General features: G+C 39.1%; 2 protein-coding genes across 6 annotated transcripts; both read right to left on the reverse strand.

Annotated features, from left to right (window-relative positions):
• Nucleotides 1-17982: 17982 nt before the first annotated feature.
• Nucleotides 17983-120787, reverse strand: Dpy19l2 (dpy-19 like 2). 5 transcript variants are annotated; one of them, XM_052754995.1, is made up of 22 exons: nucleotides 120163-120786; nucleotides 115710-115734; nucleotides 114032-114119; nucleotides 112453-112590; nucleotides 105450-105570; nucleotides 103050-103143; nucleotides 98982-99039; nucleotides 96760-96851; nucleotides 94493-94592; nucleotides 80658-80735; nucleotides 79588-79674; nucleotides 78123-78182; nucleotides 58605-58685; nucleotides 54796-54897; nucleotides 49658-49729; nucleotides 47113-47159; nucleotides 31722-31746; nucleotides 29354-29473; nucleotides 28258-28432; nucleotides 26528-26627; nucleotides 24888-25013; nucleotides 17983-19534 (listed from the first exon to the last, which is right to left on the reverse strand). In XM_052754995.1, exons 1-22 carry the CDS (start codon nucleotides 120545-120547, stop codon nucleotides 19384-19386), a joined length of 2325 nt encoding a protein of 774 aa, XP_052610955.1. In that variant the 5' UTR covers nucleotides 120548-120786; the 3' UTR covers nucleotides 17983-19383. The 5 variants fall into 5 exon arrangements, with proteins under 5 accessions (XP_052610955.1, XP_052610962.1, XP_052610975.1 ...); XM_052755002.1 differs by lacking the exon at nucleotides 79588-79674; XM_052755015.1 differs by lacking the exons at nucleotides 79588-79674; nucleotides 80658-80735 and having other exon boundaries at nucleotides 120163-120785.
• On the reverse strand, nucleotides 84062-84894 carry LOC128120821 (40S ribosomal protein S6-like). The gene has a single exon (XM_052755029.1). It carries the CDS (start codon nucleotides 84853-84855, stop codon nucleotides 84106-84108), a length of 750 nt encoding a protein of 249 aa, XP_052610989.1. The 5' UTR covers nucleotides 84856-84894; the 3' UTR covers nucleotides 84062-84105.
• Nucleotides 120788-139928: the final 19141 nt, after the last annotated feature.

Here is a 139928-nt window from a genome sequence, read left to right on the forward strand (position 1 = left end):
CTGAGGGAAGTGATGAGGTGCAAGGGGAGTCTCCCCTGGCTCCCTGTCATATTAGGAGCCCACAGTGGAACAATAGCATTCTTGCCCAAATGGAAAGCCATGCTCCTACAAAGTACCTGGTAGGAAAGCGACCTTCTGGACACCCTCCTTCTAAGAACCACCTGTTTCTCTGAGGGTCCTAGCTACTCTGAGGACATCAATTCTTTGTGGCCTGACTGGCCATCCCTGGAGTGTCACAATGGAGCATTAGCCCAGAAGAAGTATCGATTGGATCAGCCAAGGTTAGTTTTATGCCGAATGCTACCGTAGCCAAATGAGGACCTTGTCCTCAGCAGAAGAACTCCCTGTTAGTCCCAAAAGCAATATAGCATGCTAGTTAGATTTTGTCAATGAAACATCTGAGAAGAGGGAACCTCAATTAAGGAATTACCTCCATCAGATTGGCCCACGGACATGTCTGTGGGGACATTTTTTTTAAATTAAAGATGGATGTAGGATGGCCTAGCCCACTGTGGGCAGTGCTACCCCTGGACGGCTATAAGAAAGCAAGCCAGTAAGCAGGTTTCTCTGTGGTTCCTGCCTAGAGCTCCTACCCTGGATTCTACAGATGATGGGCCTGGAATTATAAGCTAAAATAAACCCTTTCTTCCCCAAGTTGCTTTTGGTTTTGATGTTTATCAAACAACAGAAACAAACTAGGACAATATGAAGTAGTTCTGGGAAATCCTGACTGTTCTAGAATGTGTTTATTGATCCCACAGTTGCTTCCTCTGCAGAGCTACTCTGACGTCACCACATGACATGGCCTTATTCAGAATCCGCTCTATGCCCAGTGCAGTGTCAAGGACAGACACAGTGGAACTGTCAGTACAAGTGATGGCCCTATAAAGAATTTGAATCTAACCAGGGAGATAAATTTACACAGGAAAATTAGAAATTAGCTATAAGTGCATGCCATAGCCACACCCCCTCCACTTTCAGCTCTGCCAGCTCAACCAGCCACACGGCTCATGTACCCCATTGCAAACATACAGTACCCCGACACTTGTCCTAGTCATTGGAAAAGTCTGGAAAAATCTCCCCAGACTTTGCCAATACTCTTCCATCCCACCTTTTGTATTATTATAGACCAGCTTAGCCTTTTAACATCAGGGCTTACAATTTTCAGCATCTAGATCCTATGACTATATTTATTTTTAATAGGCTATTTGGTGGTACTGTTATAAATAACATACCTATAAAATTTCAATATTAAGTTTCTCTTTGGTAGTATATGGAAATAAAATTAATTTTGTATATTGACATTTCAGTGAATTGTATTTTTTTAGCACTAGAACTTTTCTTTAGATTTTTTGGTATTTTCTATGTAATCATGTTTACTGAGAAAAGAGATTAAGGGACCAGAGAAACTGCTCAGCCCTTAAAAGCCCTTGCTGCTTTGCCAGAGGACTTGAGCTTGATTGTCGGGTCTCTTATCAGGTGGCTCACAACTGACTCTGACTCCAGTCTCCAGTTCTAGAGAATCGGATATCCTCTTCCGGCCTCTGCAGCCATGGGCACACACTTGGCACACAACACACACAGACACATAGGCATATAGAAATACTGTTTCATCTTTTCTGGTCTGCTTCTGGTTTTTGTTTTGTTTTGTTTTTTGCCTTATCACACTGGCTAGACCTTTCAGTACAGGAACGAGAGGGGTAAATAACCTTGCAGTGTTTGCATTTAAATAAAAAACAGTGTTTAGGGGGAGTCATGAGGGTGAGGGGCAGACCTGGAAGGACTGGGATGTGAAGGTGATTGGGAGGGCGATGTGAAATTTCCAAATAATCAACAAAAACATTATGTTGGAAAATAATAAAAAGTGTTCAGTCTTTTTACATTAAATATTAACTACTTACCACTTCTCTAGCAGTTAATAAATTTTCCTCTATTAACAGATTTCTAAGAATTTTAAAAACATAAATAGATGTTAAATTTTCAAATATTATTAATAAACATCACTTTTTCTTTCATTTCCTCACTAATATAATGAAATACATTAACTGATTAATGCTGAATGAGTTCTGAATTCCTTCCTAAAATAAACTATTTATTCACGGAGAATTAGCCTCTTAAAATTTTGCTTCTGTGCTTTTCCTCTATGTTCACAAAAATATTGGCATGAGCTACAGTTTGGATTGTGAATATTCACCCTTCCAAAACCTATTTGTTAAAGGGTTGATCCGTAGCCTGTGGTCCAACTGGGAGGTGGGGAAACCTCTAGGAAGTAGGACTACTGAAAGAAAGGTAGCTAGCTCATTACAGGCATGATCTTGAACAGGATTTAGAAATCTGTCTCTCTGTCTGCCTCTGTCTGTCTGTCTCTCTGTTTCTGTCTCTATCTCCGTCTCCCTCTCTTCTCTGCTTTCAAGATGCTATGAGGTGAACAGACTCCTTGTATCACATGATCTCGCCATGGTGTACTCTCGATACTGCACAGGCCCAAAGCCACAGGGCTAAATGACCGTGGACTGAAAACTCTGAAGCTATTAGCCCAAGTGAATCTTTCCCCGTTTACAAGAACATTTCATTACAGTGACAGGAAGCTAGCACAGGGTAGTTTAATATCAGCATAATCGGAGGTTCGTAAAAATGGATGGGAAGTATTTCCTTTTCTAATTTCGGAGAAAAGTTCGTAGAATTTTTATTTATTGTAACAAATGTCTGAGATAACCAGCTGAGTAAGGGGACATTGGAGCCTTTTGATCCTTGCTCACTCTCTGTTTTTGCTTCTTGGTGCCACGAAGTGAGCAAGCTTCTCTGAAACGTGCTCCCTTAGTGTGTGCCAACATGACCCAAATGCAACAGAGACAGCATAGTCTGACCCTGGAAAGCCAAAATAAACCTTCCCTCCTTGTAAGTTGTTGCTATAAGCTAACTTGGTGACTCCTTTCTCTTTGAGGCTCTTGAAAACAATCTTCTGGCACATAGCAGGACTGTGATAATACATATTTTTAATGTCTTCCTTGTTTTCAAATTGACCGGCAGATTCTTGGTTTGAGAAATGGCCTTTTTCATGTCTTATTAAATATGTGTGATAAAATCTTATCACTCATCTCTGAGAACTATCCTGCAGTCACAGACCTCCCTTGCATGAGAGAGGCCAGTTAACCCTTTAGTAACTTAAGCATGGTAAAGCTGGCAAGAGCTCTCAGATTGAGTTTGTTCTTTGCAGGAAGGTGAAGGAAGGTTTGGAGATGTCTTTCTGCTCAGGGTAAAGCCCTAACCCACCATGAAGGTAAAATGGAGAATCAGGTCCTACTGGGATAGTGTGGCTGTTGGTTCCCATGGTTGAACGGTAGATAGCCCAAGCCTCAGTTTCCCTTTGCATGTAGACATTCCTTGGGGATGGGCTTGCTGACTTTCTCTGGGTCTCTGACTGCATTAATCACCAAATGCATGACTGAGCTGTGTTCCATTGATGCCATTCTCCATGTTGTTTCATTTTCATCCCATTGTGAAGTCCTAGACTTAAAAATGTGCTTTAGTTTCCAAACACCAAGGCATTTCCATTCAGGGTGTATGTGAGTGCAGACAAGGTGGTTTCATCTTCTTTTCTAAGGCTTTTACTGAGGGAATGTTGTAAAACATTGCACAGAACTTCCTCCAAAGGCATACCTGGGGCTTCTGAGCATTAGCCGAGCCTAGATCCAGGATTCCCAAACTTGAGTGCAGAAAGCTTTACCCCCTCACCCTTCCCAGTGATTTGCTGCTGGTAAGCTCAAGGAATATTTACTTGCTCTTATCCCCATTCAGCTTGGCTAATAAAATGTTCACTGGCTTTCCTTTCCATCTCCACCACAGGGAGCCCTGACCATTGCCTTCCTACTCCAGACCTCTGGCCTACACCAAGCCTAGGAAGGCTGGGGTAAGAAGATCTGTGTGATCTGCTATGTCAACAACTTTGGAAACAATTCTTGAGATGTGTTTTGGAATCTCAACTTAACTACAAGGTTTCTATCCCGTGTTTCCCTCAAGGAGTCTGTTTCCCCTTAGTGGTCTGTCTTCCATGTTCCCCTCCACCTGGCTGCACATAAGGTGACAAGTCATGGGTCCCTTTCTTTCTAGATGTCCTTAGGTAAATGGCTTCCATTTAGAGCACTTTGAGTTTTGATTGCATTGGTAGATCAGCAGAGTAAAACTGAATTTCGAGCCTTGGCCCCTTCTCAGGGAGACCCTAGGAAAGACCGTCAACATCTCTGATACCTGATTTTCTCATTTGTAAAACAACTTTATTAAGATGGTCTAAATAAATTACATGATGAGCTTTGTACACAGCAGGTCTATAAACGGTGACTATAATTATTTTTTGTAGCATCTGCCTCATGTCTTTGATGACTGTTGGCTGCTTTCCAAAGTTCTTCAGACTTACTTTATATGATCATACAGCCTCAAGTCATGACTGAGTCAGCCATTGACCCAGTTCTCATCCAGATTCCAGATATTGTGTACTTTCAGCTGGATGATGGGCCTTTTCAGTGACTTTCTCTGCCTTCTTCCATATTCTATGATCAGAATTCCTTAGTGTCAGGACACTGTCAAAAGAATGATGCATGATGAACAATCTTTGGGGAACTGTGAGAGAGGCTCCAGGAGAAAGGCAGAGGTGCATTTTGTTCCCTGGATTGTTCTTGAATGTGATTTTGTGCCTCCTGTGTTAGACATTTACACTCAATTTATAAGACATGTTTATGATTGTTGGATGTCAGAACACAGCTATAGAACCCAATCTGGTCAGTGCACCCTGAATCTGGGTATGGCCTTCTTCCTTACTTTCATGCTTTCCCAGATATAATCTATAGTACATGCCAGGCAATTGTGTTGAAATTGTTCTGTCCTGAGAAAGTTCTGGGAAAGGTCTGCTTTGTTAATATTTAGTATGTACTCACTGGCACATTTATATACATGCTTTTGTGACCTAAAACAATCTCCCTTAGGCGATTGCTTTTTTGTTACATTTGTGTTTAGAAGCACACTAAAACTGAAGTAAGGTTGTCTGCAACAGTAGACTGTAGTCAGCCCCATTCTTTCAGGTCCTCAGATCCCAGGTCCAGTAGACAGGTCGACGAAAGTCAACTCTTCATCATTCATATGAGAAAGCAATGGTGTGCTGCATTAATTCCAAAAGAACAGCTTTACTCAAAGGTAAATTACAGTGCCTTGTGTTAGTCCATAAGAGACCGAATTTTGATAGCTATGCAGATTGTCTACAAAAAAAAATCTAGAGCAAATGGTTGGAACACTCAAGTGATAGACCGTCCTGTGTTCATCTATTTTATCAGTGATTTCTGTGTCAGAACAGATAGCCATAATAGTAAAACTGCAGTGGATGGTTTTGTTTATGTAGTTAATGATAGTGTACTTGTTCCCTTTGTATGTGATCTGGTTCCAACCTCCTTTATGGCCATAGTCTGTAAAAACCTTCAGTGATACTGCCACATAAGGCAACAGGTAGGAATTACATACATGTGTCTCAACAGGAAGACTCTACCCGGGCTCTAGAATTATGACTGTACATTGCAGTGCTCAGTCACCAAAAACTTCTTGATTTTACCTTTATAAAAGTAGTAAATAGATAAAATTTGGGCATATATTGTAGAAAAATAAGTGTGCATAAATTTCATTAAGTATTAAATTGAGAAGAAGTATTCACAGTGAATCACTGACATTCTCTCCCAACACAGGAGAGGATGTGGGTTCTTTTCACATGTGGACTGCTCATCCTTTCTCTTCTGCCATTCACGCACCTGTAATTCTAAACTCCATGACATTCATCATATCAGGAATAAATTAGCTACTGCAGAATAACGAAACTAATTTTTAAAAATAATTCCTGTCATGTATGTTACTATTTTTAGCACATGTTAAACAGGCGTCATAGTTTGAGTCATATTCTCCCACCATACTCATATTTGAACCCTGACTCCCACCAGCTCAAATGTTTAGAGCTAAGGCCTCTAAAGTGACAATTAAGTTAAATGAGTTCATTGCAGGGAGGGCAATTCAATAAGACCAGTGTCTTTATGTGAAAAGCTGCTTAGGATCCAGACCAAGGAAAGCCCCTGTGAAGACATAGAGAAGACAGCCACCAGCTTCCTGATCTCTCACCTCCATCCTCCAGTGGTCTCCAGCATACAATTGGTATGGTAGCCCTAGTCGATGAAATATAATGGACTTTCCACAATGGTGACCTCTCTGCATCTGTCATCATCCTCTCTCTAGAATCAGTCTCTGTTGGACAAAAGTGCAGCGCAAGAACCTACTATGAGCCCAGGTCTTTGCCGGTTACGCCCAGTGATAAAATAGCATCCACAAAGTTACTGTTAAATGTGTTACTGTGCCTAATATGTGCAGCATGGCTTTAGTTGGTTGGTTTTTTTTTTTTCTTTAATTTTGTTTTTAAACCCCTTCCTGAAATAAAAAAAAAAAAAATGCCAGTGTCACCAAGTCATGCAGTAGTCACAGGCTTTTTAGAGTCACAGGCATTTAGAGAACTAGAGTGGCTGGTGCTCCACTGGCCATGGCAGGCATGAGCAGCTACAGGTGAGATGTTCATCATGGAGAGCTGGTTTCAACAACCATCAAGGAAGTAGTGTAAAGTGCGTAATTTCCTTTGCATTTTAAAGCCCCATTGATCTCTCTCTCTTCTGCTTAGTTCTGGTTCTTCATGGAAACCACACCCTTGAGGGGACAGTATCTTTCTGTAACCAAGTAACTGTGAGAAAATGAAAATCGAGTCTGGTCTTAGACTTCCAAATTGTTTCCCAATCTGCCATGGTTCATAAAAGCACCCCTACCCCTAGGGAAGCCAGGGAGAAAGAAAGGCACATTAAAATGCTGCAGATCCTGGAATAGGCCTTCTCTAGTGAGAAGAGAAAACAAGTCAGTGAGAAGTCAACGTTCTGAAGGCTTGGGGAGATTGTTGGATAGCTGTGGGCAAACCCTGTCTAGTTAATATAAACTTGTTTTAAAACTTAAAGCCATATAATGCCATCATACTATAGCAATGTGCTGGTCTGCAGTATCAACTGTCCACATACAAACTTATGTGGTGTCCATTTCTTGGTCAGAGAATGGCTTTTAAAAATGAAATATATAAGCTATCCCTCGTTAGAGAAGTGGCGCAGTAGTAACGCTCCTGCAGGTGGCATAAGATTATTAATAAAAACTCCACAGGGAATAGAGAGTTCCCAGGTGAAGGATGGAATCCCACCCATCAGCAGCTACTCCACTCAATTCTTCACACACCCAGTGCCGGGACTCAATACCACCACCAACAAACAGTTCTTTGGACTCAATAGCACCAACCACTGCAAACAGCCTGCTGGGCACTTACCTCGTTCATCTTCTATGCCTTACATATATTATCTAAATTTTTCTTTAAAACACCATTTTGAGGTAGATATCCTTAGTATTCCGGTTTTCAGATGATGGAATTTTTAAATGTTAAATAAATTGCCACGTTAGAGCAGGAATTCAGGTCCAGTCTCAACCTCATACTAATGTTAAGGCCTGAGCAGCAGATTCACCAATCAGGCACTGAACTTTAGAATTGAGAAAATTTTGATCTATTTTGAGGATAATTCAACCATACTATAGGAATAGAAAACAGCTAAAAAAAAAAAATCCCCAAAAGGTCATCAACCATGCTGTCTTTGAAACATTCCTGCATTTTAACTACTTATGTTATACATTATTTTTTTCATGAAACATAATTGATTTCTTACTACTATGACATGACTTCCTGGATAGAAAAACAGAAATGAATGCCACCTATCATGTACTTTAGTAGTTCATAGTTCAGTAAGAGACTCCCGAAGGCAACCAGATAGCTTTCTTTTTATAATTAAGACAAGCCATACATAGTTGTGAAGAGGTAGTCCTATAGTCAGAAGCACTTGCTCTTGCAGAGGACCCAGGTTCTGTTTCCAGCATCCACATGGTGGTTCACAACTATCCGTAACGCCAGTTCCAGGGCATTCCATGCCTTCTTCTCACCTCCACAGGCACCACAAATGTGCGTGGTGCACGGACATACATGCATGCGAAACACTCACATGTGAAAGAAAAGGAAAACTCTGTTTTTTAAAAAGCCACACAAAGTAGTAGATTTTAATAAGTGTTTTTATATATACTTTGTCCTTATTGATTCTCCTCCCTCACTTTGATTACCTATCTCATCTCCCACTTGCTAAAGGCCCCCTGCCAGTCATCTCTCTTTTTCTGTATTCATGTCTCAGGTATTCTGCGCCCCACCCCCACTGATCTTTCCCCCACTTATGAGCCTCCTCTAATTTCATGACCTGCACTGTCCCACACACAAACTACTCACATGTACTATGTAGGATTTAGGCTCTGCATAGGATAGAAGCAGCCTACTTGTCTGAGCCTGGCTCATCTCACCTCAACACAGTAATTTCCAGTTCCATCCACTTCCCTGCAAAGGTCGTGATTTTTCTTCCTGCACAGCTGAACAAGATTCCATAGTTATCCAGACTATGTTTTCTTTGTTGGTTTACATCTCGGTGGGTTCAGATTCTTAGTCATAGAAATAAAGCGGCAGTAAACACGGGTGTGCAAGCTTCTCTAGGGCAGAGTATACAGTGTGCTTAGTGTGCATACCAGGGAGCATGGCTGGGTACACTGGTTTCAGTTTGTTGTTCTGTAGTAACATTGTTTTCCTACATGGGTGGACCAGCTTACAATCTCACTGGTAGTCGGGGGGAGATGGAGCGAGTAAACTGTGGAAAGAGCCAGGTTGGGGTTGGTGGGGGGACAGAAGAGCAGGGATACTCCAAGCCACTGCAATCACACAGATTGAGAAAGCATAGATCAGGTTTTGAGTTTTTGTATTTCTCTCACAGGACTTTCCATGAAACTCCACAACAAATGTTGTAAGACTCACAGCCATAAGATGGTGCTAATGCAACGTGAGAGACTGTTTTGTGTGCTACAGATTCCTTTGGAGAAGGGTATCTCCTACTTATGTTTAAGGAAATAAAGCTAGTTATAAAAACTAGTAAATAATGTAGTAAATAATTTCAATATAGTGAATAAACTACAGCTATCATTTGGATTATGATTTTTTTTCACAATATGTAGAGAGTACAGTCACAATGTTTATTTAAACATATCTGGAGTTGACTAATTTTAACACCAGCATTTAACTTTCCATGGACATGCATACTATGTCATGTGCCATGCCTCAACTATTTATGCCAAGGGACTTTGCTTCACTTCAAGAACTCAAACCATTGTCTAGGGCCTGGAACCATAAGGTAGGGTGGGCATCTCGTCAGTGTAAGGTCTCCCCTTTTGACAAGGAGTACTCAAGAAGATTTCTCCCAGGAGAGGTAATGCAGTAGCAAGGGTGTGGAATGAGTGAGTGTCTGAGTGCCATCGTGTCTGGGTGGAAATTTGTGGAAGACTAGGGGAGGTGACCCTCGGAATTAGGGACTGCTGTTATGACACAGCAGGAGAAAGGGTCAGATGGTGAGAAGCTTCAGGCTGTGAGTCAGCATGGTAATACAATGTGCATATACATATTTGTAAACACATTTTCCTCATCCATCCTTCTGTTAATGAATACCAAACTTGTTCCATGACAGCTGTTTTGAAGAGTGACGCAATACACATTTGATGTGCAAGTGTCTCTGTGACATGCTAATTTAAACATCTTTATTAAACACCCAGGAGTCATATGGTTGAGTCATACAGTATATCTAATCTTAGTTTTCTCAGGGCCCTTCACAGTAATGCTTACAGTGGTTGCACAAGGTCACGCTCCATCCAAAGTGTGTAGGCATTACCTTTGGTCCACTCCCGCCCCACTGTTGTCAGACTGGGGTGGGATGAAGTCTCAGTGTGCTGTAAATTTGCATTTCCCTGACTGCTAGTGAGAATGAGCATATTTTCATATTTATTGGTCATTTGTATTTCATGTTTTAAGAACTTTGGGTTCATTTCATTAGACTATTTCCTGGTCTCTTGTTTAGTTTTTTTAATCTCTCATGCACTCCAGACATTAATTCTGCTCACTTGATTGTTTCCTTTACAGTATGGAAGTTTCTCAATGTCATGAAATCTCATTTGACAATTGTTGGCATGATTTCCCTCCCTCCTAACCTCCAGTCCCTCCCTCCCACTTCCCCTCTCCCCCAGATCCACTACTCCTCCTTTCCCTTCAGAAAAGGGCAGGCCTTCAAGGGATATCAACCAAAATGGCATATCAAGTTGTAATAAGACTAGGCACCTCCTCTCATATTAAGGCTGGAGAGGGCCAATAGGCCTAAATCCTATACAAAGAACTACGGGCAATTGAGTAAAGCTGGGAATAGGAGAGGTGGCCCTCCCCAGGGAAGAGCACACCAATTGGTTGTCCAGTACCAACACGGCAGCCCTGAAAACATGTATACAAGAAATGTTATACAAGCTGGGCGGTGGTGGCACACGCCTTTAATCCCAGCACTTGGGAGGCAGAGGCAGGCGGATCTCTGTGAGTTCGAGGCCAGCCTGGTCTACAAAGCGAGTTCCAGGAAAGGCGCAAGCTACACAGAGAAACCCTGTCTCGAAAAAACAAACAAACAACAAAACAAACAAACAAAAAGAAACATTATACAGACTAAACAGGTTATATATAAATATGTGTGTGTGTGTGTACATTTATGATTGCAATAGAATTTATGAAAAAAATAGGACATGAATTTGAAGGAGATCAAGGGAACAGTGTGTAGGAGGGTTTGGAGGGAGGAAAGAGAAGGGAGAGATGTTGTGATTATATTATAATCTAAAAATTTTTTTTAAATACATTGGAGAAACACAACCTCATCAACAAGTGGTACTTGGTGGTACTGGGTAACTGGATATTTACATGTAGAAGGATGAAACTAAATCTTTATCTCACACCTTCAACAAAAGTCAACTCTAGATGGATCAAAGACCTTAATGTAATACTGGAAACTCTGAAACTAATGGAAGAAATGGGGGAAACACTTCAAGATATAGACACAATATAGGTTTTGAATAAAATTCTGGTCTTTGAGCCTAGCATAACCATCAACAGAGAGGCTTCATTCAGCAACAGATGGGAGCAGATGCAGAGACCCAAAGCCAAACATTAGGCAGAGCTCGGGGAAATTCTGAGGAAGAGAAAGAGGAAGGATTATAGAAGCCAGAGCGGCCAAGGACACCAAGGAGAACATGGCCCACAGAATCAACTAAGTAGAGCTCATAGGGGCTCCCAGAGACTGAAGTGACAACCATGGAGCCTGCATGGGTCTGATCTAGAGTCTTTGCACATAGGTTATGGTTGTGTAGCTTGGTGTACTTGTGAGTCTCCAAACAGTGAGAGTGGGTGGTGTTTCTGACTCTTTTGCCAGCTTTTGAGAGCCCTTTTCTCCTATGGGGTTGCCTCATCCAACCTTGTTATGAGGGTTTGTGCCTAGTGCTGTTGCATCTCGTTAGGCCGTTTGGGGTTGATATGCCTGGGAAGACTGCAAAAAGTTTCCCTTTTCTGGAGGGAAATGGAGGAGTGGATCTAGGGGAGAGTGGAGGGAAGGGGAGGCAATGAAAGGAGTGAAGGGAGGAGAGGCTTCTGTCTGGATGTGTTGTATGAGAAAATAAAAGAGTAAGCTCTTATATTCATTGATTCTTTGTACTGTTTTGTTTGTTTCTATTTCATTAATTTCTATTCTTGTTGACTGGATTTGGATTTGGTTTGTTCTTATTTTTCCAAATTTTGAGTTGCATCATTAAATCATTCATTTGTGCTTTTCTTTTCTTCTTCTTTTTTATAATGTAGACACTTAGCACTATACATTTCTCTCCTTAGAACTGCTATCAGTGTGTTTGAGAGGTTTTATTGTCTTTTGTTTCAATTTTCATTTATTCCAGTAAATTTTCATTTCTTTCTTGGTTTCTTCTTTGACTGATTAAACAATGAGTTGTTTAATCTCCAAGAGTTTCTGTATTTGCTAAAGATGTGTTTGCTGTCAATTTTACATTTTATTGCATTGTAATCAGAACACCAGTTGTTTTAACGTCTTTGAATTTGTAATGGTTTGTTTTTTGTCACAGGATGTGGTGTATTTTAGAGAAGCTTCTATGTGCTGCTGAGTAGAATATGTATTCTTTGGTGTTTGGGTGGAATATTCTGCAGGTAATCTATTAAGTTCGTTTTATGTACGATGCCAACTAATGTTTATGTTTCTCAGTTTATTTTTTGTCCGGATGACCTGTCTATTGGAGAAAGTGGGATATGGAAACCACCCACTATTAATGGGCTGATGTCTTGAAATGCAGTAGCACATTTTTTAAAAATGAAATTTGGTGTACCAGAGTGTGGTGTATATGATTTTAGAACAGTAATATCTTCTTGGGTAACTGTTCCTTTGATTAGAATTGTTTTAGTATGACATCTATTTTGTCAGTTATTGAGATGATGATACCCGCTGTCTTCCTGGTCCCACTTGATTAGGTTACTTTTGCCCAGCCTTTGACTCTCAGGCGGTATCCTTCTTTAAAACTGAGATGTGTTTCTTGGAGGCAACAAATAGATGGATTTCATTTCTTGATCCAGTCAGTATGTGTCTTTTGATTGGAGAATTGAAGCCAATGATATTTACAATTATTATTGAAACGTGTGTGTAAATTGCATTGGGTTGTTGGTTTTGGCATTCATTCCTTTTTGTCTTCTTAGTAGCACTTTCTGTTTTAATAATTATGGCTTAATATTTCTTTCCAAGTCTCTTGTTTATGCTCATTCCTCTCTTCAGTGTGAAATATTGCTGTATTTTCTTTAGGTTTAGTTTATTGCATATAAAAATTTTTAGTCTGTTTATGTCATTGGTAAGTTTTTCTTTCTCCTTCAATTAGGGCAGATAGTTTTGCTAGGTATATTTGTCTAAACTGGCTGCCATTGTCTTTTATGATGTAAAGTTCTTTGTTCCAGGGTCTTCTGGCTTTCAAGATTTTTATTGAAAAACCAGCTGCTATTCTGGTGATTTTCTCTTCATATGTGACTTGTCTTGTTCCTCTTGAATCCTTTGATTCACTTTGCTATGTATACTTAGTGTTTTAAGTAGGATCTGTTTGTGGAGATTTTCTTTCAGTCTGGTCTATTTGGTGTCCTGTATGCTTCTTGTATTGGTATGGGGGTGTCTTTCCTGAGTTTACAGAAGTTTTCTTCTGTGATCTTCTTGAACATCTGATCTATGCTGTTGACTTGGGATTCTTCTCCATCATATACGCCTGTGATTTGAAATTTTGATCTTTTCATGGTGTTCTCCATTCCATCCACATTTCCTGTATGTTCCTTTTCTGTGTTTCTAAAATTTTTTCATATCCATTTTTTATTTAAACTAGATCCTCTACTTTATCTTCAAGTCCTGATAGTCTGTCTTCTGCTTGGTCATCAAAACATTTCCTTCTCCTTTAATTAATACAGATAGTTTAACTAGGTATCATAGTCTGGCTTGGCACTGTTCTCTCTCAGCACTTGAAAGGCATCATTTCAAGTCTTCCTAGCTTGAGTTTCTGTGGCGAAATGAGCTATTGTTTGGAAGGGCTTATTTTCAGATATGACGTGGTGTAATTTTCTGGCAGCTTTCAGTTTACTTTCTTTTTTCTGTATATTTAGTGTTTTAGATTTAACATGACACGGGATATTTTTTCTGATCTTGCCTTTTTGGTGTTCTAAATGCCTTCTGTACATGAATATACATTTCTTTTCTTTGAGTTAGAGAATTTTATGCTATGATTTTATCAATTTTTCTATGATTTTAGCATGAAATTCTTTTCTGTCTATGATTAATAGATTTAATCTTTCAGAGTGTCCCATGAATGCTTAATGATCTGCTTTCATTTTATTTATCTTTTTCATTGCTTGAATGTTCTAATTCCTCTACCATATCTTTAAATCCTGACATTCTGCCATCCCCTTATTCTGCTCTATTATTGATGCTTTCTATGAACCTTTTTCTATTAAATTCTTCAAGTATTCTAATTCAGTATTTTTTCAGTGCTTATATGTCTTATTGAATTTTATCAATATCCCGTGTTGACTTCCTTGTTTCATTTAGACATTTGTGTTCTATTAGAATATATCCAGGACTTTGTACTCCCTTGGATTTCTGTGAACATAGTCATTATTTATAATTATTTGTCTGTATGAGATTAGTAGTTATTGAAGAAGTTATGTTTCCACAGTTTTTTACAAGTTGGAACTTGTGCATTAGGGTTAGGTCACTGGTTCATTATTTTAAAAAACCTTTGTTTTTTCAGTGGAAGTGTTGGCAATATTGAAAATAGATGATGTCATAAGAAGATTAAGTGTCATTTTCCTCTTCTAGATTGGTGTTGGTAGTACCTAGCTCAATTTCCAGTACTCCACTGTGAGTAGAATGTTGCCTGGAATATTAAAAATAAAGAATAGGCATATTCTGGAAATACAGTAATAATCAAATAAAAAACAATCACTTCTTAAATGTCCATAATGGTAGGAAATAAAGGAACAGAGATAGTACTATGTACACTGATGTATTAGTTACTGTGGGTGTGAGGGGAAAGGAAAACTAGCAGTGTGAGACTAATGCATAGTACTCAGTTGGCAGATTAAAAAACAGAGTAGGTAAACATAGACATAATGATGAGGTGGTAGGGTAGAGAAGGGAGATGAGGTAGTTTGGACCAAAGGTAGCATGAGAACAGAAAGAGAAAGTTCAGTCAGATAATCTCAGGAGCCTGTGACAGGGACACCTGCAAACCAAGGCACCCTGTGTTCTATGTGGAAACTGCCTAAAGGACAATGGCAATGGCAATGGGAGGAATCAGGAGAAAAGAAAAAGAGGAGGAGGAAGGGGGAGAGAAAGAGAGACCAAGAGAGCATGAGAAGAGTGTGCCTGCAGTATAGAGCTGGTCTGCTAACTTGGCATTGTCCATTAGGTAAAGGGGGAATATACATGAGGAGGGATATCTGGATGGATATTTGAATGCTGTCCTTCCTGCTTGTTGGTTTCACTCTCTGGTGCAGTGAGAAGTCCAAGACCTTCAGGCATCTCAGTTAACACACATGGCCAGTGCCATACAGAGGACACAGAGTCCCCAGCTCCATTCCCAGGATGCACTGACAGGCCAGTGAAATGGAGCGCTACTGTGGAGAACGTGATGCCTTTCTGGATACTGCGAATGGTTAGACACGGTTTTGTAGTGAGCTCCATTCCAATATCTAAATAATATGCTGCTGCTTGAGCTCCACATCACTGATCCAGCCAATGAATCAAGAAATTGCAACCTTTAATGCTGTTACATAAGGAGAGTATTTGCTCAAGCCATTGCTGCAACTGAGGAAGACACTGAAAAGACAGAGCTGTGATGTTTCCGAGAGGCCCACAAAACTTAGGACTACATCAAGAACCTTTCTTGCATTGGAAATGAGTCACCCATGAGTAAATGATGACATAGGGAAGAAGACATTAGAGAATTTCATTCTTAACTTAGATGACTCATTAGATGGAGGAAGCTGTGGAAGCCGAGAAAGCTGCATTTAAGAAGGCAACAGCTTTACCCTGGATAAGGGTGACTTTGACTCCTGAAAGCCCATGGAAAAAGTATCAGAGCTGCTGGCCAGTGAAGAATACTGTCTGAGACTGGACCTGGGATGGACAGCTGAGAAAGAGGTGAGAGGTATAGACAGTGATGAAGAAGAAGCTCAAGAAAATGTGAAGAGAATGGTTAAGAGGAGCTTTTACAAGTGCAAAATGTTCCTTAAAAGGAGCGAAGATCTGAACCCCTACCCCAAAGATTTTTTATACAATAAAATATAATTACATAATTTCTCCCTTTCCTTTCCACCTTTAGTCCCTCCCATGCCTCCCTTATTCTCTATCAAATTTTGGGCCTTTATTATTGTCACACACACATACAAACACACACACACACACACACACACACACACACACGCTATGTGCTGAGCTCAATTCATTGCTTGTATGTATGTGATTTCAGGGCTGACCCCCTCATATTAGATAACCAATCCAGGGGCTGATCCCTGGAGGAGACTGACTCTCCCTCTCTCTGATGTCTTTAGTTTCCCGTCGTTCTTTGTCTACAGGTGGGGCCCAGACAGATTTCCCCTTCCAAGTTTTCATGTCTGTTTTGTGCTCCCGTTGTCCTGGTCTTGTTTAGGCAGTCACACTGATGTGATATCATAGCTGTGGATTCTCTGACATTTGTATGAGACAGTTTCCCAGCATACTTCCCAGTCCTTGGTATGTCTGTGATACATCATCATCTTACAAGAAGGTCCGTGAAGAAGAGAGGAAGCAAGTCAATCAAACCTCATGGGCACATTTCTGATAAGAGGGGGCAACTCCAGCAGTGCCTGGGGGGCCCTCAGGGGGGATCCAGAAGACAACTGCACTATAATAGAAGGTGCCAGTGGCACAGAACGCTGCCATGAGGACTTTCTGGGAAGAAATATGTGGAGAGGGGGTGGTGCTACTGATGGGCCTGACCCTCTTAGGCCCGGGTCAATCAATGATTGTGTCTTAGTTTTTAACCAAAATAGCTTTAAAAGTACAATAAAACAACAAAAAAGGTTTTAGAAAACCAAGGCAATGTTTTTACACAGTTGTAGAGTTTTATGTGTTTATGTCTTCAGGTGTTACAGGAACCGGAGAGTTTTAAGCTATAGTAAAAGAAGATAACAAGCCAAAATGTGCACAGCTATCTAGTGGAGCCTTCCCAATACTCCCCTATCTTTAAACTTGATTTTTCTTATACAAATAAAGCAAAATAAAAGCCTAATTATTTGTTATGACCACACATCACTCCTGAGGCTAGACAATAAAGGACAACTGTGTGAAGCTTCCTTCAGCCGTGGTTTGAAGTCAGTGTACAAGACAGGAATACAGGAAACCAGTAATGTGGGGATTTAACAAGGCAGCTCCACATAGTTAAAAGGAGGCTTATTTTGGGGTAGCTTACAGCCAGTCAAGGGGTTGGTTACAGGATCCAGGAGAGGTTAGGTGCAGTCCAGCAGGGTTCTCTGGAGAGCTTTGACTCAGTCTGCCATCCAGCATCCAGGATCACGAGGAACCAAGCCAACTGGCACATCCAGATCTTGGGTCTTAAAGGCTCCTGTAATGGCCGTGCCCCGGGGGCAGGTCCTAGGTAGGCGTGGTAGTTACTGGCTGCCTCACTGGGGCAGTGCTTCAAGGTCAAAGCTGGAGCAGCTACCTACTACCAACCAGGAGGAAAATTTCTCTGCACAGGAGGAAAAGCTGCCCATTGCTCATCTCACAGCACTCACATGTAGTCTTCAAACTTCAAAACAATAGGTGCTAAACTGTGCAGATAAGTAATAGCTTAATTTATTTTAAAACTGAAAATAAGCTGAGGTCTAACATTCCTGTTTGTTGACACCAAATTAATGTAGAGCTGTGTAGAATTCTGAGATGGGCTTACCTCACTCTGCAGTCTTCTAATACTGAAATGAGTATTTAGTGGGCTGGGGAAAGGAAGAAGGAACATCAGCTGAGTGCTTACCCATTCCAAGCACTTTAACACTGTTAAACTAATGCCCGTTGACCCTGAAATTGGGTAGAGTTCTGATTTATACTGAAGAAACAAAACTTCACAGGACAATATGAGAAAGCTCAGCACAGAACCTACCACAAAATGAGTAGGAATATCTTTTTGAATGAATGGTTGGTGATAGACCAAGTTGAGAGAACCAGGAATCAAGCTTGGTCAATGATACTTCACATCCACCACTTTCTCTACCACAGTACATTGCCTCCCAGTGAGACCATGCAAAATGGTTTGAATGGCCAAAGATCACTGCCAATAAACCCAACTAATACACCCAGCAACCTATGATGTCAGGGCTCTTTTAATTTCAAAATATGTGCTTCATAAAAGAAAACACAGAGAATCTTTGTGGACCTTTAAAATGATTTAATAAGCATTGTACAGGAAAATAACAAAATTAATAGGAAAATATTATGTGTATGGAACATTTTATTGGTTACATAGCTTGTATCATTTTTGTTGAATTCTGATAATTACTCTAAAATATCCCCCTGGTGACATTGTCCTGAACATGTCACTTTATTGAATGTTATGTTTTCCTTTCTCTGATCCACACAACAAAAGGAATTACTTGAAAATGTTAAAATCTACACAATATAGCATTCTTGTGTCCAGCATTAAAATATTTTCCAACTTTTATAGTAATTTTATATATAATTGCTTACCTATTGAAAGTAAACTAATCTGTGAAATTGACTAATCTCTTATGGCTAGCCAAAAATATAAGGAAAATGTAAGTATAAAACCTCCAAGATGCTTAATTTGTAGCAGATACATATTCATTCTACTTTCAAGGTAATTGCCTATTTCCAAAGCATTTATGACAGATAGCTTTTATTGGGAGATAAAATTTATAAGACAATGCCATCTTCATCATAAACTAAAAATAAGTGATGACTTAAAATATGGATTACAAAAGATGGTGGCTTGAAACACGGACCATACTCAGCAAGCCGGGGGCCACCGAGATGAGAAGGCTATTGCTTTGTTCACAATGTAGCCCCTGAAAACCTCACATGGTAAACCCAGCTAGATTTTCTTTACTGACGATTACTCCCAACTTTGATTTGGTTCCATAGTAATTTTTATTTTACCTGCTATTAAAAGAAAACAAGAGGACTCTACTGACAGACTAATAATTATTGGGTTTAGTCTGGAAATTAATCAGTGGCAAATATTTATCTGGCTGAGTTAATAATCTTCACAAGATTCAAACTATTACAAACCAAAGTGCTTAGAAACACTTGGACTGGAAATGATTTTTAAAGGTTCTTAAAAGCTAGTAGAACTCTCTCTTTAGGGGTAACTAGTACATGCAAAGCACATGAGAGTTGAGGCCACCACCACCACCATCAGGTCCCTTGAGTCTGCACTCATCTACATGGCTCAGAGGGTCTGGGCTGATCCACAGGTACTAGGGAAACCTGAAGCAGCATGCCTAGCTGGGTTGAAAAGGAATTACTTATCCTTGGTTTCTTAAATTACATTGTTATTTTGCATACATGTTTCCTCAAAACTAAAATGAATGTTTGTTGAAGATGTAGGAGATGACTTAATCGTTTATGAGGTTAGCTTGACAGGCTGACAGTCGATGTATTCAATGAAGTCATTTATCGTTAGTAACCAGAAAACTTTAAATAATCTTCTTTTGAAGTGTCTCTTAGTAAAGCTTGTGATTTTTTTATTGTTGTAAGGCCGGGAGTGTTCTTTCTTGACATACATCTTTGCACAGAATGATGGATAGCTTCGTTCTCAGTTAATCTTCAGGACTCTATACATACTATTCTGAAATACTGTGGTGAAGTAAGGCCTAGAATTCTTGAGCAGGACACTACAGAGGGGAGGATTAGCTGCATTGGAAGGGTCTTCCACATCCCAGATTTCAAGCATACTGCAACCAGGTCTGAAAGATAAAGGGCATAGATAAATAGTCATATTAAATAAATTAGCATATTCAAATTAAGAAATAGCTTCTAAATTTCCAGAGGCTAATTGATTTAACTACTTAAAATCTTAAAACCATAACTTCAGAAACCATTAAGTTCAGTAAAATGAAGCATGCTACATTTCCAGCCCCAGTCAACATATGCTGACAATAAACGTAAAATATGGAGTCAGAAAACTATATTTGAACTAGTTTACCTCCAATATGAAATATAATTATACTTGTGGACCACTATCCCTATCCAGTCATAAGACTAGTTTGTAGTTGGATGAGGTAAATTAAAGGGGAGCTGATTGAATTCCTTAGAAGATTCATATGTTTTGACATAAAGTGCCCTGAATTAGTAGACAAACATATATCCAGGCAGAGGAAGGAGGTTCTTAGGCTAAGTTGCTTTCTTTAGTCCTTCACTTTTGGGGAGCATGGTTATAAGAGTACACTAAGTGGTATAATGTGTCTTGATAAAGAGTAACCCTACTACATAGGAATCATTAATTGGAAGAAGTCAGGCAAAACTGACATCAAATTTTTAATGTGTATTTTGAAATATAACATATAAAATCCTGACATTTCCCATGTAAAGTTTAACTATATGCAGGGACCATCACAACCAATGCAGAGACATTCCTATCAACTAACATGTTCCCTGTGTCTTTCCTGTAGTCAGTCTTCTTCCCCAAACATAGCCCGGGTATGCATGGATCTCCTTTCTGCACTACAGCATTTAAAATTCCGTGCAAATACATTGTGTAAGCTTTTCATTTCTGGCCTCCTTATCTTAGAAACTGTGCTGCTGATACCTTAGATACTGATTGTCCTGGTGAGCTCACCTGTTAAGTTGCCACAACCTAAAAACACTTGAAAAGACAGCTCCAATTGTGGAAAAGATCAGGTTGCCCTGTGGACGTGTCTGTAGGGGATTATCTTGATGGTTAATTGATGTAGGAGGGCACAGCCCACTGTGGGCAGCACCAATCCCATTGCAGATGCTATTGAATTCTATAAGAAATCTAGCCGAGGGGCTGGAGAAGCAACTCAGTGGTTAAGAACACAAACTTCTCTTGCAGAGCCCATGTTCAGGTGGCTCACAACTGCCTATAACTCCAGACAGGGAATCTAATGCCCCCTTCTGACCTCCATAGACACCTGCAAACATGGCATACACACATGCAGAAACACACACACACACACAGTCACAAATCTTTTAAAATATAAATACAAATTTAGATTAGCATAAGCCTGTGAGCTAGTCAGCAAGCAACATTCTCCATGGCTCCTGCTACATTTCTTTGGTATTGAAGTGAGTTCCTAGGTCTGAAACTCTAAGGTAATACTGTGCAATAGTAAAGTCACAACAAGAAAGTCTGCCTTCAGGTTCATGAATGCCTGCCTTGACTTTCCTCATAATGAACTGTGACCTTGAATTATAAACCAAACTAATACCCATAATTCTCCCCTGCCCCATACATTGCTTTTTGTCTGGGTATTTCATTACAAGAGTTGAAATTAGAATATTATATTTCTTGTAAGTATTATTGCCCTTACATTTCTAAATAGTATTTTATGACATGGAAGACCACAGTTTCTTTGTTGGTTCTCAAATTACTGAGCATTTGGGGTACTTGAAGCACATTAGAACTGATTTTAGGCAGATACCTAGCAGTGGAACTGTAGGGTGGAGTGCTAAGTGTGGTTTTTTTTTTTTTTTAGTTTTTCGAGACAGGGTTTCTCTGTGTAGCTTTGCGCCTGGCCTCGAACTCACAGAGATCCGCCTGGCTCTGCCTCCCGAGTGCTGGGATTAAAGGCGTGCGCCACCACCGCCCGGCTAAGTGTGGTTTTTAACTTGATAAGCAACTTCAACATTGTCTTCCAAAGTGACTGTACTGTTTTCCATTTCTACAGTGTATGTGATTTCAAACTTGCATAAATGTATGGTATCACCAGTCTTCACAATTTTAGTCTTTTCCGTGTTGTTATGGGTTGTTCAAAATAACTTCCTTGGTACAATGTCTTAACCACATTTGTCAAATTTTGTATTGTTTCTTATTGAAGTGTGAGAAGTTTAAATATCCCATCAGATGTTCTAGACTTAATAATATTAATTACTCAATATATGGCACATAGAGGCTGCAATCTGATTCTTTCTAATACACTTATGTACCCACAGAGCACCAGTGTAAACAAGGAACATAACTCTGTCTCCACAACTCATCCATGCTCTTTGCAGTTCACTCTTCTGTTCATCAATGCCTTTCAAAACATAACCATACATCCACTTCTTGTAACTGTAGATTTGTGTGTACTTTCTGGAATTGTTGCCTCCTTTCTAATTTTGTCTGGCTTATTTTCCTAAGTATAATTATTATCCATATTGTATGTATTGATGAGTGGCATTATATTGTCTAAATATTCCAATAGTGTTTAGCAATTAATTCACCTGTTAATCCATATTTCAATTATTTCTAAGTTGCAGCTACTAAAAAAGCTGATGTGAATAATTGCATACAATTATAAGTAATGGATGACTGCTTTTTAGAAAAAGTCTACTTTATGAGTGTGTGTGTGTGTGTGTGTGTGTGTGTGTGTGTGTGTGTGTGTGTATCTATTAGTTTTTATCAGAGTATCAGAGTTCTATGTATACTTTAATTGGTTATGTTAATTTTTTGATGTGGTATATCCTTGAAGATTTCAACATAGCTTTTGTATCACTTGCTAAGTATTTTAATATCTAACTGTATTTTTGGTCTGTTTCTACTTCTGAGTTGTCAGGCTTTGTTTCACATATACTCCTGTTCTGTTTTACAGTCAAATACTCATAGTCCCAATCATTATATCACCCTGATATGTTGAATTGTTCAGCATTGTGCCATTTTTCTTTGGTGTTGTGGTTTAATAGCTATTTTATCTGATTAAAAACTACCTGACTTCCTTGAAGCTAAGTAAAAAGTTTTAGTAATAGCACTCCATTATCTACTGCCTCACTTTAATTTTATTTTTATATTTTGCATTTTAGTGGTTGTTTATGGATTGCAAACAGAAATCTTCAAAATATCTTTTACGGAGCAGTAGAGCTAAATTCCTTTCAATAAATAAAGCTTTATATTTCCATTTATTCGTTTTTGTACTGTTATTGTCACGTGCACTATTCACTCTATAAGCTGAAAAATATGCTGATATTTTCTTTTATTTTGCTAGATTTTTAAAATATTCTCATAGAAGAACAGTATGGTGATTAACATGTACAAGTTCTCAGCACATTGCCTTGTTCCCTCCACTTGAGCCGCCACCAGGAATCATTTCTCTACAATGTAGAGAAGTTTGCTTGCAAAGTGCCACTGAGACGCCATTGACCTGAACCCCGTCAGCCGACCCTCATGTACAGATGGAGTTTCACTGAACATAGAATTCCTGACGTCTTCATTCACTGCTTTGTTCACTCCAGCATCAGACAAGCAGGCTCTTCCTGAGGAGAAGTCAGGTGTCCATCATGGTGTGCTCCTTCTTCTCTTCAAGACAGTCCTCCAGCTGACCTTTCTGTTGGGCTGCAGTGTGCCTTCCTCTGACCTTTCTGCTGGGCTGCAGTGCACCTTGCTCTGACCTTTGTGTTGGGCTGCAGTGTGCCTTGCTCTGGTCTTTCTTCTGGGCTGCAGTGTGCCTTCCTCTGACCTTTCTGCTGGGCTGCAGTGCGCCTTGCTCTGACCTTTCTGTTGGGCTGCAGGGTGCCCTGCTCTGGTCTTTCTGCTGGGCTGCAGTGTGCCTTGCTCTGGTTTTCTCTAGGTTTGCCCTAAATGGATTTGTTGAACTTTGTAGTGGGTCTCTCAGACAATGGCTTCCTCAAACCTCTGAGACTGGACATTTCTTCAGCTGTTGTTTTCCATCACCTGTCTTCTCCTTCCCTCTGGTCCTTTGCTATGTCCCAGCTGTCCCCCTCATGTTCAGTTACATAGTTATGTTGTCCATGTCTCTGCAATTTTTCCTTAAAAAACAATTTAGATAAGTCCTCTTCTTATAAGTTGCTTTTTCTTGATCTAATTCGGATTCACTGCTTTTTTTTTCTTGTATCAAATAAACTTTGCTGTTTAGCACTTTTAAATGTTTCATTTGAACTATTTTACGTCTAGAGTTCCCAACAGAGGTGGTTTTAGTTCTGTTGAGATGCTGTATCTTTCACCAGCTGATACCATGTTCTACTTTAATTCATGCCCCCCCTTTTTGTTTGTTTGTATTTTGAGACAGAGTTTCTCTGTGTAGCCCTGGCTGTCCTGGAACTCACTCTGTAGACCAGGCTGGCCTTGAACTCAGAGATTTGCCTGCCTCTGCCTCCCAAGTGCTGGGATTAAAGTCATGGCCCATTTTTGTTGTTCCTAGAACAGAAGCCAGGCCTTGCACATGCCAGGTGAGTGCTGAACTGTATCCCCAGGACTATTTTATTAATCATTTGAATAGTGAATATGGACTCTAGATGCTTAATCAAATACTTTGAATCAGTTTCTGATAGCTTCCTATGTTCAGAGTTTTAGTCCCATTTTCCCATCGTGTGTATGACTGAAAGTTTGGTTTGAAAAGTGGACACTATACATAATACATTCTAATGACATTGGAACCTATTTTGATCTTTTGACTGAAGAATGAGATTGTTGTTATAGGCAATTTACTCGCCTGGATCTGTTGATATCTCAGCCCAGAAATCTAAATAATAAACTCAAGAAATCCACTGAATACATTGTTTTTTTCATTTTTGAAAATGCAAATCTCAAAAAATTTATAATGTATTTACTTATTATGTCATCTATAGTTACAAGAAATTTTTAAGCTTTATGTATCCAATATAATTGAATAACATTAAGAGATAAATATACTTCACTTATAATTCAGACATCAAATAAAAATATTACAAAAATTTGAAAAATTATGGAATATATATATTTACAATAGATATTTTAATTTGACTAAAGAATTATATGATGAATACCTGTGCTAAAACATCACCTTACTTCCTTAATCTTTATACAGTTTATGTTTCCATATATATATATATATATATATATATATATATATATATATATACCAGTGAAAAGTAAATATAAAAGGTCACATGAAAATTGAGTTATTAAAATATAATTTTAATAGCTATTATGAGAAGACAACTTATTTTACCTTATGCTATAATAATATTTTAATGGGATATATCTAAAATATAAAGCCTTAAAGAATCAGGACTTCTATGTAGCAGCATCTTGTCATTATATAATAATGTGGAGTGATTTTTTGCTTTACAATATACCATATTATACATAACATTGATACTCACTTTGTTCTCACAACACACCATGCTTCTTCTAGAACATAATAATTCACATGTAATTCCAACAATTTATCTCTCACTTCTACTGCAGATTTTCGACTATATGCAGAATAAACTATTTTTGTTCGAGCCCTTTAAATTTAAAAACAATTACAAACAGATTTTAAAATAAATGATAATAGATTAAAGAAATATTGCTAGCAAATTGATATTGTAACCCTCAGTGGATGGAAGACAGATATGTATGGTCATAAATTATGCAATTGCTTTGAGAGATTGGTTTTCACACAAATATTTATATTTTGAACATGCTAAATCTTAAAGCAGTTTGAAGCTTGTTATATCTAAGCTAATTTAAAATTGTACTGGGTGTCAAACTGATAGTTCAGGTTGTAAATGTTTCTTCATATAATCCACAAAAGAGCTGAGGCTTGTAGCAATATGGATTTAGTAGATAATTTCCCCTCTGATAAACAACTGCCAAGTGAGTATTTAGAAGTGGGCATCCAGGATACTATCACAGATAGGAAAAGCACCATATAAAATTTTGAAATGCTAGGATATTCATTCAAATACAGCACAATAGAAAGTTTTGTCCCTGAGCAAATTAAATGTTGTTTGGGATGTTCAATCGCCACAACTAGACAAAATTTTGAACGAATTCAAAATTTTATTCTAGCAGTATGCCAAAAATTAAGAGAAAAAGATTTCTTTAACAAATGATAGACTGATCAAAATAGCTTTTAAATCCATACCTGCTGCACTGTAATAAAGACCTGGATTCAGGCCGCCTACACCCAAAGCCAGGAACATCTGTTCATATCTATGACCCAAGCACAGAAAGAACTGGAGACAGGAAGATCTTAGAACCTCACTGGCCAGCCTAGCTGAACTCTACCCTCAATAGACCTCGTCTCAAAGAATAAGGTGCAGAGTGATCAGAAAAGACATCTACCACTGGCCTCTGGTCCCCAGACATGTCTCTCTCTGTCTCTCTGTTTGTGTGTGTCTTTCTCTCATGCACATAACCCCCATACATGAGAACCATTTTTTTGTGTGTATGTGTGTCTGGCTCATGTATGTGTTTGTATGGGTGTATACATGTTTGTGCATGTCTGAAGACCAGAGGTCAATCCTGGTTGTCTTTCTTTGGCTTTGAGTGTACAGGACCTGACTTGGGGTCTTCATCTCAGTGCGGCAGGTCCTTTACTGACTAAGACATCTCTCCAGTCCTGCAACATTATTTGCTCAGGATTGATTCAGATTTGAGGCTCTATTCAACCTACATCAGAAGAAACAGGTACCTTTAGAAATTGTTATAAATTTTGTTTCTTTGTTAGAGACAAGGCTCCATTCTGTAGTTCAGGTTGGCCTGGGATTCACTAGGTCAGCCTTGAACTCAGCAGTTCTCATGCTTCAGTTTCCCAAGTGCTGGGGTTACAGGTATGCCTTCCACCCCCAGCTGCACTGTACATCCTTTTAACTTCCAGAGATGAATAGAAAAATGCTTATGTGAATACGTATACATGAGTATATGTAGATGAACATATGTATGTGTATGTGTGTAAACAAACACATTTTTCTTTTTCCAAGGGCCAGTAACAAGTAATGGCAATTCTACCCAATGGATGCAGGTGACCACTCACCTCAAGTCTGCATCCTCATAATGTGGGTGGTTCACAATTGGATGCAGTGTAGATAGCTTGATGCTCGCCATTGTAGGCATAGCACCTGCAAAAACAGCATCTGGGAAAACAGATGACATTTCTTAGAAAAACAATTTAAAGAAAATAAAAAGTTGAAGAAAGATCCTTACATAATGGCCACTGATGTAGATATTTTAATTATTCAACATCTACTCCTTGTCTTCTGTAATATTTAACCTTCGCTTCACTGGTGGTAAAGAGCTATGCACAATACTTTTAAATTTTATTTTACATTTATTTATTTGGGGCGTGTGTGTGTGTGTGTGTGTGTGTGTGTGTGTGTGTGTGTGTGTGTGCATGGATACACATATGAGAGGACAGAAGACAATTGTTGGGAATGGGTTTTCTCCCTCTAGATGAGGCCTGGGAATCTGCATCAGCTCTTCAGAGATGGCAGCAAGTGCCTTTATCCACTGAGCCTTCTCACTGACCCCACACACGATGTTTTCATAAGGATCCTGTGACTTGGTTTGTAGGACAACTCAATGAATTCTGTTTTTCTTATTGTGTAGATAAATAGGCACAGACATAGCAAAGCTATGTGATCTGCCAAGAGTTTACAATTGAAACATTTCCACACTCACCCATACCTACTTCACCAAAGCTTCCTGCTGTACTTTAAGGACTGGCACTACAGGCAGAAAACTAGACAGAAGGAAAACTATCCTGTAGTACTATGAACTATGTAAAAGGCCAATGTCATAGCACATTTTTTTTCAAATGATTTTGTTGTTGTTGTTGTGAATTGTAGTTGTGTGGAATCGTTAGAAGAAAATGCTGTACTACAGTGTTTCGATATTCACAATATGGGGACTAGAGAGACAGTTCAGTAGTTAAGAGCACTAACTTCTTGCAGATGATCCAGGGTTAGTTCTCAGCACCACATGGAGGCTCACAACACGTAACTCTAGTTCCAGGAGATTGGATTCCTATTCTGACCACTACAGGAATCTGCATGGATGTGGTGCACACACATACAGGTGCATATACAAACACATAAAGTAAACGGGTGTTTTTGTAATATCAGTGATAAAGTTTGTTAGTTCCCTTTTACATTTTATTGTTTCTCCAGCTCTTCAAATCCCTCATTACTTGTTGGTATACATTTTTGGAAATATAAACTTAGATATAATAATTACATCAAAATCAATTATTCAGGCTTTTGTCTTAAGTCAAAGACCAAAAACTTCATTCTTGACATTTTAATACAGTAAATGTTTATATAATTGTTAAGATTATTTTTATTTATAAAAATTGGTCACAAGCATATGGCATTTTATTTAGGTCCACTGAAATAACAATTTTTCCAAATATTCATGAGAACATTTCAATAAATACTAAGAGCCTAGAACAGTGAGGAGTGTCAGTTTTATCCTTTAGTGATGGAGTGGCATGCTGGAGCTTACAGCATCGTAAGAGAGTATCATGGCTAGATCTGGGGAAAGATGACAATCAACATTGAACCGCAATTTCTGATGAATGTTTATATCTTACAGACCATTGTACAGAAAGACAACTGAACTACCGCCAAGTCAGAATTGTGCCTACACATACACACACACGTATATATGATATATATAATACACAGACACACACATCTGGAATGCTTAGCTGTATTTGACAAACAAACACACGCGTGTGCTTTATATTATGTCTGCACAACATCTCACCTGGCCTGGTGTTGTGTTTGATCCAGTGTATGAGTTCTTCCTGAGGCAGGTTAGTAAACTCTCCCATGATGCTCCACTGGTTATGGAGGTTTGCACAACCTTGTATTGACATGATTGTCAGAATACCGAAGACAACATTCTCAAAATGAACTCTACAAAAAAGCCAGCCAAAGAGCTGAAATAAAAAAAAACACATTTATTTATATTTCTTATATGAAGAGTACTATTGGATCAAAAGTACATTCTCACTTTCCTACTGAATCCAAAGTGCATTACCCTTTATCTCGGTACACAGACACATGGAATGCTCATCTGCTGCTTGCGAACAGCCAACATGCTAGAGTGACTGGACCTGCTTATAAATAAATTTTCTGTGGTTTTGAAAGAATTGAGCGTCTTTCCAGTGATGACTTGTGGCCAGGCACTAGGATTAAGGAACTGCACCTTGAAATATGCTATACTGAAATCTTTTAACATTTTGGTTGATTTTTTCTGATGACTTGAATAACCAAACATTTGGTTGATTTTTTCTGATGACTTGAATAACCAAAAGAAACCCCACTAGCACTGACATGCATGTTCCTTTCAGGAAAACGGCTGCTAGATTGTCAAAGCTGAATAAGGTGCTTCTAGATGTACTGAATTTCTGTCTAATTCCTGTAGCTGTCTAGCTGGTTTATGTGTCTACTAGCTATAGTAAGGGATAGCAGAATGGAGAGCTTTTGGAGGAATCCTCTTATCCAAGCAGGGCCACTCTGGATCTCCTCAGCACTGGAAATGTGCTGTCAAGGGGGTTTATGGGCCCAAACCCCCTTCACAAACTTAGATGCTAAAAGACTATATTTGTAGACATGATGATAACAGAGGGTGAGGAATACCCAAATGCTTGTCACAGAAACATCACTCATAGTCTATAAATGTTTTCAAAGCCACTCTCTTGCTGACAATGAATCAACTGACATTTATAGTCATTGAACGTAGTTAACTCAAAGCACTCAATGCTTTCATATTTTGGATTACTCAGCAAAGCCACGGCAGCTCCACAGCAGTTGTTTTAGTTGTTAGAATAACAGGCATTCAAGAGTGGGTGGCTTACCTGTCGGGAGCAGATCAAAGAAGCCATAATGCACATGTGGGGTGTCAAAAACAGCTTCAACCGCATGATTAAAATGGCAAGAGCTGTGAATGCCAGCAACTGCAAAGTGTGAAAAATCAACTGCAAAACACAAAATAGTGACTTTTGCACTTTATGCATTTTTAAATTAACAGATAAAAATAAAGTGTCTTAAATTTTCTTATACAAGAGGGCAGAGATTTCCCAGCATAGCATTAAGCCTATTAATATATGCATTCATCCATTCAACTAAGATTTAATAATATAATAATCTCTGCCAGGAACTTTTCTGAGTGCTTCAAATAGAACACTGAGCAATCCTGCCCTTGTGAGGCTCACACCTTAGTGCATTAGGTTAGAAAAGGATACTGGTAACTCCCTGTACATAAATAAGTTTTGATCGATTAGACAGTGACAAGAACAATGGGCAAGATGGAGGAGAGGAAAGAGCCAAGCAGCAAAGAATGTGTGAAAGGCCACAGCTAGGACATCATATCTTGAGGTGTGTCAGCACAGTGGGCCTCACTGAAAAGGTGACATCAGGAGAAGGATTTGAACAAGGAGGGGAGGAAGACAAGGGACAAATACAGAAAGCTTCATATGAACTGCATTTTAGTTCCGAGCAATCACAGGAGCACAAAACCCTGACTGTTCTTAAGGCAGCGTGGTCTAAGTGTCTGTGCTAGGCAGCATTCTATCCTAATTTAACAGAGTCGAGGGATCCACAGGGCAACAGTTGCAAATAAAATTTTCTAACTGAGATGTTCATACAGCATAACCTTTACTAGAAAAATGTGCAGTGAATCAAAGTAAATGGCAACTAAATATTTACATCCTAATTCACCAATATTCAACTAAATTACAGATATGAGGTGTAATAAGTCTTTTTCTGTCCTACCAGCTAGCTCACAAATAATGACACAGAGACTTCTTATTAATTATGAAAGCTTGGCCTTTAACCTAGGCTTGTCTCAACTAGCACTTATAACTTAAATTAACCCATTTATATTAATCTACATGCTACCACGTAGTGTTCTCTCTCTTCCATCTTGTACCTCCTTGTATCTCCCTGTCTCCTAGTTTCTCTTGCACACCTAGCTTCCTCCTCCTCTTCCTTTCTCTCCCCGAAGTCCTGCCTATAGCTCCTGCCTAGTTATTGGCCATTCAGCTTTTTATTACACCAATCACAGCAATACAGCATCACACAGTGTACAAATATCCCACAACTATGTGGTATTTTCATTTATTAAAAGGAAAACAGTCAGCTTGTACTTCAGAATGAAATGAAACAAATAGTAAAATAATCAGTTTCTGTAATTCCAAACTCTCAAGATCCTAGAGAACGGCCAATTACTTTGACTTACACACTCCTTCTAGAACTTTACTGAGGGATGGTCAAAACACTCTGGAGGGTATTTTAACAGCCCCAACAGGAAACAAGCTTGGTGACCAACATAGAAGAACAGACACTCAGCCATCAAAAATTTTAAAAGATCATTTAACGGAATGCAAAAGGCTTTAGGATACAGGAGGGGCTCCCTAGCAGTCTGAGCATCTGACAGTGACTAATATGGTGCTCACAGGTTTTGCCCTTTACCCTCCCCCGCTTACGACACCATTCAATTACATCCTAACTTGAGCCACCAAAGTCTGGTTCCTTATTTGGTTACTGACTCATTCCTAAGGCAAAACACCAAGGTCCAACAATCAAAATTCACTATTGGGACACACTGGCTAACATATCCAATTAGGACTTACCCACTCACTCTAGCACAGACTTCCCCCTTTTCTCCTTAAAAACTTACTCCTGGAAAAACAAAAAACAAAAACAAACAAAACAAAACAAAAACAAACAAACAAACAAAACACCTGCTGCTGCTTGCTGTTTGCCTCTGCCGGATCCAGAGGCAGCTCCCACCCCTCCTTGACCTCCTGGGGTAATAATCTTTGTGCTGAGAATTTGGTGCCTGGGTGTGTCCTGTACTGACTCCAGGGGGCCTGCCCACCCTTACAATACAAAATGTGTATGTACAGAATAAGACTCTGTAAAATAAATGAACAAATAAAATAAAACCCATGTATCTATACCATAGAGTATAAGGAGGATGATATAGAAACAAACAAAACAAAACACAAACTTCTGGTAATTTGTCTGCATTTTTTGATTGGCTTTCAAATCCGTATTACTATTCAATTGTGAGGTCAGATAAAAAAAAGGAAGCCCAGAAGAAATGATTACCACTGCCCCAAATCCAAGCAGCACTGATGTGCAGCAGCAGGAAGGCTACACCTCTGTGAGTTATCCAAGTGGGATTTAATACACAAGTCTACCAAGAATGAGAGCTTTTACCTCACCATTTTCAAGGAGCTGTTTTCTGGAAGAAAAGAAAAATGATCTATTTACTGAATGTCCATGCAACATCATTACATAAGAATAAAATCATTCGTTTTGTTTTTAGATTTTAAATTCTTAATTCTTCCTAAACTGTGTAAAGTACAAAATTTAAAACACTATATATATGCTAATAATTAAATATAGTATATGAAGAGGCTGATCTTTGATTAAGTTAGCATATGTTTTACTGATCCCTGGAGACTGCCCCTCTGGAATGACATACTTCTTTTTAAATATTTAAGCTATGAATTATAAATACAGTGCTTTCAATAATTACTGTTGGACTTTTGACTTGTTTTTATTTTTCACAATTATAAACTACATGATATTTTATACATAACTTGGTAAATATATCTAAAGCATATAAATATTTTACTTCTTAAAAATCAGTCCAAATTAATGAATATCTACAGTAACATATAATGTTCTAAATACTGCACAGTGAATATATACTATGGATAGTCTAGAAATCATTTTTATGTTCATAGAATTTATAGTAATCTGATACACAAATAAGAATGTCTATCCTAATCCTCTGCAGAAAAGACTGTGCTTTACAAATGGCCTTACAGGAAGGGACATTCTAGGAGAAAGAAGTTAGATTGTGATTAGAGGAAATTCACAAGTGTAGAGTCTTAAAGGTGGTCACAGAAGATAGAAGAGGAATCAAATTACTCAGATACCCTGTAGCTTTTTCCTAACCTATGCAACCAGGGAATGGAGGCATCCCAGTATCCTGAACTCTTCCACTCACAACAGAATCCTGCAGTGAGCAAAGGACCTGGCTACTATGTAATTATTATATTCACCAAGGACCACCCAACTGGTGTGAATAAAACTAGTAGCCAACTTATTATATGAACAAACAAAATACAAGTAACATGAAAAGGAATTACAGAGATAAATAAGCAAAACCTGTGACTTCTCTGGAACACTAACACAACACATATAAGACAGTGTTCAATGCAACTTTTAACGTTTTTCTCCACAGAGGTTTGGGGGTGGATCACTTATTACATAATTAGATGAGTTGCCGTGAAAAGGAGTTTTCCAATACTCTGGGACAAACTTGCTAACCTAACTGAAAAAGCATAAACTAAGGTTTGGAAAGTAGAGTTTACACAGCTGAAGTTTGGATGCTGGGAAACTCAGCTATGGAATTGTCCAAGGGAAACGTTTTATTTCAGCTTGCATTTAAGTTCAGGCAGCAGACACAGGAGAAAGATGGTCATACTGCATCTACAGTCAAGAAGGACAGCGTAGGTGGGAAGCAGAGCTGGGTTAGAAACTGTCAATGCCTGTTCCTACTTCTTCCAGTGAATCCACGCCTTCTAAAGATTCCACAGCCTTCTAAAAAATGTCAGTATGTAGAATATTATTTTAAGATGTGTGTTTTTTTTTATGCTGTGGAACATTGTTCAATAATACAAAGATGTGTGCATTCCTTTATGTTGCATTTGTTTAACTCTGTGAAGCTGTGTTACTCTGCCTATCTAAAACATCCGATGGTCTAATAAAGAGCTGAACAGCCAATAGCTAGGCAGGAGAAAGATAGGTGGGGCTGGCAGGCAGAGAATATATAGAAGGAGAAATCTGGGAAAAAGGAAGAAGTAGTCAGAGAAGGAGGAGGACATCAGGGGCCAGCCACCCAGCCACACATGGAGTAAGAGTGAAAGTAAGATACATGGAAGTAAAAAAGGGATGAAACTCAGAGGCAAAAGGTAGATGGGTTAAAGTTAAGAAAAGGTGGTAAGAAACATGCCGTGCTAAGGCCAGGCATTTATAATTAAGAACAAGCCTCAGTGTGTGATTTATTTGTGAGCTGGGTGGTGGGACCCCCAAAAGAGCAAAAGCAACCAACTGAACTATTCTCTACTTAATGAAAAATGGGTCAAGACAGAAATAAAGAAATTAAAGACTTCCTAGAATTCAACGAACATGGATACACAACACACCCAAACTTTTGGGACACAATAGAAGTGGTGCTAAGAGGAAAGTTCACAACACTAAGTGCCTACATTAAAAAACAACAACAAAAAAAATGGAGTCCCAACTCTGTCCCAGTTGCCGGCCAGCAGGTAGGGCTTCTGCAGGAAGGCCCCCCACCAGACCCTGCAATCTACATGCCCTGCCCCCACACCCATCTGCCTGAGACCCCAGCCACTCCCTGAGGCATGGAAACCAAACTGCCAGCTCTCATTGGACCAAGAGAAGCTCTCATTGGAACAAGAGTAACCTCCTGAGACAGGGAATCCACCACCCCTCACTAGACCAAGAGTGGCTTTCTGGTAGAATCTGCCACCTCTCTTTGGACCAAGAGAGGCTTACTGAAACACAGAATCTGCCAGATCTGACTGGACCAAGAGCCCTGATAAGACCAAGAGCAGCTCTGTGAGTCACAGAATCAACAAGCTTGGGTTGACCCAAGAGCAGCTCCCTGAGACACAGAATCTGCCTGCTCCAATTAGACCAAGAACTAAGACTGGACCCAGAGGGGCCCCCTGAGACACAGACACAACAAGCACAGAGTGGACCAATAGCAACTTTCTCAGACACAGGCATCTCTTATACCTATTAGAGGAGGAGATGGGCAGATGTCAAGGCAAAAATACATACAACAACATAAAGAGCAATAAGGCATCACCAGAACCTAGCCCCCCTCCAACAGCAAGACCTGAACATCACAATGTAGAAGAAGCAGAAGAAAATGGCCTTAACAATAACATCATGAAGATGCTAGAGGCCTTTCAAGAAAAAATAAAAAATGAAATTGAGGAAAAGACAAACAAAAAATTGGACGAAATCAATAGAGAAATAGAGGAAAAGACAAATAAAAAATTGGAAAAAAAATCAATAAATCCCTTAAATAAAGCCAAGAAAACCATGAAAAGGCAATTAAACATGTGAGGGAAACAGTTCAACACCTAAAAAGGAAAATAGAAACAATGAAGACACAAACAGAGGGAATGCTGGAAACAGAAAATCTGAGTAAACAAACAGGAAACACAGATGCAAGCATAACCAACAGAATACAAGAGATGGAAGAGAGAATCTCTAGTGTAGAGGATACAACAGAGGAAATAGATTCATCAGTCAAAGAAAATACCAAAGCCAAAAAAGTCATAGCACAAAAACATCCAGGAAATCTGGGACACCATGAAAACACCAAACCTAAGAATAATAGGGATAGAAGAAGGAGGGATAGAAGAATACCAAGTCAAAGGCACAGAAAATGTATTCAATAAGATCATAGAAGAAAACTTTCCCAACTTAAAGAAGGAAATACCTATGAAGATACAAGAAGCCTATAGAACACCAAACAGACTAGACCCCCCCACCAAAGAAGTCCCCTTGCCACATAATAAATAAACAAATAAACCTACAGAATAAAGAAAGAATATTAAGAGCAGCAAAGGAAAAAGTCCAAGTGACTTATAAAGGCAAACCCATCAGAATAACATCTGATTTCACAATGGAGACTTTGAAAGCCAGAAGGACCTGGACAGATGTAATGCAGACACTAAGAGACCATGGATGCCAGCCTAGACTAATATACCCAGCAAAACTTTCAATCACCATAGAGGCTAGCTATCAGGGAGGACCCTAGGAAGGATGCATGGATCACCCATAGACGGAGAAATGAATGAGGTCTATATGAGCAAACTGGAGGCGAAGTGGGGGGGGGGGGTAATGGAGGGCAAGGGTCGAGGAAAGAGAGCTCAGGGGAGTTGGAGGTCCTAGCTGGATCTGGAACAGAGTGAGGGGAGTGGGAAGTCTTAGCTGGATCTGGAACAGAGTGCAAGAACAAGGAAAGAGACACCATGATAAATGAAGACACTATGGGAATAGGAAGAAGCAGAGTGCTAGAGAGGTCCCCAGAAATCCACAAAGATGACTCCATTATAGACTACTGGCAATGGTCAAGAGAATGCTTGAGCTGACCTTCTCTGGTGATTGGATGGCCAAACATCCTAACTGTCATGATAGAACCCTCATCCAGTGACTGATGGGAGCAGATGCAGAGATCCAAGGCCAAGCCCCAGGCGGAGCTCCAGGAGTCCAACCATTGAGAGAGAGGAGGGATTATATGAGCAAGAAACATTGAGACCATGATTAGAAATAGTACAGAGAAAACTAACCAAACTAGTGGAAACACATGATCTGTGAACCAGTAGCTAAGGAGCCCCCATGGAACTGGACTAGGCCCTCTGGATAAGTGAGACAGTTGTTTAGCTTGAACTGTTTAGGGGGCCCCCAGGCAGTGAGAATGGGACTTGTCCTTAGTTCATGAGCTGGCTTTTTTGAACCCAGGGTCTATGCTGGGAAACTTTGCTCAGCCTTGGTGCAGGGAGGAGGGGATTGAACCTGCCTCAACTGAATGTACCAGGCTCTGCTGAGTCCCTAGGGGAGACCTTGTCTTGGAAGAGGTGGGAATAGGGGGTGGGTTGGTGGGGAAGGCTGGGGGGTGGGAGGAAGGAGAACAGGGGAATCCATGGTTGATATGTAAAACGAATAGAAAATCTCTTAAAAGAAAAAATGGAGCAATCTCATACTAGCAAATTAACAGCATATATGAAAGCTCTAGAACAAAAGGAAATAAACACACCCAAGAGGAGTAGAATGAAGGAAATAAACTGAGGGCTGAAATCAATAAAACAGAAACAAAGAGACATTACAAAGAATCAATGAAATAGCATTGGTTCTTTGAGAAAATCACCAAGATAGATAAACCTTTATCCAAACTAACAAAAAGATAGAGAATATCAAAATTAACAAAATCAGAAATGAAAAGGGGGACATAACAACAGACACCGAGGAAACCCAAAGAATCATTAGGTCAACTTTAAATACCTGTACTCCACCAAATTGGAAACTCAAAAAGAAATGGATAATTTTCTTGATAGGTACCTCTTACCAAAGTTAAATCCGGATGAAATAAATGATTTAAATAGACCTATAATCCTTAAGGAAATAGAAGCAATCACCAAAAGTCTCCCAAGCAAAAATAGCCCAAGGCCAGATGGTTTTAGAGCAGAATTCTACCAGACTTTAAAAAAAGTAACACCAATATTTCGCAAATTATTCCACAAAATAGAAACAGAAAGAACATTGTCAAATTCATTTTATGAGGTCACAGTTGTCCTGATACCAAAATCACTTGACAAAGAAAGAGAATTACAAATCAATTTCCCTTATGAACACAGATGCAAAAATACTTAATAAAATACATGAAAACCAAATCCAAGAACCCATCAATAAGATTATCCACCAAGATCAAGTAGGTTTCATCCCAGAGATGCAAGGATGATTCATTTATGAAAATTAGTAAATGTATTCCAAAATATAAACAAACTGGAAGAAAAGAAAATACGATGGTCTCATTAGATACAGAAAAAGCCTTTACAAAATTCAATACTCCTTATGATAAAAGTCCTTGAGAGATTAGGGATACTAGGGACATACCTAAATATAATAAAGGCAATGTGCAGCAAGCCTATAACTAACATCAAATTAAAAGGAGAGAAACTCAAAGCAATTCCACTAAAATTAGGAACAAGACAAGGTTCTCTCCATACTTATTCAATATAGTTACCTGAAGTTCTAGGTAGAGCAATAAGACAACTGAAAGAGATCAAGATGATATAAATTGTAAAGAAGAAATTAAAGTATAGTTATTTGCAGATGATATGATAGTATACATAAGCAACCCCAAATATTCTACCTTGGAACTCCTACAGCTGATAAACACCTTTAGAAAGTGCCTGGATACAAGATTAACTAAAAAAAAAAAAAAATCGGTAGTCCTCCTATATACAAATGATAAATGGTCTGAGAAAGAAATCAGGGAAAAAACACCCTTCACAATATCCACAAATAATATAAAATACCTTGGTTTAACTCTAACTAAGCAAGTGGAATACTTGTATGACAAAAACTTCAAATCTTTGAAGAAAGAAATTTAAGAAGATATTAAAAGATTAAAAGATCTCCTATGATCATGGATCAGTAGGATTAACATAGTAAAAATGGTCATCTTACCAAAAACAATCTACAGATTCAAAGCAATTCCCATCAAAATTCTAACACAATTCTTTACAGACCTTGAAAGGACACTATTCAATTTCATATGGATAAACAAAAACCCAGGACAGCTAAAACAATCCTGGACAATAAAAGAACTGCTGGTGGTATCACTATGCCTGATTTCAAGTTGTACTACAGAGCTATAGTAATAAAAACCACATGCTATTGGCATAAAAACAGACACTATCAATGGAATCAATTTGAAGACCCAGCTATAAACGTACATACCTATGGACACTTGTTTTTATAAAGCCAGAAATACACACTGGAAAAAAATACAGTACCTTCAATAAATAGTGCTAGTCAAACTGGGTCTCTGCATGTAGAAGAATGAAAATAGAACCATGTTCATCACCCTGCAAAAACTTCAAGTCCAAGTGGATCAAAGACCTTAACATAAAACCAGACGCACTGAATCTGACAGAAGAGAAACTGGGTAATGGCCTTGAACACACTGGAGATAACTTTCTGAACAGAACACCAATAGTGTAGGCTCTAAGATCAACCATAAATGGAACCTCATGAAACTGAAAAGCTTCACTGAGGGAAAACGTACTGTCAACAGGCCAAAATGACAGCCTACATAATGGGGAAAGATTTTTACTAACTCCAAATCTGATAGAGGACTAATATCCAAAATATATAGAGAACTCAATAAACTAGATATCAAAAACCAAATAATCCAATTTAAAAAAATGAGGTACGAATCTAAACATAGAATTCTCAATAGAGGAATCTTAAACGGCTGAGAAACACTTAATGAAATGTTCAATATCCTTAGCCATCAGGGAAATGAGATTCCATCTTACACCTGTCAGAATGACTAAGATCAATAACACAAATGACAGCTCATGCTGACAAGGATGTGGAGCAAGAGGAGCACTCCACTATTGTTGGTGGGAGTGAAAATTTGTACAGCTACTATGGAAATCAATATGGCAGTTCCTCAGAAAACTGGGAATTGATCTACCTCAAGAACCCGGATATACCCTTCTTGGGCATATATCCAAAGGACACTCCATCATATTACAAGGACACCTGTTCAACTACGTTCATTTTGGCTTCATTCATAAAGCCAGAAACTGGAAACAATCTAGATGTACCTCAACTAAAGAATGAATTTATTTTTAAAAAAATGAGTTACATTTATGCAGCTGAAAAAAAGAAAGAAAAAGAAAACAAAAAGTAAAAGACATCATGAAATTTGAAGGCAAATCGATGGAACTAGAAAAAAAAATCAACCTGAGTGAGGCAACCCAGACCCAAAAGACAAATATGGTAAGTGGACATTAGTCATTAAATATATGATAATCAAACTACAATCCACAGACCCAGAGAGGTTAGGTAAAGAAGAGGGCTCTAGGGTGGAAGCATGGATCTCCTGGATAAGGGGAAATAGAATAGATTTTGCTGGTGGACTGGGGATGGGTGGAGACAGTAGCAGGAAGGATCACTTGGTGGTGGGAGATTGGTTAGAGGGAGAGAGTGTGGGGAGAGACTATCACTGCCTTGAGGACCAGCCTCCAGCAGCTCAGGGTTTGAGGGGAGAGCCAGTGGAGATGGCAGACTTTCACTCAATTTGACTTTTCTATCTGAGGGAGTAAAACTTAATTCTCAGGGGCCTGTGAGAGAGGCTAAACTTAACTCTCTGGGGCTGACAAAAGAAAGGGAAAAAACACACACACACACACATCTCCAACATGTCAGGATCTCACCTAGGGTCCTGACGAATGGCAAGCCTTCAGCAGGTCAGAGAGCCTGAAGAGGAGATGCAGAGTAGGCAAACTACTGGACAGACAAACAGACACACGAGGACTTTTCTAAGGACTGAAGCTTAGATCTTCATTCTACAATTCCTACTGTTGCTTGTTCTACTCTATTCCTTTTCTGTTCTGTTTTTCTGCCATGATGTTACCCTTGATGTCAATCTTGATGTCTTCCTTCTATCTTTCTTGGTGTTTTTCTTCTCTCATGTCTTTTACTTTTTCCCTTACAGCTTATATACCCCAGTATAATCTTTCAAGTAATATAAAAATCACAGTGTGGTTACATTTTATTTTTCAAGTGATTGAAAAGTTTAAAAAAAAAACAGCATGTTTTCTATATCCCTTACATGATTAAACATTTTATGTATTACAGGTGAAAAACAAGTTGTCCCAAGAACCCACATACATTGATACCCAAGCAACTTGTTATACGTTAACAGAGTGTAAGTGAGCAAAGCTTTTTCTCAGCCAGTTCTTTTGCTTGCATGCTACATTTTGCATTTTACATGTCACACAGAAAGGACCAATCATTTTGTTATTTATCTCAAAGGGTAATCTTATAAGAAATCTTAGAAGAATCATAAATCTAAACTTTTATATATGAAAAACAACCAGTCAGCTCTACTTTAAATCCTCAGGGTGCATACCCACTCATCAATAGTTGTTTTTAATATCGGGAAGCTGAAAGCAGAAATGGGTACAAGGAATTAATCATCACCTTTGATTAATTCACCAACCCATCCTAGCAAGAAAGGCACACCAGCCAATTATTATTGGGCTGCTTTGTTCTTGTTCCCTGAGCTTATTGAATCCCTCACACAACTATAGGTCTTTCTAAACTTTAGATTGTTTCCCAAATTTTCTTCCCCAAACCCAATAACAAAAACATCTTAACCTAGCCGTAAGTCACATTTAAAGCTTTGTTTTAGCTATGATGCACACTGAAACCCATGAACACATTTCCCAACATCAAGATTAAAAGAACTTGAGCTAACTGAGCTTCTGGGACTTAATTTAGAAAATTTTGTTTCTCTAAATCATTAGGTTAAGTTACAGTCTATATGGCACCTCAAGAGAAACTAGCTGTGTGACATTTCTTTGTTCATATTTTCTACCATCTTCAGCCTCTGCTTTATCAGAGGTGGGGGCAAAATCATATCTTGTTTTTATCTATATTAGTATTCCCATTAAGCTAACCTTTATCATAATCCCTTACTATATTTATTAAAGACCCTCAATCATCGAAATCTTATTTAAACTAGCACTATTATTGTATAAAACCATTGCTTCAGTTTAACAGTATACCTTAGGAGGAAATCATCTTTATAATAACCCACAGGTAAAAATTCCCAGCAGAATGGGATATTTCCATGAGATAATCACACTACATTAAGGGCAGTGAGGATCCCCCCATGCCCATTCACACCATGCCATATACCAGAGAAAAATGGCAGCAGCAAACATGCAAAGACACAGTAGTAGCAAGAGACATTCTAGAGCAAAGGCTCTCAGAGCCTTGCCTATCCTTGCCTAATCATTCATCAGAACTTTTATTTTTGGTGGGCCTATCACCTAAAGTCAATTGCCATCTGCTGTTCCTCTGACAAGGCCAAGAGACAGCTGGAATTCAGGGGCCTTAGGGATGGTGTAGAAACCTAGTACAGTGGAAACTACCTGGGATCTATGAGGATGATTCTAGTAAGGACTACCAGTAATGGGGGATACAGAGTATGAACTGGCCATCTCTTATAGCTAGGCAGTGCTCCCAATGGCAGGATTGGATTCCATTTTGTTAAGTTGTTGGCTGAGCGGGGGGGGGGGGGGGCTCTCATGGAGATACCAGACAACTCAGGCTTATGCTAGGACAGAGGGCCGCTTTCTGCAAACTCCCAAAGCAGGGCCCTGTTGCTGAGGACAACTTCAGTTCATTGGATATAGAGAAGTTGAGCTGATATCTACCTGGACCCTTCACTCCTACACTCTAGTTTTTTTGGCATGGGAAGGTACTCTGAAGGCTACCAAAAGAAAAACACGGACACCAACACAGCCTTCAAACCTTTGACCTACAAGCTGTCCCACCTGCAAGATGTTCTGGGGCAATGGTGGCATAAAACTTGTGGGAGTAGCCAACCAATATTTCTTTTAACTTGAGGCCCATATCACGGGAAGGATCCCATGCCTGATACTGCTTGGATAGCCAGGAATTGGAGACTGGATAGCCCAGAGACCTAGGGTAGAGCCAAATATGACTGGCCAAAAAAGCAATCAATAAAATGATTTCTAATGATAGTCTGCTATACTCATACATAGGTGCTTTGTCCAGTCATCATCAAAGAGGTTTCCTCCAGCAGCAGACAAGGGTGGATTCAGTAAACCACAGCCAGGCATTATGCAGAAAGAGTCTAAATAGGAGATCTCCTTTGGGTCCCTCCCCTTGGAGATCCAGGAACCATGTGGAAGAGGGTTTAGAAAAATTGCAGGAATCAGAGGGGATGAAGGACACCAGGAGGACCCAGCCCACTGAATCAACTAAACAGGGTACATATGGGCTCACAGAGACTGAAGCAGCAAGCACAGGGCCTGCGGGGGTCTGTAGCAGGTCCTCTGTGTATATGTTGTGGCTGTTAGTTTGGTGGGATTCTTAACTGTGGAAGCGGGTGTGTCTGGGAGGAGTGAAGTGAGGGGAAACTGTGGTTGGGATGTACTGTATGAGAGAAGAATCTATTTTCAATTTAAGAAAAAGAAAATTAATATCATTCAACACATTAACAGAATAAAAGATACACATCACGTGATTATGTCAAAAGATACAGAAGAAGCAGCTAACAAAATTCAGTACTTTTTGAAGATAAAAATTCTCAAAAATGAGTGGCTCAACGTAGTATGGACCATGTATTGAAAAGCCCATTGATAACATGATACTCAATGGAGAAAACTGAAATATCTTACTCTAGAATCAGGAACATGGTGAAGATAGCCACTTTCACCCCTTCTATTCAACAAAGTAGCCAAAGCAATAGGCTAGAAAAAAGACAAAAATGCATTCAAGTTAGAAAGGAAGAGAAAAGGTTGCCTGTGTTTGCAGACATGAAACTATCCCAGAACTGTTAGAGCTAATGATCAGATGTAGTAAGATGCAAAAATCAGCTGTCCGTGTATACATTACCAATGAACAGTCTGGAAAAAAGTTAAGACGGCAACCTATAACCTTATAATACAAAATATTGATTACAAAAATTTAAAAACATCCTATTCCCATAGATTAGAAGAATTAATATTGTTAAGATACCCATACCATCTACAGCAAGCTCCAGATTCAATACAATATTAAAATCATCATGTATTTTTTTTTGAAGAAATAGAAATAAGCAACTCCAAGTATGAAACCACAAAAGAACACACAGCCAAATCAGTCTTGTGCAGGCACCACACTTTCCAATTTCAATACAGATTACAATACCATAGTGTCAAACACAGTATACCACCAAGGCTCAAGGCACATCACAGAAGAGGGGGTAGAAAGCATTGAAGAGCTGGAAGGTAGGAGGAGTGCCTTGAAATGCCCTTCTAGACATGAAGTGGCTGGTGCATGCACAAACTCAAAGCAGGTGTGATTACCTGGACAAGACCTATTTAAAATAAAACCAATTAAAAATTCCAGTGTATAAGTGGGAGGAGCTTCTGAGGCACCATGCCTAGGTAAGGAACTACCGAGAGTTGATAGCAGATGGGGAAAAGTGAGTCACTTTTCTTTGGTAGTGAAGGCTATAGGCGGGTTGCCTATGCCCCCATGATCTCATACCCAAAAGGAGATGGTTAGCACATTAGTTACAAAAAGGCAAACTACCTGGCAACCCCCTGGCCATACCAACTTGGAAATCAGGTAGGTGAACTTTACTCTCTTTCCTGTTCTCCATTTCCAATTTCCCAATCTCATCTCCAGCCCTGTAGCAGACAACCTGCTAAGTTCATACTTTTCCCTCTTCCTCCATTACCTGGGGACTCTGCAGCAACTCCTGGCAGAACCAGCCAACCCTGCTTCTAGTCAATCCCCATTCTACTGTGTTAGCTTTCAATACCTAGTAACTTATTGTACCTGGGACCTCCAGGTGGCCAAACCTTGAAGTGACTCAAAAGTACTCAGTAGGTAACCTATAGACACCACACTCTTCTAAGACCCAGAAAGGGCAACAGAAATCAAGGAATACAATAGTCACCCAACAAAGACAAGACCAGATATCAACACCTAGAATTACAATTCCCCACAGCACATAATAATCAAAGCACTAAGTGTACGAACAAAGAAAGGATATTAAAAGCAGCAAGGGAAAAAGACTAATGAATACAAAAAGATAAACCTACTAGAATTACTTTTCAATGTAGATTTTGAAAGCCAGAAGGTTCTGGACAGATGCTTCACAAACTCTAAGAGACCACAGATGCCAGCCCAGACTATTATACTCAGTAAAACTATCAATCACAATAGACAAAGAAGGAAAACATTCCATGATAAAATCAAATTTAATCAGTATCTATTTTCAAGTCCAGCTCTACAGGAGATAGAGAGGTTAATCACACACCCCCAAAAACCACAAGAAATAAATAATCTTAGTACCACAAATCAAAAGGAGGGTCCCAAACAACAACAAAATAACAAGAATCAACAAACATGGGTCATTGATAACTATCAACATCAATAGTCTTAATTCCCCCAATAAAAAGGCACAGATTTCCAGACTGAATTTGAAAACAGGATCAATCCCTTCTGTTGCATGCACGCAAAAAACCAAACCAAAACAAAACAAAAAACAAAAAAAAAATGCCTTAACATCAATGACAGACATTACTTTGGGGTAAAAGAATGGAAAAAGATATTCAAAGCAAATGAACATAAGAAGCAAGCTGATGTAGCCATTTTAATATCTGATAAAATAGATTTTAAACCAAAACTAATCAGAAGAGATAGGGAAGAACACTATATTACTCATCAAAGGAAAAAATCCACCATAACGATATTGCACTTCTTTAACATTTGTGCACCAAACACAAGGGCACCCAAGTTCATTTTAAAAAGCACTACAGCATCTTAAATCACATATAAAGCCTCACACAGTGATAGTGGATGACTTTAGTACCCCATTCTCGCCAACAGACAGGTCATCCAGATAAATACTAAACAGAAAATGCTAAAGGTAACTGATGTCATAAACCAAATGTACCTATTTACAAAACATTTCACCCAAACAAAAAAGAATGTACCTTCTTCTCAGCACTTCATGGTTCTCCAAAACTCACCACCTACTGGGACACAAAGCAAGTCTCAACAGTTAAAAGAAAATTTAAATAACATCCCATCTGACCATGAGAGATTAAAGCTGGGTATCAATAACAACAGAAATAATAGAAAGCTTACAAACTCATGGAAACTAAACAACTCACTGTTGAATGAAAATGGATCAAGACATAAATTAAGGAAGAAATTAATAACTTTTTAGAATTGATTGAAAAAAATATAAGATACTTAACCTTATGGGATACATTGAAGATTGTTCATAGCACTAAGTGCCTACATTAAAAAATTGAGAGCTCATATTAATAACAAAACAGCACACCTGGAAGCTCAAGAACAAAAGGAAGAAATAATAGCGTACAGGAATTGACTTCAAGAAATATTCAAACAGGCTAAAATCAATAAAATAGAAACAACAACAAATACAAAGAATCAATGAAACAAAGAGTAGTTGGTTCTCTGAGAAAAATCAGTAAGAATAACAAACCCTTAGCCAAATTAACTAAAAGGCAGAAAGAGAATACCCAAATTAATAAAAATAGAGATAAAAGGAGGAACATATCAACAGGCACCTAGGAAATTCAGAGAATCATAAGGACATATTTTAAAAACCTGTACTTCACCACATTGTAAACCTAAAAGAAATGGACATTTATACCAACAACCAAATTTAAATCAAGATCAGAAAATCAAGTTAAATAGACCCGTAATTCCTGGTGAACACAAACATTATCACTCTCTGCTTTATGACTGCATGCAATGTCCCACTGCTGGCTCCTGTGGCCATGATGGACTGTGTCCCCTGGGAAATTAAGATAATAAACTCTTTCTTCCTTATGTTATTTTTGTCAGAGTATTTTGTCACAGCAATGAGACAATTAAGTAAACAATGATCTCTGTGTATTACAGGAAAATATCTGAGAAATTTTGAATAGTTTTCTTTTTGATATAGATAACATTTATAACCAACAAATGAATACAGAATATTGGAAAGTTTTATATAGCTGTATAAACTATAAAAATGTATAAACATTCCAAAATTCACATGTAAATTATTGATTCATTCCTTGCTTCAAACTATATGGCATGAATATTATATATAAAAGTTTATTGTCAAAGAAGAAATAAGTCACTAAGAAGAAATATAATAAACAGACCTTGAAAAAGATATAAAACTTCACTTTCAGCTATATGGTTGATAAAAAAGACTTCCTTATTCTGAATTACTGCCTTCCACTCATTTGCCCCCACAAGTCTTCCTTTTTCCACATTTCATCACTTTGGAAGTATCTGAGGACACTTTTCATATCTCTATTAGTTATGTTTCAAACAGTGAAGTGTTCCACGTCCATTCATGCATTTCTTTGGAAGGGCTTATCAAGGAAACTTATTTAGAATGTCACAATACACTTCTCCAGCTTCCATCTGACCCACACAAAACAGAGTGTACATATGAGCACCCTGCTTTAGAAATGATTTCAACCAATGCTCTCAAGGTCTTATATTAGCATCTCTGGCAACCAGACAAATCTGCTAATAAAAAAAAGTACAGGCATAGAGTATACAAGGCTTGTAGACGACACTCAGTACTCTTGGCACAATTTTTCTGTCAAGATAAACTATGCAAAAAATAAAGAACACAAGTAAGATTAAGTGATATAATTACTAATACAAAGTAGTTTGAAATAATGTTTCTTCAGAAGGTATTTTTCTCAACTGTGTGTGATACAAATTATATTACAATTCATTGGCCCCTGTCTGTGCTTGATTCTAGCAATTTTACTGGAACCACTAAAAATGTGATACAACAAATATTTTTTAAAACAAATTTGGTAAAACACTTAACATTTAATAAATATTTAGAAATATAACAATTATTTCTTTTCTGAAAGTTAAAAATAAGGATGGCTTAAATAAATCTTAAGTATTTCTGTTTATGAATTTTAAACTCTGATGATATATATGAAAATTAAGTAAGTTTAAAATTTGAGCTATTTCAAAATATAAATATCTCTAAAGTAATTTTAAATATATAGACTAAATCCATAAGAGTAACATTTTAAAAGAAAAAAATCTAAATTTACTTCTTATAGCCTTTGTTGATCATAATGTTGAATTAAACAATCGTTTGAAAATTATTAATATTTTAATAAGTTACTTAATAATGAACATAGTATGATTTTTAAAACAACTGTGAAAGAATTACCTTAGATAAGTGTTTGTACATAAGACACATAAGATATCACGAACAATCTGTAAACAGAATCAATCAATGAGACTTCTCTACGACATACTGTGATATACTGAAACTCTAGCTCATTGCTATAAACACACATTCCACCAAGAAGGTTCTCTTCCTCTGCTTTGTTCATTCCTTTGCTTTTGTTCCTTTAGATATAAATGTCACCCTGGCCTGGGCTGGCCTGAAGCTGGTGATCCCTGTGCCTCAGCCTCCACATCCTGAGATTACAGGTGTTATGAAAACCAACTTCTTTAGTGTTAAATAAGTTTCTGTAATAGTTTACTCCCAGCTTGAAATCATCAATTTAGGATAATAGCTTCCTGGTGTATTCAGTAGGAGTGGTAGAGTAAATCTTAGGACTATTTTGGCTCTAAAGTGCTTAGCTTTTAGAATGTGAAGAGCTACATACTAGTACTGAAACTGTTTTAGCTGGGCAGGGTGGGCGACAGTTGATCTGAAAGGAGGGAGCCTCTACCATGCACTTGAGACAGTTTTAGCCCCCACATTCTTTTCTTCCTCTTGTTCTTCTCTTGCCTACTCATCTGTATTTCTGCTTTACTCAAAGCTCTAGATAATTATTAAATAAGGTATTGATACATCTGCTTTCTTGACTACACTTCTATCCAAGGTAGCTGCTATATGAGAATTTTCAGTTCTTACAAAAAAATGTACCAGATGATGGACACGGAAGGAAGAAAAGAAAAAAGAGGAAAGGAAATGGGTAAACTAAGCTGGACCACAAAGGATTTACCACACAAACCAAAAAAATCCATGGATTCTTAAAAGTTTGTACTTCATAGAATACTAGCTTTAACCCAAATGAACAGGCAAATATATATAGTTGAATAGTTAATTGAACTTTAATTGAAATAAAATTTAAGTATAGAAATTTTAATTTCATATATTAATTCAAGAGCATACTTGATAGAAAAATATTTCAAATTCAAGGAAAACATAAATGTAATATTAATTTAATAAGTATCAAATAATATAAATAAAATTATAGTCACATATTCAAACAGATAAATTCAGGGTATCAATAATAAAATATCAGTTTGTAGGAATTTAATATTTATGCTTTCTCAGTAGAGTCATATTACATATGTCATCCTTATTCTATAAGGTCATTTTATATAAGTGAAAATCTAAATAAACATCAGTTATATCCACAAAGTGAAGAATAAGCCATTCAGGGCAAAGAAAGAATGAAGAGTTGACAAGGAAGCAGGAAAGAGTGGAGCTTTAGTGGCTACAAGTGTGTGTGTGTGTGTGTGTGTGTGTGTGTGTGTGTGTGTGTGTGTGTGTGTATACATGTGTGTTTATGTACACACTTCAGTTTAGGCTTGCAGTGTTTGGATACTAATAAAATATTTGAGAGTGTCTCTGTCTGATTAAAAAAAAAATAGTACATCTAGTCAACCTTTGCTACACTGGATGGCTCTTCATTCAACAGTTACTTTCCACTTTAGCCCCTAGGCTGGAGTTGAGCCTGGCAAGAATGCCATGGTCTACTTTGATGGAGTACAAACAGAAACTGTAAACTATCTCAGCTTTGAGCTTGGGAGGACCAGGGCACAAGAGAACAGTAGCTTCTTGTCCTCTCACCCATTCCTCTTCTTCTCCTCTGTCCTGACTGCCCCCAGTGGAAAGGAGCCAAGTCAGGTGTAGACACAGAGGTGTAGACTTGCAGGGTGGTGCTTCTTTATGCAAATGACTACTCATACTCTATGCTGAAACACAGGGACAAGAAATGGGGCGTGGGAACTACATGGAAAAGACATGCAATTTTTAACTTTAAGCATAGAAAACTTTCAACTGGATCACAGATGGAATTGTGGGTGGGGAATCATGTTATAGCTTCTGCTGAACAGGGAAACATAAACATAGGTTGACTTAAGACACTGCTAACATTATAAATAAAGATGACTCCAAGCTGCTAAAAGTAAGTGTAGGGATTTATGTCATTAAAGTCTTAAACCATGAAAATATGCTAGTGAAATGTTAAAGACAGTTTCTTTTAACATGGTATGATCTTCTGATGTAAAAGTAGTATATGTGTAAGGAAAGATTTGGTTTTTTTAGTGGTTGTGTAAATTTCTCCTATGCACAACTGCTCAAAATAGATGAAGACTTCTTTGGCTGTGTTTTACACTCATCACTATACTTTTTGCTCATGCTGCATGATAAAGTTTTTATTCTTTAGTGTTTCATGCCTCACACCTGGGACTGTCTGGGAGTGGTCATGTTTTGCTTGTCCATCACACCTTCAAGTATATGCAGTTCTTTATATATAGTCAGTGATTGGTAAAATCACCTTTGTAATAACAAAATAAAGTATCTTTAATGATGTGATTTTTAAAGTATAATACCAAAAAAGACATGAATAAAATTATTTAGACAGAGAAAAAGAATTAAACCTAAAAGTAAGAAGGAAGGAATTTGAGCAACTAGCATTAATCTATTGTAGTTCTACCTTACACCTATAAAAAAAATGACAAATTTTACATACCTTTTTAAAGATAAAATACGTAACCACTATAACAAGTGGAAGTAATAATGTCTTTGTGTATCTCAGTGGTGTCTGAAATATAGCAAATGATTCAAAATGGTTAATTATGAAATTTTACTTGAAGCAGTAAATATGTCAAACTGAACCATAATGATATTTACTGAAGATTAAATTTCCTTGTCTTCCGACAAACTCAGAGAAAACAACCTCATTATCCATCCTATTTTGTTAAGTCCAAAATGTATCTAATTCACTTTCTATCCTAATTAATCTTCAACTATAACTAACTAACCTTCAACTATAACTAACCAATCTTCAACTCCCTCAGAGACCCAAGAAGGAAACAATATTAGCTAACAAAAATAAAAACAGAAAGTGCATGCAAGCAACTTCCAAAAAATTTGTGAGTTGACAGAAACAGCCAGCTGCCTGGACAGTCACCTGAGGTTTCTCCACAGTGTTGGGGCATCATCTTCAGCCCATAGGCCTAGCATATCTGACAGACTCATTTGTGAAGTAGGATGTACACAAGGTCGACAGTTCAACCTCACATTGGGTGAGAGCAGTCCATGTACCAGAAACACCCGAACTCCACTAGTGTCATGCCATGATTCAGGACTTTAAATTCTGGAAATTGTTGTTGATTTTTCAATTCAGCTGTCCATTCTTGGCTGTGTATATATGGCTTCATCTCAACATCCCGCTCTTCTCCACATCCCTCTGTCAAATGCCAGTTCACTATTGCGAGGCGTGAGCTTAGTTATTCTTCAAGAACAACTGTTTCAGCTGCTGTTCCATTGCACATCAGAAGCCATCGGCCCACTGCCTATTCAGCTGCCTTCGAAGAAAAGGGCACTGCACCTTTTCCAAACTGCGAAGGCCACTTCAGGGATGGTGCCATACTGTCCTGGCCTCAGAAGATGCCTCTTGATAAAGCCATAACCACACTCGTTTTGGCAAGAATCAGCAGTCCTTTGTTTCATGTCCTGTCTGTCCATTTTGTCAGCAGTTGATTCAAGGATACTTTGTTGTCCAGTGGCTAACTTTTGCCACAATGAAAGTCAACTCCATATGCAGTTTTCTCTGAGTTTGTCGGATGCAAATGGACTAGACATTGTTTAGACATTTGTTACTTGTATATATTGTATATAGTCATTGTACTTTTGTATATAGTTTTTCTTTTGTTAGTTATAACCTTTTTCTTTTTTTTCCTTTTTATTGAAATAGAAAAGGGGGAAAAAAAAAAAAAAAAAAAAAGAAACAACACAAATTGGGGGGGGGCGTTGGGGGGAAGGTGAGGGGGACGGGAGGGGGGAGAACAAGGGAATCCGTGACCAATATGTAGAACTGAATTGTATTGCAAAATAAATTAAAATAAATTAAAAAAAAAAAAAAAAAATAAAAAAAAATAAAAAAAAAAAAAAAAAAAAAAAAAAAAAAATTTCCTTGTCTTTAGCAAAATAAATGCTCATCAATTTCCACAGTCTAATAATACAAGAATGAAATTATTAAAGTGGTTATAAAACACATCCAATTGCTGTGGGATGGTCTGTATGTCAAGGGTGTTGCTGATTGGTCAAAAAATAAAACACTGATTGGCCATTGGCTAGGCAGGAAGTATAGGCAAGACAAGGAGGAGAATAAAGCTGGGAAGTGGAAGGCTGAGTCAGAGAGACACTGCCAGCTGCCATGATGACAAACGGCATGTGAAGATGCCGGTAAGCCATGAGCCACGCGGCAAGGTATAGATTTATAGAAATGGATTAATTTAAGCTGTAAGAACAGTTAGCAAGAAGCCTGCCACGGCCATACAGTTTGTAACCAATATAAGTCTCTGTGTTTACTTGGTTGGGTCTGAGTGGCTGTGGGACTGGTGGGTGAGAGAGTTTTGTCCTGACTGTGGGCCAGGCAGGAAAACTCTAGCTACATCCAATAAAGACAGCAGCTTGGAAGCTGCTCTATGATGTGGTTAAGAGGTCATCTTTAGAAATAATAGGCTGTACTCCAAAGGCAGAGAGGAACTTCAGAAATTCAAAAAGACAGCGAAAGACTAGCTGAGAAGAGCTGAGAAGATTGTCTTTGTTTGTGGTGGTTGGAATAAGAATGGTCCTCATAGGTTCATTTGAATGCTTAGTCATCAGGGAGTGGCACTATTTAAAAGAATTAGGAGGTATGGGTTTGTTAGAGAAAGTGTGTCACTAGGGTGTGGTGGTATTGTGTTCCCCAAAATATTGTGCACCCTAATAAACTTATCTGGGGTTAGAGAACAGAACAACCACTAGATACAGAGGCTAGAAATTGGTGGCACTCACACCTTTAATCCTAGCATTCCAGAGGCAGAAATCCATCTGGATCTCTGTGACTTCAAGGCCACATTGGAAAGAGCCAGGCATGGTAACACACGCCTTTAATCCCAGAAAGTGAGCCTTTAATCCCAGGGAGTGATGGCACAAAGCAGAAAGGTATATAAGGCGTGAAGACCAGAAACTAGAATCTTTTGGCTGGTTAAGCATTCAGGCTTCTGAGCAACAGTTCAGCTGAGATCCATTTCGATGAGGACTCAGAAGCTTCCAGTCTGAGGAAACAGGATCAGCTGAGGAACTGACGAGGTGAGGTACCTGTGGCTTGTTCTGTCTCTTTGATCTTCCAGCATTCACCCCAATAACTGCCTCAGGCTTGATTTTATTAATAAGAACTCTTAAGATTCATGCTACACTAGGGAGTGGGCTTTGAGGGTTCAAAAGCCCAAGCTAGGCCCCAGTGTCTCTCTCTCTCTTCCTGCTGCCTGTGCATCCAGATGTAGATCTCTCAGCTACCTCTCTAGCACCATGTCTGCCTGCATGCTGCCATGCCTCCCATCATGATGACAATGGACTAAACCTCTGAAACTGTAAGCAAGCCCCAATTAAACGCTTTCTTATATAAGAGTTTTCCATGGTCTTGGTGTCTTTTCTTAGGAATAGAACACTGGCTAAGACAAAAATGAACGCCAACTTGTGGCTACCTGGTAGGGAGAGAGGAAGAAAAGCCCTATCCAAAAGGAAAGTCAGCTGGCCCTGACTTTAAGAAAACAATTGACAGTCCTACCCCCCAGAAAAGCCCCATGTCCTCACACTATTCAAATATTAGACCTGAAGATTTGATATTGCTAGAAGGAAACACAGATAAACACTTCAATACATCGGCATAGGCAAGGACTTTCTGAAAAGGATTCCAGTAGCAAAGGAAATAATCCTGAGAATTAATAGATGGGCTATGCAAAATTTAAAAACTTCGACATGACAAAGGAGATAATTGTCAGAGCAAGCAGCAGTTCAATATCAAATTACATGAAGAACTCAAAAAATGAACACCAAAATATCCAACCAATAAATGAACTGATAAACTGAATAGATAGCTCTCCAAAAGAAGTGGAAATGACAATGGGTATTTGAAAAAGGGTCTGTATTTATATCTCAGCCACCTCTCTCCAGTCAGAATGGCTATCATCAAGGAAACAATGCTGGAAAAGGTATAGAGAAAGGGGAGCCTACTGGTGGGGTGTAAATAAGAGCAGTCACTGTAGAAACTAACATAGATGTTCCTCAGATTGCTAAAAGTAAAACTACCAAAAGACCAATACATCACCCAAAGAATTCCCAGCCAAGCTATCACAGAGATACAAGCACATCCATGTCTATTGTTCCACAGTTTGCAAGAAATGAAACAAGACTAGGTTTCTTTCAACAGATGAGTGGATAAAAATAATGTTATGCACATAAAAGTGGAATTTTACTCAGTAATAAGGAAAACGAAATCATACCATTTGCAGGAAAATGGATGAAGTGGGAAATCATTTCTCTCGTGAAATATTGGTGTGTGTGTTTGTCTGTCTGTGTTAGTCATGAAAGAAGAAAAGGGACTATGGTAGGGGAGGAATGGGGAAGTGGCCAGTAACAATGGGCCATGGACCATGGAGTAGAGCAGTGGGAGAGGCGATGAATAAGAAAAAAAATATTAGGAACTATATTATCTCTACATTTTCCTTTCTTTTGGGTGATATTTTTCTATATATGGCACTAGGTTTTACATGCATTTTAATAAATCCCGGTCCTACAGTCTCATTTTCTACACTGAAAATTTCTATTCTTTTCATTACTGTCTCTTGAGCTAAGAAGAAAGTCCACCAGAGTAACTACAGAAAGCAGAGAGAGTGCGGAAGTTTCAGCAGGCAGACAGTTCTCTGGACCAGTTCTCATATGAGCTCACTTGCATGCTACTAATTATATCTACCTATCGTATATGCAAGAAACAAGTCATTTTTCCTCTCTGAAGTCCTACTGTGCCCTGCTTAATGGAGAATTAGTTGTCAACAACAGTTTCTGAGTTAATGGGTAATAAATAATAAAATTTCATTACTATGTTAACTTAGAGTCATAGTTATTAGGCAAGGACAGACCCAGAGACAACATTTCTAGTCTAAGAAGAAAAAGGAAGCCTCACATTGAGGAGGGACACTGTATTGGGGCTCAAAGACCCATCAGAGCCAACGTGCCTACTTTTCTCTCACTGTAAATGGAAGAATTGTGTTATATAGTTACTGTGCTCTTAGTCTATGATCTTACAGCAACGCAATGCTTTAATGACAATAAGCTTGAGCCTTTTCAACTGGTGAAAGGCATGCCATTCTGTAACATAAGTTGTATCTGTTCACTAATAGTTTGCCTGTCTAGGCAATAACCTGTTACAAGTTATTGTAGTATTTAGGGTAATAATGCAGTGAAAGTGACTTCCTAAAAAAAAAAAAAAAGGATTTGAATTTCATTTTCCTAACTGATCTCTCAGTGGCCTTGATTACTCAAAACAATTTTTTTTTGTAATAGCAGTAATCACTTTGATCAAATATTTTACCTCAATTATCTGATTTAACTGTCATCTAACCATCATCTATAGTTCTTTTAGAGCCAGACTATTAGGCATTGATTTTAGAGGTAAAATTGGTGACAAATGCCATATGGCTAGCAGACACTAAAAGAAAATAGAATAAGTTGGGTGTTTCCAAGTACAAAGTTTGTTTTGTATTTCAAACCAAATGGAAAATGAACAGAGAACAAAATCATTACATGTGCAGAGAATGAAAAGTAGAGAAACATTCATACCGCTTGTTCCATGAAGTCAAATTCAGGAGCACAGGTGTATATTAAGGTATCGAAATCTGTGTACCTTAAGATTCTGGCTGCTATGAGGTCACTCAGGCGAATCTGGAAAAAAATAAAGCAAAATGAATGAAAATCACACAATATAGCTAGTAATGGATAAATGATATCGCCCAAGTGTAACAGAGCATATAGATCCAAGATGCAGAAGTGTGCCTCAGAATCAAAAATCAAATGCAGAGGACTGAGGGTATTAGTGATGAGTTATCAAGACTACAGAAAATAAATAGGAATATCGAGTGTGCTGGTTAGTTTTTGTCAGCCTGACAATGAACTAGAGGCTTTTGGAAAGAAAGAACCGCAATTGAGGAACTGCTCCTATCAGATTGCCCTGTGGGCATGTCAATGGAGCATCTTTCTCAATCAACGATAGGTATAGAAGGGCCCAGCCTACCATGGGTAGTGCCAACCCCAGGACATTGGGTTGGAGGAGAAAACAAGATGAGCAAGTCATGGACAACAATCTAGTAAGATGTTCTCCTCCTTGGTCTCTGCTTCAGTTCCTGCCTCTAGGTTCCTTACTGAGCTTCTGCTCTGACTTTCCTCAGTTATAAATTGTGACTTGGAAACTAGATTAACTCTTTCCTCCCCAAGTTGTTTGGGTCAATGGTTTATAACAGCAACAGAGAACAGTGGCATGAACATCATTAGCATAAACAATCACTTTCTAATTGGATTTAAGTCCTATTCCACCATTATCGGTCCAAGAAACTATGCCTAGACAAGTCACAGACCCTAGGGGTGATCCTGGTGCTATTACATTGCCAAATGGGCATAGTATTAAGCTGACTCCTCATGGCATATGGTTATACCCATACATCTCTCAACCCTCCATTGAGATACTTCTGTTTGCAGTAAATAGTGATTAACACAGAGACCCACAACTATCCAAGGGACAGAAAATAAGAGACTGCAGAATGCTCAGCCCTCCAAAGGTTTAGGGATCATTGTGGAAGGCAGTGCAAAGCGTAATAGCCAGAAGAGGTTGATGACTAGAAGGAAGCTTTAGACGCAGCAGGGCAGCAGCACATATGGACTTATAACAGTTGTGACACCATATAGAAACCTTATGTAAGCCCAAGTCAGACCAAATCCCAACATGGACGAGGGAGTTGGTCACACAATCCCATCCCTAGCCAAGGAGTGACTACAAACTGTTAGCTGCTGGGAGATGGAGAGATGGTTTTCTTTCTTTATCTCCCTCCCTCCCTCCCTCCCTGTCTTCCTTCCTTCCTTCCTTCCTTCCTTCCTTCCTTCCTTCCTTCCTCCCTTTTCCCTCCCCCTTCCTCCCTCCCTTAATCCCTCCCTCCCTCCCTCGCCCTCTTTTTCTTTTGTGGGGGTGTGTTTCAAGACAGGGCTTCTCTGTGTAACACTGGCTGTCTTGGAATTTTGTAGACCAGACTGGCCTTGAACTCACAGAGATCCATCTGCCTCTGCCTCTGCCTCCTGAGAGCTGGGATTAAAGGCGTGCATTCCACACCAGGCTATAATAGTTATCTTTAAGACTGTAGCCCTTAGAAATTTGACCAAGCACACATTCAAGACTAATTGGACACATAAACTAGTTTTGAGGGATGTGAAAATAAAAGGACACAAAATTGTGTGGGTGGGGATGGGGAGTGGATCTGAGTTGAGGAGGGGAGGTGAAACTTGAAATTCTCAAAGAACTAATACGAAAATACAGAGATGGTAAGAAGTGGAAAGAAGTCAGGAAAAAATTAGCAGTGATGGTAAGGCTGAAGCCAGTGTTTGCCTAGAATAAACTAGTTCGTGACATTTATAATCACGTAATTTGTGGGGGAAAAAACACTTTTAGTTCACTTTTCACTATACACTACAAATCATAAACATTTCTAGGTATTACAGTTTTCACAAAGCCGTATGTACTGGCTGTGTTTGGTACTTAATGATTTCAGACATCCATTCATCCCTTAAGCATGAGAACCCTGCTCATAGGAATCACAACTATACATTCTATTTTGACTTAGTTCCTTGGCACCATCAATCAAACCTAGTCTAGAAGCCTTGCTTTCTACCACCGATGAAACAATTACTTTTCCACTGTGAGATATTTGACGTATGAAACCTTAACTCAAATTCCCCGAGAGGCACAGAAACAATTTAACAACTCTGATGATTATCAGCGTTTATTCTAGCTTAAAGAGTCCTCTTATTGGCCTATACTGAGGATTTTTCTCAAAGTTACTCACCATTTTTTAATTTAAAATAATCCTGACAACTAATAATAATTTGTTTAAAATACTAAAATTTTACATCTAGTGGATATCACAAAGGGAAAGTCTTTTGGGACTACTATCAGACCATTAATTATGAATTTATAATCTAATAATTTATCATAAAATTATGGAACTGTCTTTTCCCTTCATCCTATAGCAATGTGTATGTTTCTTTATAGATTTACAGAGGTTGAGTGAGAATATGGAAAAAGGTGAGAAATAAAATTACCAACCTACCAAATGGATAAGTAATGTGGAAAGTCTAAATAAAGTTAAATAAAAAAATATGCCTTACTAACAGAAAACTAAAGGTAATAAAGAAAACTGGTGTCACACAACCCAGAAAATAGAAACAACCAATGCACCTAAGAATCCATATTTACCATATCAATAAGTACAAAATAGGATTTACGTGTAGAAATTCTTTCATGTGAGTGTAAACCATTTCATTGGCCCTTCTCACCACCTGGCCTTTTACAGAAGCAGTGCTACAATCAGTTGCCAAAGGTAATGTGATTCTGTACTGGATGGGCCCCTACTGAACAGTATTAGATAAAGAAAATTTCATTCTACAGTTTCTTCTGTTATGTTCATATATGCTTATTTCTTAAAAGAAAGTGCTAGACTCCAAAAAGCCAGCTCATGCACTAGAGACAGATCCCAATCCCACTGCCTGAAGGCACCCTAAACAGTTCAAGCTAAACAACTGTCTCACTTATCCAGAGGGACTAGTCCAGTACCATGGAAGCTCCTCAGCTATCACTTTGTGCATCCTTGGTGCAGGGAGGAGGGGCTTTGACCTGCCTCAACTGAATGTATCAGGCTCTGCTGACTCCCCAGGGGAGACCTTGCCTTGGGGGAGGTGGGAATGGAGGGCTGGACTGGGGGGGAAGGCTCGGGGGCAAGAGGAGGGAGGGCAGGGGAATCTGTGGTTGGTATGTAAAATGAATAGAAAATCTCTTAATTAAAAAAAAAAGAAAGTACTAAAAATCAAATATGTATCTATGCATATTTGGGCGTTAGGCCTTGAAAATGGACTTTCATGAAATTATTTGATGTAAACAAATAAATATCAAATCAGAGATAAGGAATCCACATACATTTTCTAGAGGATACAAAGACAAAGCTGTCAATTTGTTTTTACCCAATAAAAATAGTCTGAAATACAAACATAATTTTAGCCTCTAATATGAAATTAATAAAACTATTTTGAAAAAATGTAAAATTCTGTATTTCAAAGATAAGTAGGTACTGGTCACACATTAACATCTTCAAAAAGGAAAAATTATCATTAAGCAAATATTCATCTTTAGCTGCAATATTACAAGTTACTACCAAGGGAATTTGTAGTTTTGTCTCTAGAGGACTGAGATAGCAGCCACTACACATTTTCCCTGGGCATTTATTATCACTCTGCAGAAAAGGACAAAGGAAGACACACAAACAGATCGCTTCAAATTCTTATCCAGTTATGCATCTTTAGAAAGTTTAATGTTTCAAGTAGAAAGTACTTACATGGTCTGAAACGCCACAAATTTTAGATGTCAGAAATTTCAAAATAATTGTTCCACTCCACCAAGCACAGCCTTGGATTAGCTAGAAAATAAAGAGAATTTGGCTTTTAAAAAGAACAAAAGACTCAGTTAGAATATTTAATGATACCCACAAGTAGCAGCACAAAACTAAATTATGTGAGATGCATTCATGTGCTATGTGGAGTGAACAGAAAGAAAAGGAAAGCTGACTTACCATCGTGTATATTGTCAAGGAATGAAATTTGATGACACTGTCACACGGTGATAAAGGACCTAAAAACACCAGGATACTATATACCCTAAATCTGAATATAATTGTAAAGAACAAAAAACTTCCTTTTAATCTCTTTGAAGACAGAGACAGTTTTATTCCTAAACACTACTCTCAGCTAAAAGCCAAGGCTCAAAGAAGTGGTTAGAGGAGCAAGATAAGAACTATGGTAAGATCCCAAGGTTGGAGAGGAGGGTAGCTCAAGTGTGTCTTCTGGATGTGACAGGGACAGGACTACTTCATTCAAGGACTCACAGCTATGGCTGACTGCACAGGACCTGAACAAATCAAGCCAGTCTACATTTTAGGATGACTGGGGAATGAGTTCCCAAGCCCAATCCCTAGCTGAGGAGCTGTAGACAGATAGCTAGTGGTTTCTGTGGAAGAGTCAGTCAATCTTCTCTGAGAGTGTGGCCCCTGGCACTTCAGCAACACTGCAGTGGAGGGCCACATGCCCTGATGTGTGTGAGTAGTACATATTGGGCTCCATATTAAAAAGAATTAAAAGAAAAAAAAAAGGACCTGAAATTGAGGGATAAGGAGATGGAGGTAGATCTGGGAAGAGTTAGTGGGAGAAGTGTAGTTAGTGTTTATCATATATTTTTCACTGCTCTTGCATGAATATGAGTCTTTCTTAAGAAAAGAAAATTTTCTTGTATCTAAACTTTCAGAGCTAGGATCCACAAATAAGAAAGAACAAAGTGGTGTTTGTCTTTCTAGATCTGGGTACCTCACTCAGTATACGTTCTGATTCCATCCATTTACCTGAAAGCTTCATTTCCTTCTTCTTTACAGAGAAATAGTATTCTGACGTGTATATGCATCACATTTTCATTACCTATGCATCAGCTGAAAGGTGTATAGGCTTGCTCCATTTCCTAGCTATTGTGAGTAGGGCAGCAGTGAACATGGCTGAGCAAGTATCTGTGGAGTAGGACGTCAAGTCCTTTGGACACATGTCAAGGAGTGGGAGAGCTGGGTCATATGGAAGACACATTTCTAGCATTTGGAGGATTCCCTAGTGACTGGACTGGTTTGCAATCCCACAGTGAACCAGGACTCCCTTTCCTCACCGTCTCACCAGCAATTGTTGTTATACTTTTCTAAATCTTAGCCATTCTGACTGGAGGAAGTTGAAATCTAAGAGTAATCTGAATTTATATTTCCCTAATTTTAAGGGTGATAAACACATTGGGGGATATCTTGAGCCTTTCATTCCTTTTGTGGGAACCCGTTGTTCAGAGCCATAGCCCACATTCCTTAGTTGGGTCACTTGTTTTCTTGACTCTTTTTTATTTGAGTAGAATCAAGCTGGAACCATCCTAGAAGCCTTCTCACTGGGAACTAGCTTTTACAGTACTGGAAATAGATTCCAGTCAAAGAAAATTTTAAATCTAAAAACTTCCTAACACAAAACATCCAGGAAATCTGGGACACTATGAAAAGAGCAAACATAAGAATAATAGGAATAGAAGAATGAGAAGAAGGCCAGCTTTTAAAGAAACAGATGATATATTTAACAAAATCATTGAGAAATGTTTCCTAACCTAAAGAAGAACATGTCTATAAAGGCACAAGAAGCTTACAAAACACCAAATAGATTGGATCAGAAAAGAAAATCCCCTCACCACATAATAATCAAAACACTAAACATACAGATGAAGGAAATAATATTAAAAGAGGCAAGGGAAAAAGGCCAAGTAAAATACAAAGGCAGACCAATTAGAATCACACCTGACTTCTCAGTGGAGACCCCAAAATCCAGAAGGGCCTGGACTGATGGCTTGCATACTCTAAGAGACCCTGAATGCCAGCCCAGACTACTCCGCCCAGCAAAACTGTCAATCACCATAGCTGGAGAAAACAAGATATTTCATGACAAAGTCAAATTAAAACAGTATCTATCCAAAAACCCAGGCCTACAGAAGGTACTAGAAGGAAAACCCCAACCCCAGGAAGTTAACTACATGCACAAAAACACAGGCAATAGATACTCACACCAGCAAGCAATACCTGAAGAAAGGAAACACACAAAACAGACAGACAGACAGACACACACACACACACACACACACACACACACACACACTACCATCACCAACAACAAAATAACAGGAATTAACAATCATTGGTCAAGAATAAAATAACAAATTTCTTGATAGATATGACTTATCAAAATTAAATCAAGGTCAGATAAACAATTTAAGTAGACTGATAACTCCTAAAGAAATAGAAGCAGTCATTAAAAATCTCTCAACCCCAAAAAGCCCAGAGGCAGATGGTTTTAATGCAGAATTCTACCAGACTTTCGAAGAAGACCTAATACTAATATTCTTCAAATTATTCCACAAAATAGAAACAGAAGGAACATTGTCAAATTCCTTCTATGAGGCCACAGTCACCCTGATACCCAAACCACACAAAGACTCAATAAAGAAAGAGTATTACAGATCAATTTCACTCACAAACATTGATACAAAAAATAATCAATTAAATACTAGCAAACTGAATCAAGAACACATCAAAAAGATCTGTGAACAAGTAGGCTTCATCCCAGAGATGCAGGGTTGGTTCAACAAATGAAAATCTGTCAATGTAATCCACCATATAAAGAAACTGAAAGAAAAAATCACACGATCATCTTATTAAATGCTGAAAAAGCTTTTGACAAAATCCAACACCCCTTCATGATAAAAGTCTTGGAGAGATCAGGGATACAAGGGGCATAGCTAAACATAATAAAAGCAATATATTGCCAATTACCAACATCAAATTAAATGGAGAGAAACTCAATGTGATTCCACTAAAATCAGCAACAAGACAAGTATGTCCATTCTCTCCATATCTATTCATTATAGTACTTGAAGTTCTAGCTAGAGTAATAAGACAACTAATGGAAATCAAGGGGATACAAATTGGAAAGGAAGAAGTCAAAGTATCATTATTCACAGATGATGTTAGTATACATAAGTGACCTCCAAAACTCTGCCAGGGAACTCTTAAAGCTGATAAACACCTTTAGTCAAGTGGCAGAATATGAGATTAACTAAAAAAAAAGTAGCCCTCCTATATACAAATGATAAATTGACTGAGAAAGAAATCAGAGAATCAACACCCTTTACAATAGCCTCAAATATTATAAAATATCTTGGTTTAACTCTAACCAGGCAAGTGAAAGATCTGTGTGACAAGAACTTCAAGTCTTTGAAGAAAGCAACTGAAGAAGGTATCAAAAGAAGGAAAGATCTCCCATGCTCATGGATTGGTAGGATTAAATAGTAAAAATGGCCATCTTACCAAAAGCAACAGATTCAATACAATCACCATTAAAATTCCAACACAATTCTTTACAGACCTTGAAAGAAAAATACTTAACTTCATATGGAAAAAACAAAATCCAGAATATAGCTAAAACAATACTGTACAATAAAAGAACTTCCAGAGGTATCACCATCCATGACTTCAAGCTCTACTATAGAGCTATAGTAATAAAAACCACAGAGTGCTGGCATAAAACAGAGAGGTGGGTAAATGGAATCATTTGGAAAGACCCACCTGTAAATCCACACACCTATGGACACCTGATTTAAAAAAAAAAAAAGAAGAAGCCAAAATTATACAATGGAAAGGAGAAAGCATCTTCAACAAATGGTGCTGGTCTAACTTCATGTTGGCATGTAGAAGAATGCAAATTGATCCATATCTATCACCCTGCACAAAACTCAAGTCCAAGTGGATCAAAGCCCTCAACATAAATCCAGATACACTGGACCTGAGAGAAGAGAAAGTGAGAAATAATCTCAAATGCATTGGCACAGGAGACACCTTCCTGAACAGAACACCAATAACATAGGCACTAAGATTGATAATTAATAAATGGGAATTCATGAAATTGAAAAGTTTCTGAAAGGCAAAGGACACATCAATAGGAAAAAGCAGTAGCCTACAGAATGGAAAAAGATCTTCACCAACCCCACATCCAACAGAGGGCTGATTTCCAAAATACATAAAGAACTCAATAAACTATATACAACAAACCAAATAATCCATTTTAAAAAGGAGGTACAGATCTAAACGCAGAATTCTTGATAGAGGAATCTCAAATGGCCAAGAAACACTTAAGTAGATGTTCAACATCTTTTGCCATCAGGAAAATGCAAATCAAAATGACTCTGAGATTCCATCTTACACCTGGCAGAATGGCTAAGATCAAAAACACAAGTTACAGCTTATGGTGGAAAGGAAGGGGAGCAAGGGGAACACTCCTTCATTGCTGGTGGGAGTACAAACGTGTACAGCCACTTTGGAAGTCAGTGTGGCAGTTTTTCAAAAAACTAGGAATCTATGTACCACAAGACCCAGCTATACCACTTTTGGGCATATACCAAAGGATGCTTAATTATACCACAAGGACACTTGCTCAACTATGTTCATAGAAGCTTTATTTGTAATACTCAGAACCTGAAAATAACCTAGATGTCCCTCAACCAAGGAATAGATAAAGAAAATGTGGTACTTTTACACAATGTTGTGCTACTCAGCTGTTATAAAAAAGGACACCAGGAAATTTGCAGGCAAATGGATAGAACTAGAAAAAAATCATCCTGAGTGAGTTAATCCAGATCCAGAAAGGCAAACATGGTATGTACTCACTCATAAGTGTAGGTTATCTGCAAAATAAAGGATAACCATGCTACAATCCATAGCCCCAGAGAGGCTAGATAGCAAGGAGGGTTCCAGGGGCACTTGGATCTCTCTGGGGAAGGGAAAGAGAAGAGTTTTCATTATAAGGACTGAGGGAGGATCGGGATGGAAACAGAGCAATCAAGTGGGGGGGGGGGGACAATTACAGGGGACAGTACTGAAAGAGACTACTGGAAAGGGGGGGGGCATTTGGGAGCAGGTAAAAACCTACCACACAGGAATCTTCCAGAAATCTACAAGAAAGACCCCAGCTAAGATTCCCAGCAATAGCAGATATGTAGCCTGAACCAGCCATCTCTTATAACCAGATTGGTGCCTAGCCCAATTGTCATTGGAGAGGCTTCATCCAGCAACTGATGGAAACAGGTGCAGACCCACTGCCAAACATTAGGCAGAGTTTGGGGAATCCTGCAGAAGAGGTGGGGAAGGGATTGTAGGAGCCAGAGGGGTCAAGGACACCACAAGAAAACTCAAGCAATCAACTAACCTGGGCTCATAGGGGCTCACAGAGTGTGAACCAACAACCAGGGAGCCTGCATGGGACTGACCTGGGCACTCTGCATATATGGGACAGTTGTGTACCTTGGTCCTCTTATAGGACTCCTAACAGTGGAGACGGAGGTTGTCTCCAACTCTTCTACTGGCATTTGGGACCCTACTCCTCATACTGGGTTGCCTTGCCCAGCCTTAATACATGGGGAGGTGCTTAGTCTTAGTGCATCTTGATATGCCACATTTTGTTGATACCCATGGAATACCTGCCTTTTCATAAACAGAAAAGGAGGAGTGGATTGGGAGGTGGGAACAGAGGGAGTATGGGGGGAGGGACTGGGAGGAGAAGAGGGAGGGGAAATTGCAGCCAGATGTAAAATAAATAAAGAAATTTATTAAAAAATAAGCTCAATTAAGTGCTTTTGTACAGTAGAAAGATATTTTTAAATGCATACGTTTTTAAAATCAATTCATAGAAAATTCAAAATCCAAGACAAGAAATGGGAGAAATAGGACAAAATAAAACTTCCATTAAACACAGACAGTGGGGCTGGAGAGATGGCTCAGAGGTTAAGAGCACTGGTTGCTCTTCCAGAGGTCCTGAGTTCAATTCCCAGCAACCACATGGTAGCTCACAACCATCTATAATGAAATCTGGTGCCCTCTTCTGGCCTGCAGACATACATGCAGACAGAACACTGTATACATAATAAACAAATCTAAAAAAAAAAAAAAAACACACACACACACAGACAGTGAAGGGAAGAAGGTTATAACTGAAGACAAAGGAAATGATGGGCTGTCTAAAGAAAAGGTCCAAATAAAAATTTGGCAAATATATTAAAGCAAAGGCAACTAAGTAACCATGAAGAATGCAAGTGAGAGCAGACTGGTAAGAAGGACCAGAAGTCGAACAGGAAGATGAGCACATAATCAGAATTGTATTTCTTGAGAAATACATTGTCCATAAATAAAAGAGACCCTCTATCTATGCATATACCTTAGTTAGGATTTCTATCGCCCCCTTTTTAAAAACTGAATTGCTTGTTTTCTTGATATTTAATTCCTTTTTAGTTCTTTGTGTATTCTACATATTAACCCTTCCCCCCAACAGATATATAGTTTGTAAAGATTTTTTTTCTCCATTTGTAGGTGGCTGTATCACTTGAATGATGGTGTCCTTTGCTGGACAGAAGGGTTTTGATTCATAAGGTCCCATTTAGTAATTGTTGACACTGGAGAGAGAGACAATAACCTCAGCAAATTGTACTGGTCAAACTAGATAGCTTATATACAAGAATCGAACTTGATCCTTATATTTTATCCTGCATTAAACTCAACGTCAAATGAATCATGAACCTGAACATAAGATCTGATGTCCTGAACCTGAGAAAGGGGAAAGTAGGGAATGTGCTTGAACTCATTCACACAGGAAAGGAAGACCAAGAATATAAGCAGCTAATATCAACAATTAAAATCGGGAATGGAGCTAAATAGGGTTCTCAAAAGATAAAACACAAATGTCTGAGAAACACTTTAAAAACTGTTCAACATCCTTCACCATCGTGGAAATGCAAATTAAAAACTGCTTTGAAATTTCACCTTACCTCATTCAGAACAGCTAATATTAAAAAAAAAATGCTAGCATGGATGTCAGGAAAGGGGACATTTATTCACTGCTGGTGGGAGTTCAGACTGGTGCAGGCACTATGAAAATCACCATGGAGTTTCTCCAAAAGCTGAAAATAAATCTATCACATACCCACCTACACCACTCTTTGGCATATATCCAGAGGACTCTATATCCTACCACCGAGATCCTGCTCATCTATGTTCATTGCTCCTGTATTCACAATAGGTAGGAAATGGAAACAGCCTAGATGTCTATGAATGGATAGTAAAAATGTAGTATATCTATACAATGGTCTATTACTCAGCTGTTAAGAAAAGTGAAATAATGAAATTAACAGGTAAATGGATAGACCTGGAAATAATCATTCTGAGTGAGGAAAGTCAGACCCAAAAGAACAAATGTTACCTGTTTTCTCTTATTGTGGATGTTATCTTTGAACCTCCAGATGTGTGTATTTCAACTGGAATGCCCACATTCCAGAGGTCTGGAAAGTAGCAAGGAACCATGGGTGAGGGGCAGTGTTTTTGAGAGAGAAGAGAGAGAACAAGGTGGTAGAAAGCGTTAAAGGGGAATAATAGAACAAGGAGGGTTAAATTGGGGTGGAAGATGGGAGGGCAAGGTGGAGGAGAGTGTGGGGAGGGCTAAACAGCATGAAAGACATTTAGAAAAAGTCACGTGGAAACCTACTATTATAGAAGCTCTCATATGTGTATGTGCGCACACATACACACATAAAAATAGTTATGATGTTATTTCTCTTTTTGCTTCTTTTCTGTCTTGTGGGTTCTGGGTAATGAACCTTTAAGCATGCCATGCAAAGAGTCCACCTTTGAGTTACATCCCTAACCCATTCTAAAATCTCCCTTTTCTTTCGCTTTATGAACTAGAGTTAATCCTCCATTGTTTCTCTATTAACAAACCCTATTAGTTATCCTTGATAACTTAGAATATCTTAGAATACCTTCATTCCCCTTTCATTCATTTTTTAAAGGTTTATTTATTATGTATACAGTGTTCTGAGTGCATGTTTGCCTGTAGGCCAGAAGAGGGCACCAGATCTCACTACAGATGTTTGTGAGCCACCATGTGGTTGCTGGGAATTGAACTCAGGACCTCTGGAAGAGCATCCAGTGCTCTTCACTGCTGAGCTATCTCTCCAGACCCATCTCTTTCATTCTTAGTGGACACTGTAGCAGTTTGAGTGATAAATATCCCCATTAACCTATGTATTTGAATACTTGGTTCCTGGGTGGTGGCGCTGTTTGGTGAGCTTTAGGAGGTACAGACTTATTGGAGGAGTTTATCATTCGAGGTGGGATCTGAGAATTCAAAGCTCATATCACTTCAAGTTCACAGTCTCTGTTTGGTGCTTGTGGTTGAAACAGGAGCCCTCAGCTCCCTGGTCCTGCTGCCATTCATGCTGCTTGCTGCCTGGCCTCCCACCACAGTGGACTCACCCCTTTAGAACTCTAAGTACAAACTCTTCCTTCTGCAAGTTGCCTCTGTGGTGGTTTTTATCACAGCAACAGAAAGCAACTAAAACAGACACCATCCCTGGATATAGAATTCTTGACTGGCATTTCCTTCAGACCTAGACACAAATCCTGCCACCTCCTGTCTCCACAGCTGGAGATGGAAGTCTGCTATAACTCTTCTCAGTCTTGTCCTTTTAGGCAAAATGCTATTTATCTCTACCTAGTATCGTTTTCATTTTCTAAAATTTTGTTATAATGTATCTTGGTCTGAGTTTCATTGGATTTCTCTTAATCAGGATTCACCTTTTGACAGACTGAGGTTTCAGTCATTGCTTTTCAAGTATTTGTTAGCCTGTCTATTTTTGGCCCCTTCTAGAATTTCGATGACAATATAACAGACCTTTTCTTATGGCCCACAGATCTCTGAGGTACTGTCATGTTTCCAATCTTAATTTAGATCAAGTTGTTTCTCTTGCTCCATCTTCAGAGATGCGGTTTACTCATTATCATTCACTCTTACCATAAGCTTATTCACCACATTTTAAATGTATATTTACTGTGTTATTCAACTATATAATTCCCAAGTTCTTTTTTCTAAAAGCTTCTATTTCCTGAGATGTTGTGATCTGTTTCTAACATACTTAAATATGTTCACTGAAGCATTTTTATGATGGCTGTTTTAAAATCTTCATCAAATAATCCTAGTGCCCATTGTTCAATCTCCCTCTCCTCTGCCTCCATTCTTCACAGCCTGCAGTAATCACTATAATACATTTCAGTCAATGTCTGTAAAACATCCACACATGGGAAAGAGCAAGCAGTATTTTTTCTGTGCCTGACTTCTTTCATTATGTGTAATGCCTCCAGCTTTGTGCATTTTCTGTATATCATATAATATCATTCTTACTTATAGATGATAAATTACATTGTGCACAGTCATACCTCATTTTCTTTTTTATTCATCCACCAATAAGCACCCACATTGATTCCATGTCTTAGTTATTGAGAATAGTGCACCATAAACATAGACTATCAGGTGTCCCTCTGATATACTGACCCCATTTTCTTTGGCTGTAAACCCAGAGTAAATCTAGCCAGAGTAAATTCCAGTGATCCACAAAACCAAAGCACGACTGTAGTTCATGATAACCTCATGTGTATTTTATGAAAGCTAGAAAACAGGTATGCAAAGGCTCTAAACACAAGGTAATGATGGAGAGGTGGGAGTCATCCCAATGGTCTGAGCAATGATATACAGGAACTGAAATACCATATTTTATACAACAAATATGTAAAATTATTGCAAAGTAATACATTTTATTAGCACTTAAGGAGCTGGAAAAAGTTAACTACTCTAATCACTATACACTGTATACATGACTCAAATGATCACATTGTATCCTATAAATCTGCATAATTAAAATAATTAGTAAAAAGAAATGCAGACTTCCAAAGATACCACCACCCTATTCATCTCAATGCTGACATAAGCTAATTGCCTTTTCTAACTCAAGTTATTATTTTTCTCACTCTTGCTATTGGTAATAGCTATTGCATCTGATGCATTCTGAATCATGTAACAGAGATTGTGGAACCTATTTTAACACCCCATCTTAACCTATAATAATGTTCCAATTCAACCTATGTAACCCCTGACCTTTGTATATACTCTTGTTACAATAACAATTTAGTTTTCAGAATCTTTGCACAGCTATGCTTGTCAGTTTAGTTCACTTGGTTCCTCTTGTGGCTTCGTCTCAGTCCCCACTCATGTTGTCCATCAGAGAGAATGCCCCTCACCAGTCCTCTTGCCGTTAACTGGAGGGTGGCAGATACCAGGCATAGGGAGTAGGGAGCTCATTCTTTACAGATATTTTGGTTAGGCTCTTAAATGTTCCCCAAAGCTCATGGGCTGAAGGTAGAGAGTTCTCAGCGTAGAAGGGTTCAGAAAGGAAGTCTCTGGGAGGCGATTGGATCATAAGGGCTCTGACCTCACAGATATTAATGTCTTTATCGATTCCTAGACTAACAGAGTTGGAGAGTGGGATTTTGTTATAAAAGGTCCGCAGCTCCTTCCCTCCCTCTTTCTTTGCTTCCTGGCTGCCATAAGGTGAGCAACTCTTTAACTCTTTAACCACTGCTGTAGTGCTTGCTCTACATCACTGTTGCCCAGAAACGACAGGGCTGAGTGACAACAGACTGCCGCCTCTGATACAAGTGACAAATACACCTTTTCTCCTTGTCTTTCTGGAAATATGACTAATACAGCTGTCTTCATGTCACCTGTCTTGGTGATATGGCTGCCCATTGAGGCTAGGAAGGGACAGTCAATGCCAGATCTTCAGGGTGGAGCATGTCCCTGGCTTAACTTTTTGGGTTTCTCTCCTCACCTCTGGCTCCGAGTTATTGAGAGGATTTCTGCTCAGTCTCTGCCAGTGGAAAATGCTAAACGAATACATTTTTATGTGCAATTTAGTAGAATCTTCTAAATGCCACAGACACGATTCTACTTACTGTTCACAAGTAAAATAACTGATATTCATTAATTTTATCAAAATGACAGTTTTCTGAAATCAAGACTATTGTATATTGTGGGAGCCCACAACTGACTCAGTTTCCCAGTTTGATTCTGAAGTCTATTCTGAGTCAACAGAGTTCAAGCTTGTTTGCTCCAAGGCTGTGAGAAAGTTCTGATTAACCCACAGAGTCTCCTTGAAGGGCTGTGAGAAAGTCCTGATTAGCCCACAGAGTCTCCTTGAAGGGCTGTGAGAAAGTTCTGATTAGCCCGTAAGAGGGAACATACTACCTAGCTGGCCTCAAGCTGCTGTTATCTTCCAGAGATACATTGAGATAGAAAATGAAACTGCTTGTTCCTTGGTGCAAGGCAGGATAGATAGTGGTTGAATGCCTGTGCTGTGCATTGTTCTACCTCTGTCTTTCAAAACTGTATATAAGCTGGCCATGAAATAAACTCGGGGCTGTCTGGCATTGCTGTCCGGCATTGACCAGCAGACCTCTCGACCCTTTTCTGTATTCTCCATTGTCTCTTCAATCCGCACGCTTCTACCCAGCTACCCAGCTGACTCTAGGCAGGCCCAACAAGTGGCACCCAACGTGGGGCTGGGTACGGAGGAGTCCGAGATGGACACCACAGAAGAAAAAGGAGTGCACTCGAGAAAAGTGGAAGCTGTGGTGAGTTAACTCTAGAGTAAAAGTCATAAGTGTAAATAAAAAATTAAACCTGGGGTAAAACATTTTGTGAATAAGAGTAAAGTATAAATATGGGTCAAGCAAATAGAAAATAGAGGTTTGTATATTTGTTTAATGATACTTTAAAGGCTAGAGGCACTAGAGTAAAATGTAAGCAATTGTGTACATTTTTAGAATTTGTAAGAAAGATTTGTCCTTGGTTCCCTGAACAAGGTACCTTGGACCCAGATATTTGGAGATGTATTGGAGTTAAAATACAGCAGTATTATGGTAAGCATGGTCCAGAAAAACTTCCAATAGATATTTTAGACACTCATTTGGGACAGTCTATATCTTCGTCCTGACAGACAGAAGATGTTACCTAAATTGAGAAAAACTAAATCTTCTGCTCCTCCAGAGGAATCATTTAATACAGATGCCTCTAAGAAGTCATTTGATGAGGATAATCAGTCAGATTCTGATGATGAAACAGAATTAAAAGTAAAGGCTGAAAAGCTCTCTGAAGGCTGAAGGGCTCTCTGCTTATGACTATGAATGTTGAACAGCATCAGAGTAAAGAATTTAAGAAGGAGGGAGAACTGATAAAATTGGAAGCTCCTTTGAGTGAAAAGTTGGAAATTCTTCAAGTTTCCACCTTGAAAAGAAGCACTCCTCTTCCTACAGTGATAGCGGGTTTAGACCCTCCTGAAGATTCAACTATTAAGGTAAAGAAACCTCCTGTGATTGCAATGGTTCAGAAGCCTCCAGGCTCTTGGCAAACTTTATTAGTCTGTTACAAGCTAGCTTAAGGGATGTGGCTAATAAAGGAGAGGATATTAATGGACTTACGATGTTTCCAGTTATGGAACAGCAGGATGTTCAAAGAAATGTAGTCAGAGTACATATGCCTATTCCTTTTAAACAACTTAAGGAGTTAAAGTCTGCTTGTTCTCAATATGGCCCAACAGCACCTTTCACTCAAGCCATCTTAGAAGCTATGGCAATTGAAGCCTTGCCTCCTGAAGATTGGAAACAATTAGCTAAAGCTTGTTTATCTGGAGGAGATTATTTATTATGGAAAACAGAATTACATGAGCAGTATGAAAGTACCACTAATGTTAACAGAGCTCAACAGATTCCTATTACTTTTGAGATGTTAGCAGATAAAGGTGATTATAGAGATGTGGATAATCATTTAAATTTTAACATGGCAGTGTATGCTCAAGTCAGTTCTGCAGCAAAGAAAGCTTGGAATAAATTGCCTGGCGCTGGAAAGCAAACAGAGGATTTATCAAAAATAAGACAGGGACCTGATGAATTGTTTCAAGATTTTGTTTCCAGACTAATGACAGCAACAGGAAGGCTATTGGGGGATAATGAAGCTGGACATTTGCTTGTAAAACAGTTGGCTTATGAGAATGCTAATACAGCTTGTCAAGCTGCCGTTAGACCATTCAGAAACAAAGGAGATATTTTTGATTATATTCGGTTATGCTCTGATATTGGCCCCTCTTATACTCAAGGGCTGCCTATGGCTGCTGCAATACAGGGAAAGACAATTAAAGATGTGTTTTTTCATCAAAGACGACAGGTTCCAGATAAAAGGAGGATTGTTGGACCACCTGGAAGTTGTTTAGGTTGTGGTCAGATGGGATATCAGATTAGACAATGCCCCAATAAGGGAAAGCTGAAGGAACTTGGATTATGCCCTAGATGTAAAAAAGGGAAACATTGGGTAAATGAATGTAAGTCAATAAAAGATGTGCATGGAAACCCTCTGTCGGGAAACGAGCAAAGGGGCCAGCCTCAGGCCCGGAAACAATGTCATGGGGCACTCCAACCATTCATTCCTCAGTGAAGAAATACATTCAAGACCTCTACAGAGCAACCCCAGGCAGCAGAGGATTGGACCTCGGTTCCTCCTCCTACACAGTATTGACTCCTGAAATGGGAGTTCAGGCCCTGCGTACAGGCATTTATGGGCCTCCACCAGAAGGCACAATTGGTCTTTTGCTTGGGAGAAGTAGTATAACTAAGCAGGGAATCTTTGTTGCTCCAGGTGTCATAGATACTGATTATGAAGGAGAGACTAAGGTTATGACTCATTCACCTAATGGAATTTCTGTTGTAAAGACAGGACAGAGACTTGCTCAATTGATTTTACTTCCACAAGTGCAAATAAAAAGTTAAGCCATACGTAACAAAAGAGGAACAGCCGACAGCAGAATTTGGTTCTTCTGATGCTTATTGGTTATAAGCTATAGGCCCACAACATTCAGAACTAATTTTATTTATAAATGGAAAAAGGTTCTCTGATCTTCTGGACACAGGTGTGGATGTGTCTGTAATTACTGCTAATCAATGGCCATCTGCCTAGCCTAAACAACAAACCATGACACAATTACAAGGAATTGGTCAGTCTCAGAGTCCGGAACAGAGTAGTGATGAATTAATATGGAAAGATGAAGAAGGGCATGAAGGAAACTTCCAACCTTACATTGTTCCTCGATTGCCTGTAAATTTATGGGGAAGAGATGTTTTGAGTCAGATGGGAATTTATTTGTATAGTCCTAATGAAGTAGTCACTAATCAAATGTTTCAACAAGAGTTATTGCCAGATCAAGGCTTAGGAAAAAGGAATGATGGACGTGTATCTCCTTTGCTTCCACAGCAAAGGCCTAATAAAGCTGGATTAGGGTATTTTTAGAAGGAGTCATTGGACAGTCTGTACCCCATGCAGACCCTGTGATTTGGAAATCTGATGAGCCTGTATGGGTGGATCAATGGCCCCTAACAGAAGAAAAGATAATAGCAGCCCAGCAGTTAGTAAAGGAACAGCTGGACAATGGCCATATAGAGCCTTCTAATTCTCCTTGGAATTCTCCTATCTTTGTAAAAAAAAAAAAGAAAGAAAGAAAGAAAAAAAAGAAAGGAAGAAAGAAAGAAAGAAATCAGGCAAATGAAGATTATTACAAGATCTTAGAAAAGTGAATGAAACTATGCAATTGATGGGTGCTTTGCAACCTGGGTTGCCCTCCCCTATAGCAATACCTAGTAATACATATAAAATCATTTTGGATTTAAAAGATTGTTTTTATACTATTCCTTTGGCTCCTTAGGGTTGTCAAAGATTCACTTTTAGTATTCCCTCTGTGAATCTTAAGGAACCAATGAAAAGATTGCATTAGAAGGTTTTGCCTCAAGGAATGGCTAATAGCCCAACATTACATCAAAAGTTTATAGCTCAATCTACACAACAAGTTAGGGCTCAGTTTCCACAACTTTATATTATCCATTATATGGATGATGTTTTACCTGCTTATAAGGATGAGGGAATTTTATTAGCTACCTATGGCCAAATACAACAAGATTTGGCTCAAGCAGGATTAATTATAGCCCCTGAAAAGGTTCAAAGAGAGTCATCTTTTCAGTATTTAGGATATATATTATATCTTAAGGAATTAAAGCCTCAGAAACTAGAAATAAGAAAAGATGAGTTAAAAACATTGAATGATTTTCAAAAGTTATTAGGAAACATTCAATGGTTATGATCTTATTTAAAATTACCTACTGGTGATTTAGAACCTTTATATGATATTTTAAGAGAAGATAGTGATGATAATTCACCTCGACAGTTAACTAAAGAAGGAAGACAGGTTCTTCCACAGGTTGAGAATGCTATTCAGTAACAGCAGATACATTATATTAATTATGATCAACCTTGGCAAGCATATATCCTGCCCACTAGATTTACTCCTACAGCAGTATTATGGCAAGATGGTCCTCTTTTATGGTTACATCTTCCCGATTCACCTGTTAAGGTATTATATCCATATTATGAAGCTGTAGAATGTCTAGTACAAAAGAGTAGAGTTGAATCCAGAAAGTATTTTGGCAAAGAGCCAAAAACTATTGGTGTGCCATTCACTCAACAACAGATTGACTGGTTATTTCAAAATAATGATTCTTGGGCAATTGCTTTTGCTCAATTTCTGGGTCAAATTGATAATCATTATCCTGCTGATCAATTATTACAGTTTTCTCAGATGCATTCCTTTATTTTTCCCAAAGTAGTAAAGCATATTCCAGTGAAAGATGCTGCTTTGGTTTTTACTGATGGTTCATCTAATAGGAAAGCAGCTTATGTGATTAATGGTAAAGGATATATAGTTCAAACTACTTCTGCCTCAGCTCAAGTGGTTGAATTAAGAGCTGTCGCAATGATCTTTCAAATTCTGAAAGATAATTCATTTAATTTATATACAGATAGCCAATATATTTATAGAGCTCTTCAAATTATAGAAACTGTTTCTTATATTAAAACTATTAATGAGCACATAAGAAAATTATTTAACAAATTCATAATGCCATTCATTTAAGAAAATTGCCTTATTTTGTGGGACATATAAGAGCACATTCAAATCTTCCTGGTCCATTGGCTGAAGGTAATGCTTTAGCTGATAAATTTACTCAGTTAATCGCTTTATCTCAAGTTGAACTTGCTCATCGATCACATGCTTTACATCATCAAAATAGTAAAAGCTTAAGAAAACAATTTGGTTAAACAAGAGAAACTTCTCTCCAAATTGTTAAGAAATGTGCTACATGTCCTCAATATTTAACTGTACCTCATTTTGGAGTAAATCCTCAAGGACTTCTTTCTAATTATTTATGGCAAATGGATGTCACTCACATTATAGAATTTGGAAAATTGAAATACATGCATGTAACTATAGATACTTATTCAGGATTTTTAATGGCTACTGCTCAAACTGGTGAGGCTATTAAGCATGTAATTGCTCATTGCCTGAAGTGTTTCTCCTATATGGGAATACCCAAAGTTATTAAAACTGATAATGGAACTGGATATGTTAGTAAAGCTTTTAATCAATTTTGTTTTCAATGGCAAATTGAACATAAAATAGGCATTCCTTATAATCCTCAAGGACAAGGTATTGTTGAGAGAACTCACAGCAGCCTCAAAACACATCTTAAAAAATTAAACAAGGGGGAGTCATACCCACATTCACCACACAACACTTTAAATCATGCCTTATTTGTTTTAATTTTTTTAAATGTGGATGCTGCTGGAAAATCTGCAGCTGATCGATTTTGTCATGAAGGAACCACAACTAAATTTGCTCTAGTTAAATGGTTTATGGGAGGGCCCCGACCCTGTATTGATATGGGGATGAGGGCATGTTTGTGTTTTTTCACAGGAAGAAAATGAAGCTTGTTGGTTGCCTGAAAGATTGGTGCGGTGTACGGAGCAGAGACATGCTAATCCTGATGTTGCTGATGACCATCCAGAGATGCCAGAGTGAGACATATTGGGCCTATGTTCCTGTTCCACCAATTTTACATCCTGCAACTTGGGAAAGAAAAGAAATTATGGTTGCTGTTAATAATACCAGGCTTTTAGATTGACCTGCCACCCAAGAGTTCCACATTACTCGCAATTTTTCTTACATTGGATATGGTAAAGGGATCCTTATGTTTTGTAAAAAATATTACTTTGGAGGGATGTCTTGAAGTGTTTCCAAAATGAGTATTGGGACATGATTAACAATGTACCAGTTATACAAAGTTATTGCTTCCTCAAGGTAATTGGACAAATATTACTTCACCTCCTCAATGAGTTCCTCCATGCACAAAAGAACTGCGAGAGTCTAACAGAACTTTGTTTTGGAGATGATGTACTGGCATTGTTCCTTTAAGGTACAGCATCACAGGGATACAGCATATATTCTTGACTGGTCTGGAAATCAGGAAGATTATAGTGACTCTTATCCTGTGTCTACAGCAGAATCTTGAGACCAAGGAACGTCAGCTGGAATTTGGTATTCCAGTACTAGATCTCCACAAACTTATGTTTGGAAACTTGCTGCTGCCATGGGAACAGTCACAGGACATTCCAGTCATTTGAAATCTGCTTGTCCTTTGAAAGGAACTGTTTTATCGTGTGTTAAAATGCCCTATGTTCTTTTAGTTGGTAAAGCAAATGTTTCTATGAATGGTTCTGTGTTTAAAGTATCATGTCTTAATTGTATTTTGACCAATTGTATTTCCAAAATGGATAATCACATTCACGTAATAGTGTTAAAACAACCTTCTTTTGTTATATTGCCAGTATATATGAATGATCCATGGTTTGATGATAAAGGACTACAAGTAATTGAAGAAATTAAGAAAGCTTTAAGCAGGCAGAAACATGTTGCTGGATTAGTTATAGCAAGAATTGCAGTTCTTGTTACTATGCTTGCTATTACTATGGTGGCTTCAGTAACTTTGTCTCAATCCATTCAGACAGCAGGGTTTGTTAATCAATTGTCTATGAATGTCTCTATGACATTAGAGATTCAAGAAGATATTGATGTAAAAGTGGAACATAAATTGAATGCTTTATATGATATGGTACAATTTTTGGGAGATGAACTCCAAAGCCTGAAAGCTAGAGTGCATTTGAAATGTCATGCTAATTATGAATGGATTTGTGTTACATCTTCTGTGTATAATGAAAGTGCTATTGGATGGGAAAGAGTTGGAATTTGGCATGATTCTAATGAATCCTTAGATTTGGCTAAATTACATCAAGAGATATTAGAAATGAGAAAGGCTAAATTGGATTTTGATGCAGTTAAAACAGCTGAAGATATTCTAGAACAAGTTAAAAGGGCGATCCTGTCATGGTCATCATTTACTTCACTCTTGAGTAGTGTTGTAGATATTGGAGCACGTGTCTTAGTAGGCACAATCTGTTTGCTTATGATTCTCAAGCTGATTTTGAACTCATTGCAGAGATTGGGATCAGAACTTCACGGAGTAAAACTCCTCACATTCCTGACTTGACACCAGAGGCTGGTAGCCAAAGACAGGTAAGTTTTCTTTGCCTCTTTTCAACCTAAGACAGGACATGAATGATGGAATTCATGCTCCCATGATGGGTAAGATTGGAGTGTGATAAGGAAACACCTAAGACAGGCACGGTCATCTGAGAGACTCAGGGGAGTCTTTAAATAAATAAAAAAGGAGGAATGGTGGGAACCCACAACTGACTCAGTTTCCCAGTTTGAATCTGAAGTCTATTTTGAGTCAACAGAGTTCAAGCTTGTTTGCTCCAAAGCTGTGAGAAAGTTCTGATTAGCCCACAGGGTCTCTTAAAGTGCTGTGAGAAAGTCCTGATTAGCCCACAGAGTCTCCTTGAAGGGCTATGAGAAAGTTCTGATTAGCCCATAAGAGGGAACATATTATCTAGCTAGACACAAGCTACTGATACCTTCCAGAGGTACATTGAGATAGAAAATGAAACTGCTTGTTCCTTGGTGCAAGGCAGGATAGATAGTGGTTAAATGCCTGTGCTGTGCATTGTTCTATCTCTGTCCTTCAAAACTGTATATAAGCTGGCTGTGAAATAAACTCAGGGCTGTCCGGCATTGACCAGCAGACCTATCGACTCTTTTCTGTCTTCTTCATTATCTCTTCAATCCGCACGCCTCTACCCAGGTACCCAGTTAACTCTAGGCAGGCCCAACAGTATAATAAAAGTGTCATGTTGTCAACTACTTGGTGGACAAATCTTTCTCCATTTTCACCATATGGCACCGGAATGCCTCAAAAAGAACCTAGAAAATCATTACATTTGTTTTTTCTTTATTTAATGAAACCTACTTCTTCATTCAGTATAAGAAATAAAAAGACAGATTGAAAGAAACTGTTAAAAACATTAATTCTTACCCAAAAGTGGAGTTCAGAAGATCCCAATCTTTGAATTTTATTCTTCTTTTGCATTATTGCCTAGAAGACATGTAAACAAAAAAGAAAGAAAAAATTAACATTTATTTTACAATTAATAATTAAACAATCACTCCCTCCCATCTCCCAAATGACATCTGCAATTTCTGCCTTAATTATTGACTTTCCAAATTGTGGACAAGATAAACTTCCTTGAAACTATAAGAAGTTGCTTTGTGTGATAAGATGTTGCCTCTTGAATGACATTTCTACCTCAGTGAGTTATGTGGTATGTGCTCTGTATGGTAACTCCTGTGGAAAGAAGGTGGGATGTGGATAATACTGAGAAAGTCTGGTACCAGGCTGAGAAAGTCAACTGCACTGTGCACACATTCAGTTTTTATAATGCTGAACACACAACCTTTCCTCTGTTTCCACATTATCAAGTAACCAGGAGGGTCCAATCTTACACACCATCTTGGCCTTGTATTTCCTCTATTGCTTATATTTGTGTTTTTCTCAACAAAAATTGAGTGGGTTCATCTCTACCGTCACATCCTGTTTATTTTAATGTTTCTCAGGCACAGATTCTTACAGGCAAGATTGGCCATTAGTAATTTTCTACTCCGGTTTGGGTGGGTAGGTGCTGTGGGATGGTCTGTATGTCAAATTGCTCTGATTGGTCAATAAATAAAACACTGATTGGCCAGTGGCCAGACAGGAAGTATAGGTGGGACTAACAGAGAGGAGAATTAAGGGAACAGGAAGGGAAAGAGAGACACTGCCAGCCGCCACAACGACAAACAGCTTGTGAAGATGTCGGTAAGCCACGAGCCACATGGCAAGGTATAGATTTATGCAAATAGATTAATTTAAGCTATAAGAACAGTTAGCAAGTAGCCTGCCACAGCCATACAGTTTGTAACCAATATAAGTGTCTGCGTTTACTTGATTGGGTCTGAGCGGCTGTGGGACTGGCAGGTGACAAAGATTTTTCCTGACTGTGGGCAAGGCAGGAAAACTCTAGCTACAGGTAGGGGTGATACACTAGCTGAGTTTTGGGCCGGGATAGCCAGACTAAGAGGTTATCGGCAATGGTTTGGTATTATAATATTTATAGATGGACCTAAGCTGGTTTGAGGCAGTTTTGACAACAAACCATCATATTCTATTTCTTATATTTACAATGATGACTCAACAAATTCATTTTATTACTTTTAGTCACACTTCTGATATGCACAAGCCGGAATTGAGACTGTTCTCTGTTCCCTCTCATTTTCATATAATGAGATACCAGAAACAGTAAAGTAAAAATGGTCTTTCCTGGGTGCACTGCACTAATTTAGTATTTGTGGATTGCCCTTGAGTTTTAACACCTTTGCTTCCTACATCCTTTCTACTTCATAATAACACAGCTATTCACATCCCCGTTTCCCTCAAAACCTATGCTTGACTTTCTGCAACTTACCCACGTCACTAACAAAGATGAGGAATAATAAGAACTTAAGTACATTGGATTCCCAAACATCAAAATGAAACATAGGATAACAGAACCCTGAGATAAGGAAACAAAAATGATTCATAGTCAATACATGTACTCATACTTTGGAGACAGGTTAGACAATTATATCTTTAGCATTTTTATTAGTGTATATTCACTATACATAACATACTTCATTATGACATTGTCACATAAGTAGACCATATAATTTGATCATATTATATAAGCCATTGATTATAGTATTAATGGGATTGACTAAATAAAAATAGGATTTCAAGTTATTGCTGTGAGTATTAAAATTCAAGATCATAAATTACTTATAGAAGAATTTAAATTTTTTGTGCTACTTTGGTTTCTATAGTTTGAATAATGGAGTGACATAATAAGACAATGATAAATATGTTTTCACTAATGTTTTGTTGCATCATTTTATCATTTTTATAACTTATAAAGATTTATTATCATTTTATGATTTAAAGGAAGATGCATTTGGGAACTAAGATAAGAAAGTACAACAGTATAAAATTTCAGTTGCAAAATTTTACATTTTCACAGTGCTAAAAATCCTTGATGTAAAAGACATTTTAAAATTAATGACAATATTAAAATGTAAAGCTAAAGACTAAAGGGCTGGAGAGATGGCTGGGCAGCTTAGAGCACTGGCTGCCCTTACAGAGGACCCAGGTTCAGTTCTCAGCTCCCACATGGTAGCTCACAACCACCTGTAACTACAGCTCCTGGAGATCTGATGCCCTCTTCTTTACTCTGTGGGCACTGCATACATGCATGCACAAACATTCATATATGTAAAACAAAAATAAACACATCTTTAAAACATAAAACCTTTAGAGAGGACAGTCCATCTATGGTATGGTTGTCAGTAAAAAAAAAAAAAAAAAAAAAGCACAGCACAACACAGAGCCTGAGATGCACATATCATGCACCTGAAATACTAAAAGTACCATGTAAAATAAATTAGTTATGCTTTACAAACTGAGATATCTTAATATTAGACTTATAAATATTAAAAATGTTACCATGTTGATATAAATGATCTTCTGAAATTTGCTTGGCTCAATGTATCCCACAACATACATGGGAAATAATGAGGCTATCTGAAATGAAAATATAAAAACCCAAAAGTGAAAAAAAATGTAGAAAATGCACAGTTCATTATTCATAGAAAAAGTAAACACAAGGGAACAGTTGTCTATCTGATGGTAGGAGCAAAATGATGTGGATCTAACTTTCCAGCCTAGAAACAGAAGAGCTGAGGAAAACATACAGATGTGTAGCATATATGAGTGCTTGGTATTCATGGTTCTTATTATTGTTACTGTTATTATTAGCAAGCCAATTAAGAACTACGAAGATAAATTCCAGGAAATAATGGGAATCTCTACCTCTGACCATGATAGTTGGGGTATTTCTCTTCCAGATAGCTTTGCAGTTCCAACCACTGACAGTGCTGGTAGTGCGGCAGGTGAAAATGAACAGGCTAAGCAGGAAGACTGTGAGGAAGGCACTGAGAAGGAGATGCCTCTTACATTCTCAGGCTTTGGTTTGAGGCTTGGAAGATCTAACTCTAGAGGTGAGCCAGAAAGAAGAAAGCTACCGGAGAGAACAAAATCCATTTTTGGATCATCTAACTCGGTGACAATGATTCAAGATTGCTAGTGCCTTTGCCTGTTGAAAACAAATTCATTATTCCCTGGAGAAAATGATCATCAACATGGCCCTACGCTAATCCTAAATCACACATAAAAACCAACCAGCCATGGGAATTGAAAAGACATTATCACAACAACTCCTGAAGTAGATCTGTAAAAAATCTCCGACAGCACAGATCAGCAAACGTTATATGAAAGGCCAGATGTGTTCAGTGTGCCACAATTCCCCTATTGCAACTTCTTTTCTTGCCTATATTTGTTTACAAATATCTGTATCTATTATGTATAGATATATAGACATAAATCTGTATCTGTATCTATTTCTCTATATATAAATAAAAATATAGATAGATAGATAGATAGATAGATAGATAGATAGATAGATGATAGAAAGAAAGAATATTCTTATCTTTCAGGACATTCAAAAGTATGCCTGACATCAACAATCATAAATTAAATTGTTTTGTATGCTCTAGGACATAATAGGTAGGGCTAAAAATTTGATGAGAGAACTAACAGTCCTAAGGAAGTAACCAAACTGAAAATCTGCAACTAATTATTACAGTAATTAGTATTAAGAAGCTGAGAGGGGGGCTGGGAAGATGGATCAGTGGTTAAAAGGGCTTGCTGTTCTTCCAGAGGTTTGGAGTTCAGTTCTCAACACCCACAGCCGATGGCTCACAACTGTCAGTAACTATCTCCAAGGGTTCAAATGAAATGAATAAAGCTTCTTTTGAAAGAAAACCTCAACAGCTAAGTTTCAAAGTAGGATAAACAAAAAAGAGGTGTGCTACAAGATGGGTTAGAGGAAAACATCCTAAGGAAAGCACAAAATTATAAACCCTGGAAAATATATGGAGAAAAGCACCGCAGAGGCAGAGCACATGGTACACAGCCCACGTGTGACACTGACATTTCAGGAGGAGGGGAAGAAGTAGAGAGGAGGCGATACTGGAATAAGAAGTGCAACTGAGGACTTCTCAAAATTCAGAGGCAAAAACAGTGATTTGTGAATATTACAAACTAGGAAAGTTAAGGAAAAAGGAACCATTTTCAGGGTAGTTGGTTGTAGAAGCAATAGAGAGAGGAATAGCAGGGCGCTATTGACCTGACTGGGGAAATGGGAAAGAGGAGACTCTTATTAAGGAGGGGGGTGAAGGGAAAAGTAACAGTAAAGATGTCTGAAAAAGTCATTAGGAATCATACCATTAATGATCTACTAAAAACATAATATGCATAAGTTGGTGTATAAATAATAAATATACACATGTAGTTTAAATAAAACTTTTCCATCTCTACTGGCAATACTCTCTCCAAGAGCCAAAGACCACCTCACAAAACCCCAACACCAAGCATAAGAAGCCCTCTTTTGAGGTATTGGTCAGGATTGGTTGTCCAAGAGAGCCTCAAAACATTGCAGGTTCTTGTCATGGTTACCACCAAGAGGTGGAAGGTCCCTATTGCTCAAAGACAGCACTTATTTCAGACACAAGGCTCAGAAGGCCCCAAGCTGGAACTGACTGAATGCCTTCTCCCTGAGGACTAGCTTTCATAGTCTCAGAAGGTCCCATGTAAGGTTCTAAAGAAGGAAAATGACCTACAGCCACCACTTTACTAAATTGCCATAATTCATGACAACAATCCATAAACATTTGTGCTATACCCACTAATAAATGTAGTCTTCACCTTTCATCAAGGAAACATCTTTGCAACAGATGGAGACCACTACAGAAAACCACAACCAACCAAAACTCAGAACTGTGGAATCCAGTCCCAACGGATACACTTACAAAACAGCTCCAGCATCTAAGACTCAAGGAACATTGTAGAGGAGAGGGCAGGAAGATTGTAAGAGCCAGAGGATCAGAGAACTAACTGGGAGATTGTGTCTCCTAGTAGTGTTGGAAAGTACACCCATAAAAATCTCGTCAACATAGCTTCCTAAATGTGAGATAAACAAAGGGAACAACGGACAAGCCAAAGTGGACAGAAGGCCATGAGGCCTCAGCTCTACAGAAAGACCTACAGGCAGCTGAGGAACTTTGAGAGAGGGAGAAACAGTGTTTCCTATGGAAAAACGCATCAATTGGTTCTCTAATACTAAATGGTCAGCCCTGAAAACATACAAGTAACATTACGCAGACTGAGAAGGTTTCTTTGTATCTAGTAATATATATTCATGCATATTACAATGTGTGTATGTAAAACAACAGTTAATATTTTAAAAAGAGGCCATGAATTTGAAAGAGAGCAAGGAGGGGGTACATGGGAGAGGGTTGGAGGGAGGAAAGGGAAGGAGAAATTATGTGATTATATTATACTCTCAAATAAAACCTCAAAAAAGTAACAGAATTAAGTTTTTTAAAAGAGCTTAAATAAGCAGAAGAATATTCTGTATTCTATGGCTGGAAAATACAATATTATTAAGAAATTAATTTTTAAAATTTTGGAATAAAATTTTCAGAAGAAATGGAAAGGAGAATTACTGCGATTAAATTAAAATTATTTTTCTTTCTGTAAACAAAAGATAAATATATGGAATAATCCGAGATTTCATCTAAGTTTAGAAAAAAAACAGCAAAGAAAGAAAGGAAGAAAAAGGATGAAAGAAAGAATAAAGAGAGAGAGAGAAAGAAAACAAACAAGCAGATTGTAAGGGACATTGTGACAATTGTTTGTGTGCTTCCTACTGAGTCTAGATCACTTAAAAAATAATTATAGGCAATGAAAGAAAGTTCATAAGGTCACCTTGTGAGGAAAATTAATTTTTTTTTTTTTTTTAAGGTATGATCATTTATTTGTTACCCTTAAAGACTTATTTTTGACTGGACTCAGACTTAGAAGTAGAAGCTCTCAGAGAGGACAGCCTACGTCTCTTGGCGATCTGTTCCTGGCGCTTTTCTTTGGCTTCCTTCATTCTCTTGGCCAAAAGTTTAGCATATTCTGCAGCCTCCTCCTTGTTTTTCTTGGTTCGTTGTTTCTTTAGAGCAATACGACGGCGTTTGTGTTGCAGGACACGTGGAGTAACAAGACGCTGAATCTTGGGCGCTTTGGTCCTGGGCTTCTTACCTTCTTTGTTTAACGGCTTTCTGACCACGTATTGGCGGACATCATCTTCTTTAGAGAGATTAAAAAGCTTTCGGATTCTGCTAGCTCTTTTAGGTCCCAACCGACGAGGCACAGTAGTATCTGTCAGTCCAGGAATATCCTTCTCTCCTTTCTTTACAATAACCAAGTTGAGAACACTGAGGTTGGCATCCACGATGCATCCTCGAACAGACTTGCGCTTCCTCTCTCCGGTTCTCCTTGGTCTATAACAAGAATGCCCCTTACTCAACAGCAGGCGCACTCTGCCATGGGTCAACACGCCTTGCTTCATGGGAAAACCTTGTTTGTCATTCCCGCCACTGATTCGGACCACGTAGCCCTTCCACTCTTCGCCCAGGGCGTCGGCAGCCACCTCTGTGGCCATGCGCTTCTCGTAGAACGTGCGAAGCTTGTGCTCATCGTCCACTTCGATGAGCTTCTGACAGCCGGTGGCGGGGAAGGAGATATTCAGCTTCATCTTGACACGGCCGACCGCCTAGGAGGCGCCACGAAAAAGAGACCCGACTTCCGCTTAACCCAGGTCACCGGAAAATTAATTTTGTATTTTACGTAGGAAAACCACTGAGTAACAGTAAATGTAATTAGTAGTTTATCCAAGGTGTAGAAGTATTGTTCAATTGTATATTTCTTTTATCAATGTTGCATAAAAGTTGGAGACCTTTCTGTATAACAATAATATAAACAATTAAGTCAGATTGAAGCTTTGAGTAGAACTGAGTTCTAAGATGCTGAGTGTGCCTCAAAAGCAACCTAGAAAGTGCAGGCGCTTCACAGGCAAGCCTGGCTTAGTTGGATGCCTGGGCCTTGTGACCTTCATCGGTTAGAGGAAGCGAGTGCTACCTGCTGGACTGGACTACTTTGGGATTGAAGCAAAATGGCCCCCACTTCTGAAGCTTGGCACACTTAGTCTTTCATTCTTATTTTTACCAATATTGTAGCAATACAGTGATGATTTACTCATCTTCAGCACTTCCTAAAACACCACAGCCAAGCTTTGGTTGAGAAAAAATACTGAACAGGCAAAGATTCTGCAGGGTTTCTGAAATGTTGTTAGTTTAATTGCTGGTTAAAAGATCATTTCTATCTCCAGACACAAGCAGCAGAGTTGATAAGTCCACTGTGAAATACAGAGAACAGGCATGGCCTCTTGCTTCCGGGTGCTTCTTTTAGACACTGGCTTCGAGGTGAGTAGCCTTCAGCAGAAGTAAGAATTTGTCTCCAGGAAACATATTCAAGTCCTTGGGAAACTTCTATTTCTAAAATCAGAGATGTGTTCAGAAATCTTAAAGTAAATTAGTTACAAGGTTTGAAACTATTAATATATATCCTATAAACATATTCCTTGTCATTTGCTATTTGGTTTACAAAGAGATAATTTAATCTATATATTAAGCATCATGACAACAAATGAAGCATCTAATTAATCTGTAGAAATCCACTCCTACAATGTATTTTTAAGAGTATTTAACAGGATGCCAAGTTAGACAAAGCTTATGGAGAGGGAGGTTGGGTCTCAGTAAGAGAACTGCTATAGCAACATCTTCTAGGAGGAGGAACATCAAATTGCCTGTGGGGACACAGTTGGAGGCCTCTTTCAGCATTTATATCAAAGGCTAGCAGGTCCTTACTGTTCTTGAGTGGAAGGTTCTGTGGACTTGATGAAGAAGGACTGTCCTTCCTTGGACCCTTCATGCCAGATCTGACGTTCACTGAAGAAAGAACTAGGTAACAGCTTGCAAGGAACCAGGAGTTTTGAGTTGAGAATCTTCTATGAGATTTACCAATATTTGAATACCTTTAAAATCCTAATCCTATGAAGGATAGAGCAGCCGCTAGACAGAGTCTCAAAGAGGTTGGAAAACACACAAATTGTCCAGGTAGGAAAACCTGACTTGAGCACTTGCCCATCATCACCAGACCTTGGAGGCCTGCTTCAGGAGAAAGCTAGGTCTGCAGAGGGCGTGCGGTCAGTGTGGAGCCTCCTGTACCTCTTGGCGGCTTTCTTGGCACTGCAAGTGTGCTGTAAGGCAGAACGACTGTTACTTGCACAGGCAAGGCCTCTGTCCAGGTCCATCTGTGCAAGAAACACCCAACACCTATGCTCTAGTGACACTGTTTCGTCTTCAAGGAGGTGTATCTGAGTTCTTGATGGCCATGCCCAACCAAAGGTCTTCTTCAGTTCCCTCAGAAGCACTGGGACAGGAGACACAATTTGACAGTTGGAAGCTTTGGATGTTTCTCTTCTGTGGAAATTCTTACAGAGATCCAGAAAGCGCCTTCATACACAAGTAACAGCACAGAGGAGTTAATGAGATGTACAATTGTATAGATGCAGAATCTACCACAGCTTAGAAATGCCAAAACATGGGATACAAGATTAACTGAAAAAAAAAATCAACAGCCCTCCTGTATACAAATGATGAATGGACTGAAAAAGAAATCAAGGAAAAATCACCCTTTACAATAACCACAAATAACATAAAATATTTTGGGGTAACTCTAACCAAACAAGAGAAAGACCTATATGACAAGAACTTTAAGTCTTTGAAGAAAGAAATTGAATAAGATATCAGAAAATTGAAAAATCTCCCATGCTCTTGGAGGATAGGTAGGATCAACATAGTAAAAATGACAATCTTGCCGGGCGGTGGTGGCGCACACCTTTAATCCCAGCACTCGGGAGGCAGAGCCAGGCGGATCTCTGTGAGTTCGAGGCCAGCCTGGGCTACCAAGTGAGTTCCAGGAAAGGCACAAAGCTACACAGAGAAACCCTGTCTCGAAAAAACCAAAAAAAAAAAAAAAATGACAATCTTACCAAAAGCAATTTACAGATTCAATGCAATTCCCATCAAAATCCCAACACAATTCTTCACAGACCTTGAAAGAACAACTCAACTTCATGTGGAAAAACAAAAATCCCAGGATAGCAAAACAATCCTGTATAATAAAGGAATCTCCAGAGGCATCACCATCCTGACTTCAAGCTCTATATAGAGCTGTAGTAATAAAAAGAGCTTGGTATTGACATTAAAACAGACATGTGGAATTGAATTGAAGACCCTAACATTAATCCACACACCTATGAACACCTGATTTTTGACAAAGAAGCCAAAAATACAAGTAGAAAAAAAGAAAACATCTTCAACAAATGGTGCTAGCATAACTGGATGGTGGCGTGTAGAAGAATGCAAATAGATCCATACCTACTGCTCTGCACAAAACTCAAGTCCAAGTGGATCAAAGAGCTCAACATAAATCCAGTTACACTGAATCTGATAGAAAAGAAAGTAGGAAGTAGCCTTGAACACATCAGCACAAGAGACCACTTTCTAAATATAACACCAGTAGCACAGACACTGAGAGCAACAATTAATAAATGGGACCTCCTGAAACTGAGAATCTCCTGTAAGGCAAAGGACACATTAAATAAGACCAAATGAAAGCCTTCAGAATGGGAAAAGATCTTTACCAAGCCTATATCTGACAGAGGGCTGATCTCCAAAATACATAAAGAACTCAAGAAACTGGACATCAAAATACCAAGTAGTCCAATTAAAAAATGGGGTACAGATCTAAACAGAGAATTCTCAATAGAAGAATTTCAAATGGCCGAAAAACACTTAAAGAATTGCTTAACATCCTTAGCTACCAGGGAAATGCAAATCAAAATAACTCTGAGATACCATCCTATACCTGTCAGAATGGCTAAGATCAAAAATGCTAATGACAGCCTATGCTGAAGAGGATGTAGAGTAAGAGGAACACTCCTCCACTGTTGGTGGGAGTGCAAACTTGTACAGCCACTTTGGAAATCAATATGGTGGTTTCTCAGAAAATTGGGAATCAATGCACCTCAAGACCCAGCTATTCCACTCCTGGGTATATACCCAAAGGAAGCACTTTCATGCCACAAGGACACTTGCTCAACTATGTTCATAGCAGCTTTATTCATAATAGCCAGAACCTGGAAATAATCTAGATGCCCCTCAACAAAAAAAAATGGATAAAGAAAATGTGGTACATTTACACAAAGAAGTATTACTCAGTGGTAAAAACAATGACATCATGAAATTTTCAGGCAAATGGATGGAACTAGAAAAACCATCCCGAGTGAGGTAACCCAGACCCAAAAAGACAAACACAGTATGTACTCAGTCATAAGTGGTATTAGATGTAAAGCAAAGGATAACCAGGCTACAATCCATAACCCCAGAGAAGCTAGGTAACAAGGAGGACCCTAAGAGAGACATGCATGGATCCCCCTAGGAAAGAGAAATAGATAAGATCTCCTGAGTACATTGGGAGCATGGCAGGAAGGGAATGTGAGGGAATGGGATGGTCGAGTTGGGGGAGGGACAAAGAGGGAGAGCAAGGAAAGAAATATCCTGATAGAGGGCCCATTATGGGGTCAGGGAGAAACCGGGTGCTAGGGAAATTCCCAGGAACCCACAAGGATGACCCCAGCTAAGACTCCAAGCAATAGTGGAGAAGGTCCTTGAACTGGCCTTCCCCTGTTATCAGATCGATGACTACCATAATTGTCATCATAGAACCTTCATCCAGCAACTGATGGAAGCAGATGCAGAGATCCACAGCTAAGCACTGAGTGGAGCTCCAGGAGTCCAGTCCAAGAGAGGGAGGAGAGATTATACGAGCAAAGGGGTCAAGATCATGATGGTGAAACCCACAGAGACAGCTGACCTGAGCTAGTTGCAGCTCACTGACTCTGGACTGACAGCTGGGGAACCTGCATGGGATCGAACTAGGCCCTCTGAATGTGGGTGACAGTTGTGTGGCTTGGGCAGTATGTGGGGCCACTGACATTGGGACCAGAATTTATCCCAGGTGCATGAAGTGGCTTTCTGGAGCCCATTCCCTATGGAGGGATACCTTATTCAGCCTCCATACAGCTGAGAGGGGCTTGGTCCTGCCTCAACTTGATATGCCAAGACTTTGTTGACTCCCCATGAGAGGTCTTACCCTCTCTAAGGAGTAGATGGTGGAGTGGGTTTGGGGGAAGGTAGGAGTGAGTAGGAGGAGGGAAGGAGGGGGAACTGTGGTTGGTATATAAAATGGAGAAAAAACTTTTAAATAAAAAAAAGGAAAAAAAGAAATGCCCAAACACAAGAGCCTCCATAAGGCAAATTGCAATTAAAAGAGTTTCGTTACTTCTAGGAAGATAGCAGAGCGGAGACTACCTTTGTGAGACGGTGAAGGAGAGAGTCAATGTAAGGAAAGACAGACAAAACAGACTCTGCCCCAAAGAAAGAATTGTCAGAAGAGCTTCAGAAATGCACAAAAGAAGGCAAGAGGGATGGGGAGGTGGAATGAATGGACCAGGGAGCACTGTGGCAACAACCGCACCAAACCAGGCAAGCTTCCGTCCTGGACAGAGTCCTTCCAAGAAGAAGAGCTGCTCTGCCAGCCTCCCCATGCAAAACCCCAGAGCACTCGAGCACCACGGTTTCAGGGACACAGCCTGTACTTCTGGGAACCCAATTAGGAGTCTAAACTCTTCTCAGGAATACAGAGATGTGAAGCTGGGAGATTTACAATACCCATAATTCCCCTCCCCTACCATATGGCAGAGGAGCAGGTGACCTGTCAAGGTGCTTCCAGAGAATATCAGATTTGGGCAGAAGGTGACTTCAACTGAAGGAACTCAGAAGCAAAGGAGGATAGCTGGGGGCCCCAAAGCTCCGAGAAAGGACTAGAAAACTGGCACCACCTAGTGTCCCAGTGCTTACACCTCTGCTAGTGCCCCAGGGAGCAGAAGAATCTTTGAAAGCATGGGATGTACATGGCAGGATGAGGACCCTGTTGCTTCATCTGGACAGGAGAAGTAGACCTCAAACCACACAGACTGTGGAGACACAGACACTCGAGGAGGGCTGAAGGGGTGAGATCCTCAACACCCCTTCCTCAACCACAGCAGAAAATAACATGGTGCAGTCCTCATCAACAGAACTAAGGTAAACAGAGGGGTGAACTCCTCTTCCAAAAGAAAGCATCAACTAAGATCACTGATTTCAGTTTATTTCTATTTGTGTATATACTTTCAGATTTTATTTTCAGTTTTATGTGTGTAATAGCTTGTTCAAACGTTTAAAACATTTTAATTAAACTTATTTTCTCTTAGTATGTACAGTTACATACTTTGAGTGTTAGTTGATATGCTTACTTGTATCTTATTCGAAGAAGTGCTTAAGTCTGTCCTTTTCTCTAAAGCTAATCCGTAGTATTTCTACATTGATTTTCATGAGTTTACACAGACTTCCCCCTTCATTCATACTCTCCCTCCCTTTACTTCATGCCCTAACTCTTTTCTCTTCACTGATTTATTATATTAGTTTTTTTCCAAAACAGGATCATAAGCAAACATTTAAAAATATATAAAGAAAATTAATCACGTAAATAGAGATTCTGAAGGAATCTTAAAAACCTTAAAAATTCTTAAAAGAATACTATACACAGAGGAACAAGAAAGATAATCTTACACGTGAGAACATAGGAAGGAGTACATTCTCTGAAAACAACATATGAACATAGAGGATCTGGAAAGGAGTCAATCATGTCAAACACAGCAAACTTGCAAACATTCAGGGTTATAAATCTAGAAAGAAAAGAATTGCCATTTAACCAGCACACCTAAACATCAAACAACAAAAATCATACATAAGAGTAAATCCATTTCAGTTATAACCCTGAACAAAAATGGCCTTAACTCACTCATTGAAAGATGTAGACTGATGGACTGGATCAGCAAACAAGACCCACTGATCTGCTATTTCCAAGAAATTCACTGATCTAGGAGAGGCATCCATAAACTGACTCAAAAGTTGAACATCAAAGTAACATGCAAGTGGAAGCCACAAACAAGACGACAACCATTCTTGTTCCTGGTAAACTTCAAACCAAACTAGTCAGGAGAGATAACTAGTTAATCACTACACATTTAAAGTAGGAACAACCCATCAAAAGGATGTAACTGTTGTAAACATCCACTGACTCTTTGGGCATAAAAGAACCTATAGGTTTTTAAATAGTGGTGGGAGGGGTATGTCAATACTCTTCTCACATCTAGTTAGGTCTTCCAGATTAAAACTAAGTAGAGGAGGTGGAGAAGTGATTCAGCACTTAAGAACATTGGCTACTCCTTCAGAGGACCCAGGTTCAGATCCCAGCACTGACACGGTGGCTCACAACCATCTGTGCATCGGGAACAAGTCAACCTGAGGCGTCTTCTTGCCTTCCTAGTTACTAGATGCTTTCGGTGCACAGACAAAACACCCATACACATAAAAATAAATTACAAATTAAAATACATGAATAACCCTCAGAGCTAGTTACAATACAAGTCAAACACATTTAAGAGATACCGGCATAATATTCTACCAAACAGATAGGAAGCAGACATTCTTAGACTTTATCTAACACTAACCACATTATAAGTCATGAAACAAGTCTTAATAAATAAAAAATGAAATGGTTCTCTGCTTCCTCTCAGATCCCAATGGTATAAAACTATTAATCAATAGCAAGAATGACCTCAAAACATACACAAATAATTAGAGATATAAAAATACACTTTTAATGAACAGTAGGTCATTGAAGACATCAGAGAGGTCATAAAGATTCCAGGAATCAAATGAAATGCTAGCACCACCTGCTAATCGTGCTCACAAGAAAAATTCAGAGTGGGGTGTGAAGTGGCTGAGCTGATAAAATGTCTGTGGTGCTTCAGCACAAAAACCAGGGTCATCAGCATACATGCATAACATCAGTTCTGAAAGGGACAGAGATAGGCAGATCACTAGAGCTCATTGGATTGGCCACGGTAAGCTCCAGACAAGAGTCTCCTTAATCAAACAAGCACTAAGTTTGGTGATTCCTCTCAGGTAGACTTCAGTTTATTTGGGAGTCCTTCCACTCCAGGTGCAATTGTACAGTCACCAAGCAATCTGTCTGGCAGTATAATGAACAAGACACATTCACGTGTGTCCCAGGGAAGGGCTGGGAAGTTAATGGAAGGCCACATTCTCATGCAGAAGAGGGAAGTGTTTTGTTAGAATTGGTGTGGGGGCATCTTCTATAGTGCACATAATACATGATGGGTGCACAGTCCTGCCAATGCAGGCAGTCTGCTTTCCAGGTCCCTGCTTAGGGGAGGACATCTGGAGCTTTTCCTTGCCCTAAAGCATTATTGGTGACAGAAGGACAAACTCCAGGCAGCAAAGAAGGCCCTGCTGTTAGCAAAAGCAGAAAGGCATTCAGTCATGCTGACTTAAATATTACAAAAGATACGGACTAATTATGCACCCCAGATTGAAAATCAGTCCCATAAAGAAAGACAATTGAATTGATAATCAATTTAGTATAAATATGTCACTACTATCTTGTCTAAAAACAATTTATATCTTGCAAGTCAAACTTGCTCTACAATTTCTTCCATCAGTTATCTCACTTGCCTGACACAACAACTTTTCCAACACATCTAGGGATTCCAAAGGGAAACTGAGTAAGTTAAAAATTAAAATCTAGCTGCCAAAATTCTTAGCATCTTGGAATGATCATGATTTGTCAGAACAAATATCCTAGATTCCTGTGACCCTTTTTCATCATTTTTGTCCTTCAAAATGTGGACCATCTTTCCTTTATATCCATTTCTCAGACAAAATGGTTAGGGGACATGAACTAACCTTCACCCTTATTTTAAAAAATGGAATCTAATACCCTCAGAAAAATTTTGAATCTCCCCATGAACATGTAAATACGAACCCAAATGTAAGCATGTGTTTTAGTTTAAGAAAATTAAGTCTTGAATATGCTTTGAATAGTTGGAAAATCACTAATGCAATTTTGAACTCACTTTAAGAGCCTCTCACATAGCTTCATCAGTACTACTAGATTGATAAATTTGCTTATAATGAAGTGACTTGTTAAAAAAACATTCTAGGGGCCGGAGACATAGCTCAGTGGTTAACTGTACTAGCTACTCTTCCAGAGAACCTAGATTTGATTCCCAGCATCCACAAAGCAGCACATAACAATCAATGTAACTCCAGTTCTAGGAGATCCAACACCCTCTTCTGACCTCTGCAGGGACTGCCACCATGTCATGCACAGACTTACATGCAGGCAAAATACCTACACATAAAAGTTATTTATATTCTATGATTTCAGCCTGCACAAACAATAACTATAGGATGACCCGAGTTACAGGCAACTCTAATAAGTACTGAGAATCCCTTAACAATTCTTTAAACACGCTGTGTTTATTGAGCTCAAGTCATAATCCATGTCTCATTCTGGTACAGAGCATCACTGTTGGTTGTAAGGACCTATGGATATTTTTATTGCCATAAATCTTCATCACTCTGTCCTCTTACTCTGCTTCATGAGTTTAATTTCTTGCTATTAGTATTTTAGGAAAAAGAATACGGCTTCAATTCACATAAGCAAGATCTTGATGAAAGCCTGGGAAATGGTTGAGTGGTGATGACACATGCCTTTAATCCCAGCACTTGAGAGGCAGAGGCAAATGGATCTCTGTGAGTTCAAGGTCAGCCTAGTCTACAGAGTGAGTTCCAGGACAGCCAGGGCTACACAGAAAAACCTTGTCTCAAAAACACTAAGAGAGAGAAACAGAGACAGAGACAGAGAAGAAAAAAGAAAAAAATTGATAATGGCTTGGCTCCTGTTAGAATTTTGCTCCTCAAACAGAACAGACAGAATACAGACATTTATGAAAACTTAATGATCAGCCCTAATTTGACAGCCCTTGAAAGCACAAATAAAATCAGCTAGGTATAGTGGTGCCTCTGTCACCCCTGCACTTGAGAAATGAAGGCAGGAACATCACAAGTTCATGGACAGCCAACTTGGGCTGCAGAGTGAATTTGAAGCTAGCCTCAAATAGATAGATGGATGGATGGATGGATGGATGGATGGATGGATGGATGGATGGATAGATAGATAGATAGATAGATAGATAGATAGATAGATAGATAGATAGATAAGCAGGCATTCTACAACCCTCTACTAGAACAACCATGCACATAGCATTCAGCTTAAATTAGTTCAAACTATCTTACCTGTGTAAAAAGTATAAACTGAGCGAACTGCCAAGGGAGCATAAAAGCGACATTGGAGAAGCAGAGCGCCATGAGGTATTTTTTGTGAAGGGTTGAGGTCCTGAGGGAAGGAAGCAGCAGCAGTAAGTTCTGCTGTGAACTACAGTTCGACAGCCAGTATCTCAGAAACACAGGAGTCCTTGCTGAACACAAAAACTAACTGATCTCCTTACCTTTCATGTAAAACAACAAAATGTATCTTTGGAAATCAACTTACTAAAATAATTTTAAATGGATGCACAAGAAGAATGCTTGAATAAAACAAAATCAGACATTTAGAAATCATATTGTACAAAATTTTTCAGTAAACTAAATTATTTAAATACAACTTTAGTTCCTTATTTAAAAAAAAATGTTTACCGTTCAATTTTAATCTCCAGGGAAAGCTCAGGAAATAGGACATGACACTGATCCTGTGCTCCTTAGGGTGTCCATCAGTACACAGAGAAGTCCTTCCCACACCTGGTCACTCACGTGATTCAGAAAATAGTGAGGAAGAAGCACATTCCCGGTGAGCTCTTAAGACAGCACAGCTAAGAACAGTCCAGCTGCTGCAGTCGGCATTCACATTGTGTGTTCTGCAACAGGATGACTTTGGGAACCAAAATCTTTCACCAAAAAAAAAAATGTAACGTCTCTGGGAATATGAAAAACTAATGCAAACATTTGTGTGAAGAACAAACCATCTCTGTGGTTGCAGTCTCACGTTTTGCACAATCTGAGGTGGGAGGGATCCTTATTTTCAAGCCCCAGGTCCCAAGCAAAGCACAAAGACTGCCTGAGCATTTGATAATCTTGAATTTATTCAGACAAAATTGGCTTTAATTAAATACAGTGCATGCCTTCAAGGTCATGATCTTAAATGTCCTGACGAGCACACTTCACTGAATGACTCCTCCTGCCCCTCGATTAGCAAATGAACAAACATCATGGAAGAGAAAGGGCAGCATCTTTCTCTATAATTTTTCTAAGCTCACAATGTAAGGAATAAATATTGAAACCTGAACTGGGAGCAGATTCCCAAAGTCATATTCAACCACTAATTGCTCACACACCAGGAGGCAGCCTGTTCTCAAGATCTGCAGTGAGCTTAGGATGCTCACTCTACCTTTATTCAGTTGGCTACCAAATGCGTGCTTTAATCAGTTACTTGGGTGTGTGCTAAGTAGTCTGTGGCTAAAGATTTAAGTTTGGCATAATTCCTGCCTCTATGGGTACTTTTAAATACATGATGCACAATTTTAGAAAAAAAAGGAGAAGAGGAGGGAAAGGAAGTAAGGATTGTCATAAAGGTAACCTCCCAGAGCTTAGTAAACTGCCTATGGTTATTCCCTGAGAGTTTAGAGGACATTTCATTCACTAACATTCTATGAATCTATTCATATAGCCAAGTTATTTATAGTATTCTGCTCTTTGTTTTTCTCAGACCTCTTACATTTCTAAAATACTTAAAACTTAATTCACACAAGAGCGTATTCAAGACAATTTGAAACTAGCTGAATTATTAGAAACATCATTCAGAAATTGATTATATGTATTACATATATGTACAACATTCTTATATGTGTGTGAGTGTACATGCATATGTGTGTGTGTGTGTGTGTGTGTGTGTGTGTGTGTGTGTGTGTGTGTGTATGTGTGTGTGTGTACTCTTTGGGACTATAAAGTTTACAACTTCCCAAATCTATTCATACATGGGAGCCCATTTTCATGGCACTATATTAATCTTCTTTCAAAGACACAGTTTAGAGAACAATGAGCTGGAGTACGTTAGCTTTGAGGAATTTAGTACTTGTTTCTCAAAAACCTTTGAATGGGGCTGGGCACGTGGCTTTTGCAGAGGACCAAGGTTCAACTCCCAGCACTCACATGATGACTCACACCCATCTGTAGCTCTATGTCCAGGGGATCTGACATGCTCTTCTGGCCTCTGTGGGCACCAGGAATGTATACAGTGAAAGTGCACACATGTAGGCAAAATACTTATTCACACAGAAGAAAACTAAATAAATATTTCTTTAAAAACCATAAAATTATTATTTAGAACCTGTAGGCTAACATTTTCAATGTTAGAAAAAGTTGATAAATTTGTTATGATTATCTTATTACTCAATTCATTTTTTAAATAGCTGTAAAACATAGTTTAAATTTGGTAATTATGACTTAGGTTAAAGCAAATCTTAAGAAAAATAACAATTTATTTAGCTTTGTTTTATGACTGAAATTACCTGAGGATAGTAGTTAAAACATACATCTGAAGTACAAGGAATGGATATGAAAAGCTTTCCCGGAGAGGTGGTGTCCACATCACACGGGTGGCCTGGATCCATAAAACATACAGTTTGCATTATTCTCTGTTACAGTGAATGTTCCTCACTTAAAACTCAGGGATTGGCTTATTTTTAGAATTTTAATACTAGACTCATTAGATCCTATTTCTCACTGTCTGGGACAGCTTCCAGTCCTTTGACGTTCTCTCTCATGAATTCTCATGAGATTCTCATGAATTCTCACTATGAACTGAGGTCAGAAACACGTAAAAACTATATCAAATCATACACAACTTAGCCACAGGGCCAACAAATACCCAGGAATAGGTGCTGTGAGGACTACAGGCTCAGAGCACACCACAGCCTGAGCCTGGCATGTGGGGCTTTGAGATACTATACACAGGAAGTTCCAATTAGTATAGATAGACATAATCAGCCGTCAAGAATGACTCTGAGTTAATCAAATACACTCTACGTGAGCTAAGTTTTTAAAGGCAATTGAAAGTACTAAGAATTGCTAGTAATGAACACAGTGAAAATCCTAAAATTGAATATACATCTTTAGACTATCTTAAGACATACGGATCAACATTCACTGTACAAATTTTTCTATCAGAAACCCTAAACTTACAGAAAGAATGTAAGTTTTTATCACCTGGTAAGAGTTTGATTGCTTTATTAAGAACCTCAAAAAGTTATAATTTGTGTAAGAAACCAAACTTGTAAACCTTGAAAAGAGTAACTGGTTTTATTCCAAACTCCAACTCAGTCCACCAAAGCTTGCACACTCAAATAAAATCTTTTCTTTTGTGCCAACAGATTGATGAATGATAAGGCATTTGTTTTCATTGAATGTCATATATTTAAAGCATTTTGTGTGTGACTTTGTTTCTTCCTGTAGCTAACTGATTTTTAATTTGGCCCACTATAACAGAAGATAAAGACATGTGCCGCATGTAACCTGGGCCACTACATAGCACATTTGATTTCAAACATTAATAGATTCTCTCTTCTTACCACACATTCAACATCTAATGCATAATCTAGAACATGGAGCACACTCTCAATGAATCCATCATATTGTAAACCGTTTTTAGGAGCGCCTTTTAGCCCGACTATGTCTGTTGGGATGACTTACAGAAAAGGAAGAATAACTCAGTAGAAGCAGCGAAGGAGTGGGGGGGGGCAGCTACTGAGTAAACTGCCTATCTGCTGTTGGGCCAGCACCACTGTAACCTTTGGGAAGAGCAATGACTCAGTTATGTGAGATGGGCAAGTTCTGGAGATCTGACCCACAACGTTTTGTTAAATTTAGGGGCTGAACAGATAGATCTGAGGGCAAGAGGATGGGTGTTCAATTCCTAGTATCCACATGGTGGCTCACAACTGCCTGTAACTCCAGCTCCAAGAGATAAGACACCCTCTCTGGACTCCACAAGCACAACCACAGCAATGCACACACACATGCATGCACATACACACATACATATCGACGTGCACATACTCGCACAATAAATCTTTAAAAATACTGTATTGTAGAATCAAAAAAAATGGTTAAGAGGGTAGATGTCTTAAATGTTCTTGCCATTAAAAAAAAAAAACTTTCAAAGCCGGATATGGTGTACAAGCAATATAATTCTAGCACTTAGGAGGCTGAGGCAGGAGAATCAGAAGTTTTGAAGCCAGCCTAAGAGACACAGTGAGACCCTTGTCTGAAAAAGTCAAAAGAAGAAAGGGGTAGATATATATTTCAGAAAGAGAGGAAAGTGAGGTTTTAAAGCCAGACAAACACAGAACAGGAAGTCCAGCTTCACCATGCAATCTTGGTTAAGTAATGTAATTCTCTAAATTTCAGTTTCATAACCTGCGTGATGAAGATAACATCCGGCCACCAGAGGCTTAATAGTCAATTAATGACATGCATGAAGTGCCTGATTGAGGGAGTACAATGCTGTCATTTATCTACAAAACATTATGTATGTAAATAAGCACCAACAGGTTGATAGATCACATATTTTAAATTTTACTGATTTACGATTTTAGATTAATATAATTAGCATACAAGAAAGTGCTTTAGGATTACACAGTCACAACACAATGTAACCATCATAGTTAGTGGTTATATTTACTTGTTCATACAAGCCACTCTATGTTTTAAAAAGGTTGAATAGAACACAAACCTCTCCATGATTGAAAAAGTAGCACACTACTGTAATCAGACCTCCTAACTGACTCCCACTGTAAAAAGAATAAAGTACACAGTCAGAGCATGCAACACACAGGTTCTTCCCACAAAATTATCCCAGAATTAAAAACTGTAATTTTCTATGCTTAAGATTTGAATAACTAAGCCATAAGACCACAAATATTTCCCAAATGCCTATGTAGTTTCCCAGATCCTGACTGTATAAAGACAAAAAGTGTACATAGAATACAGTCTCAATTTTATAATTACATCAAAATGTTTTCTAAATAAACCATGGGCATAAAATAATTTTAAATGCACAGCCCAGCACTTTGGTCTGTATGGTATTCCGTCAATAATGTAAATGGGTCAAGTTTTGTCTTTTGAAATTAGGCTTAAGTGACTGAGGGATTACAGTCAAAGACTTTAACAGTTTCACTTGGCAGTAACTCCTAACTGGTGGACAGACTGCAAATACTCTGACGGGAGCCACGCTGTAGACTCTACACATCAGACCTATGGTGCCTAATAATCATCACAGACGTTCAGACCCGTGTTGTGTAGTGTTTCTTGTCTTGTATCCCAAGCCTCTGTGTTATAAACACCGAGCCGGCAGAGTCTATATGTGCTCACTCATCACTGTTTCCTCAGCATGGGACACAATAAATATTGGGGGAATGAGATGAAAAAATAAAAATGAAAGCAGCGAGCTGTGGTAATAGCCCTGACCACTGTGTACAGGTAACAAGACAATGAACTACGGAAGAGGTGTGTGAGTGTGAAAGGATGTCATAAGGCATTGTGAGATGCCTTACATTGATCAGAAGGGAAAGCACGCCAACTCATTTTGTCTTTATTTTAGAAATGTTTTAGTTAGCATACAACATAATGGTTTCATTATGATATATTTATATATATACCATATATATGACATCATATATGATACATATCATATATATGTAATTTTATTTTGTACATATTCAGCCCATTATATTCTTTTGTTCCTTTTCCACTTTGCATTCTTTTTGGTCTGCCTTCTGCTTTCCTATCTTATATACACACATATATATCATATATAAAATACATATAGTTAATTTCTAACACATACAAACTATTATATCTCTATAAAAATCTAGATTCAAAAATCACACTATGCATGTTTTCTTTTTCCTCATTACATTTATCCATTTTTTACTTTTATGTATATGAGTGTTTTCCTGCATATATGTATATATGTACACCATAAACATGCATGCCTGGTGGCCAAGGAGGCCAGAGGAGGGTGTCATACCCTTTAGAACTGGGATTACAGATGGCTGCAACCAGCCGTGTGGATGCTAGAATCTGAACACTGATCGTCTGCAAGGACACCAACTGCTCTTAACCACTGAACCACCCCACCCCTTACTTACTCCTGTTCCCCACTTCCACGTCCATTAGTCCCTTGTCTCCCGAAAATAGTATTCCTTCTAATTTCATGACTCAGCCTATATTTTTAAAGTCTATATTAAATCTACACATAAAAGAAAACATGGTATCAATCTTTATTGGTTTATTTCACTTAACTAGGATACTCTCCAGGTCCATACATTTTCTTGAAGGTGAAACAATTTCACTTTTATTTACAGCTGAATAAAGCCCACTGTACATATGTCCCACACTTCCTTTTCTACTTCTGAATTTTATTTAGGTTAGCATAAAAACCACTGAGTTTATTAAGCTGTGCTCTCCCCTCCTCTCTGCTCCTAACCTCTCTCCCCCTCCATTGGTCCTCTTTCCTTTCCTAGCCAGTTCCCACTTCCGCTTGTCTGTATGTGCACTACACGTATGCCGGTGCCTGCGGAGGCCAGAAGACGGCACTGGAGTGACAGTGCTTGTGGGCTGCCCAGTGTGAGTGCTGGAAACTGAAGCTGGGATCTCTGCGAGGGCAGCGGGTGGTCTTAACTTGTGCTCGTCTCTCCAGCCCCTTCTGGTTTTCTGTCAAGTGTGTTCTGTCACTCTTTCTAGCTCTTCAGTGCCTTCTTCACCTCTCAAGATTCCCTCTCTAGTTTTATGACCTATGAGCAAGCATGCACACCTTCATGCACACACATACACATGTATACACACATATACTTTTATTGAAATCTGGGTTCCTCATATGAAACATGTTTTTTTTTTTCCTGAGTCTGGCTTATTCTATTTAACCTAATGATTTTCATTTACGTTCATTTTGCTGCAAATGTCATGATTTCATATTTATTTAGGGCTCAAAATATTCTACTGGGTGTATCTACCACATTTTCTTTATCATTTTATCTGTTGACAGGTAACTAGGCTGTTTTCTATTTCTGGATAGTGTGACTAGTGCAATAATAAAGATGGATTTGCAAATAGCTCTATGATCTAAGACTTTGAGACTTCCTGAATTTTTCTCCCATTGTGTGGTCTGTGTGTTAATTCTGCAAAGTATTTCCTTCTCCATGCAGAAGCTTTTCAATTTCATACAATCCAATTTGTTGATTCTTGCAATTATTTTCTCCCATCCATGTATTAACCAGGCCCAGCCCTGCTTAACTTCCCAAATCAGACTAGATCAGCTTCTTTATGGCAGTGACCAGACATGCTAGCAATTATTTCCTGAGCTGTTAGAACTCTATTAAGAAGGTCTTTGCTTATGTCTGTATCTTTTAGTGTTTTCCTGAACCAGAAATCCTCAAGATTTATGGCATTATATTAAAGTTTTTTCTTTGAGCATTTAAAGTTGTTTTTGTTTAGGGAAATATAGAGACATCTAATTTTATGGTTCCACATTCAGTCATCCCCAAAGCACCACTTGAGGACAGGAATTTTGATCTCCAGCCAGGCAGTGGTGGCCTACATCTTTAATCCCAACACTCGGGAAGCAGAGCCAGGTGGATCTCTCTGAGTTCGAGGCCAGCCAGGTCTACAGAGCAAGATCTAGGACAGGCACCAAAACAGCACTGAGAGGTAGAAGCAGGAGGATCAAGGGTGCTCACTGGCCAGAACATCTATCTGATCAGTGATCACCAGGTTCAGTGAGAGGTCTTATCTAAAATTATAAGGCAGAGCACAATAGAGGAGGACACTTGCTGGGATACTGTCCCCAGACCCTAAATCCAGATTTTTTTTTTTTACTTCTAATTTTATGTGATTCAAAAATAACCACTGAAAACAAAGCTCATGGCTTGGGAATATATTTCACTGAAAGAAACAAATAAATCTGACAAAGTAGTTAAGCAATATGGATATATATTGTATCAATCAACAAAAATGAAAAACAAGTTCTCTGTTGGTACCATTCCATCAGTGCAAGGTTGCTAGACTGGGTAGAACCAGGTATAGCTGCTCTCTCTACGGTCCCCCACACATACCCAATTCACAAGATAACTCCAGACAGCACATTCAAGTAAAAACAAGAAGAAATAGAGAAAGGGCAGCTGAGCCTGTAGTTTGTGACAAAATGTTCCTAGATAGAACCATGGTTGACTTTGCCTTAAATTTCAATGAGAAAAGCTAACTCAATTGGCTCTCCTAAGGAGCAATTGAAAGCAGGGGAAAAATATATGATAGTAATAATTAATTTCATGGCCTGAGACTAGGCACATTTACACTCCAAACAAAATTGTAATACTATTATCATGAAAGACTGGCTAATGAATGTGTCTTCCACAAATGATATAAAAATGTTTGATAACTTTTAAAATCTCACATCGAAAAGAATAAAATTAGAAACAACATTCTGCTATGTAATGTTGTCATAACTTACACATGAACTAGAGGCATCTTCATTAAACATTTTTGTTAATAAATCTTAGTTTTCAAAAATCTTCAAGAGGATAAAACAGAGGCCTGTAAGGTGTCTTTAGTGGAGGTTCGCTTTCTGTTTGCATGGTATTGGTTAGGGAAAATCATTTCTATAAAAGTTCCTAGAACCAGTCAGTTGGTGTCATCTGCTTCCTTTTCATTTAGTCAGTAAGGATCAACCATTCTTTATAGGCTTGCTCACTTTAGTAGTCTTTACCAGTTTTTACCAGTCTTTACTAGTCTTTACTAGTCTTACCTCAGGTATGTACCATAGATGAAGAACAATCCCATCATTAGTCCATTCAACATAAAAATTACACCAACGTAAAAGCAAGCAGGGTCTCCCAATCCTTTAAAAACGACACAGACTAGTCAGTATTTAATAAGCAAAATTATTTCTGTGCTTTATAATCAAAAACTCATAAGTTTGCTGAAAGTATTTGCTTTCACGATCAGTCTTTAATGTTAGAATCATCTTTACTGCCACAGAGGATGTTTCGTTTGCTGTCCTGGGGACCAAAGCCAGGGCCTCTCACACAGCCCCAACCCCTACAACATACATTTGGCTACATTTACACTGCCCCCTAGTGGCATGTTTCTATAATGTGATGGTATGTTGGAGCTCAGTGTCTGGGACTTTCTGTAGAGCTGCTGCATATTTTATCTTTTCTAGGCTCTCCGGTGAGTGACACACAGTCCCTAATCTCGGGGAAAAGCCTTAGTCTCTGTGATATGATCCAGTCACCTCATCTGTTACGATGTAGACAGAACATTAACTTATCTGATCTATATGGTTGTGATCATGTGTACACAACTTCCTGAGTGCTTTAGAGTCAATATTTCACACGATTCTCAGGCAGAAATTTGAGATTAGCTGGTATGAAGGATTGTCATGTTTGGGAAAGCAGCATTAAAAACCATGGTAACTTGCAAAGTTATGATGCTGTGCCTGCTGGGAGGCAGAACCCTGCTGGCTCTGGTTCATTAACCCTTTCATCCCAAGACCACATGGCCTCTCTCACATGCTCTCTCTACTGCCAGTTACCATCCATGCACAGCTGGTCTCAAGTCTATGTTTGGACTGGAACTTTTTGCTTCTCGCTTGATTATTTCCAGTTCCGGGTCTTTCAGCTACCTTGAGCTAATACATGCACTGAAACAACACCCATGCGAGCTACTTTTCAATCTCCTGTCAGTCCAAAGACTCAAACTAGAAGCCAGTTATAGGATTCTTCACTCTCCTTCTTCTCACCCAAATGTTTTACTTCCGAAATCCAGACACTTTTTTCAAACTGACTGAGAGCATATCAGCCATCTACCTGATCACATGGAACCCGCCTCTACCCTTACAGATGTGCTTCAATGAAGCTGCAATGACGCTTCAGTATGCAGATCCCTTATGGCTCTGCAGTACGTAAGATGCGAATCCCCAGCCAGCAAGTGGTCCAGTGCGGTCTGCCCTTGATGACACTCCCAGCATCTGGACATTTGTAGTAGGCGATAACTGCTAACAGCCTTGATGATAGTATAAGCTCTCCCAGTTTAAGACCCATGTCTCCCAGCTCTTCAAGTACCAAACACTAGTCTGTTGCTGATTGAGAACTTTATATCACACATGTTCAAGGTGATGCCTTTTACCCTCAGAAAAGCTGATGATGGACACACTACAAAGCTTGATGATGGACTCACTACAAAGTCTAATTTAGTTTGATGAGCCGTAGTCCTCATTGCTATATGTTGCAAAAATCACAAAGTTCACTCCTTAAGCCACTTCCCCAGTATCACTTTAGATTTTTAAGGGAATCAATAAAAAAAAGTATGGGAAATTCAAATTTTTTCATATTCCAAGAGTTAAATAAATGTAGCAAGCAGCAATATTGTAGAAAAATAGTCATGTATGAAGACATTTAAAACACTTATGTGTTAGATACATGTTTCTATGTGGCTATGGACAGAGTCTCATGGGCAAGTGGGAAACTATTACATAATTCCAACAGAGTTTTGCTGTGTCTTTGTTTGTTTGTTTATTTGTTTTGGGCAAAGATACCAATATAGAAGATATTCGGGGCCAGGTGGTGGTGGCTGGTGACACACGCTTTTAATCCCAGCACTCCGGAGGCAGAGGCAGGCAGATCTCTGTGAGTTCGAGGCCAGCCTGGTCTACAGAGTGAGTTCCAGGACAGGCTCCAAAGTTACATGGAGAAATCCTGTCTTTAAAAAACCAAGAAAAAAAAAAGATATTCAGGGAGAGTTTCATTATAATTCCTCTTGTAGTGTGAACAAAGATAAAGCAATATTTATAATAGCTGATTATTAACATCAACTAATCCATAACTACTGCAAGTATATATTTGGCACTTTGCCCCCCAAATGAATGCACTAATGTTACCACAAATATTCTTTGTACCATCTCATTCTGAAATGGATTTTTACTCAAAAGTACCTGATGTTGGGAGTTAAATTTCCAGTTTATACTCAAATTGTTAAGCATGTAGTCTTCTCAAAATATAACTAAGGTGTAAAATATTTACTGAGACGAATCAGTTCTCTACTGTCTTAAATAAAATTGATCACAGTTTATAATAAAGTGTGTCACAACATCAGATGTCTATGGAAACACCAGTGAGCACACAGCAGCGTAGAGGAGGACACATGCCTTCACAGCTCTGGATTTCTTTAAGAGGTTCTATTCTGGTGACATTCCAGCAGGTCTTAGTTTCCAACCCAAATAAATTCATTATGCCCACGACTGTGCGATACCAGTAGGCTATGACTACCTACAAAAGAGAAGATAGAAGAAAACATATTCTGATCATAAAGAGAGCTTTTCTAAAATACCATTCTATGATGTTTGCCTTAATGTTATAAACCTAAGCAAACTTATTTGAGAAATAGTGTGAAATTATATATTAGTAACATTTACATAGATTAGTCAATTTAATTATAGCAATATAACCATACAGCCAAATATAAGAGTATAATCTAAATTTCTTTATTATTAAAACACGTCATTTTAGAAACTGCAATGCAATGGAGTAAGAGCTCCAGGGCACATTAAAAACTTGACCAGTGACAAGACTGAGGCAGCCAGTTCTTTTCAACAGAAAACCTACTTTTGAAAGTTCAGAAGCAAGAGAGGGAAATAAAAACAGAAATAAAATAAAATAAAATGTTTATACCTGGGATTTTTTAACTTGGTGGATTTTAAATCAAAGATATGAGAATACTTGGTAGAAAGGGAAAAAAAGAATTTGAAAAAAGAAGCACATAGAACTGACACTTAACATTTGAAGTCACCCTGGTCACCTCTCTGGCATTGACAGCATGAAGCTGCACTTACTCAATGACATACATCACTGAGCAACTTCATAATGTTCTTTCTCAGTCCAGCCTGTAGATTCATAATTTTGTCTTTTAAAAATATGGCATACTGTTAAAAGTTTCATTGGTATTCTTGTGACTTTGTCATGCCTATACAAAATAAAGTACCACATTATATGTATATGCTAAATCTAGAATTATATTTCTCTTGGTATAAACTTTGACATAGTAAGGAAAGCATAGCTTTGGAGTCAAAATTGAACTCAAATTCTGTCTCTGGGGCTGGAGAGATAGCTCAGTGGTTAAGAAAACATATTGCGTTTACAGAGGACTATAGTTCCCTTCCCAGTACCCAGGGTGGGTAACTAACAATCACTTCTAATTCCAGCTACAGGGGGTCCAATGCCCCCTCTTGAACTCTGTGGGCAGTTGAACTCACACATGCATAAACCCACACACAGAGATATACACTTATACATAATTAACTCTGCATATTATAATTTCAAAGTTCGAAAGTGATCTTTCAGCCTCAGAACATCAGCTCATCTTTCAATTTAACTTAATAGTAATCATTTTTTATGAAAGGAGTGAGAGGACGTCTGTGTAAGGCTGGCATAGAATAAATATGGAATGTATTTAACCTCAAAAAATAGTTCTAGATTTATATTTTTAACACACAGATTACATACTGACAGTGTAAACACAAAAAGCATGAACATACAAAACTGTGATACTCTGTAGTTATCAGTTAATTGAGGCTTTCCCCATTTTTCATCATCTCAAGATGGAAATACAACTCAGAACAAACACCCAGCTTCAGGTCTTGGCAATGACATCATGTTTTAACAAGCAGTTTATCATGTTCTCACAATGACTTTTAAACCATCAAGGAGGAAACTGAAAATACAGTTAATAGTCAATAAAGACATGAGGATCTTTGTAGCAAGTCCATGTGTGTGTTTCACAGGTAGAACCACCCTCCCCCATACAAACCTAAGCTGTTAACTAAGACATACATACATCTCACAGATAGCATCTCCCCTCCTGTAACCCCAAATGCCCACTGTCACAGTATCTGTGGACTAAGCCATGCATGTGTTCCACAATTAGCACTTCTGGACCCTCTCTATAGTGACCTCAGGTCCCCATGATCTTAAGCCCTGAGTCGCTGGTGCACTCCAGGGGAGCCTTCTTCTTCCCCTACCCATTAGGACTCTAAGACTGTCAGCTGGAGACCTATGTTAAATGCCTGTACACCATCCTGAAAACTCTCACTTTTGTCTCTCTCTGGTACTCTAACCTCAATTTCTGAGGAACTTCAGGGAAAGCCTTCTAGCTCAATAAAAAGTCCCTTCATGTTTCCAGAGCTGCATCTTGCCTCAGCTGAGCAAGAATGACATCTTATACCCCAATAGCACATTACCACTGAGTGGCTCCCAGACTGAATCACAAGCACAAAAACAGAAGATTCAAATCTTTCAAGTTGGCCAGTAGTAAAAAAGGATCCAAATGCCCACTTAACAACGGCAGCACAGATCTCCTTACCAAAAGACCCAGGCAATGGCCTAGCCCCAGATGCCCAAGTTCCACTGTAAAAACACAACACAAAGACCCAATACAGTATTCCTGTAGTAATTTTCTCTGAGAGAAACAATTTAGAAGACACACAGTACAATAAACACAAAATATCAGTTATAAATTTGTACAAATAATTCAAAAGAAGTATGAATAAACATCTGAATGAAGACCAACACAACAAAAACAGATGAATAAAATAAGACAATTTTGGATATGAACATAGGATTCCATAAAGATTCTGGTTTGTTACTTTTATCTTCTTAGAATTCCATACATATATATAATTTGTTTTGAGCAGATCCACCTCCCATTCGTTCTCATCCAGTTCTTCCCCTTTCTTCACCACCACTCCCACACTACCAACCTTGTGCACTTTTTTTTAAACCCACTCAGTTCACTTGGTGATATCAATTCTGATAAATTGAATCCATTGCATCAATGAACTTGAGATCAGAAATCACATAACATCTCATTGGATACATAAGAAGCCACTGACAAAATTCAAAAGCCCTCAAGAAAGCACCATGAAGGCTTCCAACAGAAGGAGGCAACCAATATTCTTACCCAGTTATGATGCCTAAAAACCACATCAACTACCAGAATGACATGATAATCCTAAGGGTGTGTGGCAAGCCACAGGACTATGAAATAGAAATCCAGCTGTATATTATAAGCTATACCTTGACCAGACCAAGGGTCATTCGAGTGGGAAGCCATTTAGCAAAGACTATTTGGTGTTACGGAGCTTAATATTCATTTATGCCCTGCTATGAATTCCTTGTGCTCATAATTCTCCTAAAATGTGTATGTGTGTGTGAACCTCTGTTTCAAAGTACTTGGATAAAGTCATGTAGACAGAGCCTTCTGCCTCTGAGCTCCCAGCTCCTCTTAGCATTTGTTTTGGGTATCTGCCTTTTGCAAATATCATCCCTAAGCTACTTCCTAAGATAGGGTCAACCCCAAACAAAGACTTAAAAAACAAGCAAGGAACAGACAGCTACTAGACCACCTGCTAGACACCTGTAGCCTCCTGAACTAAGGTAAAAAGTCCTTTTGGAGACAACCTGTCTCCCAGACCAAGTGCCTATCCCCTAGATGCATAGCTTTGTTTCTTGTGCAGATTAAGTTCAGGTCTTCCCCTCTTTCTCACCACCCCAGAGCAACCTCTTAGATCAAAGAGGTTTCCTCTCACCAGGTGCTTCAAGTTGTGATGCAGATTGACTAGCTATCAGTACTTCTCCCCTCCCAAGCCTTGTCAGGAAACTGGCAGTGGAGGAAAATAGTGACAGTTTTAACTTTTAGTGACCTACAGATTTTCCCTACCCTATCACCTGTAAGTTTGTGGTTGAACTTCATTTCTCTGGCTCAGGTCCCAAATACAGGCTGTGTTTCTTTCCTTGGTCCTGGAACCTAGGGCCAGGATTCTGCTGTCCTGCTCTGTGATTGGTTGGTTTCACAAGTCAGTTGGACAGGGGCAGAGATGGCTCTGATCTGAGCTAAACTGTGTTTCTCTCACTGGCCTTACTTAGTGGCTTTTTCACACTACCTTTAAGGCCAGGGCACATTTCATTCACTGACCCTGATTCTAGGGGCCAAGAGTGTTTGTTTGGTATTGGTTTCAGAGTCAGGGCATGTTTCCTTGGTTCATTTCTCTGGCTCAGGTCCCATATTTCCTGGGTTCTGGGTTTGGGGATAAAGTGTTCATTTCTCTGGCTCAGGTCCCAAACACAGGCTGTGTTTCTTTCCCTTTCCTGGGCCCTAGGGCCAGGATTCTGCTGTCCTGCTCTGTGATTGGTTGGTTTCACAAGTCAGTTGGACAGGGGCAGAGATGGCTCTGATCTGAGCTAAACTGTGTTTCTCTCACTGGCCTTATTTGAGCCACCCTTCCCTAATTCTAGGCTCCAGGGTCAGGGTGGATTTCTTTAGCTAGCCCCTTTTCCCTACATTGTGTCATTCCCTCCTCGTAACGTCAGAAGTTACATCCATAAAGGTTCACTAACATAACCAAAATAGCATCTTCAACAAATGATGTTGAGACAAGTGCCTCTCTATATTTTGAAGAGTAAAATTAGGCCAATATCTAACATCCTGCACAAAAAAAAATCAACTCCTAATGGACTAAAGACCAAATGTGAAACCTGAAAGCTGAAACTGGTTAAGAAAACATAGACAGAACCCTACAGAATATAAGTGAACGAAAGGACTCCATTCACTCAGGATTAAGACCAAAAACTGACAAATGAGACCTCGAAAAACTGAAAATCCTTCAGTACTTAGTTTACTTTGCAATCAAATAAAGAAAAGTTCACAGAATGGGAAAGAATATCTTTGCAGCTGTTCATCCAATCGAAGATTAATGTTCAAAATATACAAATAACTCAAAGAACTAAGAATCAGGAACACCAATGACCCAATTAAAAAATGGACAATTGATATGAACATGGATTTCTCAAAAGAGAAGAAAAATAGCTAAGAAATAGCATTTAAAATATTCAACATCCTTAGCAGTCAAAGAAGTGCAAACTAAAACTACCTTGAGATTTCACCTTATCCCAGTCAGGATGGCTAAGATCAAGGAAACAATAACCAAGTCTGGTGGGGATGTGGGGAAAGGCAAACCCTCATTCCGTTTTGGCTGGGCTGCAAACTGGTGCAGCCACTAGAGAGATCATCGTGGAGAGCTCTCAAAAAAACTAAAAGTAGATCTACTATATGACTCAACCTGTCTTGGCATATAACCTAAATATTTGATCTCCTACTACAGAATCTTTTTGCCCGGCCATGTTCTTCGTCTCTCTATTCACAGCAGCCAGGAAATGTAAATACCTGAATGTCCTTCACCTGATGAATGGATAATGAAAACATTACATACACACAGTGGATATCTATTTAGCTATAAAGAGAATTTAAATTTTCAGGTAAGTGAATGGAACTGGAAAATACCACTTTTTCTCTTATTGTGGATCCTAGCTCTGAATCTTTAGATTGAGTAACTGCAGAAGCCGGGAAAGTAAAAAGGGACCACGTAGGAAGCAGGGAGAAGGAGCTTCCGAAGGTGAGAGTAGAACACAGGTGCTATGTGGAGAAAAAAGAAAAACCAGGACTGGGGACTTTAACAGGGGAGGGAAGGGAGGTAATGGTGCGAGAGGGGAGAAGGTAAGCTAAATGGTACAAAGAATGTTTGAAAGATCGTGACGGGGAAACCACAGAGACAGCTGACCTGAGCTCCTGGGAGCTCACGGAGCCTAGACCATCAGCTAGGGAGCCAGCAAGGGACTCACCAAGGCCCTCTGCATATGGGTAGCTCAGTTTGTTTGTGGAACCTATTCCCTATGGTGGAATGCCTCGCTCAGCCTTGATGCATGGGGGAGGAGCTTGGTCCTGCCTCAACTTGATGTGCCTTACCCTTTCTGAGGAGTGGACTGGGAAAATAGGGAGGAGATAGAGGAGGAAACAGGAGGAGAGGAGGAGGGGAAACTGTGGTTGGTATGTAAAATAAAAAAAAAAATAATATTAAAAAAGAAAGTTTGAAAGAGACCATAAAAAGCATTGTTTTATAAGCTTACTTGAAAATACTTATGCTCCCACAGCCCCACCAGCTTTGCTGGAGGCTAGGCTGGTTCTAGTGACCCCAGGTAAGACACTGCTCACTGCCCACTAAACCCCTTTAAGCCCACCCAACAACCCCAGACTTGCATGGCACAGTAGCCCTAAGGGTGCAGCAATATTGTGCAGAGCTTGGCACTAGCCAACAACTCTTGAATTGGACAGGACCTGCAGAGATTTAAGTCAGACAGTGTCCCAGGTGCCAAGGGTAAGAAATGAACACCAGCTCCTACCCCTAACCAAGAAGCTGTCTCTAGTTGGCATCTACTTGCAAAGGAGAAATTAGTTTTCTACAATTGAGTCTCAATGGGGATATTAACTACCCTTAAAGGTAAAGCCCATGTGCCCAGAAGTAGATGGCCAACACAAAACTCAGTGGTATTCTTGTATACTTTTTGTCTCATATGGCTTTGTTTGGCTTTTTTTTTTGTCCTACCATCTTGCTTGTGTATAATAATTTCCAACTTTGTATTTCTGTAGGTTTTATTTGTGTTTGTCTCTTGTGCTTTCTTTGACACTTTTTTTTATTCCTTTTTGTTCAATTGTTTTGCTTTTCAAAGAGAGAGGTAAAGAAGGTGTGGGAAGATCTAGGAGGTGGTGAGGAAGGGAAACAAGTGATCAGAATACATGGTATAAAATTTTATTTTCAATAAAAAAGAATTCACAAATGGATCTTCCCAATGTTTTCTGTTGTTTCTCAAATTTCTAGACTCCCATTAAAAACCATATTTTGTAAAGCTAAACATTTGAAGAACATTCATGGATTTCTGGCCACACGGCCAAATAATTCTTACTTTGATGGTGCAAGTCCAAGGTCATTAATCTGCTGTCACCCTCACTGCCCTCTCATATGGTCTCCATGCCTATCCTCGTGGCCTCAAAGCCAGACAATTGCCTCAGGCAGAGCCCTGGTCCCAGTTGTTCTATCTGCTGCCTGAGTTATTATTCCTATGCTAAGATTATTTCTCTGAATCATGGGAGTGCACTTTACAGCTGAATTTTAAGAGAGGAACACGTTATGATGTAATCTTAAAAGCATCCACAGTTAACAAATCTAAAACAACAAGCCTCTTGTTTTCCTCTGACGTCCTGATGTTTACCACTTTTATTTGAGAATAGTCTGCTAGTATTATTTGATTCTAAAGACTCCTTACCTCTGGATAAAGATGGAAGCGTTTCACTGTATTAATTACCAGGGGATATTCAGTTAACCTGTCATTCATGATCATCCACAGTCCCTCCAGAAATGAAGGTGCTTCAATGATGGTCTTGAAGTAGGAATAATAAAGTCCCTTTAAAGAAAGATACACACAGTCAATGTCAATAAAACCTTAAATTATTCATAGAATATTTTTTTAAAACAACTCTTTTAGGTCACCTTTCTTCTGTTTAAAAAAAAAAAGGTCATGAAGAAGACCTCCTAAAGACTCCTTGCTGTTAATATTCTGACTAAAAAGTGTGTATCTTCAGGTGTCCATTCTAGTATCCCAAAGGTCTGAGATTATTCAGATTAGATGGGTGGTTGTACGTAGCGCTGATTTAACTTGACTAAATCTGTTTTCCCATATGCTTAGCGATTGGCATATAATAAACTCTATCAAAAACAGGAGTGTCTTCATGCCCAAGTGCAATCCCGCATTTGGAAAAGAGTGTCCGATCTATTAACTAGTAACATACGCTCATCAGCCTTGGGCAATTGGTCCAGCTTACTTCAGAGTTGCAGCTGGTACCTGAACAGATCCCCTGTTCACAAATGCTGTGTCATAAAGAGATCACCCTGGTGTGGGAATTCCAGCACAGAGAACATGGCCTCACTAGACCAGGAAGGGGATTTCAACTTAAAAGTCAAGGATTCTAGAGACTATACTGTTTTATGTTATTTTCATGATAAATTTGTTGTTTTCCAAAACAAGCAAACAAACAAATACATAAATAAATAATAAATAAAAAGTGCCACAAGTTTTTTAAGAATAAAGCAAGTATCCAGTTCTTTAAAAAAAAATTTCAAAATAATTGAAATTCCACATTCATTCCTGCTTCACTTTAGTGTTGGTGTGTTGAACAATACCAGGGGCTCCTAAAGTCTAGCTGGCTCCTAACTGGCCATTTCTACACAATTTAGATTTTCCCCTCAGCTTATGAAGGTAACAGAGCAGTACAACTACTAAACAATACCTAATATGCCAATGTCTACGTATAAGGAAATAATATAAAATGGTTTTTGTTAGGAATAAGCTATTGTTTTATGCCAGATGCTATAATGTGTGCTTCCATCCATTTACCCCCCCCCTTGATTTTCACCATAGCCCCATGTGTCTGATATGATTTCTATCTAACAGGTAGATGACTGAGAATCAGAGACAGCTCTCCAGTCCTCACAGAAATAAGCACAGGACGGCTGTCTGCATCCAGTGTCTGCCCCAAAAGGCCTGCCACAGCTCTGTTCTTACTTAACAGTGGTTTATATGCTGCCCTTGGGAATATTACCTTTGAGGCACTCAAGAGCCACACAAACATTAATGATATACTAAGTCCCCGAATGTAAGAGCTTCAAGAGGTTTGGTTATTGGAGGAAATGGAAGGCGGTGGCGACGTCTGTAGTGTACTAACCGACTCCCACAGGAAGGGCGTAAAGACAATGTGATTCACCCAAAATCCACTTCAGTTCCTGACGAATTTCTACCTTACTGCCCCACTATCCTTAAAACTCAGATTAAAAAGAAAGAACCGAACCATTTCCGTGCGAAAAGTCATCTCCCGTTCCAGAGATGAGAGGTGAGAAAAATGACGGTCATTTTCAAAAAGTGTTATTAAATGTATCCTAGAGGGGAGAGAAACATGTTAAAATGAGAATGGGCTTCAAAACCAGCACTGAAAAGTCTCAAAACTCAGAAAGCCATAAAATGAAAACAAGTTTTATAATAAATGTTGAGATCATTTTACAATTTACTGATGAACTTGTATATTCCTGAGCATTTATTATTCATCATCATTCATCATCGCACGCACTCCAAATTGCTTCACTCCACTCTTCCATGTACATGCATACCTAAAATCCCTACGGCACCCTCCGCTCTTCCACGCCAAGCTTCTTAAGAACACAGGAAGGGCTGTGTTTTCTCATGTTGCAGGAATTATTCAAAGGGTTGGAAAATACTTTTGTAACCACTGAAAAGCACTTTGAGTATAATTTAAATAAAATGACTTTTAAACAAAGTAATTTTAAAAAGTATAAGCCCATACAAAGAATGAATGACCTTTAAAGTCCACCGCAGGACTGTACTTGAAGGTACATAGCAGTGAAACTCAGTGGCTATTGCCAGTGGCAAAAGAGTGTCTGTGGCAGATTAGTCATAGCCAGAGAACGCGTTTTCCAGTTTATAAAACACTTCCCAACAAAATTAAAAACCAAAGTCCATACAGCAACATAGTTTCTCCCCTGGATTTACATACAGGTCATATGCCAGAAAACCAGCAGTGGTCCAGCCTTCGTGTTCACATCAAAATTGCTACGCAGATGGGATGGCAAAGAAACTCTGGCCAGGAAACCTTCCTACATCTACAAAATCTGAGCTCAGGTAGAAATAAAAATACTACAGATGAAATTGTTGGGGTTTTTTACACATGATTAAAAAAAAAAACCTTTTCATAAAAAGAGAGGGCCAGGGAATGCACATTGGCCTGCTCAAAACATTTCTGCCATCCCACTGAGGAAAGACTTGTTTTTCTTGAGGCAGGGTCTCTCTATGCAGGCCTCGCTAGCCTCAAACTCCAAATCCTTCCACCTGGGCCTCTTAAGTGCTGGGATTACAGGTGTGCACACCACATCCAGTTCAGAAAGAAAGTAAACTTCATCTTCTTTTCTGACTTTTAGCTTGCAAGCATCCCTGAAACTTTAGCTCTGAACTTACGTCAACAATAACATGCAGGTATTACAGGAAAATGAAGGCGTTAGGTGAGGTAAACTGAAAAGCCATGTGGGGGTGGGAGATAGTTAAAGAAATAGAGTGGTGAGTTGTTGGTAAAGCAAAAAAAAAAAAAAAAAAAAAAAAAAATTAATTTGTGGGGCTGAGAGAAGGCTCAGCAGTTAAGAAAACCCAGCACTCAGATGGCAGCTCACAGCCATTTCTAACTCCAGCTCCAGGGAATCTGGCGCCCTCATCTGGTCTCCATGAGGACACACATGGTGCACAAGCACACATCCAGACAAAACATCTATATGCATCAAGTATTTCTAACTATCCCCCAGGGCATCTGCGCTGTGAACGCTGCTGTGCACACGTACTTTGTACAAAAGTTATACATGGGTGTAAAGCGGCACAGGTACGTTTTGTTTTTTTATTTACAAAGAGTAATGGCAAAACCTAACCCATGTATTTCTATGTATTTCAAGCTGAGACAAAAATCTTACCAGTGCAAAATCCCCACAAAGGCAGCTGAAAAAGAAAAAATAAAGAAATAATTAAAAACTGCTTTGTTATTAAATGTCTTTAAGCACTTAGCACTTCAAATGTAAGCCTACAGTAAGAGCTCACTAAGCTGGACACCAGCTGCTTCTGCCTACTTGAGCCAGGAAGACAGCCCAGGAGGATGTGAAACAAACTGAGCCATGCTCCCTCTGTCCATGGGAAGGACCTGGAAGCTTTACATATCCCTCTTAGTCCATTTTTAAGAGTGATGGAGTGGATGGCTTGACCTTTTTGTGATGGTTCAGTATGATTCTCTATTGTTTCTTATTCTTTCTTTCCTTTATATAAAATGTTTTTAAAGTACATACACTATGCCCAGGTAAGATCCTTTCTTTCTGGCCCACAGAGTCCGGCCTACAACACTAATTTTGTAGTGTTAACACAGCGATAATTAAGTGCAGAAAGTCATTGTTCAGCCACGCATTTGCAAGCTAGGCTGTACTATTCAGGCCCTGATGATCTGTCAGCTCCCAATGAGCACCTGGATCTAGGCACCCTCAAGGGCTAGGCTGAGCCCCATGCATGAGGCGAACAGGGAATGAGGAACAGGTCCAGTTCCATGCTGCTCTGGGTATGTAGCTTTTGGCAGAGCTCCAAACACAGTGGTCAGGAGATTCCCTGTTTTCAAGGACATCATGGAGCAGGGAACGCGAGGAGGGGGTGGAACAAGTTAAATGCCACGAAATCCCCGCTTCTTCCTTCGGCTCTTCCTGAGTGAATTCCCTTTTATCACAGTAAGCTTTCACTCATATCCAAAGTTTTGAAAGTTGAATTTTGATAATTCCCCATGGCCTTGCTGGCATGGAGGAGCTAACTCACTCAACTACTGCAGGAGTCCCACAGAGACTTTGTGGAAGCATTGCCCATGGCTGCCCCAAGTACACTTGGCAAGATACCTCATAAGCCACGAACATTAACCTTCTAAAACAATTTTCAAAACTATTCATCTTGGCTAACAGAATAAATGCAAAGTAATTTATGAATTACAATGAAGAGACATAACATCTCCATGTTGAATTTCCCACCCCTGTTCCTCATTGCCTATGTAACACCATGCTGGGCCATCTTAAATTCTTCTCAGACTTGCTTATATCAGGATGAGCAGACTATGGCCCATGGTCTGTTTTTGTACTATGCTCAAGCTAAAATGTTCTTTATGTTTTCAAAAGGTTATTAAAACAATGATTCAGTAGACACTATGCAGTCCCTCACAGAAAACAAATGCAAATGTTCTCTGCACCACTCTGAAATGAAAACTTATAACCTCTACTTTCAACTGAGGAAAAAAAAAAATACTCCTGAGATAAAATTTACTTGACAGTGACAGAGACTGTCCAATTCAGCTACATTTATTTCTTCTTTTCCGGTTTCTTGTTAGTGATATATAATGGAAAATATTTAAAATGACATTTCAAAATGAAAAGAGGGAAGAGCTTGCCCTGCAAGCGTGAGGACTTAAGGCCAAATCCCCAGGGTCCGTGTGATAAAGCCAGGTGTGGCTACATATTGTGTAACCCAAGATTAGGGGGTGATGACAAGAGTTCCTTAGAGCTCACTGGCCAGCCAGCCTAGACTAAATGGTGACCTTCTGTTTCAGTGGGAGGACCTGTCTCAAGCAAGTAAGGTAGAGAGTGATAGAAAAAGACAGCCCAAGTCCTGCTCTGGGTTTTGTAAGTGTGTGCAGTAGAGTGCATACCCCATACTCACATGTGAGCACCATACACACACACACACACACACACACACACACACACACACACACACACCACACACTCACACAAAAGGCCAAATATGTGATCGATCCATCTATTTTCCAAAGATCCTCAAAAACTGAACCTGTCTCTCCTCCCCACCAGCCACAACTTCCCAAAATATACGTACTTAGACGCATCTCAGTGTTCCTTTCCCACTTGTCTCCGAAAATTAACTTCAAACGTTTTCCACAAACATCTTTACTCTGCCTTGGAAATCTCCTTGCCATCTCAGATGTGGATAACGCCCAGAGCAATTATCTTCATTCTCCTCCTGCCTTTTCTGCTTCTGCTTCAGTCTCATCCACTACCTTCTCTACGGGTCTCTTCTCTCCACCCCTGCTGCTGCTGCTGCTGCCATCATTTAGACCACTGTAGCCTGGTTCAACTAAAAATTTTCCCATATTCTTCCCGCTTTCGTTCTCAGTCCCTCCCCAGTCCACAATACACACTCCGACCGACCGACCGACCTATATAATCTCAAAAGCACACTCTGATCAAGCAACTTCCCAAGGTGGAGGGGAAACATTCAGTGCCAATGTCACATAGCTACCAAATGCCGTGGAATTGTTCCCTTTAACGTGAGCAATTCATGTTTTAAATATATATATATATATATATATATATATATATATATATATATATATAAAACATCATTTATAAAGTGAACACTTTGTTATTCATAAAGAATATTTAAAGGAACAGTCTTCCCAAGGAACAGTACACCAACTTGTTATCCAGTAATAAATGGTCAGCTCTGAAAACATACACATACAAGTAACATTATATGAACCGTGCAGGTTGTATTTATGTACTTAGGAATGTGTGTGTGTGTGTGTGTGTGTGTGTGTGTGTGTGTGTGTGTGTGTGTGTATAACAACATTTAAAGAAAAGGAGACCATGAATTTTTAGGAGAGCAAGGGGATGCACAAGAGGATGTGAGGAGAGGAAAGGGGGAACGAGTGATGAAATTTTATCATCTTAAAAAATAAATAATCATTTCAAAAACAAAGAAAAGAGTCTGTGTAGGTAGAGTTTTCCTGCCTGGCCCACAGTCAGGACAAATCTCTCTCACCTGCCAGTCCCACAGCCTTTCAAACCCGACCAAGTAAACACAGAGACTTATTTTGCTTACAAACTGTATGGCCGTGGCAGGCTTCTTGCTAACTGTTCTTACAGCTTAAATTAATCCATTTCTATTCATCTATACCTTGCCACATGGCTCGTGGCTTACCGGCATCTTCACATGCTGTTTCTCATCGTGGCGGCTGGCAGTGTCTCTCTGACTCAGCCTTCCACTTCCCAGCTTTATTCTCCTCCTTGTCCCGCCTACACTTCCTGCCTAGCCAATGGCCAATCAGTGTTTTATTTAATGACTAATCAGCAACACATTTGCCATACAGAACATCCCACAGCAAGTCTGTGCCTTCACACAGAGAATAAGACGCCTCACAGCCGTTGCTGAGTTGAACTCTACGAAGCATCTCCCTACAGCATCCTCCTGCTCTTCACGTCTCTCCTTTCATTCTAACCTTGTTCTCGTGCCATTCTGTCTTACTGTCAAGACTGGGCTCCTGCCATTCTGTCAGCATCGGCATCACACACACACACACACACACACACACACACACACACACACTTCTCAGCTCCACACAGCTGTATAGCCCTTTGCTAGAACTCAAGTCCCACCATTTTCTAGAAGTCCTCTCTGCTCTACAATCTACTTCCATTCTGGAGTATTGGCTGTCTCTCCTGAGCTCAGTGAATAAAGCCAGCTAATGAAGTTAATAAAGTCATTATTCAGTTAATAAAGCCAGCCATGGTTTCCTTAGCCACTCACGGGAAAACAGGTGCCACAACTCTGCACACCAGAGCTTGGATTTGAGAAAACAGCCCTTGTTGACTATGGATGTGGCGTGGGTCTGTTGGCATAGACGGCAGATGCAAATCTAAATACGAAGTTCAGTTCTTCCTCAATTATTGTTAGCACTTCAATGTGACAACTCATTTTTACCTCAGCAGCCAAATAGCGTATGAGGGGAAGAGGCGACAATAATATGTATTGGGGTGTTTATGTCTCCGTTTATAACGGCAGCTAGTCTGCCAAGGCTCTCTCGGCTCAAATACCAGACAGCAGCAACATTTAAGTTACCTCAGAAGCTACAGAAAATTAGAGGTATAAATGGAGGAAGCGCTTACATGGAAAAACTCCTAGGCTGCGACTGTTAAAGCTCATCAGGGTGGGAGCAAGTGGGTGTCAGCAGGGGTAATACACCGTTTACTCCCCTCCTTCCTCCTCCATGAGTGATCCCAGCTAAGAAACTTTTATTTAAAATACAAAGGAACACAACTCTATCCAGAGGTAGCCAACCACTTTCACACTGAGTTAATTGGCTGTTCTGATAGGGTAACTTTTTGTTGGCAAGCAGGTGACCACTAAGTCGGAAAACCACAAAATAGTTTAAAACAGGAAGTAGAAGGCTGAGAATTCCTGGTGATTCTCAGATCTCACCATCAAATCTTCCAACACCCCAAACACTGGTGAACGAATTCTCAAGAACCCAAGTAAACCCTTTCAAGACTCTAGGATGGGAGGCAATCCTGCCTGGCCCAGGGTGGAGCCCTCTGAACAGGCTCTGCTCACCTACGCCAAAGAGGGTCCTGTGGGAGAAGCGATGCAGCTGCAATGTCTGCACCTTTTCGCGGAGCTGGTCCAGGAGACTGTGGAGAAATTGGAAGCGACCGAGAAGAAGGGTCTTGGTGGCCTCTTCCAGCTGAAAGTAATTTTGCGCGTTCAGATTTCGGATCCTCCGCTGCGCATAGTTGCGGGCGCCCCCGGGCAGGTTCCTGCCGCCGAGGACGAAAGGCTGCAGCAGCGACCGCTTGGGCTTCTCCGGCGGCGGCGCTCCGCCCTCCAGCGGGGGCTCCACCGCCCCGGCGCTCCGCCTCCGCCTGGCTTGCGCGCTGCGGGAGGACTGCGGCGCGTCGGGGCCCGATTCCCTGAGCTTACTCCTCGTCGGCCCCACCATCTTCTCATAGTCCGTGTTCAGGTGGATGGAGCTGGGTCACCACAGGACAAGGTCCGGGGGCCGCACTCACCTGGCAACCTCAACGACCAGCCCCCGCCGCCGTTGCGGGCAGCCTCGTCGTCATGGCGACCGGGAAACAAGGATGGCGAGCGTGCGGTCCAGGCAGCCTTGCGCTCTCCGCGTGCAGCCCGCGCGCACCGACTTGCTAGTGGCATAACCTGCCCCAGGGCCTGGGCCTTGGAGTTCACTTCGGTTTACCCCTGCAGAACAGCGTTCATTAGTTCATTCTTTAAGTAACATGGTCTGTTCCAAGGAAGTTGCTCGGATCCTAGCCCAGAGAAGGGTTGGGCTCAGCACATTCAACGGCCTCCCTAAACCAGAAGCCACCCTGGACCAGAGAAAGGCAGTCTTGGCCTCATAGTATCTCTACAGCACTAAAGAGGTCACCTCCACGTTCCAGGTCTTAACTTCAGTCTGTATGGCTGGAGTCCACACCACTTCACTCATCCATTTTAGGACTTCACTGAACTCCCAACAACCACAAACACCATGGTGTTGTCTAAGTTCATCTTCATGGAAGAACACTGCTTGGAAATGCTCATGGTTCCCCCATCTCCCCTAGAGCTGAAACTCGATAGTTTACTCGTCAATACTTTCAGTAATATTTCCCAATCTACCATTCCAACTTTAATTTCCACTTCCCAGGACACAGATCTTCCGGTGGCTGCGAGTGAGGTACACACACACACACACACACACACACACACACACACACACACACACACACACCATCCCATGGTTTACCCAGCCTTTTCTCCTGCCCATTTAAATGCTGTCTTCTGACCTCAACCCCTTTCTCTAGTCCACGTTAATTATGCCTTCACTTAACATCTAGAGCGCACACTGGTGGTTCTATTCATCTGTCCACTAATTTAAATCCAATACCTGTGAAACAAGTAAGTGCTGCTGCTAATTTCGTGTTGTATAAGATTTTTTTTCCCAAGAGGCATTTCTGCATCCCTAGTATTGTTTGTTGTTCAAGATGTTTTGTTACTCAAGGCATAGGAAGTAGAGGACCAGGAATATAGTACTTTGCTCATACTTTAACAGGCTGTAAATTTTGTCTGGCCAATTTTGAGTTTAAAATACAAGATATTGTTGATTATTGTTTGGCAAACACACACACACACACCACACACACACACACACACACGTGTATTTGAGACGTCTTACTATGTAGTCCAGGTTGGCCTTGAACTCCTTCCTTTTTTGGCCTCCCTAATCCTGATGCTACGAGTTTTGCCACCATATTCAGCTGACAAAAATCTATTCTTAAGTGAATACACAGAGTCAAAATGAAGCATCTTATTTTAAGGTGCACATTTTAATTCTGCATTTTGCAGTAACAAAGGGAGTGTAGGGGTTACCCCTTCCTTTCTTGGCAATTTTCCCCCGTAGTTTCTTTCCAACTGCCTGTAGAGGCGTGTTCTTACCTGTGGCTCATCCCTTACAAGTAAAATCTAGTCGCTCTCACCCTTAAAAATAATCTTTCATATGGATATTCATTCTTCTATTATTTATTGTCAATGAAAATTAGAAATAGTCTCAACATCAAATGCCAAGTTACAGAATTACTTATGCCATGCAGTATTGGGGCCATTAATTCATTTTGAGTGAATAGTTCGTGATAATGAAAAACAAGATACAGTGCTAAAAGAAAAATAAGCACGATGTGTTTTCTGAATCCAATCCGATGTGTAATATTATGTTAGCTTTTAAGTGTCAACTTGTCACTTGAATAGAGAGCCTCACCTGAAGAACTGTCCTGAAATTACCAAGACGCTTCAATTTAACCTCTGGTAAATTCTTAGAACAAGGGAGAAAATTGGCCACATTCTTCCTCAAATTTTCAAAAGAATAGACTAGCCCAGTTGCTAATATTGTTCCTCTCTGAAACCTCTTGAATTGAATGGACCTCCACAGTTCACATTGTTCCCAGAACTATTGCCTTCCAAGATCCTACTAGATTGGCCTGCTAAGCTCAACTCACAGAATTTAACTACTTTCGTGGTCCAAAGTCCCCAAATCACCCACACATATTTCCAAAAAACAGCATGGTTAGTCCTGCCACATCAATATGCCACTCCTTGGTGCCAACTTCTGTCTTGGTTACTTTTCTATTACCTTGACAAAACACTATGAGTAAGGCAACGCAAGAGAAAGCAAGAGACAATAACCACAAGGCAGAGATAAAGCCAATTGGATGGCATGGGCTTTTGAAATGTCAAAGCCCACCCCCACTGACACGCATCCACCAACAAAGCCATACCGCCTAATCTTTCCCAAACAGTTCCACCAACTGGGAACAAGCATTCAAACATATGAGCCTTTAGAGGCCATTCTCATTCAAATACCACACCCATGTTTTAGAAGATAATCTCTCTTACATAAAGGAGCTTATCCAATTATATATCTAAAACCTGCCTCTGTTCCCCCCTTCTGCCCCCCCTTTTTTGGTTAAATCAATTTTTAAATGTTTTGTGAAATTATAATACAATCACATTTTCTTCATCCCTTTCCTCCCTCCGAAACCTCCCAATCCCTGGTAGTTCGCATGCAATTGGTCCCCATAGTCTCATAGGAGTGACACTATTAGGAGGTGTGGCTTTATTGGAGGGGGTATGGCCTTGTTGGAGAAAGGTATGTCACTATGGGGGTGGATTTTGAGGTTTCCTGTGCTCAGAATGCCACCTAGTGTCTCAGTTGATTTCCTGTTACCTGCAAGATGTAAGACTCTCAGCTCTAGCACCACTTCTGCCCGTATGCCACCATGCTCCCCACCATGATGATAATGGACTGAACCTCTGAAGTTGTAAGCAAGCCACCCGCAAATGTTATCCTTTGTAAGAGCAGCCATGGTCATGGTGTCTCTTCTCAGCAATAAAAACCCTAAGACACTCTTCTTGCTCTCTTTAAATGCATGGCTTGCAGGGTGGGGGTGGGTGGGGGGGAGAGGGTGGAGGGGCTAGAGAGATGCCTCAGAGAGAGCATTCTTGAAGAGGACCTGAGTCCAGCACCCAGTAACCGCATGATGGCTCACAGCCATCTGTAACTCCAGTTTGAGGGTGTAGTAGGACAGGCTCATAGGGTCAAGGAAATTGACTCAGACCAGTTGCCAAGACATCCACATAACATACTCCTTAAGAACCAACCTGTAGTCTGCCTGAGGGCCTAGCAACAGGAGCTGTCAGAGTTCCTAGTCACTGTCAGAGGTCCTGGTCGATCATGCCAAGTCTGCTGAGGACCTCGCAACAGTCACTGTCAAAGTTCCTGATCAATGTCAGAGTTCCTGATTGTGCCCAGCCAATGAGGGACAACCACACAGACTGGGCACTGGAAGGAGGGTATGTAAGGCCTTCCCTGTTATTGAATAAAGGAGTTCGTTACTTGCCTTCAACAGACTTCTGGTGTCTGTGTCATTGATGCCATGGCTTCTCACCCCCTCCCCTGAGGGAGCTGTTAGAATCCAAGCAACACCAGGGGACAGGACACAAAAATAAATAATTTTTTAAAAAAGAGAAAGAGATTTATGGCCTCTTTTTAAATTATTTTTTGCTACTTAACATATGCATATATGTACTTACATGTATGTTCCCAAATATAGAACTACAACCTGCGCAGTCTGTGTAATGTTACGTGTGTTTTCAGGGCTGACAGCTTGGTGTTAGACAACCAGAAGAATATTTCTGCCACTGTCTACCTTCTTTAGTTGACTGCAGCTCTTTGTGTAGCATTGAGGCCTCTTGGGCTTTCCCTGTCCACTTGGCCATGTCTATTGTTGTTCCTGTTCAGCTCATGCTTAATCAGTTTTGTTGGTGAGACTTGAGAGGAGCAGCTGCTCACAGCAAATTCCCTGATCCTCTGGCTCTTACAGTCTTTCTGCCCTCTCTCCCACGATTCCTGGTCCTTAGGTCAGGGAGTTGTTTTGCAGATGTATCAGTTAGGACTGAGCTCCACAACTCTTGGCTTTGATTGTTTGGAGTTTCCTGTAATGGTCTCTATCTGTTGCAAAGTGAAGTTTCCTTAATGAGGGGTGAGGATTACTCTTCTCTGTGGTTATAAGGACAGGTATTTCGAATGTAGTCAGGAATTATGCTGGTTTAGTAAAGTAGCGACTGTAGGTTCACCTCCAAGATCCATGACTTCACTAGCCCTGGGTAGTCGGCTAAGTTTCCGTTACCAGTGAGTCTTCGGTTCCATTAGAGAGTAGCTGTTTACCATGAAGGTATGTGTACCACTACTGTACGCTTAAGGTTACTGTGCCATGCTGGTCATTGTTGTGGTTCATGAGCATCATAGCTGGGCATCAACATTGTTGGTTATTTCCCTCCTTTGAAAGCTTGCATGGCACCTTGAAAGCTGGTCCTCAGGGAGGAGGCATTTGGGTCATTTCCAGTTCTGGGGTCTCTGAAGTGCCTGGTGTCATCAGCAATAGGGACTTACTTTCCACCTTTGGGAAACAACCAAAGGCAATAGCAATAGCCTGTAAAGTTTTGTATTCTCCTGACCAACAACTCAAAAGAGGGTTTCTCATACCAGCTGTTTGGGTTTTTTGTTAGATGGTCTTTGACCTTTGGAGAGAGCATTGTCAGCCCAGGTAGATAATTTTCATTTAAACTATATTATGTGTATTTATGCACAAACTTACATGTGTTATAGGAATTTTAGGTAGACAGTTATAGTATGATTCCTTATGACATTTTAGGGTAGTGTTACTGTTTACTTTTACCCTCTTCTCTCCTTCTATATTTACTTTCCCCATCTCTAATTACAGCCCCCCCCATTTCCCAGTTTCCCCCATCAGATCACTGGCAGCCTGTTATTTCCTTTCTATGGTTCTCTCAACCAATTGCCCCAGCAATATCCCTTTTTTGCTTTTTTGGTTTCTGTAGTTACTCCAGGGTATATATATATATGTACTCACATCCAGAAATTTGGAGCCATAAGCCTCAGATATTTTCTAGTCCCATCTGTTTATCTGAAAATTTCAAGATTTAATTTCTCTTTACAGGTGAATACTATTCCGTAGTATATATGTACCACATTTTCATTACCAGTTCTTCAGTTGAAGGACATTTAGGTTTGTTTCCATTTCCTAGGTGTTATGAATAAAGTGATCGGTGAGAGAGTTGTTTTTCATGAAAAATGCAACTAAGCTGTGTAGCCAGCAGATGGCAATAATGACCTATAAAGCATTTTAAAGTGGTTTTAAAATAAAATGAAGCCAAGATTTCTAAGTACTTGTCTAAACAACTGCTTCCAGGTCACCTTAGACCTATTGGTAACACTCCTGACTCTGTCTCCCAAGTCCTGGGGTTAGACACATATGCTGTCCTGCCTGGAAAAATGCACTTGAAAAAAAGAAAACTACATGTAATAGATCTGTGCACTAAATGTGAAATTTAGAGAAACTCCAAATGAAAAACCAAATAAAGGCAATTTCACTGCATATTTCATACATCTAACTAATAAACACATTTTTGTGTAAAGTGCTTAGTCTCCCAAATAAAAATGACTTCATTTTGTTTCATTGAGAGCCTCCTTTTTGCTGTTAAGTTCAATGTATGTTTTTTAACTTTAAACAAATACACAAGCACAAAGCTAAGCAGTTAAATGCCATCTACATCTACCCTGGTTATACGAAGCAAGATATGTGAACAGTTCAATCATCACAGTTCTGTAACTTTTATAAACTTTCCACTCACGATCGATCATTTAAAACAACTGATTTTATTTTAATTAAATGTCTTATGAAAGAAAGGTGAAATCTTGTTCATGCTATTTCACAGTTTCTTGTATGTTAAGGTACTTTTTCTTTTTCAGTTACATTTTTAAATTTTTTTTTAATTTTTCATACAATATATTCAATTGTAGCTGGTATTTCTTTAGTCCCGCTGGGACCCACAGCCACTCAGACTCAAATAAACACAAAGAGATTTATATTACTTATAAACTGTATGGCTGTGTCAGGCTTCTTCCTATCTAGTTCTTACATCTTAAATTAACCCATTTCTATTAATCTATAAGTTGCCATGTGGCTTGTGGCTTATGTACTTTACATCTTGCTTCCTCTGGGTCTGCCTGGTGACTCCTGACTCAGCCTTCTTCTTCCTAGAATTTTCCTCTCTCCTTATTCTGCCTATACTATACTTCCTGCCTGGCTACTAGCCAATCAGCATTTTATTTATCAATCAATCAGAGCAACACATTCACAGCATACAGAGCTGTATCTACAGCATTCAATCATATTATTTGTCTTGCTCCAGTCTTCCCAGATTCTCTCTATCTCCTTACCCATCCAACTACATTTTCTTTCTCTCTCTCTCAGAACAAATAAAATAACAAATAAATGAATGAATGAATGAATGAACAAATAAATAAATAGATAGATAAATAAATAAACCTAAGAGGAAACAGAACAAAACAATAAGAAAAGAAAGCCCACAAAATTTCCATTTTGCATTAGCCAACTACCCCTGTGCATGCAGCCTGCCCTGGAGTGTTTTTGACATATCCAATGGCACTCTGTTCCCACCAGGCATCAATCATACATAGTTACTTGATATTTGGCCAAACTAGAAAACCTAAAAGAAATGGATGAATATCTTGGTAAATATGACCTACCAAAGTTAAATCATGGTTAAATAAACAATTTAAACTAACTCATGATCCCTAATAAAATAGAAGCAACAATTGAGTATCTCCCATCCAGGACCTGGAGAGGTCATTCAGTTGTTTAGAACAATTGGCTATTCTTCCAGAGGATTAGGGTTTGATTCCCAGTACCCAGATGGCAGCTCACAACTGTCTGTAACTCCAGTTCCAGGAGACCTGATGCCCTCTTCTGGCCTCTGTGGGAACCAGGAACACACATGGTGTGCAGACATACATGAAGGCAAACACCTATATACACAAATTTTAATTGAATTGAATTAAACCTCCCAACCAAAAAAACCCAGGATCAAATCTATTCAGCACAGAATTGTACCAGACCTTTTACCAGAGCTTAAACAAAGAACTAATGCCAACACTCCTCATAGTATTCTGTAAAATAGAAACTGAAATAACATTTCCTAATTCTTCTTGTGAAGCCACAATTATCCTAATACCAAAGCTATATAAAGACTCAAGAAAAAAATTATAGATCAATATCCTTTATGAACATAGATGTAAACATTCTCAATAAAATACTTGCAAACTGAATTTAAAAAACACATCAAAAATATTTCCTACTATGGGGCTGGAGAGATGGCTCAGAGGTTAGCATTGACTGCTCTTCTAGAGGACCTAGGGTAGGTTTCCAGCATCCATATGGCAGCACACAATCATCTATAACTACAGTTCCAGAGGATCAAACATCCTTTCTGCCCTCCTTGGGCGCTGAATGCATGTGATGCACAGACATACACTACATGCAGATGAATGGTCATATACATTACATAAATAAATTTATAAATTTAAAAAGTTATCCACTGGGCTGGAGAAATGGCTCAGAGGTTAAGAGCACTGATTGTTCTTCCAAAAGACCTGGGTTCATGTCCCAGCACACACATGGCAGCAAACAACTGTCTATAACTCCAAGATCTGACACTCTCACAGAAGACATACATGCAGGCAAAACATCAATGCACATAAAATAAAACATAAATAAATAAATTATTTTTTAAGTTATCTACCATGATCAGGGATGTAGAGATTGTTAAACATGTGTAAATCAATAAACATAATATACAACATAAACAGACTGGAAGACAAAACTGCATGGTCATCTCATTAAATGCAGAAAAGGACTTTGACATTTCAGAATTAGTTATTCATAAAGATAATGACAAAGTTCTTAGTACCTCACAATGATGTGACCTATATTTGAATCTCACTCCAAAATTCTAGGGCAGTAACATTTAGTCATCTTGTTCAATTATCCCACTGTAAGACATCGCCTACAATGTCAAAGATAAAATCAATCTCCTTGCTTAGTGAAGTGTTACAATTTTTGTATCAAAAATGTCTTGCCATGCAGCTTAGCTTGGCTTGAACCTGAGATCCCCCTGTCTCAGCTATGTACTTTGATGTTGGAATGTGTGTATTTCTGGAAGGCTATTTTTTCTAGGTAATTCAAATTGGTCTGTTTTTACATAAAAGATTTCCTTCCACACATTGCCCCTACAAAAAATTGTCTTTGCACTCATGTGCTTGACAAAACACCTGTGTGTGGTCTCTGAGGAGGTACTAAGAGGTTTCCAGAACACCTCTCTGAACTCAGAGAAGTAGAGACTCACTTTGGCTCTCAATTTGAGGAGATGTTGTACAGCGAAAGACTAATGATAAGTATCTCTGCAGCTCCCAGAGCAAGTAGTGGTTGCTTGCTAGCATCAGTACCAATAAACAGAAAGGAGAGTGAGGTGCGTAGCTGGACCCCAAATCTTGAACTGGTGCCTGTCTTCCTCCTTTGGTTAATCCTTTCTGGAAATGCCCTCACAGACAACATCTAGTAGTGTGCCTTGATAATACTCTTTTTTTTTTTTTTTTTTTTTTTTTTTGTTTTTTTTTTTTCGAGACAGGGTTTCTCTGTGTAGCTTTGCGCCTTTCCTGGAACTCACTTGGTAGTCCAGGCTGGCCTCGAACTCACAGAGATCCGCCTGGCTCTGCCTCCCGAGTGCTGGGATTAAAGGCGTGCGCCACCACCGCCCGGCGATAATACTCTTAATACGGTCAGGTTGACAATCCAAATTAACCACTACAGGTCAAGGCCACCAGACCCCTGTTTGGGATACCAGAGTTCATCTCCCGTAAAGATATTGCTCATCCCCCCCAAAAAAATATTTAACTTTAAAGTGCTTAAACCACTGAACCATCGTCCCAGCCCCAGCTTTCATATTCTTAAAGAAGCATGTGTACCTGGTTCAGAAACATCAAGGAAAATATGACTTCTTGAATCTCTTTTGCACATGGCTGTCTCTGTTTCCACTTGTCTGCCATGCCGTGATAGTCCAGTGGAACTTATCCAGATGCCAACTCCATGGTGTTTGTACATTGCAGTCACCAAAACTGTGCCAAACCTTCTTTGTGTACAAGCTGCCCACACTCAGATACTTTGTTGTAACAACAGAAAAATGAACAAAGAGAGTAAACAGATTAGGAACATTTGTTTAAAGGAATATAGAGTATCTTAGTTTTGAGTACAGATGGAATTGACATCTCCATATCAGAGTAAATCTCTCTAAGACACATGATTCATCTACCTCACAGAGTTACTGCACATAAAGTCTTACATACTGTAAAGGTCTTGTGAAGGGTAGCAATAATTATATTATTATTCCAAAGTTTGGAATAATTTTCTTCTGGGGAATCCAAAAATCAACTATGGCTTTTCTCTGGGGAGGAAAGAGGAGATGAAAATAAAGTGATATAAATTGATAACCAAGGTCTCAAAGATGTGAGACAACAGAAATATCTTCTATTTAAAGAAAAATGACGTGGGAAGAATATTCTTGGGAACTCCCCTTAATTCCAAGTAGATAAGACTTGCATGACACTCAAAAGTTTTGAAAGTGGACAAATTAAACCTACAGAATTAAAACAGAGGTAGGTATACTGCTTGTGTGTATGTGTGAGAGAGAGAGCAACAATGACTTTCATGACAAATAATTTCAGCATAACATACATGCCTCAATTATATAATCCAATATGTTAGTATACTCACATCTGTATGACAAGCACCATTCTCTCAGTCCACATTTTACTATGATTGACATAAATCCCATACCCATTAGCGATTCTTTCCATTTCTTTCTCCTCTCTGCCTTCTTTCTCTTCAGACACTCCTGTGCTGGACATTTTCATATAAATGGGATTATGCAATGTATAGTCACTCCTGGCTGGCTTGTGTCACTTGGCATCATGTTTCCAAGGTCCCTCCATGCTGTACTGTTTTCCTTATTCCATTGTCTGGGTGCATGGCATTTTATCTACGTACTCATCCTTGGTGGACATTTATATTTTCCCATTTTGACTGTTATGAATTAAGCTCCTGGGTCAGGGATTGCGGAGTCACCAGATAAATTCATGGTTTGTCTTTGCAGGACCAGCCAGGTATTTTCCAAATGGGCCGTGTCATTTTCCGTGCTCACAATCAATGTATGAAGGGGTGGTGCTGCTTGTCCACATCCTTGCTAAAGCCTGTTATTATCCGACCCTTGTGTGCACACATCTCCTAGTGGCAGGCAGTGACATTGTGCTATTTTCTTGCCAACAGATTTTATTTTTTAGAAAAGTTTCAGGTTTACAGGAAAATTTTTCAGAAGCAGAGTTCCCATATCTCATTTTTTCTCAGCCTCCCACATAGAGTCCCCTGTTATAAACATCTTGGATTAGTGTGGTCCTGGTGTTGTAATTGATGAGTCAATATAGTTGCACTCTCAGTAACTAGTCTCTAGTTTGCATTACAGTTAATTCTTAGATTTGTCTGGTCCCATACATTTTGACGAATGCATAATTTTTTAGACTCATCATTAAATTATCATATCAGAATTGTTTGGCTCTCTAACATTCTTCTCAACTCTATCTGTTCACCCCACCTCCAAAACAAACAAACAAACAAACAAACAAACAAACCAGAAGGCATTGATATGACTACATTGTTAGTAATTTTGCTTTTTCTAGAGTATCTTGTGTTACAGGGCTGGAACTGTGCAGTGTGTAACCCTTTCTCAATATCCTTTTCACTTAGCAATAAGCATTTTCCATTCCTCTGCATCTTCTCACAGCTTGACAGTGCCTCTCCTCCTCTAATTCTTCTCTTCCTCTCTTTCTCTTTCTCTTTTTCTCTTAGTTCCTCTGTTGTAGAATATTATTTTCTTTTTTTTTTTTTTTTTTTTTTGGTTTTTCAAGACAGGGTTTCTCTGTGTAGCTTTGTGCCTTTCCTGGTACTCGCTTTGGAGACCAGGCTGGCCTCGAACTCACAGAGATCCACCTGGCTCTGCCTCCCAAGTGCTGGGATTAAAGGCGTGCGCCATCATCGCCCGGCGTAGAATATTATTTTAAGACATGTTACATTTGTTTATGCTGTGGAACATTTGTTTAATGATGCAAAGATGTGTTGCATTCTTTTATGTTGCATTTGTTTAACTCTGTGAAGCTGTGTTACTATCCTTGTCTAAAACACCTAATTGGTCTATTAAAGAGCTGAACAGCCAATAGTGAGGCAGAAGAAAGGCTAGGTGGGGCTGGCAGGAAGAGAAAATAAATAGAAGGTGAAAAAGCAAGAGAGAAGGAGCAAGAAAAGAAGGGGCCAGCCACCCAGGCACACAACTAGACACAGAATAAGAAGGAAAGAAAAGATATACAGAAATAGAGAAAAGTAAAAGCCCAGAGGCAAAAGGTAGATGGGATAATTTAAGTTAAGAAAAGCTTGGCTAGAAACAAGTCAAGCTAAGGCTGGGCATTTATAAGTAAGAATAAGACTCCATGTGTGATTTATTTGGGAGCTGGGTGGTGGGCTCTCCCCCTCAAAGAGTAAAAGAGCAACAACAAAACAAAATGAAACAAAACAAAAAACACAAAAAACAAAACAAAACAAAAAACAATAACTACATTTTGGCATACCAATGTGGGTCTCTCAAATTTCCATGTAGGACCTGAGAAAGCTGTTTAAAAAAAAAAAAAAAAAAAAAAAAAAAAAAAAAAAAGGATACGACTCCTTTAAGAGTTTCTGCCTTCTGGTGAGCCCTTGAGCAACCAATATGTTGAGCAGGAACAAAGAGTTAAGTAAAAACGACTGCCACAATGCAAACATCAGCATTCTAGAACTCCAGGAAGGCAGTTCCTGGACTCACCCCTGGCCAGACTGTGAGCTTTAGGCTTGGCTCTCATGATCTGAGAGCAGGCAGAGCCAGCCAAGAGCCACATGGAGGATTCAGGTGTAGCCTAGCAGTTTAAAGTTTGCTCACACTGTCAAAAAAGACTAGAAATATGCCATAAAAGATGTCCAGACAGAAAAACCTCTAAACAAGTTACAGCATGTTTTCCAATGTGTGTAGGCTTAAAAAAAAGAAAAGAAAGTAGGTATAGGCAGTTATGGAAAGAGAAATAGTTTAAAAAATAAAATAAAGTCTTTAAAAAGACAGTAAAATTAATATAAAAGAAAAAGTCATATAAAGATGGAAAATATTCAGGGAATCTGGATCTTGTATAGTATTGTGTGGATTTTGAATTTTTTGATGCTGATGGGCAAAAGATAGCTGCTAGGAGACATTGACTTGTGAACAGGACTGCAAAATTGAACCAACCTAGATACTTTAGGGCTGTCTTAACTTTTAAAAAGGTGTCAAAAACATATTTGTCAAGTGGAAATAAAAAAATATTTTGGAGTTTTGTTCCCACAGGAGGTGAGAGGCTATGGATTCCTTCAGAAATAATGTGAATAAGGTATGACCAGGGGAGACCTTCTCAATCTTGACAGGAGATATCTATCAACAAAAGTCATAGCTGGTCTTCCCAGGACTTGGCCATATCCCAAATCTTCTCTCTGGACCCTAAAAATGCCTTCACTCACAGACAACAGGAAGCAGTCTAGAGAAAAATGATGCCCACATTCCCAGGAGTTGAGGGGTATAGGTGGTCTATGGTTATTTATTGGGTTATGGATGTTTGCTATCATTTAGGAAAATATAGTACATTGATACAAATTTAAAGTTATTTTTGTTACACTGTACATGTTTCTGCTCTTATTTAAGGTGTTGTACCTCTGAAGTTCATTTAAAAATGTAAGGTAAAGTTCTAGTTTATGAAAGCTATTATTATAAACTATTTAGGATGATCATGAAGCACAGGTTAGTCATCTCTAACAATCAAATTTATAGATATGTTAGGCATGTTTAAACTGTTTTTGCCTTGACTGCTTGACAGTATGCTCTATAAACTGGACATGCAGGACCCACAGAAAAGTTACTGATAAACTTTGTCAAAACAAGATGGGACGGTCTTTCAGGGTTCCTGCTTCACAGAAGAGTATGCCAGACATTCTACAGGACACAGAGGAAAGCAACTGACAAACTTTGCCAATATAAGGCCAGACAGTCCTTCAAATTTCCTGCTTCATTGAAATGTCTGCCAGATACTCTAGGCCTGTAGGATGGATGCCCCAACACTGCAGAGGAACTTTGGGTGACTGTCCAGGCAGACAAATGTTTCTGTCATTTCTAGAGTTTTGGAAGTTGCTTGCAATACAATTCCTCTTTACTCAAGCAATATTATATCCTTCTGGGGTCTTAGATGGAGTTGAAGTCTAGATAGTAACAGTTGCAGTTTTCCTTAATTATGATAGAAAGTAAATTAGGTATAAAACTTTGGACTCACTAAGGTAAGATAGATAAGGAGTATTTTCTCTAAATTTGCTAGATAAAAATGGACTGAATATTGTAAATGTAATTCTTGACAACTATTTCTGTTGTATATACTTTACTATGTTAAAGTTAAAACCTTTCATTTTTATTTAGACAAAAACGGGGAAATGTTGTAGAAAATTACTTTAAGATGTGTTAATTTGTTTATGCTGTGGAACATTTGTTTAATGATGCAAAGATGTGTTGCATTTTTTTATGCTACATTTGTTTAACTCTGTGAAGCTGTGTAACTGTGCCTGTCTAAAACACCTGATTGGTCTAATAAAGAGCAGAATGGCCAATATTGAGGAAGAAGAAAGGATAGGTGGGGCTTGCAGGAGGAGAGAATGAATAGAAGGAGAAAAAAACAAGAGAGATGGAGCAAGAAAAGAAGGGGCCAGCCACCCAGCCGCACAGCCAGACAGGGAATGAGAAGGAAGGAGAAGATTTACAGAAATAGAGAAAGGTAAAAACCCAGAGGCAAAAGGTAGATGGGCTAATTTAAGTTAAGAAAAGCTGGTTAGAAACAAGTCAAGGAAGGCTGGGTGTTTATTAAGACTCCATGTGTGATTTATTTGGGAGCTGGGTAGTGAGCCCCCAAAGAGTACAAAAAAAATTCCTCTTTTCTTGCCACATTGTTGAGGATCTACCCCGGGCCTTGTGCACAATGGGTCAGCACTGGACAACTAAGCTATACCTCAGCCAATAACATTTCTTTTTATCACTGAGTAATAATAGTCTGTTGTATAGATGATTGATGTGCCTTCATCTGTTCATCTAGTCCCCTGGTGTGGGACATCTTGGTTGTCCCCAAGTCTTGGTAATTATGAAGAAAAACTGCTATAAATTCATGTGAAAACTTTTGTCTGACAAGACCAGATCATCTGGGTAATAGCTAAAAAGCATAATAGTCATATGATAACAGAATGTTAGCCTGTGCAAAAACAGAAAACTTACTATGTCTGGACCATTTTTATTTCCCCCAGCAGTGATGGGATTCCTTTTGCTCTGTATCCACACTGCACCAGTGTTACCAGCACTTGGTATTGCAACCCATGTCCAGGGCTACTTAACTTGTTTTTTAATGTATGATTCACCAGTCACATGTAACGTTGCATACCTTTCCACATGTTTACTTTCCATTTCCATATTGTCTTACAAAATTTGTGTGTACGTATTCAGATATTTACCTTTATTTTATTAGGTTGCTCTCTTAATTCTGTTGGGTTTTAAATTGTCTTTTGCATTATGAATGAAAATCCTTCATCACATTTGTATTTTGAAAATATTTAGTCCTGGTCTTTGCCCACTGTTTTCATTCTTTTAGTATTGTCTATCATCAAAAAAAAAGTTTTTTTATTTTTTGCCTGGTATATGTCTGGTATGCATTTGTGAGTTAACATGTGTATGGGCACATGTATGCATGCAGGTGCATGTGCATGCCTGTACACATGCTTGTGGGGCCAGAGGATAACATAAGGTGTCTTTTTCCATTATTCTCCACCTCACATAAGGAGGTATAGTCTCTCACTTGAACTCAGAGTTCTCTGGTTGGGCTAGTCTAGCTGCCAGCTTACTCACTGGATCTTACCTCTGCCTCCTGATGATTAGATTATGGGTGACCTCATGCCGAAAATGAAATGACCTCGGCATTTTCATGGGTGCAGGAGAGGCAAACTCTGATCTTCATACTTTGTGCATTCACTGTTTTACCCACTGAGTTCCTCCTGAGCCCAAGAAGTTTTCATTTTAGCATAAGGTTGACTTATTGGGTTAACGAATCACACTTTTGGTGTTTTATTGTAAAATATTAAAACAAACAAAAGCAAAACCGCAAGTGGGCGGGCTAATTTCATGTCAACCTGGAGTCATCTGGAAAGAGGGAATCTCAACTGAGAAAATAACCCCACCAGACTATGCTATGGACAAGCCTGTGGTACATTTTCTTGACTAGTGATTGATGAGGGAGGGCCCAACTCATTGAGTGGTGCCATCCCTGGGCTGGTAGTTCTGGGTTCTATAAGAAAACAGACCTAGTAAGCCAATAAATAGCCTTCCTCTGTGGCTTCATCTTCAGTTCTTGTCTCCAGGTTCCTGCCCTGAGTTCCCTAGACGATGGACTTCACTCTGTAAGATGAAATAAACCTTTCCTCCTCAAGTGACTTTAAGTCATGCTGTTTTACCACCACAATAGAAACCTAGCTAAAATACCTAGAGGTTTCGCTTGTGATGTCTTGTGAAAGTTTTATAATGTTCCTATACAGTATTTTGATTTAATTTTTATAAGCTGTCAGGTCCGTGTCTGAACTCATAGTTTTGCATATGGATATTACACTATTCCAGGACCAATGATAAAAGATTACTCTCCACTGAATCATCTTTGCTCCTTGATTAATTATGTAGATGAGTTATTTATATTGTATTGGTGGGCTGTGATGACCTATTGCTTTGACCTTGTCCTGTTGTTTTTAACAACAACAAAATACTGAATGTCACATTGTCTATTTCACTGTACCTTTGTAGTAAGTTTTGAAGAGAGGCATGACTAGTCCTCTGACTCCATTAGTATTGCATTGGATTTATGTATCTTGTACCCTTTCTATATAAACTTTAGAATAAACTTATTTATAGAAATAAATCACTTGCTGGATTTTGAGTAGAATTGTGTTTAATCTATCTGTTCGAAGTTGTGAATTGACATCTTGGCGATATGGATCTTGTTTTCATAAACATGCTGCCATGAGCATATCTGCCCCCCAAATTTGGTTTCTAATACCCTTCCCCACTAAAAGGAGCCTGGGCAAGGCTTTAGAAAAGGCTAGTAAGGAAGGTACAAGATAGATCTGAGATAGTTCATTGTGACAGAAATTGAAGAATGGCTAAAAATAAATAAATAAATACATATCAAGAAGGGAAAAGATCTTAATGATCAAATCTGAAACAAATGGAGCTTTGAAGTGATTAAAAACAGACACATTATAAAGCACTGGCAATTTGGACACTTTTGTTATGAAACAGCTAGACAAGCTGAGGATCTGTATAAATGCAATATGTCAGCCTCAACTCAATGTATACTGAAAGAAAAACATGTTCAGTCAATTGACAAAATTACAATATAGATAATAGATCATTGTTAGATTTCCCAGAGTTGCCAAAACTACTATGACTATTTGTTTTTGTTTTTGTTTTTTTTTTTTTTTTTTTGGTTTTTCGAGACAGGGTTTCTCTGTGTAGCTTTGCGCCTTTCCTGGGACTCACGTGGTAGCCCAGGCTGGCCTCGAACTCACAGAGATCCGCCTGGCTCTGCCTCCCGAGTGGACTATTTGTTGTTTTTAAAAACATGCTTCTGATTACTTCGGGAAGTGGGTCATAGGTTCAACACATGCTCCGCCAGTTCAAAGCAGTTTCTGCACTATGCATGTGAGTTCACCTGCACCGCTGTGTGCGCTGCTCAGTGCACGTGTGACAAAGCAAATGGAGCTTAAGACTTAGAATTGGTGAATCCCAATAAAGGACACACAGGATTTCTTATGCTATACTTGCAATATTTCTCTTTAGTGTGGAATTCTTCCAAATAAGATTTATGAAAGCTTGAGTTCAGCATACACAAAAATGAGGAGACATTTGCAAGCAAAAGGTATGATAGCACCATGTATTCTGAAGAGCAATTGTGTGGAAGATGACTAAGGCCTTGAATTTGGCTGATCCTACTTGGTCAGCCTATTTGCTACAATATCACTATAGCATGGATCACTGCTCATGTCTTGGCTGAGGCAGTAGTTTTTAAGCTACATGAAATCAATGTCAGGGTCAATTGGTACAACAGACGTAAAATCACATATCTGAGGATTCGTTGGGTGGAATAAGTGAGGGAAGAGAGTTGAGTAGTAATAGAAAGAGAGAAAGGTAGAACTGTGAGGGCAGTCTTCCTTAAACAACAATGTCACAACATGGCATCATGTCCCAGAGATCATATCTAGGAATGGCTAGTTGAGCCCCAGTATCATCCAATACTCCTCTGTATCAGGTGAGAACATAGGCAGCAAAAGTCACTGTGTGTAGATAATAAAAAGTGTAAATGTGTTCATATGTATAAAAATACCACTCCATTCTTAACAAAAGAAACAAGTATCCACACATAAATGCTTCTGTACAATTCGGGATAATATATAATTTTAGCTGTTTACAAATAACATGTTATGCTTCAAATATTACATAAGGTTGATAATACATTTCTGGCAGAAATAAATATATTGCACTTAAACAGAACTTCATTAGATGTTACTTCATAGTATTAGGCTTATAATTTTTTCCCCATAAAACATTTCCCACGCCCTTCCCCCATCCCACACACTGCATTACAGTGACTTTTCCACACAATTCATTAAGCAAATGAAGACACAGCAAACAAGGAGATGGTGGCAGAGTCTGCCTAACAGGTGATACAGAATTTCATACTTTAGCTAACAAAAGAACTTCTTCAGATTTCTGACAATTTTTTAAAAAGCAACTTAATACCGTATGTCTTTGTGCCAGAAGTAAAATACAACAAATTGTATCTTTTGTCCAGATGTACTATTTCACACACACACACACACACACACACACACAATTTATTTTCTTTACAGGATGCTTTCTTTAAAGGGGGAAGAGATTGAAATTATATGAGAGAGGCAGATAAAGAAAGCTAAAAAATACTTAGGGATTATTAACCCATCAAATACTTACAAATGAGCCTTCTTATATGTAGCTTTCAGGGGAAAAATAAGTGTTTTGGTGTTTTCTAGTAGAACAGAATAGTAAGCCATGACAAAAGGGTTTTATGCTTCCTTAATGTTTTGAAGGTTTATAACCTTCCCTTTGCTTGTTTACAGCAATGCCTTTCATTCTAAGACAATACAAAAAATGAATATAAAACTCATCCTTCCTGCAGTAACTCTCTAGAGGAACAAGCTAAATTTTTTTCTTTTGTCTACAGCTTTGTCAGAGTGAGTATTGTTTTGTTTGTAACAGTTATCAATTCTCTGCCAGTTTAACAATGGAAGTAGTTTTTCTTACTCAATAGAATACTGAGTAAAAAACATGAGTTTTAATGTAGTATGTTAGCCTGCTCATTAATGACTAAGTCACTACTGAGCTTGCCTGCCTATCTGAAGGAGTGGGAAGTCCTCCCATCCGTTTTATTTATAGGTAATTTTCCTAACATAATTGTCCTTTGTCCTCTACATTAGCAATGTAGCTTGAAAAGTTACTCTGAAATAAAGAAATAAGATAAATATCCTAACATCTCCCTGAAATGCTCATAGGCAATGTGAGGCATGAGGTTTCATTTCTAATATTTCTTGAGCACATAAAGGATTCCCTTTGTTTTTATTACTGTGTTTAGGGAGGGGAGAGTTGTAACTGGAGAAGCAAAATGGCAGACATTTGGCTAGTGGTTGGGGAGACAAGATCTAAGAATGGCCCAGAAGCCAGTGCGGCTCTTACACAAAGCCCTACACAATGTTTCTGCTACATGATGAATCTCTTGTCAAGAGGTTTTATGTCTCTGTACCCACTCACTCAAATGCTGGTAACCCTTTCCAACAATACACCATTGTTACAAGCTGAAAATGCCAGCACTGAAGCACACCACTGAGCTAGGAAATGCTACCTAACATTTGTAGATATGCTAGACACAACTGGGTGTGTTTTCACAAGAACGGCCAAGGTCAGCAAGCTGGTGGGATGATTCACTAAATAAAGAATGGGCACAACTCAACTTAAAATTATTGAGTTACATTTCAAAACCAGAGCACAGGTCAGAATCCAGCAAGCTATGAACCAATCTGTTAGTGTTCAGTAATACTACAAGCCTGGCCTGGTGTCTTCGGCAGCACTGTGCTGGGCCATGCAAAGCGGAAGCCCTGACTTTATTCCAAAGTCTTGGTTATTATTAT

This window comes from Peromyscus californicus, unplaced genomic scaffold (assembly GCF_007827085.1).
Source record: "Peromyscus californicus insignis strain IS unplaced genomic scaffold, ASM782708v3 Scaffold_11__1_contigs__length_118956290, whole genome shotgun sequence".
Taxonomy (NCBI): Eukaryota; Metazoa; Chordata; class Mammalia; order Rodentia; family Cricetidae; genus Peromyscus; species Peromyscus californicus.

What these genes read in the sequence shown, in the direction of transcription:
- LOC128120821 (XM_052755029.1), bottom strand. Translation starts at nt 84,855, where the DNA reads ATGAAGCTGAATATCTCCTTCCCCGCCACCGGCTGTCAGAAGCTCATC.
- Dpy19l2 (XM_052754995.1), bottom strand. Translation starts at nt 120,547, where the DNA reads ATGGTGGGGCCGACGAGGAGTAAGCTCAGGGAATCGGGCCCCGACGCG. An exon ending in AGAAATCCAGAGCTGTGAAG is followed by an intron (nt 103,144 to 105,449) that starts GCATGTGTCCTC and finishes TCGTTTTTAAAG; the next exon opens with GATTGGGAGACCCTGCTTGC. An exon ending in TATGAGGATGCAGACTTGAG is followed by an intron (nt 25,014 to 26,527) that starts GTGAGTGGTCAC and finishes TTAAATTTAAAG; the next exon opens with GGCTCGAACAAAAATAGTTT.